The following is a 144,179-nucleotide window of genomic DNA, read 5'->3' as shown; positions in this document are numbered from 1 at the left end:
TGCACCACCATGTTCACCACAGGCTTTGGCAAATTGTTGGTTCACTGGTACACTGTGGGGAGCCCAGGGAAGACCCTTTGATTTCATGCTTTATGCAAATCAAATGGGCACATGCAGGTTGCACCATATAGACTGGAATAGCAGCTGCAACAGAGCTGTCTATAAATTGAGAGTGGTGGATTCTGTTCTCACCAATCCCACTTGGTTCAATGCCTATACGCATTTTCACTGGGTTTATGCAGGGAGACATGAATTCCACCCAAATAGATTTTGTCTGAGACGGGAGTGTAGCCTCTGAGCCATGGCATGTAAGGAAGTCACTTGCCAACCTGTCTCATTGTATCACATATTGAGTCATCTGGTCTGAAAATCCCACCTCTGAAAATAGGCAGTGTAGGCAATCAGCAGTGACAGCACTGAGCTCTCCATTGTGTAGGGCTCATCTACCTGGGGACAATGCAGAGTCAGAAGGTAAATCAGTGGGCAATTTATGGGCACCCATAGTCAGACCTGGGTATTTAAACATATGAGCATCTGAAGTGGGTGGAGAAGGGAAGATTATTGTAGAGGAGTGTTGTTCTACTAATGGCAAGTGTGTACTCTTGTATATTTCCCAAAGGAGTTGTACCAACTTCAACTTAAGAACATACGAATGGCCATACTGTATCAAACCAAAGGTCCATCTAGGCCACTATCCTGTCTTCCAACAGTGGCCAATGCCAGGTGCCCCAGAGGGAATGAACAGAACAGGTAATCATCAAGTGATCCATCCACTGTTGCCAGTTCCCAGCTTCTGGCAAACAGAGGCTAGGGACACCATTCCTGCCCATCCTGACTAATAGCCATTGATGGACCTGTCCTCCATGAATTTATCGAGTTCTTTTTTTGAACCCTGTTATAGTCGTGGCCTTCACAATATCCTCTGGCAAGGAGTTCCACAGGTTGACTGTGCACTGTGTGAAAAAATATTTCCTTTTGTTTGTTTTAACCCTGCTGCCTATTAATTTCATTTGGTGACCTCTAGTTCTTGTATTATGAGAAGGAGTAAATAACACTTCCTTATTTACTTTCTCCACACCAGTCATTATTTTACAGAACTCAATCAGATCCCCCCTTAGTAGTCTCTTTTCCAAGATGAAAAGTCCCAGTTTTATTAATCTCTCCTCATAGGGCATATACTCCATACCACTAATTATTTTTGTTGCCCTTTTCTGAATCTTTTCCAATTCCAATATATCTTTTTTGAGATGGGGTGACCACATCTGCATGCAGTATTCAAGATGTGGGTGTATCATGGATTTATATAGAGGCAATATGATATTTTATGTCTTATTATCTATCCCTTTCCTAATTATTCCTGACATTTTGTTCATTTTTTGACTGCTGCCTCACATTGAGTGGATGGTAACAACTAATTTAGACCCTATCATTTTGTATATAGAGTCGGGATTATGTTTTCCAATGTGCTTTACTTTACATTTATCAACATTGAATTTCATCTGCCATTTTGTTGCCCAGTCACTCAGTTTTGAGAGATCCTTTTGTAGCTCTTTGCAGTCTGCCTGAGACTTAGCTATCTTGAATAGTTTTGTATCATGTACAAATGTTGCCACCTCACTGTTTACCTCTTTTTCCAGATCATTTATGAATATGTTGAATAGGACTGGTCCCAGTACAGACCCCTGGGGGACACCACTATTTACCTCTCTCCATTCTGAAAACTGACCATTTATTCCTACACTTTGTTTCCTATCTTTTAACCAGTCACCAATCCATGAGAGGACCTTCCCTCTTATCCCATGACTGCTTGCTTTGCTTAAGAGCCTTTGGTGAGGGACCTTGTCAAAGGCTTTCTGAAAATCTAAGTACATTACATCCACTGGATCCCCCTTGTCCACATTCTTGTTGACCCCCTCGAAGAATTCTAGTAGATTGGAATGATTTCCCTTTATTAAAACCATGTTGACTCTTCCTCAACAAATTATGTTCATCTATGTGTCTGACAATTTTGTTCTTTACTATAGTTTCAGCCAGTTTGCCTGGTACTGAAGTCAGGCTTATCAGCCTGTAATTGCCGGGATCACCTCTGGAGCCCTTCTGAAAAATTGATGTCACATTAGCTATCCTCTAGTCATTTGGTACAGAAGCTGATTTAAATGATAGGTTACAGACTATAGTTAGTAATCCTGCAATTTCACATTTGAGTTCCTTCAGAACTCTTGGGTGAATACCATCTTGTCCTGATGACTTATTATTGTTTAGTTTATCAATTGGTTCCAAAATCTCCTCTAATGACACCTCAATCTGGGACAGTTTCTCAGATCTGTCACCTAAAAAAATGGCTCAGGTCTGGGACTCTCCCTCATATCCTCAACTGTGAAGACTGATGCAAAAAATTAATTTAGTTTCTCCACAATGGCCTTATCGTCCTTGAGTGCTCCTTTAGCATCTTGATCGTCCAGTGGCCCCACTGGTTATCTAGAAGGCTTCCTGCTTCTGATGTACTTAAATTTTTTTTTACTATTACTGCAACAGGTCAGTCTGGATCAGATAGAAAATTTGTGTGTTGTTTTATTAAGAGATTTCTATAAACTTCATGGGGCCAGATTCTTTATGATGTAAAATGACCCATTTTAAGGGTGGCGTGGAACCACACAGGAGTGCAAATAAGGCTGATTTTGATTCTTCTAGCGCAAACAGACATCTCCACTGACCAGTGTGGACTAAGATGGATGCAAGGCCTGCTTCCTTTAGAGCGATTTTGCATTCTCATAGATTCTAGGAAGGACCATTGCTTGGACTTCTTGGAGAATAGGGAATGAAATTGTCCATGGCACAAAAGGAAGGAAAGGCTCTCACCCATGCAAGCCAAGCCCTATAGTCTATGCGTAAGCAGCATAAGGAATTTAAATGCCATACTTTTAACCTTAACTGGGTTTTAATTCCAATTCTTTTTTTTTTTATTAGAAATCAAATATGTTTTCCCTTCCCCAGTTGCTTTATTTATTGTTTTACTTATAATGATCTTGTTTCTTGCACCCTAATGTTTTTGTAATTTGCTCTAGGTGGTTACACTCCAGCACTTTGCCCAGGCGATGATACCAGCTATCAGCTGATTGAATAAAGTCATCAATTGGCTTTACTACCCAGCCTTTCAGTAACAAAAATACTGCTGCTCTCATTGGAAAAAAAATATTTAAGACGCACTTGTCACCATGTATGTCTCCCTGTGCATGTCTGTTAATATTATAACTGCATCTCCACAATAACCATTATGTTCTATCAGGTGAGTTATCAGTAGCACCCTTTAAGCCAACCCTTCGTACTGTAAGTCTGCACTACTTAAATCCTATTTTGTTGGCTGGTGACCAAGATGCTCCAATTGATTTTTTTTTTTACTAATTCCCAGCAAGATCAATACACTACTGAAATCCACTGCTGCACGGCTCTTTTATCTTTGTATTCAGATAACTGGTTGCAGCACACAGGAAACAAAGAACTAGCAAACTCAAAGCAAAGGTATGTTATGCCGCTAAGTATTTCCGTCAGCCAAACGATTTGGAATTTATTGCCATTTTGCTGCCTCCTCCATTGAGACACCAACACATATACAAGAATCCTATCATTATTTAAGCACCTAGAGGCCCTGATTCTGTCCTGACTTATACCTGTGCAAGGGCCAGCATATCTTGGGCAGAATGTGGCTATATACAAACACACATATACACAGAAAGAGATACATACAAAATGATATAACATACTAATGTTCACATTGATATACCACTTTGAGTACAGAAGGTGGGGGCCCACAAGTATTTTAAAAATAAATTAAAAATTAATACTCCAGGCTTGTATTAAACTCCCAAGGTTACAGCTTTTCTCTGACCTTGGCTTGGTAAACACTGCCACTACCCAAATGCAAAACCCCCCCTTGGACCCTGGAAGAAACACTTGGGATACCCTCAAGCCCTACCAGCTAATCAAACAACATGCACAAACTTCTTAGGACATCAAAAATTCAATCCTGTTCTTAAAAAAGGTAAATTTTATTAAAAACAAAAAGAAATAAAATACACTTGGAACTTAGAGTTTTGCTAGATTTTAAAAGAGCAATTCCAAAAATTAAGCACCCAAAATAGCTTTTGGGGGGGGGTGTAACTGGGCCGACTCACCCCTGCGGCGCCTCCTGCTGGTGACTCAGCTCGGTTTCCAGCACGGAGCGCCCTCTGCAGGCCAGTGATCCACCTGTTCTCTGGCCCCAAGTCCCTCCCTGGACCCCGGTGCCCCTTTAATGGGGTGCTGCCCCCGGCAGTAACCCCTTTCTCTCAGGGTCTCCCCTCTCAGGGAACCCCCACCCTCTATCCCCACCTTGCCTCAGTGTACGGCCACTGCCAGTCATTGTCTAGCCCCACGCCCTGGGGCAGACTGTAGTATCAGCCTACTCATCACTGGCAAGGAGGGTTTGGACCTGCTGCCTTGGCCTACCCCTGGGCTGCCTCTGCAACCCCCAGTACCTGTTAGCCCAATGCTAGGCTGCAGCCTGGGGCTTTCCAGGCTGGAGCTCCCCAGCTCCTCTGCCTTTCCCCAGCTCTGCTCTGCTCTGGTACCTGGTCTAGCTCCCTGCAGCCAGGCCCATCTCCCTCTGAATGCAGAGAGAGACTGTCTGGCTTCTGGCTTCCCTGGCCTTCTTATAAGGCCCTGTTGCTCAGCTGGGGCGTGGCCCCAGCAGCAGCTACCTCCCCAATCAGCCCAGCCTAAAGGCTGCTTTCTCAAGCCACAGCCCCTTCCATGGGTTATTTTTAACCCCTTTAGGGCAGGAGCAGGGGTCCACCTTGCTACAGGGGGTTACCTTAAAGGTTACAAGCAAACAAAAGCATCTAGGATTAGCACAGAGGAGTCCACAAGCCAATAAGAAATAAAAGAAATAACCCTAATCGTGTCTTTTCAGACATTCCCTAATTTACTTACATATCTGAGGCTTCAGATAAATAGGTTTGAGGTATGAATTGATAATCTATAATCATACCTGACTTAAAGCTGCTTACAGCAAAGTTTCTTTCCCCATTTTAAAAAGTTCTAACCTTCCCATTGGCTCTTTTGGTCAGGTGCCCATTTTTTTTTCTTTACTGTATCCTTTCTTAAAGTATACAGTTTCATTTAGCCTTATTAAAACACATATTGTTTGCTTGCACCTAGCTTATCGAGTGATCCAGATCACTCTGTATCAAGCGATGTGGGGTGGGTTTTTTTCATTATTACCTCTCCCCCAATTTTTTTGTCATCTGAAAATCTCATCGGTGATGATTTTATGTTTTCTTCCAGGTCGTTAATAAAACTTTTACATAGTTTAGGAACAAGAACCAATCCCTGGGATCCCACTAGAAAGACATGCATTCAAGATGATTTTGAGACCTATCAGTTAGCCAGCTTTTAATCTGTTTAATGTGTGCCATGTTAATTTTATATAATTCTACTTCTTTAACAAAAATGTCATGTGGCACCAAGTCAAATGCCTTACAGATGACTAAGTATATTATACCAGTACAATTACCTTTATCAACCAAACTTGTAATTTCATAAAAAAAGAGATGAAATTAGTTTGATAGGATCAATTTTCCATAAAGCCATATTGATTGGCATTAATTATATTCACACCTGGATCACCTGGATCAATCGGTCTTCAGCTGTCGTTAAGACTGTGCCGATCACAACATGCCCGCCATTCTTCTCTCATTCTAGCCTTTCTTCTCCACATTCATCCGAAACTTTTAACAACGTCATCTTCCCATCTTCTTGGAGGCCAAGCAAGTGGTCTTTTCTGTTCTCGCGGGTACCATTCAGTAATGATTGCGGTCCACCTATTGTCCGTGAACCTTGCTATGTGGTCTGACCATCGTATCTTATTATATCGGCTTTCCATGACAATATCTTTCCCACCACTGCATTCGCTAATCATTTCATTTGGGATAATATCTAGAAGGGAAATTAACTTCTTGGCCCAAATATACATACTGTTCCACTTCTTCAATTTCTTCTCCTGTTACCTTTATTCGGGCTTTTCATAAGATGTCTGATGCATGTATTTCATTTTGTAACGGTTCATTTTCAGACCGACCTGAATGCTTTTCTTGTCAAGTCTTCATAGCATGCTCTGCAGTTGGTTAGTGCTTTTGGCAATTAGTACAATGTCATCCGCGAATCTGAGATGAGATAATCGTTCTCCATTTATATTAACACCACTCGTCCAATTGATCTTGTTCATAACCATTTCAAGGCAGGTGGTAAATAGTTTCGGTGAAATCGTATCTCTTTGCTTTATGCCTTTCTCAATTGGGATGCGGAGGGGAGTTTCAAGGAGAGTAATGTCTGGTGTACATCTAGTATTCGCTTCCTTCAACAAACTGATGTACTGCGCATTAATGCCCTACTCTGCGAGCACCTTTAATATTGCGTTGAACTCGATGCTATCGAAGGCCTTTTCATAGTCGACTAAAGCAATGCACAGTGGGAGTTTGTATTCCCTCGCTCTTTCTAGGAGCTGGCTATGGGTAAATATATGGTCAATCAAGCTGAAATTTCTTCTAAACCTCGCCTGCTCTCTCGGCTGTTGTTCATCCAGACTCTGCGAGAGTCAGTTCGTTATGAGCTTTGTAAAGAATTTATAGATATGAGGGAGGAGGAATATAGGGCTATAGTTCTTAAGATTTTCTCAGTCCCCGTTCTTGTACAGCAAGATGGTATTCGACTCTTTCCAGCTTCTTCGAGATATCGACTGAATCTTAAAGCGAGGGCCTTCCAAAGTTTTTCGCCTCCTGCGGAAATCACTTCTGACGTTATTCCATCTTTGCCTGGAGCTTTTCCCTTCTTCATCTGGTCTAGTGCACTTCAGACTTTGCTGATGATTATTGGGGGGATGCGTCCCCCCCCCCCGTTCCGCCCTATTAATTATATTACCCTCCTTTAATTCTTTATTAATCTAGTCCCACATTAGCTACCTTATTTTGCCCAGGATTGATATCAGACTGACAGGCCTATAATTAATTGGGTCATCCTGTTTGTCCTTTTTAAATATTGGCACAATATTAGCATTCTGCCAATCTTCTGGAACTTCCCCAGTATTCCATGACTTACTGAAAATCAGCCAGCTCTTTTAAAACTCTTGGATGCAAGTTATCTGGCTCTGCTGATTAAAAATGTCTAACTTTAATAGCTTCTGTTTAACCTCCTCCAGACATACAAGTGGAATGGAAAGTGTGTTATCACCATATGATGAGACTATATCATCTGTTTTCGCCTCAAATACAGAACAGAAATATGTATTGTACACTTCTGCCTTTTCTGCATTATTACTGATAATTCTACTATTTCCCTCAAGTAATGGACAAATATCATTGTTAAAATCTTTTTGTTCCTGCTGGACATAGATTTCTCCTTGTGACCCTTTGCTTCCCTAATCTATTTTTCACAATTTCTAGCTTTTGACTTATATTCATTACTATCAACCTCCCCTTTCTTCCATTTGTTATTTATTTTATTTATGTTTATAACTGCCTTCACTTGCTTTTTAAACCAGGTCTTTTTTTAACCAGTATGGCCTTCTTCCATTGTGAGATTCAAGCTTTTTAGGCATCTAGTAAAGTGTTCCGAAATTATTCCCAATTATCATTCACATTTTTCTGATTAAATTCTTCCTCCTAGGTGGTTTAGCTCATAATGATATATATTTCAGTGGTCTGGACTTTATTCTGTTTGCACATTATAAATGTGATGAAGTCATGATCACTAGTCCCTAAATTACCATTAATATTTAGTTCTGTGATTGGTTTCTCTTTTTCTATCAAGATGAAGTTGAATATAGAATTTCCCCATGTAGGTCATTTTAGGTGATTCTCATCTATAATATGTAGAAAATCCAATGAGCCCTCCAGCATACGTCACTCAAATTAGGGTCCCCCATGATAACACAGCTTTTTTTCTTGACATATTAGTCATAGATGAGTAAGGAGCCAGTAATCCTTTTCCCTAGTGTGATTTGGCGGTCTGTAGCAGACACCAACTAATGCTCCATCTTGTGTTTCATCTGATAGAGAGCTATGAAGTATATCTGCAACTATTTGCACAAAAAAAATCAGAGGCTATTTTTTCAAAATCAGGCCATTACTTTTCCAATTCCAATTCAAATTCTCCTACAGTTTACAATCCCACTATCCTAGCTGTTCTGGATGTGGGACTCTTGTTGACTGCTGCAACTGCATTGCAGTTGCACAATTAGATTCTTCATTATTATTTGTACTGCAATAATACCCACAGGTCTCAATCACGTAAGACTAATTTCCAGCATGCTAGGTATTGTACAAATATAGAGGAAGGCACATGCTTCTAGTCCTGAAGAGTTTACAATCCAGATTTAATTAAGTTAATAATTATTATATTATTATTTTTATAAAGCTATTTTACATATGTGCATCCCCCCATTTTATAGATAGGGAAACTGAGGTAGGGAGGTTAAATAACTTGCTCAAAGTAACAGAGGAAGCCAGTGTCAGAATAGCTACAACACACCTCTCTCAGTGCTAATGGTTATTAATTATAGAATATGTTAAATCTTTATCAAAATATGAGAAAAGTAATAAATGATGGCGTTTAGGATTTGACTAGAAAAATACTGAAATAGAAATAGCTTGCAATGACAGAAAATATTTCAAAGGGTAGGCTGATGTCATGGACTGCAATAGACAACCCACTGTCAGTTTAGTTGCTTTTTTGGACACCCATACTTTGTTGCAAGATTGTTCAAAATTCTGATAGAATTGCAAAAGCTAGTAGACAATATCCTTTCAAGAACAAAGAATGATAGCCTTCCCCAAAATTTGAAAGTGATTATTAATTGCTATTATTTATTTGCAATTAATATTATTTATTTGCAATGCCCAGAGGCTCTGATCAAGATTCAGGTCCCATTGTACTGGACAGTGCATCCTATTCAAACATGAAATAAAAGAGATTGCAATCAAGACACTAGATCTTTCAGCTGCATCTACATGGGTAGACCACTATGCCTGCATAGAGCTCATTTGACTTTAATAACTGGAGCTCCATGTTAGGGTGGGTTCAACCATGTGGAGCTCATTGCAGGACTGTTTTCAGACAACATACCATTCAAGTGGGCTCACAGAATTCAAATGTATCCTTAACATGGATGCCTTCCCCTCTGGCACAGCATGAACATGTTTGGCAGATGTTCGGTACTCTAGGTATCTGCCAAACTGTCTAAACGGCACCGTTTGTCACAGCATTGTCCACCCACTGCAACTGTGGTTCTCCAAATTATGTCAGTAAAATTTTGCTTGGGGATTTCCATGTTTGCTTTGTGGATATTTTCCATGAAGATCATAACACAGCAGTTCTGCTGATGATCCTAGGAACAGAAATCAGACTAAGTCTATCTCTGAACTAAATCAAATACAAGCGACACTCATAATATTCACTTCTCTCATAGAATGCCAACAGGTTTTTCATTACGTTTGCTTATTTCTACATGTTAATGGTCCCCAAAACCATTACCCCCTGTGTCCTTAGATGCACAATCTGTACCACAGGGTTTCTCAAACAGGGGTCGCTGCTTGGGTAGGGAAAGCCCCTGGCAGGCCGGGCCGGTGTGTTTACCTGTCCCGTGCGCAGGTCCGGCCGATCGCGGCTCCCCCAGGCTGCAGATCGCTGCTGTGGGCCAATGGGAGCTGCTGGAACAGCGATCTGTGGCCAGTGGGAGCTGCGATCGGCCGGACCTGCAAACAGGGCAGGTAAACACACCGGCCAGGTCCGCCAAGGGCTTTCCCTACACAAGCAGTGACCCCTGTTTGAGAAACCCTGCTGTACGATCATACATCTGGCCCTCAGCTAATATACTGTTGAGCCTGCTTCATGATTTATTAATTACTGTATAATGACTCACCTTTTTAAAAAAGTAATTAAGCCCACTATTGTAAGGACATGCTAGTTCAGAGATTATTATAGAAATGTTTAATACGTGGGTGTTTCTTTAAATTATCATCTGAGGAGAATTAAAGGGTAGTTTTTTCAGAGAATGTAAAGTCATTAATCTCCAGTTACATGTCTGTTTCCATTTATGAAGAAAGCAGGTAAAGAATGGTTTCCTGGTGCATATTAGATTGCATATTGTATCAATAGAACCAAGATTCTTCTCTTCAAATGAAATGATAAATATGCTTACGAGGCTCTGAGTTTAACACATTTTGATTCACAATGTACACACACATACCACAAAACCAATTTCCTGACAGATTATTTAGACTGAAAAATACTAGCTCCAAGGTGTATTAAAGTGTGGCATTAAATTTTCCAAAATCCTATGTTTGCACATTTAGGCCACCCACTTCCATAATTTATTATTTTAAAACTATGTTTATACACATGAAATTGTCCATTTATCACAAGAGAAATGTGACATATCAAACGATGAGTGCCAGAGTTAGGGTTTTTAAGATAGGCATGTCTCTCCCATACACTGAGAGTGGAATTAAGAGTACTAAATCATCCTGTCTCTAGAACCACATATGAACTGTAAATGAATGAGGTAAGCAATTTTGGTTAATTAGAATCAATAGCATCAATCTTTAATTAAACAATATTGATTGCATAATGCAGAGGGCGGCCTTTGAAAGAATATGGTTTAATGCAGTTTCTGTTTGACTTGCAAAAATATGTCAAAGGTCAAACTGAACTTGGACATGGACTGTCCTTTTCTGTGTTCTGGACTTTAGCACTGAATTCATCGCATTTCTTCTCATCATGTATACCCATGCAGAAAGCTGCACTGCAAGAAAAACATGCTGATTTTCACAGAGAGGTATATGATTTACTTATTTAAAGTTCCTCCTACAGAACAGCATTAGTAAGGCCAGCATCCCATTTTTTACACAGTCCCCAAAGTCAGGAAGGGCACTAATGCTATATGTTGCCTCAAGAACTGCACTGAACTCCATGGCTCCCACAGAATCTCCGATAAATCATACAATGTATGATTTCATGTGAATACAAAGCCTTGTAAGGTGAGAATACAAAGTGGTCTCATATGTTTCCAGTATCATTATTTACCTCAGATCTGTGGCAGCAAGTTCCAACTACTCCACTACATGTGTGAAAGGGCTCAGAGCAGGTCAGGAGCAAAAATGAGACTAGAAATCTAGGTCTCTGTATTCCCCGTCTAGTGCCTTAACCCCTGGACCACACTGGCATTTAGATCTTGAATGTGGCAGTAGGGATAGAAGAACTGAGATCCTTCTGCTCTAAAAATACAGACATTTGCCCCTTCAGTTAAAAGAGAATTTGCATTAGCTATAGGCATTGTAGAGCCTATGACACACTGTTGAACACTTCTGATCAAACAGTGGATCAATATCTCACACTCAGAGAGCAGTGATGTGCATATTATTCCATCCCCAGAAACAGAGTGGCACATGTACCATTTCATCCATGGACACAGAGGGGTGCCTACCATCGCATCAGTGGAAAGTGAGACCATGATGAGTCATCCCTGAACTAGAGCCTGATTAAGCCACATGCACTGATGAGTAAGGCTACGTTTTAGTCATCGGTATTTTTAGTAAAAGTCATGGACAGGTCCCGGCCCATGACCTGTCCATGACTTATACTATACCCATGACTAAATACTGGGAGTGTTGCAAGTGCTGGGATGGCCACACGTGCTTGGGGGGGCAGCCCAGAGGGTGCTGTGAGTGCAGGGGGGAAGGCTAGGCCCAGGTGGAGCTGCGAGAGCTTGGGGGGGGGCCCATGGGGGTGCCATGAGTGCAGGGGGGCCTCAAGTGCTGGGGGAAGGTCTGGGGGGTGCCACAAGTGTCGATGAGGGTGGTCTGGGGGGGCACTGCGGGTGCAAGCAGCTCGGGATCCCCGCTGGTGCTGGGGGAAGGTTGGTGGAGCTGGCAGGCTCCCTACCTGGCTTCTCGGAAGCGGTGACATGTCCCTCCCTAAGCTCCTAGCTCCACATGCTGCCTGGTCTACAGCTCCCGTTGGCCAGGAACAGTGGCCAAGAAGAACTGCGGGGGTGGTGCCTGCAGGCGGGGCAGCGCATGGAGCTAAGAGCTGAGGGAGGGAGGGACATGTTGCTGCTTTCAGAGAGCCAATCCCCCACCACCACCCCCCTCCCGCAGGCTAAGCACCGCCCAGAGCCTTCACCCCTTCCTGGGCTCCAGCCCCCAGTCCTGAGTCCCCCACGCAAACTCCTCCTGCTGCAGGGGAGGGAGTGGCTGGAGACTGCCCCAGCAGCAGCAAGTGTGACTGGCCCAGGGGCAGCCTGAGTTGCTCGGGCAGCCCCGGAGCCAGCTGCACTGGCCACTGCAGAAGTCAGGGAGGTTATGACAAACTCGCAGCCTTACCTATGAGTCATTCCTGTGCTGGGCTCCAGCCAATCCACAAGCCAGGAACTGGTCTGGTGACTCTGAGAGCAGGTATGTAAACCTCAGAGGAGGAACAACAGCTCAGTCTGCTCACTGTCAGTCCAGGGAGTGGAACTCTCCCCTGCCTAATAGTGGCAACAGACTCCCCTACCCCTAGCCTGCTCTAGTCCTGTTTCAGCCTTGCTCTTGTTCCAGCCTCACTCCAACCCTGCTCTAGACTCCTGCTTCTATCTCTGACCACTAGGCATGACCGTCCCCATCATGGTTCCTGACAACAGCAAAGGGGATATACCATTCCATCTGTGGAATGCAGAGGGCCGTGAGGTACAACACTTGCCAGCTCATTCCAACAGATTGTATTGACTGTGAGTAACATTCATGTCAGTTTTAACTCCAGTCATTGGAATGAAATTAGTTATTTAAAACATGCTATTTATTCCATTGATCACATTCTAAGTAGTCTCCATTTCTAGGCTTCGCTCTCTGAGTTCTTTCCCCCCAGCTGTCATTAATACAATGACAAGGTGTGGTGGGGTGGCTGCCCCAAACAGGGAGAAAGGGTTAAAGCAGGCCAGAGGGAGCCTATGCAGAACCCTACAATTAGAGTAGTGCTCACTAAGCAAGCCAAATGGGAGGTAGCTTGTTGCAGTGGCCAATCAGGGCCAGCCGGGGCCATATATAAAGGGCTGTCAACAGAGCAGAGGGCAGTCTCTCCTTGGCCTACTAGGGAGAAGGACTGGCTGCCTAGGAGCACCATAGCTCGAGCCGAGCCAAGCCGACCCGGACAGGACAGGACAGAAGGTGCTTCTGGATAACTGCTGCCAGACTGAGGCCCTGGAGGAAGGGCAGATAAGGTGCTAGAGGTGCCTCCACTTTCCCTGAGGGAAGTGACCAACACAGACTGCAGTTTGCCCCTGGAGCAAGGGACTAGACTGGTGACTGCAGCAGGCCACTGAGGTGAGTGACTGGACTATAGACTGTTGGGGAAAGGGGGGAGACAGTGGAGGTCCGGGGAGTGACACGGGTCACAGAGTGGTGGAGACTGGAAGCGGGAGTAATGGTGAGCAAGACACCATCGGAGGAGGGTCCATGTGGAAGGACTTGAGCTAATTTTAGAATGACCAGAAGGAGGCACCACAGTGGTGAGTCTTGCTCTAGTCACACAAAGCTAATGAAGCACTCAGTAGAATATGAATATTAATGAGGTGAGTTAGTGTCACTAGCTACAAGGCCTGTGGAGAAAGAAATTGAAGATGTGAGTACAACTCTGGAAGTGCATATGTGATATCATAGAGAAGGACTCTTACTGTTAAACATCAAACTTTGTCCTTTGGTTTGAATTGCCAGTCTAACTCTGTAAGTAGAGTGGAACCCAATATACACCCAGGTTCTCCAGTTTGGCTAAGCCTGAGTGATACATCAGCTCTAAGATGTTCATGCTCAGATCTGCTTTCCTTTTGATCACAAGATTGTACTGAGATTTCTCATCTCTTATTTTGGATGGGTGTGGTTTTGTTTAATGAGGAATGCAAGTCTCAAATCAGCAAGACCAGAGCAGGAATTAAGTGTGGCTTTTCCTTTTTTATGTATCAGTGGTCAGAGCAAAAATGAGCCAGGCTTCAGCAAAAAAACAAATACACAAATGAAAATATGGGGCTAGATCCTCAGCTGGCGTGAATGGGTATCGCTCTGTTGAAGTTAATGGAGGTAGGCCACTTTACACCAGCTGAGGATCTGGCCCATAAGGTTCAACTATAGTGGTGAGATGTAAAAATTAACTGCTCCTGATTTCTGCTCTCTAGCTTGATCCTGCCCTTGATGCCATCAAGAGCATCGGGGGGGGGATGTGGAAGGGCTACAAATCTGGAATCCCCTAGAAGGAATTGGGGAGCACATGCCAGCTGCACTGCTCTGAAGAAGGTTCAGCATACTCCCCACTCTATGCATGAGGATGGAGAGGTGGGGGGAAAAGCAGGTTTTCAGTGCCAACTATAGGATTTACCCACACAATTTAGCCATTGACATTGATGGGAGTTGTGTGGCTAGATCTTTGAGCTGGCTTTGAAAGATCTCAGACAAAGCTCTTTGTAGCCCCTGCACCTGCTCCAAGGGCCTGTTTCTTGGGCCTTATCTACTGCTTTAAGAACATAAGAACATAAGAAAGGCCGTACCGGGTCAGACCAAAGGTCCATCTAGCCCAGTATCTGTCTACCGACAGTGGCCAATGCCAGGTGCCCCAGAGGGAATGAACCTAACAGGCAATGATCAAGTGATCTCTCCCCTGCCATCCATCTCCATCCTCTGATGAACAGAGGCTAGGGACACCATTCTTACCCATCCTGGCTAATAGCCATTTATGGGCTTAGCCACCATGAATTTATCCAGTCCCCTTTTAAACATTGTTATAGTCCTAGCCTTCACAACCTCCTCAGGTAAGGAGTTCCTGCTTTAATGTCTATTGCTTTAACTACAACAGTGTTGTTAAAGTGGTATAACCCCCCCCCTCCCCAGTATGGACACAGTTACACCTGTCTATAGGTGCCTTTCTACTAGAATAACTGCATCCATGCGAGGGGTTGTATTTATTTAACTAGCACACCCCTGGCCCACACAGAGCTATACTAGCACAAAACCTGTGTGTGGACAAGGCCTGACTTGCACTAAGGCCTCTTTATACTGTTCTGGCAGTGGAGGGTAAAGGGGCCTTATTTATACTCACTCCGAAACCCTTTTATGCTGCCAGAATGGTGAAGAGGGCGCCTACTGTAAATGGGAATCAGGCCCACTCCATTTCCTGCCTTTTTCAATGAATTCTGATCTCTCTCTTTCTCCCCCTCATTTGTAAAGGTATGTAAGGTATTGAGAGGGGAAGAATGGTCTTGTGGTTAAGGCACTGCATGGGGATGTGAAAGAGATTATTTCTTGTCTCTGCCACAGCTTTAACACCAAGCAATTTTGGGCCAGTGATTTAACCTCTCTGCTGCAGCTCCCCATCAATAGATTGGGAATAATAATCCTTCCTTTCTCCCACCCTTTGACTGTCCTTTAAGATTTTGGGACTGGGATTGTCCCTTGCAAAGTGTTTGTACAGTACTTGGCACAACAGGGCCCTGATCTCCCTTGGGCACTCCAGGTGCTCCTGTAAAATATTGCTAGCCAGGTGCTGCCAATAACATCGAAACAAATTGGTGGCTTTGATCTGAACCAATGTTTGAAAATACTTTTTGCAATATTTGCCCAGCTCTTTGTGAGGTTCCCACAACCGATTCCCCTGCAAAGTATGTTCTTCTGCTTTCACAAACGAAGCGGGAAGCAGGCATCCTCCTCCTCTTCAGCCAGCACTTTTGTAAAGACCCTATCATATAAAATGCATAAGTAAAATGCTGTGCCTGTTAAAAGGATTTGCCATTTCTGAAGTTCCTTGGCAAGAAACATGAGCTAGACAAAAACATTGTCAGTTTCAGTTGTCTCCTGATCACCTTTTATTAAGAGTCTTGACATGGAGGAGTTTTCTGGCTGTGCATTGTTCACACTTAAACAGGCTCAAATAGAAAATTATTGCCAGCACACTGATTTAATTGGAAGACATAACACTACAGTGCTTGCCTAACTTGATTTTCTTCATGTCAGCTCCAGCATATCTATTGTTTGACACACACACAGGACAAGTGTGGATCTTATTTCTTTGGAGTTCAGGGCTCACACAGCTACCTCTGGGCAGTTGATACAGACTGAAATCATTCTAACCTCTCTAGTACTTCCCAGCCAATTTTATTAATGGAAGCCGTGAGACTTCTCCATTTAACGCTGGGAGAAGGAGGTGAGTAATTGCTGATTTCTGGAAGCTGCCTTTTTATATAAAACAGCCCAGGCCATATTTGTTTATCATACTGTCAATCTACCTGCCAAGATAGTCCCATAGATGCACTGGATCAGAAAAAACGAAGTCTACTAGGGTGTATTTTGGTATTGTGGATGGGTTTTTATTGTGCCCTGGCTAGGGATTATAAAATCAGATTATTCCTTGTTTCAGCTAGTCAGTCCACAGGGCAGCTTTCGCCCACAGTGTCAGAACTCTCCTTTTTAAAAATGTCTTGTGTTGCCATTCTGCTGCTTTGCCACCTCCTCATCTTTTGTTTGCCATCCTTATCAGTGCAGTCATCCCACCCTTTATCTGCATCAATCTACCCATCGCAGACGATCTCGTCAAGTACAGTCCTTAAGGGTTTTTTCTAAACTTTGTAATTGCCTTTCAGCCTCAAGCCATCATTTGTGTGTGGGAAGGTATTAAGCATGTGGTCTAGGGTTCAGAACCATGAACTGGGTTCCTTGGATCAAGCAAGTCCCCAGTTCTGCCAGGGCTTTGCTGTGTAACCTCAGACAAATCACTTAATACTGTCTTTTCAAAAGAGCATCTGCAGCCAGGTGCCAGAATCTGTGTTTTCACTGGTGTCCCAATAATAATAATTAATAGAAGTCTAGAGCTTTGCCTGACTCTAGACTGGTAATGCTGCCACTGGCACAACCCCAGCCACACTAAGCACAGTGGGTTATCCTGCATATGGCCCACATCCTTATGCCTTTTTGATTTTCAAAAAGCCAAACCACCATAGGAGTGCTAGGAAAACAAACCATACCAGGCTCCTTTCCAAAGCCAGTCCCCTGAGCATCAAGGAAATTCCAGGAGGAGAATCCAGTTGGCAAATACGCTGGAAGGAGAGGGCCAAGTGGAAGGCTCATTGCAGAAGCTCAGGGAAGACATGGGTTGGCTTTGGTAAGGGGACAGCAATGTGAATGGTGCAGAGAATGGTCACCATGGACTGGGGGTGGAAGGACTACAAGATGCGGGGTGGGGGGAGAGGAGGAGCTGAACCACACTGACTGGAGGGGTAGGCTGGCTTATACATCTGGGAAGCTGCAGTTACCCATGTACCACGAGGCACAGGGCAAGCGTTCCATGCCAGCAGAGTGTGGGGAAATGGTAGGGGACAAGGAGTGGTAAGACAGGGACTCTACATCTCTTAAAGTAATCAGGAGACAAGAGGTGGTGTCTTGGCCTGTCTCTAATTCCACTGTAGTTTGGGCTTTATGTCAGGTGATGCCTGAATCAGTGCTTATGCCTGACTGGCCAGATGTTTCTCCATCTTTTTCTAGCTCTACCTCTCCTTCTCTATTGCTCTGTTTTTCTCCCATCCCTGCTATCAATTTCCCCCTTATTTTTATGGAGATGGGAACCACTCTTCCTTCGCTGGAGGCTTCCGCCCCCGCTTTTATCCACTGGGGCCTTCCACACCATCATCCTGTCTTCTCCTCTCCTCACCATCAGAGGGTTAACTGTCTTTTGCCAGCCTTTCCGACCCACTGACTGCAGAACTGTGGAGACCCTAAATTTGGAGGACTCAGGGGGTGATCTGTAATTACTACACACGTGGGTTTTTCCCCCAGCTCTGGTAGGTAACTCCTATGACCTTTTAAATCACCCAAGCTCCTGGGCAATCGCTCCCTCCCCGCCACCCCCCAAGAGTTTCATTTAAGTTGTTCCAATGTTTCTTTTCGTAAAAGCAAACCCCCAAAACTGAACAGTTTTCATTCAGAAAACATAAGTGTTTCAGTTTTCAGTAACTAACAAATGTATGGTTTTTGGCTGAAAATTCTGTGTTGTTTTTTTTTAGTTGCCGAAACAACAATCGTTTTTGGCTTGATTTTTTTTTTTATGAAAAGCTTCAGAATCTGCCGTTTTCCATAAACTTCTCTAAAAATAATTTCAAATAAAGTTGATCAACTCTAAATCACAGGTCATAATTTGTGATGATTTAGCTGAGAAACTCAGGACTCCAGACTGGCGCCATAAAATGGTGGCTCTTTCAGGCCTTAAATACATGGTCTCCCCCACTTTGACATACCCTCCTATCTTAAAGAGGCAGTACCTTAATTTTGTGTACTTTTTTAAGGCTATAGCAGTGACCTTCCCAGAAAATGTCATTATCTGATGTCTTCCCAGCAACATATCAACAATAGGGATAGCCACTCATGCAAGGTCTAATTTCCATCATTATCACTGCCAGACTGGTGACAATGAAAACCACAGTGAAGTGCTACAGATCTGACACTTCAGAAACTAAATCATACCACCTTTGTGGGGTTAGCCAGTTGTCACTGCCGCTAAACGGCACTCCATCATTTCCCTCCTTCCAGTGCAGATGGCCACAATGCTGCCAGCTATCTGTCTTTGCACTGTGCTTAGCTTCCCCCACTCCACTCAGGAGCAATTAGCTCAGGCTGGCTTCCTTAGTAAGCATAAACCCCTCCCACAACTTACACTGAACACCATTCCAGAGACACAGACAAATTCTACCCGGTACAGGGTTCTGAATCCAGAGCACCTCTTGAGTTCAAGAGGGCTACTCTGGGTTTACATCCGTATAACATATCAATTTGCCACAAAAGCCCTAGTTTTCAGAACAGCTGAGCACCTAGAACTCCAAATGAAGTCAGTGAGAGAAGGCCATAAATGTATAGTTGCTCATGAATGGGATAGAGCAAAGGGTAGAATCATAACCACCTTAGAGAGAGGTTACTACTGCAGAACTGTTTGTTGTAGCCTAAATGAAGCTGACCTCATGTAGTAAGTTATCTTCACATGCCCAGCAAACTTGATTGATACTAAAATGTCTAGTTTTTGCTGTTTTTTTTCATATCTGAATATAGCAAAAGTGAATTTACTGCACATATTTCCAGTTCTACAATACATTGTCATCACTTCCATGGTGACATACATGCCAAGACATGAGCGATGAGAAGAGAACACTTCTGCATAGAAATTGTGGCAATGTATATACATGAACATCAGCTTCTTTTGCAAACTTACACAATCGTTGCACTGTGTGGGGCAAAAGCTGCCCTATGCAGACTCTAGGAATTTAGAGAAAAATTTTGATGTTATCCTGCTATAATCTCTTCACTTACTCAATGAGTGTTATAAATTGTACATGCACTCACAGGAGGTTAATCTGTCAGGACACGACACCATTCACTCAACTTTGATTCCTATGCCACAGATACTACACCTGCTTCTGGCAATGATGCTCTAATACACCGCTATTACTTATGAGCTCTGTTTAACCCCATGCTGAACAACAGTTAAGGCTCGCTACTTTCTAAGGCACCATAGCTGATTGCTGCAAGTCCTCCTCCCATGTATGCTAAGGTTCAGGTTACCTCTTCTGCCATTGTTATGCTGCCTTGGCCTGCTCTCAGCTACCCAGGTGTAACTTGGGAGCAACCTCACTGACATTACTGAAGTTGCACCAGTATAAGACTGTCCCAGAAATGTGTAATGGAGATCCCCCACCTTGGGGGGCCATGGATGCATGGGGTGCCTCCCTTCTCTATGTGGCCTTGGGAAAGAGGTTGCAGGGAGGAGCCCGCCAGAGACTAATGCCAGTCGGAGCTGCTGCAGAAACAGTTTAAGCAGGGATCAATGGACGCTGTCAGTATTTTCTATACTACTAAATAGACATTGTGTCTACTGTGCTGATTGGCTGTTTGCGCCAACCTCCTCCTTCAGTCTCTTCACATCAGCGTCACTCCTCAGCCATCCTTTGCACCCTCCTTGTCACTCCCATCCCTTTTCCCATCTCACATCTCTCCTTTCCCATGTCCTTTCACTGAGTGCATCACTGCCTAACTCAGCAACCCAAACCTCTTCCACAAAAAATATTGTGTAACTAACATGGCTACCACAATTGCACTGTTCACTCTGCTTGTGTGTTCAGTCCCTTTCCCCTGCCTTGTGTTCGGTTTTTTCTGTTTAGAATATAAGCTCTTCAAGACAAGGCCTGTCTGCTACTCTGTACAGGGCCTAGCGCCATGGGGCCCTGTTCTTGATTGGCCCCTAGGCACTATTGTAACAAACATGATTACGGTAATAAGAATAAAACTAAGGGAGGGTAAAAACAATTTAAAAGAATAAATGAGTAGAAGAATCATGTATTTGCTTTCAGGACACTAGATATAATCTGTGTGAAGGATGTTCTGCTGCAGACTGGTCACAAAGGTTGACATGCCTCTGGGTGGCTTGGTGAAGGGGAAGAGAAAAGATTCTTTATTTAAAACTAGCAACAAAAGTACCATTGCCTGAGCTGGGTATGGGCTAGGGTCAGCTCCAGAGGGAAAGCCTATTTAGTTCATAGCTAGGCCTTCCCTGACTTCAGGAAGACCTGAGAATCTCATCCACTCAGTCATGACAAAAGCTGCTGGCTACCAGTGACTAGTGTGACCATTGCAACTGCCTTGCCTCCTACCTTGTTCTCCCATCTCCTCCAAACCCATTTGTCTGTCCATTAACCTGTCTAAATCCTACGTCATGAGCTCTCTGGTTCAGGGACCATGTGTCTCACTCTTTTGTACAGTGGGGCCCTGCTTCCTGACTGGGGTCCTTAGGCACTACATCAATAAGACCTATAAGCACAGTCTGTACACGTAAGAGACAACATCCTATGTATTAGTTGTGTCCAGGTTGTCCCTCACTGCTGGGAATCCCAGACAATCTCACTCCAGAATGGTTAAATTAGGGCTCAAATATCTGCTAATTTGATAGCATTCAATAATGATGGCTTGCGCTGCCTTCAAACAGAGAGGTTAGTAGCATGTATTTGTAAAGCAATGCTGAGGAGCAGGTAAATCCCAGTATTTATTTTGGCTGTGATTTTTCAAAGGGTTCTGTGGGAACCATCTCCCTTTGGCTTTCAGCAGGCCCATACATGTGCCATATGTTATAGGAAGTCCTGAGCTGTACCGCATTACTGAGGTCACTGGCACAGGCCTCTGTTGGAGACAGGATACTGGAATGGATAGACTTGATTCTCATGCAGCCTGGCAAGTCCAGTGTTCTCAGGTAAGATTACCAGGTATGTAAAATACCCTGAAATTATAAATTGTTTGTCCTATGTCAGTTTATTTTCCTTCTAGTCAGCAGTTATCCATCTGGGGCTATAAACCTGGAACTAAGCACAGAGCTTTGGCTCAAAGGTGAGAAAGCATCACGCTTACATTCAAAATAGTAGCGAATGGAAGAGACAGGAATTGTGGGGAGGCTTTATGAAGTATTTGGACTGATTATCCAGTGAGAAAACAAAAGTTGTCAGACTGAGGCAGAGCAAGTTCTGTTCAAAACAGATAAGGAAACATCCCCTCTTCTTATTGACGGGATGACAGAAAGGTAGAAGATCTAAAGCAGTTACATGCACAACTATTGCAAGAGCTAGTTTCACTCCCTGCTGTGTGACACTCAGTCCCTCTCTAGGAGAGGAACAGATTCACGTACGACTTTGTTTTGGAAATGTATGGCTCTTGCTTTTGAAACTAAGGGCCAGATCCCCAGCTGATGTAAATTAAGACAGTTCCATTGACTTAGATGGCCAGCTTGCCCTGACAAGAAAATACATATTAAAAACAATATGAAGTGAAATCCTTGTTTCATTGAAATCAATAGTGGTTTTGTTGTTTATTTCAGTGGGACCAGGATTTCACCCATGGCTTTAACCCCTGCATTCCTTGTTTTCCCCACATTTGTACTGAGGTCAAGTTTTGGGTGTGCAAGGAAAGCAGGATCAGGCACCATGTATATGTCTTTGGAAAGTATTTGTGTCTCTGCAAGTTGTTGTACATTTACAATGAGAGATCAGAACTGCAAGACTCCAAGGGAGGAATCCAACAGTGTGAAATATATCAACCTCAGAACTGAGTGGCCTCATAAGAGCCTCTGCACAACTTAAATCCCCTTTAAGTCCTGTGGTGAGAGATAAAGTGGGGCACAAATGGCCCTAGAAGGGTTTTGAATGAATTTCAACATTAATGACACTAAATAACTTGGACCAAGTCCTAACACGTGCTGCATGGCCTTTGAAGTTAATGGGAGTTTGAGATGCTCAGCATTTCAGAGGGCCGGACTGACCACGTGCACATGAAGGGTCCTCGCCATTCACAAACCCCTGTTTCTACACATGATATGTGGAGTGCCACTTCCAGCACATCATTCCAACTCTTCCTTTCCCATGACTTCACTTGCCCTGTGCTGCTGCCACTGCCCTACCGCTCCATAGAGACTTCAGGGGTGGTGCCGGGGGCCAGGAAGGAGATGCGGCACTATCCACCTACCCTGTTCTGTCATTTCCAAGAGGAAATCCAGGCAGAAGGCAATCTCTAAGTCCTGTCATGAGCACTGCACACAACTCCTGTCTTGGGGTAGAGGAGGCAGCAGAACCAGTTGTGACAGGATCCCTGGAGTGCAGCCTAGGACTGTGGGACCACTGGGCCCCCTTAACTCTCCAGCCTGGGCTGTATCTCACAACGCCTTGCTAGTGACGAGCAGCAAACCCCTCCAGGCGCTGTTATCACTCAGCACAACTGCGTGTGAAGCCCCACACCCAGCTAGATTGCATGAATGTTCTCAGAGCTACTCATGAATATCACAGAGAAAGGCACCAGCCAAATCTCCCCAGCTCCTAGTTGTACCTCAGGAATATACCGTCTTGCACTGCTCAAGACCCTTTCTTCAGCAACACAGATTTATTAATTGGCTCACCACTTCTTCAATGGAAAGTGGATATACACCAGCCTTTGAAAACCTGAGTAGATTTACCAAGCACTTCAGGCAAACTCACTGGTAAAGATAAACAGTAAAACAAGTTTATTGATTACAAAAGAGAGATTTTTTAAGTGATAGGGAAAGAGTCAGAGTGGTTACCAAAAGAAAAGAAAATATAAGCACACAGTCTAAACTCTCAACCCCAATAGACTTGGCAACATCTAGATTAAGCAGTTTTTCTCATCCCATTGGATATTGCAGTTCAGAGTACACAGATTTCACTCTTGAAACCTGGGCCAGTCTCCTTTGTTGGAGTCCTCAGTCTTCTGAGTGTCCTTGTAGCTAGTTGCAGCATAGGTGGGAGAAGGAGAAAAGGCAAAACATGGGCCACTGTGTTCTGTTTTATACCTTTAGTCCATGCGCTTGGAGAGCACAAGTCCAGGCATATCTGGTGGGCATTGCTGAGTCCCCAGGCAAAGTTGAGCAATTCCCCTGGTGTAGCCTTGTGCAAGTGGGTCATTGCATTGTAACTCCCTTGCTGGAAAACAGCTGTTGATGGCTGTTCAACACCCACCTGGGTGTTGGTTACTTTCCTTGCTGTTGTCTCTGGGGCTCTAATATCTAGCCAGTTGCCAACTCACGGCATCTTTTAGTGACAACCATACAACACAATCTCATAACTTCATATCCACTAATGATATACGTATTTAGATAGAACAATGATTTTCAGCAGATCATAACCTTTCCCCTAATATCTCACATGGCATACAATTATATATACATGAGAAATATGGGGCTTAACCGGGTTCTCCCCCAAGGTATGAATGTCACACCAGTCTCCCTTTACAGGTGGTGGAAAGGGCCTGATACTTCACTGTGGATCTTCCAATTCTGCAGGGGTCAAGTGGGGGTACAGCCTCCAAAATTCAGTGATGGTTGGCCCATTATTCCTGTCTTCTGCAGAATAAAGACCCGATCCTGAAATTTTTACCTTTGCAGGGCTTTCACGATTGCTCTTCTACCAGAAATTCTGAAAAATACTCTGAACTGTTCTTTCTTTTGAAAATTGCTGCAAGCAACAGATCAGCTTCTTTAAATGACAATGAAATAATATGGATCTGTTTAATTACTTTGCTTTAAAATTGAGAAGCTGGAAGATGTGTATTATAGCAGAAAGCATTATTCTTATTTGCCAACAACTGCACTCACGAGGCATAAGGCACTGTGCCATCATAAAGGAAAGGCGTTTCCCCAGTCACCCTGGGAACTAGAGAGACTAAGGGTATGTCTACACTACGGGATTATTCCGAATTTACATAAACCGGTTTAACAAAACAGATTGTATAAAATCGAGTGTGCGCGGCCACACTAAACACATTAAATCGGTGGTGTGCGTCCACGGTCCGAGGCTAGCGTCGATTTCTGGAGCATTGCACTGTGGGTAGCTATTCCGTAGCTATCCCATAGTTCCCGCAGCCTCCCCCGCCCCTTGGAATTTCTGGGTTGAGATCCCAGTGCCTGATGCGGCAAAAATCATTGTCACGGGTGGTTCTGGGTAAATGTCGTCAGTCACTCCTTCCGCTGGGAAAGCAATGGCAGACAAGCATTTCATGCCTTTTTTCCCTGGATTGCCCTGGAAGATGCCATAGCATGGCAATCATGGAGCCTGTTTCGCCTTTTGTGACTGTCACCGTATGTGTACTAGATGCCGCTCACAGAGGTGATTCAGCAGCGCTACACAGCAGCATGCTTTTGCTTTTGCATGATAGCAGAGATGGTTATCAGCCATATTGTACCATCTACCATACCATAAATTGGTAATAAGATGATCGTGGCTACCAGTCCTTTTGCACTGTTCCATTTGCTGCTGTCATAAGTGCCCCTGGTTGCTCTTAGCCAGGGGCGCAAAAGCCAAAATTGGGAATGACTCCCTGAGTCAATCCCTCCTTTTTGGTATCTAAAAATAGAATCAGTCCTGCCTAGAATATGGGCAAGTGTACTAGAGAACCACTGTATCAGAGAACCAGAGAGCACAGCTGCTCTGTGTCAGATCCTGCAGAAATTATGAGCTGTATTCTATTCACAGGGGGTGCTCCTGCAACAACCCCACCTGTTGATTCCGTTCTTCCCTCAGCCTTCCTGGGCTACCGTAGCATTGTCCCCCCACTTGTGTGATGAAGTAATAAAGAATGCAGGAATAAGACACAGTGACTTGTTAGTGAGATATGAGTGGAAGGCAGCCTCCAGCTGCTATGATAGTCCAGACAGGACAGTAAGGAGTGTGTAGGAGAGGAGCCCAGCATCCCTCTGCTAGTTCAGGGGCAATTGAATCTTTTCTTTACACATGAAGGGTGGGGGCTGATGGAGCTCAGCCCCCTGTTGCTATGATGACGATGGTTATCAGCCATACTGTACCATCTACCAGGAAAAATTAGGACCAGGTGCCCTTCATCAACCTAACAGATGCTAGTCAGCATGGTTACCAGTCCTTTTGCACTGCCCCATGTGCCAATAGGCTGATGATGAGGACGGGTACCAGTCGTATTGTACCATCAGCCATCCATAGCGTGGGGGGAGCAAGGATGTTGGTGTTGAGTGCTGCACCATCGCGTCTATCTGCAGCATTCAGTAAAGATAGGGTGACATGTAAAAGAGTCAAGAGAGGATTGTTTTCCCTTTCACTTCTGGGGGTGGGTGGGGGGGTGCGTAAATTGCCTAGCTATGCCCTGACCCACCGTGGACACTGTTTTTGACCCTAGAAGCATTTGGAGCTCAGCCAAGAATGCAAATGCTTTTCAGAGACTGCAGGAACTGTGGGATAGCTTAAGTCCTCCAGTCCATTAGCGTCCATTTGATTCTTTGGCTTTCCGTTACGCTTGTCACGCAGCAGTGCGCTGAGTCCCTGCTATGGCATCTGTCTGGAGATATTTAAAAAATGATTTTGAATTTCGTCTTCTGTAACGGAGCGCTGATAGAACAGATTTCCCTGCCCTTACAGCGATCACGTCCGCATCGTCCATGCGGGAGCTCTTTTTTTATTTTGATTTTTAACTGCATCACCACCCGTGCTGATCGGAGCTCCACACTGGGCAAACAGGAAATATTCAAAAGTTCGCGGGGCTTTTCCTGTCTACCTGGCCACTGCATCCGAGTTCAGATTGCTGTCCAGAGCACTCAGTGGTGCACTGTGGGATACCGCCCGGAGGCCAATACCGTCGATCTGCGGCCACACTAACCCCAATCCGATATGGTAATACCGATATTAGCGCTACTCCTCTCGTTAGGGAGGAGTACAGAAACCGGTTTAAAGAGCCCTTTATACCGATATAAAGGGCCTCTTAGTGTGGACGGGTGTGGCGTTAAATCGGTTTTACGCTCCTAAAACCGGTTTAAACGCGTAGTGTAGACCAGGCTTAAGGGAAGTGAACGAAGTGAGGACTGACCATGTGTGACAGGGTTTAGGAACCCCACACTAAGGCTCAGACAAGGGACAGGCTGGAGCAGTACCCTCAGGCACTGCAGAGTATGCTTTGGACAAAGACTAATATAAAGGGAGTTTCCTTAGCCCTAGGTGAAGGGGGAAATAAGAGGCCATTTCCTGGAGGGGCACTGCAGCAGTAGAGGAAAATTCTGGAGGGGGAACCTGGTTGTGAGTCTTCCCTCCACATGGGCAAGGACTCCAAGCAGGGGCAATGGAAGTTCCCTAAAAGTGGGGGCACCACCCCTTCCCACCGAACCTCTGCCCTTGCCTTACCCCTTCCCCCCACCCTCAGGATGTCCCTCCCCACCGCCCCCGCTTGCTCCTTCCCGCTCCCTTACCCCCCCATCACTCACCCTTATGGCCGGTAAAAAGTGAGGGGGCACTGCACCCCTGGCTCAAGGGCCACAAGCATCGACCCTATAATGTGGAGATTTGGAAGTAAAAACGAATTCTGCTATGGCCGTACCCCAAACTGAGAGACGTCGGTGGTAAGAAACGGCCCAGGGGAAGGTGAACAAGTGGGCGGCCAAACTTAGGCCAGTGCACACTGCTTTACTTTCAGGGTGCTGGATCAAGACCCAGTGGAGAGAGAGAGTCTGGGGTCCCTCTCCCCACCCTGGAGCTATGACCCCGGACCCCAAGGAGGGCAGATTTTGGGGTTACTAAAGAGGCCAGTCCAGCTAAGACCTCAGCCGAGGGCTAGGCCACCTTGAGCTAACAGAAAGACTGGAGTCGGAGGCCCAGACCAATAGGCCTTCTGGCCAAACAAACCACCCTGCTACACAAGGTCTTAATCCTTATTATTTGAATTAGAGACCCCGGCTAAGCTCAGAGCCCATTGCACTGGTGCTGTATACACACATAACAAGAGGCAGGCCCTGCCTTGAAGAGCTTGCAATCTAATTAGACAAGACAGCGAAAGGCTGGGAGAAAGGAAGTGTTCTTATCCCCATTTTTTTTAGAAATTAAGTGACTTTCCAAGGTCACACAAGAAGTCTGTGGCAGAGGTAGGAATTGAACCCTAATCTCTTACATTCCAGGCCAGTATCTTAAAAGCAAGGCCATCCTTCCCCAGAATTAATGGTATAGACAGCTAGCCCCTACTGTCGTCTCCACCATGCTTTTATTAGTCAGACTTTTGCTTGTAGGTATCAGAGCAGAAATAGATCATCAAGAGGGGTATAAATGAGGAGAGGGGGCACTGGTCTTATGAACCAGCTCAGATAAGGGTACTGGAGCCTAATGAACAGCGCGGAAGAAAGAACAGAGAAGGGAACAACAATGTATGGAGGCTGCCATTGCTGGTGGGTGGAGTGAAGAGGAGACAAAAAGAGCTGACTTCACCTTTCAAAGCCCACACCCCTCCCACATTTAATAGTTAGGGAGCCTGATCCCAGTGCACTGTAGTAAATGGGAGTTTTGTCTTTAGTGGGAGCAAATTTGGGCCTTAATGTGCAATACACTTACAATAATTTTCTTCAGGGAAATACGGCACATGTTTTTGTGAATGAATTTAGACCCAAAAGTCACCTTTTCCTTCTGCTTCACCAATGTATCCAGCCCAACTAATCTCCTTCTCCCACTCTGGTCTCAGTGCCAGTTCTCCTTGCTGGCCCCTATGTATGGAATGCCCTCCCTAATGCAATATATATATATGCTGGTTAGTGTTCTCTTGGGGTTCCCAGTCTTCTGAGTCTAGCTGATTGCAGCCTCTTCAGAGCAGAAACCCTATTCCTTTTGTGTTTTGTACAGTATCAGATGTTATCAGCATTTAAATAATAATACTTCTAGCCCCATCATGGTATAGCTGGTATTCCTCTAGCTTTCTGGTGTAAGCTGAGGCTCTATCTGAAATAGATATATCTAGTTGCCAATTGATAGTACTCTACAGATTAAAATATTTACGGTGTGATCATGATTATTGTATGAGTATGGAGAAATGAAAGATAGTAATACCACTATTTAGAGAAAGAGGTACATAGGTTCATGGAGAGAGAGCTCTCAACCTGAGTTTACATGTGTTAAATATTACATAACTTTCTCAGTAGGAAAACAGTGGTCTATTATTGCTGGTCCACTAGAACTATGTAAATATTAATAATTGACTATTAAAGATGTATATTGAGTTTTGCAAAACAAATCAAGGTGGAGTCCCTGCCCTGAAGAATTTACAATCAAATGATCAAACTCTGCACTCTGTAATCAAACAAGACTCCCAGTGAAACGACCTGAACCCTGAAAAATGCCTGTATCCTGTCTACATTAGTGCCCACCATTACACTGACAGTGGGCAGCGGCTATCTAATTATTGCAGGTGTAGATGCAATTACTTACTGGTATGCACTCTAAGACTTATCAGAGAGTGCGTCATATCCCAAAGCACAATGCTACCGTGCTCTAAAACAATCTGATGTCTTATTAATAAGTTAATTGAATTGCACTGTAATTTCCCCCTATTAGGCATCTAAGCCTGTCATTGACTGATAGACAGATGAATTTGGAGATATTTAAGAGCTTCATAAGAAGATGAACATCCATACCTAAATTATCATTAAAGAGGAAAAGTTAATAAGGGACTGTGACAGTATTTCATGGGAAATTTGATATGGTAACCATTGCAAGCCCAGTCTTGTTCCCATTGATGTCAGTGGGAGTTTTGCCTGAGTAAAGTCTGCAGAATCAATGAGAATTTGCCTGAGCAAGGACTACATTTTGCCTACAAGTCAAACCAATAGCAGCAGAAGAAGGTAAATATTGGGAAAGATGACAAAGCTGGAGATATCATGCAGTTTCTTGGGTGACAAATGTATCTTGGCTGTTGAATAAATATTATCTATAGGGTCACAATAGTCAGCAGTGCTCACGTATCCAGCAAAAATTGAGGCATGCAGTATCTCTGCAACTTTTGATACAGTAGACCATCAGGTATTGCTAATCTGCTTATGTAACACAGTAGGAATAGATGGTAATAATTGGAAATATATACCAATCTCCTAGAACTGGAAGGGACCTTGAAAGGTCATTGAGTCCAGCCCCCTGCCTTCACTAGCAGGACCAATTTTTGCCCCAGATCCCTAAGTGGCCCCCTCAAGGATTGAACTCACAACCCTGGGTTTAGCAGGCCAATGCTCAAACCACTGAGCTATCCCTCCCCCCATACAAGGTATAAAGCCAGGAAGTTTGCAGCCGAAAGGGGCTGCACTGTGAAAGCTGGCAGTCACTCTCTGGGCTTAATGTGGGAAAAGGAGGAAACCCAGGGAGGGAGACAAGCCCAGGGACCCTGGTCCTGAGGGAAGAGCTTACCCAGCAGGATGAAGAAGAGAGCCTGTGGGAGACAGAGTAGGAAGCAACCCAGGGAAAGAGCAGCAAGGTTAGAGATTGTGCAGACCTTGGCTCCTGATTGTAGGGTCTCTGGGTTGGAACCTGGCATAGTGAGCAGGCCCAGATTCCCCTACCAGCCCTAGGAGGTGGCATGGGATTGTGGGAGACACCAACTGAACAGCTGGTCAAGAGGGATGTTGATACCCTGAAAGTGGGGACTATATAGTAGGCAGAGGGCAGAATCACCCAGAGAGCTCCCAGAGTCAGAGACCGAGGCTTCAGGGCAAGTGACAGACAAGAGCACCAGACTGCCCAAGAGCTGATTCTCTAGACACAGCCACAAGAAGGCACCCCAATGGCGAGTGAACCCCATGACAGGTATATATGCCACATGGAGGAAAACTATTTAAGGACTGACTTCAAGCAGTAGAAGGTGATAGAAAGGGTTAGGAACAATGGCACAAAGGGTGTTGTCATACAAGCCACATGGGCTGAGTGAACAGCACAGGGGCAGTGAGGAGACAAGAGCAAAGTGGAGGGAAGGAACTAAGTTGTGGAAGGTCTCCATGGTGAGACTTTTATTCAGTGGTATGTGTCTAGGAGATATGACTTATTTACATCCATTTATATTATGCTAACACAATCCAGGGTCGGATGTATGTGGCTACAAGCTGCGCTGAGTGGAAGACCCAGAATCAGGGCTGCTAGATAAAGAGAGATTGTTCAAAGAAGACTCAGGTTTAAAACACTCTCACACATCCCTCTTTGGGGTTTCTGGGTTATTTCAGCACATCTGGTTTAACCAAAAGAATACAAATTGGCTAAGACTCTGACAGCTGAATTCCTTCCATGCTTGCTTTACAGTAAGCCAATAAACCAGGCAGCTCTCTCAGTCCCCTCTCTTCTGCTCAGAAAAGAACCCTGCCTTTCCTCCTATTAGATCTGTTAGGTCTGAACCCAGGAACTTCCCAAGTAAGACATGGACAGACAGCAAAGAAACACGATTTTTTATTCAGCTGCGGAGCTGCTCCTTGCTCTTTCACATTCTGCTGCTCCGCTACTAAGGATCTTGATACATACAGATGACCCCTAGTGGTTAGGTATGAGACATGCACAATCCCATCACATACTACATCTCTAGGCCCCCCTGTTGGTCATTAGCCCCTTTTTCAGGCAATGGGACTAATTATGCTCAGCTGCATGAACTTAGCCTCCACCTGGCTTGATGGAGAATCACCATAGGGACCCCACTGAGGCCAAGGGGATAACAGGGTTGCTGGATACCCTCTAGGGGGCACCAAATAACCCATATACTCCATTGCATGCTTTCTTACCTAGTTGAGTATTTTCAGTTTATAAGGTTGCCAGTACCACTCATTGAATAGCTAATGGAGTCAAAAAATGATTACATGGTGCTGGATAGATAAGTTCTAAGTAACTAACCAACTGCTGAGACATGAATTGTTCATCTTTTTGGGGCAGGTCCTATATAATTATGCCACAAGCCTAAACTATTAGAAATGTTTCCAGGTCCCAGGATGGTTGGTATTCTCTAACTCAGTAGTTTCCTTTGTATTTTCTTAGGCGATTATAAATAATGCCCAAGGACATTTAGGTCTATAATTTTAGAACCGTATGTGGAAAACTCTGGCCACACAGATCCCCAGTTAATAAGTAAGAGAGTTTTTGTGCTTCTTTTTGCACATGCTGCTTGGAAACGTTGGTCTGCCCTTTCTTTGTCCATTTCCAGGAAGAGTTAAACTTCAGACCACAGGAAACCTTTTGGAAAACAAGTAAACAGTATTTTGTCCACCAAAGCAGATTTCCCATTATATTCACTCCATTTCTCCCCTGGGTCAATTTGCTTCTTGAATCACCCTTGTGAGTTTGCCTCTTGAACCTAGAAGGCCAGTGATCAAAATCAATTTTTGTTTGTCCATAGTGTAAATGATTAATGTCCCCATATGAGATGTAGTCTGGGCCAGCTCTTCAGTCAGTGAAAATGCTGATTTACACCAGCTGAAGACCTGGCCCCTTTGTAAGTTTATCTGATAAGGAAACTTATTTTAGGCAATTTCTTAAGACCACCAATTTTTTTTTAAAGGAAAATGGTTTCTTTTGGACATTAAAGCATATGCTTCGTAAGCAATTCAAATTAAATTGGGATTCTTATAGCATCTTTCTTGTGACATTATATTTAAAAATAGGGGCACCATATTTTAAGATTAAATTGGTTATACCTCAAAGGAGTTTAGTTTTTTTTAATTTAATTAAAATTGGATGAACCTAGTTTTTCCCTTTGGTTTAAGAAAGGGAAATAAGAATTTTTACTGGTTTATAAAGAAAGGATTTATTACTGTTTTTAATCACAATCCAAATTCTCCAGGCTCTGAACTTTAATAACGTGTGTTTTTTTAAATATTCAGTACAGTTAATTTTTTGTAAACAATGGGGAAATATCAATGGCAGCATATTGTGTTAAGGGAAGGTTGTAGGGGCTGGGATATAGATTGGTTTTAAGTCTAGTCTGATAGGGTAACAAAAATAATGGGATATGCATAATTCTTACCCAGTCTCCCTCCATCCTATCTCAGGTGTGTCCCTTGCCCATCTGTTATGTCTTGTCTTTTAGACAGCAAGCTTTCTGGGACAAGAACTATCATGTTTGGACAATATCTAGGACAATGGTTAGCTTCTAGGTGCTACTGTCATGTACAAGTTAGACAACAATAATAATAATAATAGTTAAAAGTGTATTGTCACAGGGTGCTCTGTGCATCACCGGAGCGACTCTTTCTGGCTGAGTTTGGGGATTAGCTCTGCCAGTTCAACATCACTCCTGCCGTTGCTCACTCTATTACTCTCCCTGTCCTGTTTGCTTGGGACTTGACTGCTCCCACTTTGTGGCTTGGGCCTTGTAGCAGAGTGGTTACCCACTTTTGCCCTGTGGGGCTTAAAACAGCCCAGGAGAGGGCTGTGGCTAGGGCAAGAAGCCTGGGCTGATTGGAGGAAAGTAGGCTCAGCTGGGGCCATGCCCCAATCAGGCCTAGCTGGCCCCTATAAAAGGCTGTGAGCCAGAGGCCCAGGCAATCTCCCTCTGCCTGTAGAGGGAAAAGGGCCTGGCTGAAAGGTGCCAAAAAGGGAACCTAGATTGGATTAAGGATGGGGAAAGGCCAAGGGAGCGGGGAGCTCTGACCTAGGAAAGCCCCAGGCTGCAGGCCTGATAAGGTACTGGCTTGCATGGGGCAGCCCATGGGTAGGCAGAGGCAGCAGGTCCAAACCCCCTTTGCCTATGATGAGTGGCTTACACTGCAGTCCGCCCCAGTGAGCAGGGGCTAGATGGAGACTAACCCTGAGGCAAAGTGGGGATAGTGGGTGGGGGTTCCCCTGGAGGGGGAGACCCTGAGGCTGTGAGGGGTTACTGCTAGAGGGGCAGCACCTCAGGTAAAAGGGGCACCGGGGTCCTGGGAGGGACATGAGGCCCGTGTCAAGGCAGATCACCGGCCTGCAGAGGGCGCTCTAAGGCTGGGAGAGCTAATTCCCAAGGACAACCAGCAGGAGGTGCTGTGGGGTGAGTCTGCACGCTTACAGGCCTCCAGCCAGGTCACTGTAGCCCTCCACTCCCAGGGTATGAGTCTCTCAGTACCCACTGTCCCTGGTGGCCTTCCTCTCACTGCCCCTTAACAGCACCACTGCCTGGTAGGGGAACCCAGGACCACCCTCTACACTGGGTGCCAGCCCAGAAACCCTACAACAAGCAGTCAAGGTCTGCACAGTCCCAAACCTTACTGCTGTGTCCCTGGGCTTTACCCTCTTTCACCCTGAGATTGACTGAAGTGTCTCACTTTAAAACCCCATTCTGCTCCCAACTGCTGGGCTTTATATAGTCTTCTCCTGTTCCTGTCCAACTGAGCCTCATCTCTAATTAATTCTTGCTCCATGGTTCTTCCTCCAGGTGCTTTGTAGGTGATTAACTGGCCCACCTGGCCATTTTAACCTCTTGAGGCCTTTTGTGGGGTAGACACCCCATCACATGTCTGCTGTAAAAAGCTGTAAGTGTGCATCTGCAATAGTAACAGTATTCAACTAATGAACTACCCAGTACAACAACTTTCCAGAGCATCACTCCTTCAAATTCAGTGAGGAATTGGAATGCATTCACGATTCCCTTAAGCCTGGGCTACACTGGTGGAAATAGGAGTGTCATTCACACAGGTGCAGCCCTACCAATGAAAGCAACAACAGTGGAAGCTGTAGCATAAACAGATCTCAGGAATTTTTATTGCTGTCTCATCCCCTTTTTTCAGGTTAAATGACAAGGTAGTAAAGCTTTGAAGATTCCACCCTTGCTACCAACAAGAGAGTTGCATGAGTAAGCACCAGTAGTGGATTGGGGTCCTTTCTTGAAAGTAGACGTCACTTACACAAAGTCACTTACAAGGAGATCAAGTCCACTTACTACCTACACGCTCTAGATGATTTATCACAGAGTGGATCATATCCCAAAGCATAGTGCTAACAGCTCTGAAACATTCTGATGTCTCATTAATAAGTTAATTGAATTCCACTATACCTCTCCCAGTATTAATGCATCTCAGTTTGTCATTGACTGATAGACAGAGATGAATATGGAGATATTTTAATAGCTTCTTACATGAACAGATGAACATCTATATCTAAATTATCATAAAAGAGGAAAAGTTAATAAGGGAGTGTGGTAAGGTTGCATGAGAAAGTTGTAGTAGCCACTGCAAGCCCAATCCTGCTCTCACAGAAGTCAGTGCTAAATCTCCTGCTGCTGGCAAGAGGATGACTTACAATTTAAAGTAGTAATCACCATTAACAAATCTTATTAGTTGAAGATTGTGCCATTGGGTCTGACCACAGCACAGTTCCTCAAAGCAAAGAATGGAAAGGCTCAAAGGTCACAAGGTGCACCACTCCTGTCTGTGTCCCTTGGATGGTTTCATAAATGCTGTGGTCATTATGACCATCTAGTCTGACTCTTCATAACGCAAGCCATAGGATTTAATCCAGTGATTCTTGCATTAGGCCCAATAACTGGTGGTTGAGCCAGTCCATATCTTTGACCCCCTGGAATGCAAGACAAGGAGGAGGCAATGACTAGCAGTAGGAAGCTCTCTGTCATGCTGAGGGGGACTACACTCCTCAGATACAACGGTGACCAGTGCTCCCACTGGAACAGTTTAATTCTGAACCATTCTCTACTGGAGGCTGTACCTGGCATGCAAACCCCAGCCTAATGTGTTCACACCAATTCCTTTCAATGGTAACTGTGTGGGCATTAGGTTTAGAAAATAATTAATATGAACAATGTGTTAAGCTGCCAAGGTGATGCATGATATTTGAGCTATCCTGAGGCTTCTGACCTGCCCCAGGGCTTAGGACAGTAAAGGATGTACCTTCAAATTTTAGCTAACCTCCCAAAAGTTCTGGCTTTCAGCTACCTTTTGAGTTATATCCTACCCCTCCATTCTCTGGGTCCCATCCCGCACTCAAAACATCAAGAACTTTTGTCTTTCTCTCATACCTTATTCCATAATTGACTGCTGCGAGGGTTCTTCTACTTTCCTCTGAAACGTCTGGTTCAGTCAGAGATGGGATATGGGATCAGAAAACTACAGTTCTGATCCTGTAAGGCAGTTCCTATGATTCTGTAAGTAAAACTGATAAATCACAAACACAAAGTGTTATATAGCTTTTAATTAGACTTTTTAAACTGTTGAATCAAAGCTAAAAGCTCTCCGGCGACAAGGCGGGAGAAGCAAGGAACCTCTTCCCACATAACTTCCCTGAATGCTTAGCTGTGGTTGGCTGCTGTCATTCAACTCAGAGCTGTCGATATTGCAGCTAGAGCTGGTCCAAAAAAATGTTACAGAACAATTTCCTGTGAGAAAATGCAGTTTAATCGGAACAGAAATATTTTGGAGGATTGTGGTGGTTATTGTAATGCCATTTTAGACTGGAAAAAAGTCTAAACACATTATTTTGATTTTCTTGTTTCGATAATGTCAAAATGTTTTGTTTCAGTAAGGCAGGGGTTCTCAAACTGGGGGGCGGGACCCCTCAGGGGGTTGCGAGGATATTACATGCGGGGTCATGAGCCGTCAGCCTCCACCCCAAACCCTGCTTCGCCTCCAGTATTTATAATGGTGTTAAATAGATTTTAAAGTGTTTTTCATTAAGGGGGATTGCACTCAGAGGCTTGCTATGTGAAAGGGGTTACCAGTACAAAAGTTTGAGAACCACTGCAGTACGGCAAATTTTCATTCCAACTTTAACTTTTCAATTAATTGTGTTTCAATTTACAGCTATTAAAGTATCTATTAGATAGATTAGATTAGATAGTAGTTAACATTTTGACACTACCAGAACAAAACTTTTTGATGGTCCCAAATCAAATTTTGGAGGAATTTTTCTTTTGTGGGAAATGTTGGCTTTTTTGTTCCAGTTCAGAACAATTATTTTTTCAATGACGGAATTTGCCACTGAATGACAATTCCATTTTCCAGTCAGTTCTACTTACAGTGATGCTGTCTGTACATGGCTTGAAGAGCCTCAGGAAGCAAGATAGTATTATATTATGTCTTCCAGAGGGAGAAGGAAAGCACCCTAGCAGCGCATATGATAGCAGGCTAGATTGAGCCTTTGAGCTCAGCCCCTACTGTGCTGCTTCAGGAGGAGATTTAGGAAGGAATTGTGATTCAGTGTCAGATCCTCCCCTGCTCCTAGGAGGGAAATAAATTGCAATGCCCCTTGACAAGGCTCAGCTTACTTCCCCAGGAGCTAGGGGATACACTGTGCACATGAACACTATTTCCTTTATACTCACCTCTTCGCTCTCTTTTTCTCTACTCTCCATATATTTCTATTATGTTAATGAATAAAAATGGGAGCCCTCCGGTGGCCAAAACAAGGCCTTTTGAATAGTCTGCTTTATTTTGGTCACCCCTCTGAAAGCTCCAGCAGCTGAAAGGCCTTTTGTCCATGAGGCTCAGTAATGCCTGCACCCTGTGAACTGAGTTGGTAGCTCGACATCCTGGGACACTGAGTGGAAGGATCATGGTCACTGGAAGCGTTGTGGAAGGCTTGCACTGAATCCAGTGAGCACTGGAATCAAGCCCTGTTAGATTGCAATATATTATTGTTACTTTTAAAAGCCTTGAGTAACATAGGACCAGTCTCCCTCGCTCTCAGGAGTGAGATCCGGGAGGATGAAGCACCCCCTCTCCTAATCCCAGAAGGACAGGAGCCAGGGACTTTTCTGTTGAAAGGCTGTGAGTCTGGAAAGCTCTCCTCTCCTCACCTACCAAAGCACACCTGCGGCATTATTTATCCAGTGCCCAAATGTGGGCTGGGTGCTAGGGGGGTGATTCCCAGCTTGCGTAGACGTACTCACACTATCTGTCATTGAGCTAGTGTGCTAAAAATAGCAGCGTGGTTGGGGTAGCACGGGCAGCAGTAAGTACAAACCCACCTGAATCTGGTCGGTGCGTTCTCTGCACAGCTATCCCATGCCGCTGCTAACCACTCCCAGGCTACCCCGGCTACACTGCTATTTTTAGCATGCTAGCTTAATGAGAGCTAGCATGAGTATATCTACAGGAGTGGGGAATCACACACCCCAGGAGGATGCTTTCCACTGTTCTGAAGCATGCTGGGAACTAATGCTGAACGCATTATATTCAGCAAAATGTTTATTAACCACAGCACTATACAATGGTTTGAGCCTCTATAGTGTATTTTATTCAAGGGCCTCAAGTCACTTTGAGAATATTAATTCTCACTGCATCTGTGAGATTATGCTGGCAATATCAGACATAAATGTCAAGGAAGCATGGGTGGACTTTGGGGGTGGTATGGGGGGGGGCAAATTGCAGCCCAATAACCAGAGCAGGACAGCTCCGGAGGCAGCTCTGAATGCCTCCCACCTCCCTCTCGAGGCCCCCTGGCCAAGTCGGAGGCCGGAAGACAGTGCTGAGTGGCTGCTGCTCTGGTTGGTTCCATGGAGCATGTGGCCGCGGTGTTCCCCCATCTGCTGATGGTGCCTGGGGATGTGGCTGCTCCTCAGCACGCAACCCCCTTTGAATGCTCATGCAGTTGGTAAGAGCCATCAGGGTGGGAAGACCCAGCTCCAGGGCCAGCAGAACCCTCGGGGAGCAGTGACGGGGTGTGGGAGCCTCCCAGCACACCTGGACCTTCCCCTCCCCCCAAATATAGAAGTCAGACTATGCCTATGCAAAGAAGAGAGATAGAAGAAGAAGATGGGACTTAATGGTTCCTGAGGGATGTTAGGACAAACACTTATCCAATCCAGTAACTAGTCAAGAAAGGGAAGCAGCTGAGTCACCTAGGGGACTCTGTTGTGATGGGTCAGTTTGAGAGCAAGAGAGAGATGTATTTGAGCTGGAAGTGGGATTGAACCCAGGATAAAGGATCCTTCTAAACGCCATCTTTAACACAAAAGACACTTTTTGCCTGTCTCTCTAGACCTGTGGGCACGTTAGCATGCAACATCAAGCATTGCACTCTGTTTTCATTTCCACGGATTCTCTGTTTTTTCCTATGTGGAGTACACTCTGTTATTTAAATTATATTGGAGTTTTTCACTGTTCTGAGGAGAAGCAAATGATACTTTGGCCTCTGAGGAGAGGCTGAAGGGCAGAGGTGTGTTCTTTTTAGAGCCAGAGAGCTTGTCTTTAACTACTACATTATTTTAATTTAAAAATTTACATAAATCTCTAATACAAGAACCACCAAAGTCTGCAATTCATAGAATTTAAGACAAGATGGAACCACCAGATCATCTAATCTGACCTCCTGTATATCACAGACCACTAAACACCACCTCAACACCCCTACACTAAGCCCAACAACCTGAATTAGATGAAAGTATTACTGCCCCAGGAGATTAAACTATTGTGTACCACAGGTAGAGAACAGGAGGTGACTAATGTGCACCAATGTCTGAGTCCCCTGTAATAGCAGAGAATTAAGTGAGATATACCCAGATGATCCCAACAAGTGACCCAGGCCCCATGCTGCAGAGGAAGGCAAAAAACCCCAAAGTCCCTGCCAATCTGACATAGGGGCAAATTCCTTCCCATCTCCACATATAGACTCATAAAGGGTGTATGACTGGAAGGAACCTCAGTAGGTCATCTGGTCCAGTTCCCTACACTCAAGGCAGGACAACATAATAACTAGACAATTCCTGACCAGCATTTTTCGAACCTGTTCTTAAAAACCCCAAAGATGGAGATTCCCCAGCCTTCCTAGGCAATTTGTTCCAGTGCTTAATTACCCTGGTGGTTAGGAAGTTTTGCCTAATGTCCAACATAAACTGCTCTTTTTGCAATTTAAGCCATTGTTTCTTGTCCTATCATCAGAGCAGGGGTGCTGGAACAATTTCTATGGTGGGGGTGCTGAGAGCCATTGAATCAAACTCTAAACCCTGTATGTGATGGAAACCACTTCAAGACAGGTGGTGCGGCAGCACCCCCAGCATCCCTAATTCCTCAGAGGTTAACAAGAACAATTTTTCACCATCCTCCTATGTTCCCCCTCAGTTTTCTCTTCTCTAGACTAAACAAACTCAATATTTTCAGTCTTTCCTCATAGGTCATGTTTTCTAGACGTTTAATTATTTTTGTTGTTCTCCTCTGGAATTTCTCCAATTTGTCCACTGAACTGTGGTGCCTAGAACTGGACATAATATTTCAGTTGAGGACTTATCAGCATGGAGTAGAATGGAAGAATTACTCCTTGTGTCTTGCTACAACACTCCTGCTAATACATCCCAGAATGATGTTTGCTTTTTTTTGCAACAGTTATAATGTTGACTCATATTTAGCTTGTGGTCCACTATAACCCCCACATTCCTTTCCTCAGTACTCATTCCTAGGCAGTTGTTTCCCATTTTGTATGTGTGCAATTGATTGTTCCTCCTTAAGGGGAGTACTTTGCATTTATCCTTACTGAATTTCATCCTGTTTACTTCAGACCATTTCTTCAGTTTGTCCAGATTATTTTGAATTTTAATCCTATCCTCCAAAGTACTTGCAACCACTCCCAGCTTGATCTCATCTGCAAACTTTATAAGTGTACTCTGTATGGCATTATCTAAATCATTTATGAAAATATTGAACAGATCCAGGACCTCACTTGATATGCTCTTCCAGCTTTATTGTGAACTACTGATAATTATTCTGGGAATGGTTTTCCCAGTTATGCACTCACCTTATAGTAGCTCCATCTAGGCTGTATTTCCCTAGTTTTCTTATCAGACGGACATGAGAGAGGATCAAAAGCCTTACTAAAGTCAAGATATATCACTTCTACTGCTCTTCCCCCATCCTCCATAAGGCTTGTCACCCTGTCAAAGAAGGATATTAGGTTGGTTTGACACAATTTGTTCTTGACAAATCCATGCTGATTGTTATTTGTCACCTTATTATCTTCTAGGTGTTTGTAAATTGATTGCTTGATCATTTGCTCCATTATCTTTTCCATTAACTTCACTAACTTTCCGGGTTAGTGAAGTTAAACTGACTGCTCTGTAATTCCCTGGGTTGTCCTTATTCCCATTTTTATAGATTGGCACTATGTTTGCCCTCTTCCAGTCCTCTGGAATCTCTCCCATCTTCCATGATTTTTTGAAGATAATTGCTAATAACTCAGCTATCTTCTCAGTCACCTCCTTGAATATTCTAGGATGTATTTCATCAGGCCCTGCCAACATGAAGAGATCTAAATTGTCTAAGTAATTTTTAAGTTGTTGTTTCCCTAATTTAGCCTCAGGGCTTAGCTACACTTGAGAGTTACAGCACTGGTGGTGGCTTTACAGCGCTGTAATTTACTCCCCGTCCACAATGGTAAGGCACATACAGAGCTGTATCTCCCCGGCTACAGCGCTGCATGTACTCCACCTCGACCAGAGGAATAAAGAGAACAGCGCTGCTCTTGCAGCGCTGGGGAGCCAGTATAAACAGGGATTAATCTTACTACGCTGTAACTGACCTCCGGAACCTTCCCATAATGCTTTTTAAGTAAAGATAACACTCTTTGTTTTGTTGTGATGCCTCTCTTTGTTTTGTTGTGAACTCGGGGCTCCCGGAGCTGCTTTTCTAAAAAAACAAACATAGCTACTGTTTGCTCGAGCAGAGGCAGGCAGGGGGATGAATGTCCACAGCTAGTGTTTGCTTGAGAAGAGAAGCAGCCCAGAGGGGGTGGGAGAGAGGGAGAGTCCATTTTGGAGCAGCTGCTTATCTGGTCTGAAGGCTATTTGCATTTAGTGAATGGGAGAGGGGTGGAGGAAGGGGTCGAAACTTTTAAAATGATTGAAGTTTGTGCTGTGTATTTTCAAGTCCTTAGAACTTGCAAGGCAGGGAGATGACACAGTGTCAGCTCCAAAAATCCACTCTCTCTGTCTCCCCCACACTCCCTGTCACACTCCACCCCACCCCCCTCTTTTGAAAAGCACTTTGCAGCCACTTGAACACTGGGATAGATGCCCATAATGCACCACTTCCAACACCGCTGCAAATGCTGCAAATATGGCCACACTGCAGCGCTGGTAGCTGTCAGTGTGGCCACACTGCAGCACTTTCCCTACACAGCTGTACGAAGACAGCTTTAACTCCCAGCGCTGTACAGCTGCAAGTGTAGCCATACCCTCAGATCCTACCTCATTTTCACTGGTGTTCGCTATGTTAAATGTTAAATAGCTACTCACTTTTTTGGTAAAAATTGAAACACAAAGGTAATTTAGCACTTCTACCATTTCCATATTTTCTGTTATTGTCTTTCCTCCCTCACTGAGTGTCTTTGGTCGTCTTCTTGCTTCTAATGTATTTGTAGAATGTGTTCTTGTTATCCTTTATGTCTTTAGCTAGTTTAATCTGGTTTTGTGCTTTAGCCTTTCTAATTTTGTCCCTGCATACTTGTGTTGTTTGTTTATATTCATCCTTTTGTAATTTGACCTAGTTTCCACTTTTTGTAGGACTCTTTTTTTGAGTTTCAGATCATTGCAGATCTCCTGGTTATGCCAGGGTGGTCTCTTGCCATATTTCCTATCTTTCCTGTGTAGTGGGATAGTTGCTCTTGTGCTCTTTGAGAAACTGTCAACTCCCTTAGACTTGATTCCCATGGGATCTTACCTACCAACCCCATGAGTTTGCTAAAGTCTGCCTTCTTGAAATCCATTATCTTTATTCTGATGTTTTCCCTACTACCATTGCTTAGAATCATGAACTGTATTATTTCATGATCACTTTCAGCCACCAGTCCACTTCCAAATTCTGATGATCAGTTAAATCATGCGCAAGACCCAGCTGCCAGGCACTCAAAAGACAACTCTCAGTACCGTTTCAGAGCACTGGCCCATGCCATCAATAAACTGTTGTCCAAAATTGAGGATGACCTTTGTTCTCTGCAGCCAAACCCACATCACGATCACAGCTACTGCACACAATGGAAGCTGATCCTAAGTCCAATACAAGCTCTTGGCTAACAGCACAGTGCAGTGGGCACCATTCCATAAGGTACTTTTGTCAGTTTGGCTGCCATTGTATTAAAGCATGGGAAAAGCCTAAAGAGCAAGAATGAAAGATGAGTTCTGAGATGCAAAAGGTAACACTGGGTATTCTCCTCTTAGCTGCAGAGTGGTCAGCCTTCATACCCAGATTCACTTCTGACCATGCAGACTGACCTGCTATAGAAAGAATGTGGCTGAAACAAGTCTACCAGCTACACAAAGAACCACCAGAGAAATTGGAAACAGAGATATTTGTAGGGTCTGGCTCACTACAGCTTCCCCAATGAACCTTCATTTTCTGAGCAAAATCCTGAATGATAAATATCTTAGTCTCATCATTGTTGTGAACCACAGATACAGCCCTGAGCCATGGCTCCTTGTTCTGTATTCTTCTCAGCAATCACATTGTAAGTAGTGGCTGGGCCAGGTTAGTGCATGAATGGGTGACCTCCAAGCAAAGGTAAAGCAAAAAACTCAGGTGCTGAAGGAACTGGCATTGATGATTCAGTAGGTGTCACTCTACTCTGAGTCAATGCCCATTACGTCTCTGTGTCAGTGTCCCTGTCTGCTGGAAGAGCTCGTCTTTGGATGAGCTGTAAAATAGAGATTCTGACCTATCATAATGATCAAAAAAAAATCATGACTCTTTCTGAGATGAGAGTGATTAATCCCTGGCCAAATTACAACACAGCCAATTATATTTTACCAAGGTCAATTTCCCTGGCAGTTTCCATTGGGATATTCACTGTCTGGCCTAGACTATGGTGTATTGTTTCTTGGCATTGATGCACACCAAAAATGGCAGCATTTCAGAGGCAAATGAAATTATCTCTGTGTATCTGTTTAAATTTCTTTGCAGTACTTTAGGGTGAAAGGTCCTGTAGAAATGTCAGATGTTATTGCTGAGAGTTATCCTCCACGTGTAGATACATATCAGAAGCTAACAGCCAGTTCCTCAAAGGTAGCACCCATTGAAGTCAATGGAAGTTGAGTTGAGGATCTGGGCCTAATTCTACAAGCTGCTCTGTGTAGGTGGGCCCTGGCCCCCACACACAACCCAAGTGCCATGTTCAATAGCACAACCCATCTTCACAGTAGCCAATACACAAGAATACATCTCAGGTATTGAAAGAGAAGAATGCTGGGCACAGCCTACCCCTAATGAATGATGTAGCTGAACTGCAGCAAGAAAAATCAAAGAAGGGAATAGCTCACTGGAATACCCTTGATGTGTTTACTATGGGATTATATTAAATCTGGACAGCATTATCTCATTACCAGTTATTATTACAATATTCTGTTGAGGACGTGTTCATTTTAAATGCAGCTTCACATTAGGTTTAATCAGTACAGAAAGAAAATGTGGCTTCTCTTGAATGCATATTCCAGTTGCTACCTAGTGAGGAGAAGAAAAAAGGGCGGTTAGTTTAACTCTGTATCATTTTAAAAAAACAAAAAACCCCGCAGTGTAACAAGTTTAGTGACTTCAGTAACTTTGGAACGAGTCTGAGGCATTTAATATGCCGGTAAGGACTGACTGAAGAGTGGCTTTTTGTTGCACTCTCTGGAAGCCTGAGATTTAGGCTGAGCACAAGCTGTCAATCATTTCTGTGCAGTGTTCTGCGAGGTCAGCTGCAAATTTTGTGTTCTCCTTCTGACCTGTCTAGAGTCTCAAGGTGGGGGCCAGCATCGTGTTTATAAAACCCGCTGCTGACATAGCTGCTTAAAGCAGCATTTTAGAGGCAGGAGAGCAAGAGAGAGAGAGATTGGCAGAATTATCTGACTGAGGCACCGAGGGACTAAAAGGAGACACATACTGGGCTCCAGCATCGCACTGGGAATGCAAGTTTGTCACTGACAGAAAAAGAAGCAGAATGTTTTAAAGCCTAAGACTGAAAGGGTTTTGGTAGCTCATTTTCTTCTCTCATTCTCACTCTCCCTCCTTACCTTTCCCAACCTCTAACTGGAATTCCTATCGTTACACTACTGCTATAGGAAAATTTCTACATAAACTCACAATGAAATGGCCTATCCCCATGGACTCAGATTAACGTCATACAATATGTTGGGTTCATACTTGCCTGAGTTTTGCGCTTTCCACATTCACTCCAATTGCTGCAATTTGCAACACAGGCACCAATAGGGGTGCAGCTGCAATGGACAGGAGTTTCACCCTTGAAGGAGGGGGGCAACATTAAATTCTGGCTGGGTTTTCATAGGAGCCTTACTAAGGGAGACTGTCTATTAAATGTGCTGAAGCCATGCATCTCGTGCCTGGCCAGTCCCACCCCACTGGACAAATGTTGCTCATTCTTCTGACAAGCAAAGACACCAGGGGTTGTCGGCAGACTCGCCTCTTACAGAGGTCTGCAACCCAAGGGGTAATCAAGTCTTCTCATTCTAATTTGAACAGGGGCGGCTCCAGGCCCCAGCACGCCAAGCGCGTGCTTGGGGTGGCACGCCGCGGGGGGCGCTCTGCCGGTCGCCGGTAGGGCGGCAGGCGGCTCCGGTGGGCCTCCCGCCGGCGTGCCTGCGGAGGGTCCGCTGGTCCCGCAGCTTTGGTGGATCATCCGCAGGCACGCCTGTGGGAGGTCCACCGGAGCCGCCTGCCGCCCTCCCAGCAACCAGCAGAGCGCCCCCCGCGGCGTGCCGCCATGCTTGGGGCGGCGAAATGGCTAGAGCCGCCCCTGAATTTGAACCAATTATTTTTCCATGGCAGAATCAATGTAAAAATATCTACAAAGCCAGGTTGTCTAACTAGCAGGGAGTCTGTGGTATTTATTAGGGACAAAAATCTAGGCTGGCCTAAGTGTGTATACTCTTATCATTGCTACTTCACTTATTTTTTCATTAGTCTATTTCTCTCTCTCCACCTCCCCTGATCTTTACTTCGCAGTCCTGCTGTCTTTACGTTTCACTCTGTTCACCCACCATTTCATGTTTCATTCAGGTTTTTTCCTTGTCCTTTTTTTACATGGTCTTTCCTAATGCATGTGGAGGGGGCCAAAACCTAGCAGAAACTGTCCAGCAGAGGAGACAGTAATGAATCAATGACAGGCTCTTCTGCCTCTGCATAAGTCCCTCTACCCCAACTCTGCAGGGGTGGGATTTTGCAGCTGTGTACAGTATTTTCCTGCAACACAAGGGATGGGACCAGAGTATGACAGTTCTCCATGGCATTCTCCCACAACCAAAATTGCTAGTATAATCATCCATAGCTTTCCACTCCCTTATGTAAAACTACTCCCTTGCCCAAGAGGTTATTGGATCACCTGCCAGATGGGATAACATAGCAGCAGAGCTCTGGAGGAAGTCTGGGAAGTAATACAGATATATACTAGGCAAGAGTTCTGAGATCCTCCAGATTTGGGGACATCCACATCTTTGCTGTGTCTTCCTGCCTTCCAGCACCATAATGGAATGGTCTGATGGAGAATCTGTGTGATTCAACCTGTGAAGATTATTAGCCTACACGGGGCTAACTTTGACTGCTTGTTTGTGTTTTCAATGGAAGTGGTCAGAAAGTGGGCTGGTGTCCACTGAAAATGTCAACTTTTCATCAAAAATTGGAAAACTGAAAACGTTTGACCTGAAATTGCTGAAGGAAAAAAAAGTTTTTTGTTTTGTGTTTTGCTGAACATTTTTGATTTTGCGGGGGGGGGTTTCCAATGAAAAAAATAAAAAAGTTTCAATTAAAGCACAGATACTTCCTGTGAATTTTTTGTCATCAAAAATCCCATTTTTCATCAAAATAAAGTTTCAGTAGAAAAATTTCAACCAGCCCTAGTTTCCAGAGCCTCATATCTGATGTTCAGGCTCAGATCTGTCTTTATATTCTACACACAGAAAGCAAAAATGGAAGAGAAATATTAAAATGAAAAGAAATCAGACTTTGCCATCAAACACAGGGAGAAAGGAGACAGGTGTCTATCTACCCCATTAGCACACAGTGTAACATGACTAAATACAGGAGTGCGGCAGGCAAGATGGCATTCAGGCAAATTGCCCAACAGATGGTGCAACCTATTAGTGGAGAAACTTTCAAAAGGATAACAAAACACAGCAGAAAATGCAGCCCTTTCCGTATGCAGAGACTGATGGTCTTTGGAGGGAGGAGAGGGAACCCACAAACATGTGATTTCAGTTTTTCTCTTAGTACTTTAGATAAAGAAAACCTACTTACTTGCCACAGCAATAGACAGCTCCCTAAGCAATAATGTAAAAAGATATAAGATAACACACTGGCAACACAGTGAATGGGGAAAACACTATTGGGATTTGTTGGTTGCTTTGGGGAGCTTAAACCCCACATTGACAGGGAAAGGGCAAAGGAGGTTTCAGTAACTCTGCCTCTGTCAATCATGCATGATAGCAAGGAGGGCTTTCAAAGGTGGAAAGTGCAGTCAATGGAAGCCTTAGGGGGTACTCCGGAGCAGGGAGTGGCTAGAGCAGCTCCTGAAGCAGTGAGAGAAATTTCCCCCATGATAAATATTCTTCCTCCTTAGGAAAACTCCAGCACCCGCTGAAGCTAGCCAGCATCTTGTGACATAACCCAAACCAGGAGGGGCTGCTACTCCGTCAAGGAGGCCCGTGCAAAGCTGCCTTGAAAGCAGCCCTGAAGGAAGGTGGTGCTAGTGACATTTGCGCTGGTCAGTAGGCCTCGCAGAAGAGGCTTATTCTCAAGCGTTTAAGAACATGTATGGGTTTTTTTTCTTTTTCCACTGGCAAACAGGTGACAGGGCCTGCCACAATGACTAAGAGGTGGGCCCCTGACTGGTTTGACCCAACATTAGTAGCTGGGCGAAACAAAGGACACCGACCCCACTGAGCGGGAGGTAGAGAGGGGTGCCCTAGAGAAAATCATGTACAGCCTCAAAGCTGCTTTCCACTTACAATGAAATTGTCACATGAAAAATTAATATTTAGGACTAGATCCTCAGCTGTAAGACAGTGTAACTCGGTTGAAGCCGATAGAGTTATGATGATTTATGCCAGCCTAAAAACCTCTGTGTCCAAAGGCTAAAATGAAAGCAAAATCTTACTGAGTGGAAGCACAGAATCTTTTTTACAGAGCGGTCTGGGTTATCAATACAAAAGCCATCAAACTGAGGGCCGTCTAATTACCCCGTTCCTTTTGTACTGGAGCTGCAGGTTATGAGGAAATATTATTACTGTTGTCAGTCTTTCCATTAAGCAGAGTGTATACGACGTCTCTGGGAGTTTGAATTCACCAGGACAGAAACCCATCATTTGTTTGTGGAAATGAGTATTTACATTGTAAATGGAAGAATCTGCCAGTCCTCAATACATCAGCACTGCAGCCCAACAATTCACAAACAAAAGAAGCAGGGGACACAAGACATACAGCTCAACTGACAATATAATACTATAATGTAAGCAATAGTAGGTCTGCATCCAGTGTTTTACTGCCGTTGGCAGGGGCCTGTGTGAGTGCTTGTTTCCCCAAACCTGAAAAAATGCAAAGCATGAAAAATTACCATTACACGGTTTACACTCTGCATATAAACTCAGAGGGTCAAATTCTGCTCTCAGTCATTGACCCATGCAGCTCAATCTTCAACTCTTTTCTTATGAGTCCTTACTCACATGAGTACTCTCACTGAGCCAAATTCTGCTTTAACACCAATATAAGTCAGGAGTCATTTTGCTAACGTCCAGTTCAAACAGATGTAACTCAGATCAGAATTTGGCCCATTGATTGCAGTGGTTCTAATTGCTCAAATAATGCTGGTGGATTATACCCATTGTTTGTTAGTATTTAATTTATTTAAAGGTGTGTATATGGATAGTATGTGTATATGAATAGTGTAAATTTAGATTTTAAAAATCTGTTTAGATAGCACATGTATACTATATAACCTGCCAATGAACTTGTATTAACTAGTACTAACAGGTCTGATTCTCCCTTCACTCACACAAGATTACATCAGTTGAACTCCATTAGCATAGCTCCATGAGAGCCAGTGAAGCTATGCCAATTCACACCAGCTGAGGATTGACCCTTTGACTTCAGTTGTATTACACCTGATTTATGCTGGTTTAAGTGAGAAGAGGTTCAGGCCCAAAGTCTTAAATTAATGACTCAACTCAGGATCCTGCCTGTGCCCAGGACCCCATACAGAGTGTTGGATCCCTCAGTTCCACTGGACATCTTTGTGAGTTGGGGGTGCTCAGTCTCTCGTTTGAGGTGGCACTGGGCACCTGGCAGGATCAGGTCCTGAGCACATAGTAATCAACACTGCAATATAAATTAGAGCATTCCCAGACATTAGCACTAGTTTGGAAGCTTTGTGTTTCATACAGTCAGTGGGTATCAATGAAAGGTTGGCTAGAGTCCTGTGCCGTGTGGGAGGCTTTCTTCCTCACATTTCAATGTACATTTTCATTGTTGTAGAGGGTTTTTTCCCTTCTCTTTCATGTAAAATTAGAATATTCAATTTAAAAATTCACAGCTGTATCTAGAGCACAGCCAGTGTAGTAACTATAAGGGTCTGATCCAAAGTCCATGGAAGGCAATAGAGAAATTTCAAATGAAATTTGGATCCAGCGCTATATCCAGAGCTTTAAAAAAGTCCCTCGGCCTTTATCCTCAGAGCTGATCTGCTATAAAAAGCTCAACTTTTGCCCTCAGAGTTTATACATCCAAGGATACAATTATTACCTCATAAATTATGAGGCACCCTCATGTTATTAATATCAAAACCAAGTCTTCTTTTCCCTAGAAGCTGAACTGGTCATTTTCTTGACCTACACTAGGAAATGAGAGACAGTTCTTAGCCTCTTGCCACACACAGGGTCCACTGGCTCATTACATCATTACTTCTGTTAGTCTATAAGGTGCCACAGGACTCTTTGCTGCTTTTACATCTTTTTAGAGAGTCATCTCCACTTGAGGTTAAGTGTGGGTTTGAATAAAAGATTGTCTGCTGGACTTTATGATGTTGGATTGTTTTTGCCATTATGCAACAGCTGTAAAAGTAATTTATGAGAACATCAGTTAGAAGTTCACCGTAAAGTCATACAGTGAGGAATAGTGGCTTTAATGCTTGTTTGAGCAGAGCACAGATTCTGATCCTGTTTGTCAGTTCTGCTCAGAAAGACTGAGAGCAGTGACTCGGCAATCTGGGATTTACTAGACAAATGTCATGTCATCTCTCCTCTCATTCTCCAACGTCCAGGATGAGATTTATATGTATTGAGCAGCCTACTCTCAATTTTGAGGAGAAAGGCAACTAATTAGGACCATAAATCAGGATGAGCCTCAACAAGCAAAAAGAGACATAAAAATTAAGCATGTGGAAATAAGATAGAGACAGAATTGCTGCTAGTGGGGGATATTACTGCTGTAGTGAGTGAGAGACACAAAGGAAAGTTAATCCAGTACTGTGGCTGATGTCTCATGTCAGTTCTGACAGTAACAACAACAATTGTTACTGTACATGTTGACAGCTGAAGATGAGTGGCTGAAAAAGAGACATTTTCTAGACTCAGATCCTAAGACACCATTATTTAAGCCAATTGAGACAAGTGACTGGGACATAATTTAGTAAACTCTAACGTGCGTTATGCATTCGGCAAATTGACACAGATATTCTTCTGACACCTAATAGCCAATGATAATCTTTGCATGCCATCTGGTCATGTAATAACCCACTTCATTTTGATTTGTCAGTACGAATGAACATTCCAAGGCGAGAGACATAAAAAATAACAAACGTGAGTAAAGGGAAGGGATTTTGATCTATTTCGAATAAAATGAAAAACTACAGGAAAGGCTCCAGTTATTTTCTAACAAACAACTTGCTTGGGACCAGTCCATCCACAAGCAGATATATACCTCTATTATTATTCCTTATTTGCATTACAGTTACACTTAGTGCAATAGATATGTCCGTACACACAGAGAAAGATACAATCCTTGTCCCAAAGAACTCACTCAATCTACAAATTTCAGCTTTCATCCCTGCTCTACTGGTCCGTTTCACCAGTTTATTTCCCTACTTCCAGATGGCCTCTGTTTCCATAGCTCTGTAGAGGAAGGACGTTAACAACCAAAGAAACACAGACAGAGCACCATCTTTGAAATGTGAGATAAAGCCACAGTCCTGCCACTTGTGGTCAGTAAAGGGACTCAGCATGCTTGGTAACAAAGGGAGTATTATCCTTGGTGCCTACTAATCCAAGCTGGGTAACTGAATTCTGCTTACTTACAATACATTCTCCCTGCAGCTACATTCTTCTCTGTGACTCATAGACTCAGACTTTAAGGTCAGAAGGGACCATTATGATCAGCTAGTCTGACCTCCTGCACAACGCAGGCCACAGAATCTCACCCACCCACTCCTGTAACAAACCCCTAACCTATGACTGAGTTATTGAAGTCCTCAAATTGTGGTTTAAAGACCTCAAGGTGCAGAGAATCCTCCAGCAAGTGACCCGTGCCCCATGCTGCAGAGGAAAGCGAAAAACCTCCAGGGCCTCTGCCAATCTTCCCTGGAGGAAAATTCCTTCCTGACCCCAAATATGGCGATTAGTTAAACCCTGAGCATGTGGGCAAGACTCACCAGCCAGCACCCAGTAATAATGTCCCTGGTTCTCATGCCTGTGGTTGAATCCTTCTGGCTGCTGGATAATCTGGTGAACCCAGAATTCCATTGCTTAAAACCTGTTTTTATTTAGTATTTTGTTGTTAGAAAGCTTTTGTACAATGACTGTGCCCTACTATACCTGGCACTATACAAACATGGTTTAAGACAAGTTCACTTCCCCAAAGCATTTACCAGGGCAAAAAAACACAAGGCAAGACAACAGATCAGTTGACTGAGGGTGTGGATTTATGAATGGTGAGGAGATGAGAGAAGGAATTTTCTGCAGTGGTGAATTTTAAGGAGTGATTTGGAGTAGGAAAGAGGGTCCTTATCAGGCAAATACAGGAAGATTGCCCCACACATAGGGGGCAGCATGGTAATCTTGAAACAAAGCTCTGGAAAAATAAATGAAGAGAACAGTGAGGGGAGGGGATTGGGAAGAATGTAAGGATTGGAGTGGGAGTATGGGAAATTAAAGCAGACATGCAGGGCAAGAGTACATAGGGCATTGCAGTGAGGAAGGGGAGCTTTCATGATGATAAGTATTAATACCTAGCTCTTACATAGAGCTTTCCATCAGTAGATCTCAAAGTGCTTTATAAAGGAGGTCAGTATCATTAGCCTCATTTTACAGATGGGGAAACTGAAGCACAGACAGGTAAAGTTGCCCAACATCACACAGGAGATGCACAAATAGAACCCCATGCTTTTGAGTTTTAGGCCAGCGATCTACACAGTAGGCCACACTGCTTCCCCCAGTACTGTTAGAGAATCTACATGTGCTATGGGAGTATTTAGCAGCTATCTGTGAACTGGATACCTGCCTAAATAATCAGTAAAATCAAGCAGATGAGTACTGTCTGTTGTTAGGGCTCATTGAAATCTTCCGAAAAATGCCAAAATTCTTCAAATGGTCACTATGCCCTTGCTCAAAAAGATTTCTGTTGACACTGACAAACTATTGTAGTGGTTATTCATTTGCACTATGAAAACACTTAGTAAAAGGCTGACTCCTCCCCGAAGGGAGGTGAAGTAACCGCCCCAAGGTCACTCCTCAGGGTAGAGGTGGGAATAGAACCCATGTCTCTACTCTGACCTTTTGGACTAGATTAAGAGAAGAGGATAGTGAGAGGAAGCCAGCACTATCTAGAGCACCCTGTGTTCTTGGAGCCTTAACAGTCTCATTTCAGTCTTTGATACAGTATAAGGACTGCACTGTCCTCATCTATGCTGATTCTTTTAGATCTGTGCTCAGTCTCATATGCATGATGGTTTTGTTGTCTTGGAACAGACCTTAGTAGTAATGAGAAGGATTGCACCTGAGTGATTATCTTCCTTCCTTAGAGAGATCCTGGAGAGTGGTGTGATATCAATGCCCTTCCACCCCCCTACACAACCCGAGATCTTTCACAGGTGGTTCCCAGGTTTCTGTCCATCACCCCTATTCTTCAACATATATGTAAGACTGCTAGAAGATTTGTGAGGTAGTCTGGACTGCCATGCCACTTGTATGCAGATGACCCACAGCTCGCTCTCTCTCTTAATTTATACCCAGACAATGTGGTTCTCTTTTTTCCTAAAGCGTGGCTGTGACAGGGTCTTGGATAACAGCAAGTCAGCTGAGGCTGTGGTGATGCTGCGTGCAGGAAGTAACTAGGGAGTCCGGCAGGAATGGTGCTTTATATCCATTATTGAAGAGGGTTTATTCAACCTTCATTAAGCAGGTTCATGGGTTATTAGTATGTCTCAATCCCTGATAGTTCCTGGAGTCCCCAGGTGGCTTTGATAACTAGGGCAATGGCTACGCTACAGAACTTACAGCAGCATAGCTGTGCTGATGCAGCTTCACCACTGTAGCACTGCTAGTACAGCTGCTCTAAGCTGATGGGATAGAGCTTAATTACTCCAGCCCCCGCGAGCGGCAGCAGCTATGTCGATGGAAAAGTTTTCCTGCCACCATAGTGCTGTCCACATCAGTGCTTAGATCGGTGTAACTTACATCCCTCAATGGCCCGTTAACACCTGTGCAGTCACAAGACAAAAAGAGGGAGTTAGTGGGTTACAAATTGTTGTAATAATCTATAAATCCAACATCTCTGTTCAGTCCAGGATTTTTAGTGTGTAGCGGAGCAATCAACTTAAGCTCCCAGGTTTGTCTTTTGAAAGCGTTGTGCAGGTTGCCTTTGAGGATGAAGACTAATAGGTAAAATACAGACTGATCACTTTGTGAAGTGTTCACCCACAGGTGAGCTGGTGGTTTTGTCTTTTATCATTTTCCTGTGTGAGTTTTCTGTAACCCACTAAGCCTCCCTTTTTGTCCTGTGATTGCAGATGTGTTAACAGGCAACTCTACCTTGAATGGTCCCTTACAATATGTGCTAACTACTTGTGCTAAACAATTTGTTCCACCTTGCATTTTACTGTAAGGCTAGGATTACCTTTCCCAGATCTGTAGAGGAGCTCTGTGTGGCTCGATAGCTCGTCTCTCTCACCAACAGAAGTTGGTCCAATAAAAGATATTACCTCACCCACCTTGTCTATCTAATATCCTGAGACCGACACAGCTGCAACTACACTGCTTACAACCTTGCTACAGTAATTCATGTATTTGTGACTTCCATGCTGGATTGCTCAGCAAGAACTAACATGCCACTGAGAAGTGAAGTCTGGAAAGTAACTGAAACACTTCTCTTATGGATTGTATTTACTGAGGGACAACCTATTCTAAATTCTCAATTATTGAAGGACAATCTATACCCACTGCTGTATTTGCTTTCCTCAAGCTACTCTTAGTATAACTTTTTATGAATTATGTATCTGAATATTTGGATGCTAATATTTAAACAGTATCATAAAATTTATTAACCTTAATTTGGGATATTGCAGATTATGTACTATATGTATTTTATGATTTTTTAACCCAAACTGTAATTTTGGATAATTTAAGCAATATGCCCAGATGTATAGAAACCCCTTCTTTAACCTGTGTATTAGATAATTTTAAAATTAGCTATCATAAAAACATTTAAATCTGAAGACCACTCAGAAGCCTTAGTTAGTAGGCACAGAATGTGGTAGCCCCGTTGCTTACTGGTGTTATCTCTACATTAGTAGCTGGTGTTGCATGTTACAACATTGGTCTATACATTCCATTGGGTTCCTGTTGACTTCCAGGAGCAAATCTACTTATTAAATATTGATCTTTAAATCTTATTCTCTGTATTGGGGTGGGCAAACTTTTTGGCCCGAGGGCCACATCTGGGTATGGAAATTGAACGGTGAGCCATGAATGCTCACAAAATTGGAGATTGGGAGGGATGAGAGGTCCAGCTGGCAGTGCGGACTCTGGGGTGGGGGTGTTCAGAATGAGGAGTTCAGGGTGAGGGAGGGGGCTGGGACACCAGAAAGGGTCAGAGGTGCAGGCTCCGGATGGCACTTACCTTAAGCAGCTCCCAGAAGCAGAAGCATGTCCCCCCCTCCCCCGTCTCCTATGTAGAGGCATGGCCAGGCAGTTCTGTGTGCTGCCCTGTCCTCAGGCGCCACTCCTGCAGCTCCCATTGACCTCAGTTCCCAGCCAAATGGGAGCTGCGGAGGCGGTGCTTGGGGCAGGGTCAGCATGCGGAGCTCCCTGGTTGCATTAAAAAGTCTGAAAGGCCGGATATGGCCCCTGGGCCGTAGTTTGCCCACCTCTGATCTATATGATGTGGCCCCTCGTTTCCCTAGAAAGAAGTCCCATGCAGACCCGGGTTGAGGGACAAGTTGGGTATTTTTGCTTACTGTCCCCAGATTTGAATATTTGATAGATGCTTTTTTCTGTGCAGTGCCCTCAACTCTGATATTCACTTATGCTGTTTCAGAAGAGACCAAATTTCGCTTGGATTTTGCCAGGGAGTTTCAGAGCAGTTTATTTATAATCTCATATATTATGTCAGGAGTCTACTTTTTAGCTAAAAAAAATTCGCTCAGAGGAAACAGAGATGGATGAATTTTTAAAATTGTATAAATAAATCAATTTGAATACAGAATTATTTTTCAGTTCCTGTGCTAATCTTTCTGTAGTCAGACTCTGTGCTATTAAAGAATCATTGCATTCCACCCATAAAATGGCCAGATTACAGTGAAATTTGATAAAGTTTATACACTATATATATTTCAAAGAGCTTTGGGATTCTCCAGGCTGGAAAGTGCTGAGATACTACAGTAAGGGGCACACGAGAAAAACGAGAATCCAATAGCAAGGAATTATTTAAGAATACAAGGATCCTTAATGTTGCATATGGACTTGTTGCCAAACTATTTTTCATGTAAATGTGAAGAATAGAGTATTATTGTCTGTAAAATGCATATGAAAATTCAAAGGCAGTAGCAAATTCACAATCTGTTTAATGCATATAATGGTGATTCACAGCCTCTGAGAGCATGTCATTAACTGATATTATCATCTGGTTTTAATTATTATTCTAAAGATAATACATGTATTCTGCCTACTGTACAATCTCATACAAAAGATATGTCATCTAGGATTGATATTGTACTGTAAGGGAATCCATGTTGGGCATTACTAAAGAATAGATAATTACTTGGGCTGTTCAGTGTGGGCACATATGTTTCTCTGAAATCTCGAAAGGCTCATATTTGTACCCATCACTCAGCTTTTGCTTAAGACTGACCTTAGTTTGACCTGGGAATAGAAAGGCCTAACTGAAGAGTTAAATAAGAGTTACAATGAGCCGAGGAGACCTATGAAGCCTTGCAAGAAATAAAAGCAAACTTATAAAATTACACTTAATCACTATTGGCAATTCTTCAGTGTATGAGCAAATGTTCCTGGGTTTTATCTAGACAGGAAATCACATCACCATATTATTTGTAGGATTCTGAATACATGAATAACTCTCATCACTGATCTTAATTAGTCCCATAAGTACTGAAGGTCAGTTACTAAGTAGAACGTGTTGATAAAAGGAGTATTAGGTTCTGGCAGAATCCACCTTACTAGGATTCAGAAGATAATGGAAAACTACTTACCAGTATTATTCTCATGGTATAAACAGGATCAGATGCTTAAGGTGAATAATAATGATTGCTCATTTATATAGCAGCTTTTCATCCTGAAGGATTCCAGAGTATTTTACACACTTTACCAATGGATTTACAAACTATCGACTGGATCCAGTACCCACTGAATATAACCATTGACTTCAGTGGGTGTTGGATGCAGGAATTAGTCCATGAACCACTTAAGTGTATGCCTCATTGTCTTCTTTCTCATGGGAAGTGTAGCCTAGCTAATTTAGTGCCTGGGCTGGTATAATTCCGTGACAGTCTTGCAAGGCTGGCGTGACGAAGCAGAGAAATTGCCCACCAGCACAGCAGGAGTTGAAGAGAGCCTGTGAGCCTAGCTAGCCCTGTCCAATTATACCCGTGGCCAACACCAGGCCTGGAGGTTGGGAGAAAGGGAGACAGCCTGGGTCAGTTCAGGGCCTGCGAAGAGGCAGGAGCTAGCTGCCTTCCTGCTTGAGAGGAAGGGTCACTAGCCTGCCAGGAGAAGCAGCCACCACAGAGTAAGCACTGTCTTCTTGGCCAACGGAGACTGCAGAGAAGACATAGGAGCCCCTAGCAACTCAGGTAACTGGGTGCCTGATGCACAGAACCTCACCAAACTTACACCTGCCCTGCCCGAAGGAGCCTGGGACTGCGGCAGGGCGCAGTCAAAGATCCACAACGGGGCACTATTGGAGACCCAGCCACTAGCAAATTGGACTATAGGGGTCATGCCCCAAATTGAAGGGACAGTGGTGGGAAGTAACCCAGGACAGTGGATTTAGACTTCCTGTTTGGAGGGCCCCATGATCAGAGATTAACTCATTCAGGGCCCTGGGCTGAGACCCAGTGGAGAGGGAAGACACCCCTACACCACCACTTAAAAGACTAAACCAGGGAAATAAGGGACCAGAGGTCAGGCACACCAACCACTAGGCCGACCAGCATCCTGTTAATGCTGCTTTATGAAATCTGATGCTATCACAGCCTGCAGTGATTTAGTTATGGTGAGTTTTGCTCAATGCACAGAGTTAAAATAATTTTCAAATATGGGATCAGGAAGGGTATTTTCCCCAGCATACAGTGTCAGGAACCTTGGGCAGAAGGATTGGTGTTGGTTTTCCTTCCTCTAGAAAAAGAAGAATGGCCCTTAGGTACTAGCCCAGGATTCAGGCGACCCAGGTTCAAGTCCATGTTCAGTCACAAAATTCTTGAACAAATCACTTTGTCTCTCTTTGCCTCAATTCCCCACCTGTAAAAGGAGGATAACTGTACTGCCCTACCTCTCAGGGATATTGTGCTAAATACGTTGAAGAGTATTAGATGTCAAGACACTATGGACATGGTGACCATTTAAGTGCATATGGACTGACAGACCGTGATAAAAAGAGTAGTCAAGACTATCAATAGCCAAACGATTCCTCCTAATTATGAATTCATCCTTTCTAAACAATTATTTCCATATTATTTTTTTAGGATAAATCTTGTCCCTTGTCCATACACACACTCTTAATTCACTATTTCTCCCAAGAGTTGCCAGTTATGCCTCACAAAACAATTCCGGTAGACACAATCAAATGTAGTTTTTACCTATAGATATCACCTCAGGTGTCTAGGCAAGCCCTGCATGGCCTTCACCACTCTGTTTAGTAGCATTCAATTCAAATCAGAATACTAATCCTACCAAACTTGCCCTAAACAGTATGTTAATTGAACAGACATATGATCAGAACTCAGTGCAGGATTGAGGACTGTAGTGAGGTGGAGGGGCCTTCCTCTGAGGCTAACCGGGAAGAACCACTCTCTGCCCCCTGGTGGGTGGAACCAGGTCAGTCCCGCCACCTGCAGCGAAAGCAGAGAGGTGGACAGGAAGTAGAAGAGGCAGGGCCTCCTGCTCGGTTGTGCGGATGCTCTGGAAGGAGGCAGACGCCCCTGCCTTACTGCTGAACCAGGAACCCAGCTGTGCAGTGACCAAACCATGGTGGAGACCAATGCTGGGGAGGGGCTGCTGGGACTGCCATCCACCAAATACCCACAGGAACCGCTGGGACTGCTGTCCCATAAGGAGACAGAGGACCTGCAAGTGATGGAGCCCTACGATCAGACTGGGGTAGGAAGTGGCCCAGGAAAATCAGACATTAGTCTGGTTGCTTAACTGGGAGTTGAGTCAGCATGTTGCAGTGGGATCTCTGCTGACCCAGTGGTGGGATCACTCACCACTGTTAGGGCCCTGGGCTGGTACCCAGTGGAGGAGGTGGGGTAGGGGCAGCCTATCCACCTGAATCTGAGAGGCCTGTGTTTGCTTGCTGTCTGCCCCAGCCAGGGGGCTGGGCTAAAGACTGCTAACTGCTCTGCCCTCCCAGAGGGCTAGACCCTGATTGTGGTTCCTCTCTGCCCCAGTGAGGGAGCTTGGCTTACAGACAGCTAGTTACCCGCTTCCCTCCCAGGGTCCTAGACCATTCAAGCATCCTATACCTAGCTAATCCCCTGCCAATTGACTCTTGATAGCTAGGTTGCAGAGTGAGGCAGAGTGGCCTCCCTCCGAGACTGAGCAGGAGGAACCAGCCACTACAGGGACTTAGTTTTGGGGGCTTTTCCCTTGTGCATAAAGAGGAAGCTATGTAGTCTTGCTGAAATACTGTTAAGCTCTGTGCCTGTTTGTTTTAAATGGTAGTTAGGAATAATTCTCAGAAAAATTCCCTGTATGTAACCTACACTTGAACCTCTTTTCTTCCTACAATAAACGTGTTTGAATTTTAATATATATTTTCTGAACATACACAGTAACAGCAAAAGAAAACCAAGTGTAAATAAATAATCATAGGATGGAATATGACATGAAAGAGTAAAGTACTTCCAAGCTCATTAATAATGAAACGTACAAAAATAAACAAGAGCAAAACTAATATGAAAGAACCCAGAAAGGAACCCAGAAAGGTCATACGATGCAACATTCATTTATTTACGTGATTAAACAAATATGTGGAATAAGTAATAGTAAACATATGCATTCAGCTACCATGGTATTCAGGACCTGCCTCAGAGGTCCTGAAACCAACAACTGTAGGTCTTCCAATTTCTAGGAGGCTACCATACCAAATCACTGGAAGAATATTTTGTTATGCGGATTATTTCTTTATGTGGCACTGAAAAACCTAGTTATTATTATTCTATAGTACATATGTGTTTGTGGCCCACTTTCCAATTGATTTATGGCTACCTGAAAATCAGGCCTTCGGTGCATGAAAAATATAATAATCTGATATAAATATAATAACCGTATTCTCAGAGGTATCTGGGAGATTAAAAATATAACCTATTCCTTCAAGACTAAATTCAGCCACCTTTACATTAAGTTATTAATCAACATAAGCAAGCTTGTCAGAATCTGACCCTTAATATATGATCTTTTGAAAGTATCTAGTATCAAGTATACACTGGAGGACATCAGTTGTAAATGTATTGCAAGACATCGGAGCATTGCCTATGGTCCATGTACTCCAGCATCCTGTTTCTGACAACAGCCAGCACCAGTTGCAGCAGAGAACCATGCAAGAAAGCTCACATTAGGCATATGTGGGATAATCTGTTCCCCACATTAGGTTTCCTCCTAATTTCTAATATTTAGTGATCAGATTAGTATGAGGTTTAACATCTCTTCCAAACTTTGTTAGCATTAATTATGATAACTGTGGCAGTGCCCAATTAAAGAATGTTGTGGCCCTATGTAGTATGGCATCTTCACTGGCCCCAGGGGTGGGAGGTCCCAGGGGGAGGGTTATTGAAAAGTGAGCCCACCCCACACTCATCCTGCAGCAGCTCTTGTCCTGCAGGCTTTGCACGCCTGCCCACTCCGGCCAGTGAGCTCTTGCCATAGCGTGCAGGCAGGGCCCTCTCCAGATGATGACCTGCCCTCTCCCTGTCCCAGAGTTGTTTTGAGGGGCGGGGGAGAGCATTCCCCCTGGTATTGCGGGGCCTGTGCAAGCACACCGAGTGCACATTCATTAATCTGGATATTCTTGTTACCCAAATAAATGTCCACATCCTTTTGGAATCCCACCAAGACCAGCACTGCTCATAGATGAGCCTCTCTTACCTTGCCCTGAGTCCAGGATGGGATTTTTTAAAGGAAACTAAGAGATTTAGATGCCCAAATCCCATGGAAATTTCTGTCCCTAGTTCTATAATATTAAAGTCATCAAGACACGTAGATTACATATCTGGGTGATCTCAGTGTGGAATTGGGCAAATTATGACATCGTTGCTCACAAATATATAGCCTAGTGACTTCACCCAATGTCACTGAATTACACCAGGAATGAATTTGGTCCGGTATCTAATATTGTGTCAGCGGTGCATTTCCCCTTATAAATCTCATTGTTCAGGAGTTTACAGCCTGCCAATAAATATCCTGTCTGGGCTAAAAGTTCTAAAACATGGGATGTCAGCAGAGGGCAGGATGATTTTTGTGCACAAATGTAGCACATATCTTAAGGCATGATCTTCTTCCTTTTGAAGTCAGTGCAGAACTCCTATTGATTTCAATGTGGCCAGAACAAACCTAGGTATAGTGAAATTAAGAAACTCATATATTTTGGAATATTTTTTTAAGCTTAGGTACAGTAACTCAAAACTAGGTGTGATATAACAATGACATTTAGACAGTTATTATGTAGTGACACTGTCTAGCAATGTTGTTTTTTGTTTGGTTTTTGGTTTTTCCATAGAAAGAACAGCTGAGATATTCATTTTAAAAATCAGCCCTTGGCCATGAACACTAGACTTGCCTTGCAATCATTTCTCTGGAGTTTGTAACATGCAACCTAATAAGTATTCCTTTCCTCAGTGTGAGCACGTAGCTCCCATTAATGTGAATAAGAGCTCTGCACAAGCATGAGGGAGGACTAAACCACTCAGTATGCAAGTTTAGTAGCTAGATTAACCCAATAGACTGCAGTGGTGCCAGGAAACTCGTTATGGTATAACAGATCAATAATCAATTATAAACTAAGTTCACACCAGTTACTAGATAGCTCAAAGGACTAATAATAGGATATTCTTCCACTAATTAGCATGCAGGACAGGTTTCTAGTGACCAAAAGGTGTATCATCCACTTATGTGAAACGAGTTGGTGGTCCAAGTTCCATTTCCAACAACAGCCACAACTGTAAACAGACACCTATAAAAGACTGTAGAATATATATTAGTACCTTGAATGCCAGTAAAGTAAAAGATCCATTACCAAAATAAGCTTCCAGTGCTTTATAAACAAAAAAGGAATAAGTCTCTCCCTCCAAGGTTTTCTATAAAAATTATTAACTTTTTTATCTAATAAACTGGAATATGTTTGATGAAACAGCAGCTGCCTCTAACAGGACTAGTTCAGGAAAATGTATATGTTTAGTTTCTGCACAACAGACATGTGCACAATGTCCTAGAAGCCAAGACTGGCAGTGAGTGTTGGATCTCAGAGGATCCAACATTTCTAAAGTATAATATGCACAGTACCCTTCCAGTTATTCAAATGGCCTGTGAGACAGCCAAAACTTTCAGATAATCGTGTGTTCGTATAAACAGAAGTGACAAGCTACCTATATGGGGGTTATGCTGTGAATTCAGATAACTAGGGTTTTTGGATAAAGGGAATTTGGATAACTGGAATTACACGGTAGTACTCAAATTCATAGCTAGATGCTAGAACCAGTGAAGTCAATGGCAAATTTGCCTACGGAAGGACTGAACAAGGACACGATTTGGCTTACAGACTCCAGTGAGACTTCTGGGTGCTCTTTTATCTCACATAATCAGGTCCTAAAAGGTATTTAATCTTACCATGGTAACATCTGATAAATTCAGCAAAATGTACCCCCATCTAAGCTCTCCAGTATATATTTCTAAAACTGGAATGATTTACAACACAGATACATACAAATGGAAGTGGTATGTAGCTTTTAAATGTATATGTCCGTGGTAGACTTGAATATGACTGAGCACTTACTCACACAAATACTCCCATTGAACCCAATGTGTCTACTCACATGAATAAGTGCTCACCAGGTGAGTAAAGTATCAGAGGGGTAGCCATGTTAGTCTGGATCTGTAAAAGCAGCAAAGAGTCCTGTGGCACCCTATAAACTAACTGACATTTTGGAGCATGAGCTTTCATGGGTGAATACCCACTTCGTTTGGATGCTCATGCTCCAAAACGTCTGTTAGTCTATAAGGTGCCACAGGATTCTTTGCTGCTTTTACAGGTGAGTAAAGACTCCACAAACTGGACCTGTGTGCATATATGCCTTGTTGAGGAGATATTACCCTGATTAGATACATGCAAACTATTTTGTAGAGATGGTCAGGAATTTTCCATCAGAATGATTTTCTGATGGAAAATTTCTTTTTACCAAAATCTTGTTATTGCATTGTTGTTGTTTGGGGTTTTTTTTGCAGGAAAATTTTAATAGTGTCAAAAAAATTGATTTGTCCATCTGGGGAAAATCAAAATGACAAGAAAGTGAAATTGACAAGAACCTTCCAGGCAGGTTCCTGACAAGCCAGATAAATCATTTCCCCTGAAATCCATTCTCACAGAAAAAAAAATATTTTTGTCCCAATTTGGGATGAAACTTTTTTTTCAAAAATGTGAAATTTTTGGCAGCAAAGGATTTCCATTTTCCAGGCAACTCCAGCTGTTAGTGCCTAAGTCTATGGGCCAAACCTACAGTACTCACTCAGGCAAAGCTCCTCTAGAATTAAGTTAATATTGCTCATACACAAACATGTTAGCATGACAGTACTGTGTATTATATGTATAACCAACACTTCCAAAATCCAGCACCACATTGTCACAATAGCATCTGACACGTGTGTTTGTAAATATAGGCAATACTCAAAGAAGGGGCCATTTTAATTTTTTTGTTTCCATTAAACGGCTTCCCTCTCCTCCTTTTCTCTTCTTGCAAGATCAGTCCTTCTACAAGGGACTCTAGACAGATTCTTGGCATTTTTTAATACAGAAAAGGTGCCATAATTTCATGCCTTTACAAACGCACATTGTGAGCAATCAAGAGAAAAAGAAATTAAAATCTAATTCTGCTATTTATTTTCCTCATTTATTTTATCAGACATCCCACTGTCACACTGAATAATAATCAACAAGACTTGATGCACACATACATAGCACACGGCAGATATCTTTGTGGGAATCCAGAGAAGGCTGCAAAACTAAGTCAAATACTGGTATCTTAGGAATGGTGGGTTTAATTTGAGCCAAAAAGGCTCTGGTATTAACATTTCTGTTTGATGAACTACCCGATTAGCAGTATATGCTGCAAGGATGAAGAGTCAAGCAAAACTTTATATAAGTGATCATGTCATCATAGGGGAAAAAAATCTTCAAAATACTACTGCCATAGACGGCTGCTGCTATATGCCAGGTAGAATAAACAACATGTCTAGGGTGAGGTATGAAATTACAACAGAACTGCTATGACAGACTATTGATAATTATTACTCATAAAGTCGAACTGCCATTATATGATTCTGTACCATTCCACATTTAGTAGCTCAGAGTTGGCATTAGGGCCTATGATGACTGCTTTGATGAAATTCCATTTAAGTTTCAAAAATGTTGTGAAACTGATTCATAATGTTTAACATCAAAGCAAAACACATCATTTGGTTTTCTTCTGAGGAAAACAATCAAAGAAGCATTAGCCCTAATGACTCTTAAAAGCCTTCAGAAATTTTGTAACAATTACCAAGTGGGTGAAACCCATATGAAACTTTACAAAAACTCACTGATGAGTAATGTCTGGAAAATGTACAGGATGTAAATGTAAGCCACAATTGTAATTTGTGTGATGCATGTCTGGAGGAAAGACAATTCAACTCTTGAATTTTGTGAAGCAGAAATATGCACTCAGCAAGGAGCATTGTTTCAGTGAACACCAAAAATTATGGAAGTGGCAAAAATAGGTCGTCTCTTACAGTACCTCACCTGAGGGTAAAATGTTCCTAATTACCAAAGAGCGAGATTTTCTGAGGTATTCAGGCTCCTAAAGATGCAGATTGGCACCTACTGGGATTTTCTAAGTGCCCACACACCTAACTCCCATTAAAATCAATGTGAGTGAGACACGTAAACGCTTTTGCAAATCTAGCCCCAAGTGTCTATTTGATGGAGCAAAAGTGTCCAGTGTCTAGAAAGCCACCAAGGCAGGTTTTGTGGCAAGGAAATATTATCTATGTCATTAAGGTTCCTAAATATATTTTAGACTCTTTGAGCCGATACACAAAACAGACTGGTTCGTAGGGGAAAATTTTCCTTCTTTACTTCTGCATATGCTTTTCTTCTGGCAGAGGGAAAGAATTACAATGTCTAAAAGGGGAGTTATAAATTCTAGTACAGGGCTAAATACAGTGTGCACATAAATCTGGCAACTGTGAAGTGTTGTTAGATAGATAAATGTACAGATTTTTTTAGCTGGCCATGTATCAATGCAAGCTTCCCCATACCCTCTTCCTCCTGTCAGTTTGCCAGTGTTTTTGCCAGTAGAGGAAAACTGAGATTATTACTTGAAATATAACTACATAAAAGGAATTCTACCAGCCAAAAGACTCTGCCTTAACCTTTTTGTGGGCTTATGACAATATACTCCGATATATATCCCATTTGTCCCTAGCCTCTGTTTGCCAGAAGCTGGGAATGGGCAACGAGGGTTGGATCACTTGATGATGACCTGTTCTGTTCATTCCCTCTGGGGCACCTGGCATTGGCCACTGTCGGCAGACAGGATACTGGGCTAGATGGACCTTTGGTCTGACCCAGTATGGCCGTTCTTATGTTCTTATGAACCTCTGAATTATCCAAATCCCTTCCTTATCCCTGCCCCCAAAACAATTCCCTGTCCGCAATCTCCCAGTTAGCCACTCCGCCCAGATGCCAGCCTACAATCCCCTAGTGCAACTCCCTGCAGCCACCTGCATGCACATTCCCTCCCCTGACCCCCTTGCCTCCTCAGAGGTAAATAGGCATCAGAGAAGACAACTAGCCACTCCCCACCTAAATGAAACTTGCAGCTTGCATACAGAGGGAAAGGTGCATACAGAGATTTCAGAATCTCACACAGGATTAATCAACCGTACAGACAGATTCCTGCAAATCGTCACATCCCCATTGCCCCTCATCTATTGCTTGAGGCCTCTAGCCTCCCCAGAAATGCTCTCTCAACCACTGCCCACTCACAATATTGGCAGTACAAAAATGGGGTCTAGAAAAATTACCTTTGACTATGAATTAACGGCCATAGGAGTTGGTGTCAGAGTAAGAATGCACCACAGAATCTCCAGCTCATTGGAAAGAATGGCCTTTCAATGGTGAAAAACAATATCACAGTGAACATAGGAGAGTGGATCTGGAAAGAGAGATGGGATCAAGAAGTGATTAACAGGGACAGAGATGCATCCAGGAACATTTTTGTTCTATTGGTCATTGAGATATTTGTCTCTGCAATTCATGAAGCTACAAACATTCAATAGCTATAAAACTAGCCCTTGTAATTTAAAAAACAATCTTTGTTGGAAAATACTTCTTACAAATGTTTCAACTAGATCCTTCCTCCTATATTCTGTGCTTCTTACCTGGACGTAGGGTTGTCCACTCCCAGAGAGAGTTTTATTCGGGAGGCCACATTTTCCTTCAGTTAGAGCCTGGCACCAAGCAGAGACATGCATCCATGATTTATACATTACTGTGAACGGGACAGTACTGTGTTGACTGCTTTCCAAGGGTTGAATGATAAAAACATGGTCATGGGACAGTGCTGTTCCAGCCATGTCATTTAAAGCAGGGGGATACTGTGGGAAAATAGAAAATCACTTTCTGGGGTTGAGACAGGAGGAAAAATCTCCTTGGGAACCAGCTATGTCTGTCTTCTCATAATAATGCTTTCTTCAGTTGGGTCGGTCGGAGTGCTGTGTATTAAGGGACAAATCCTGGACTCCAGTGCACAGCCTGAGAGTTTGGGCTGTGAACTGGGAATCCACATGGAAGCTGACAAAGTAGCATACCTCAACCAAGGTTTCTGGGCTGTGTTAACCCTTTTGGCCAGTGCAATCCCTGTGGCCACCATCACTCCTGCCCAGCCTGCATTTCCTGCCCCATGGTCACAGTTTGATGGACTCTCTGTTCAAGATCTTTAAAGACTCTATGATGGTGCAAATACATTTGTTTCGCTGGGTCAGGCCTCTTTGCACTTGCAGAGGAATAGTCAGGATTTGACCTTTTTGTGTCCCTCATTCAATCCAGAGTGATTTCCCATGAAATCTCACATCAGACACCATTACTAAGGGCTGGCGTAGAACAATCCCTTGCAGCAGAGTTAGTGGCACTGAGATGCAGTCATGACTGCATTATTGAATGGTGACGATGCCATTAACAAGTCGACCCAGTTGCAAAATTTTCACTCTCGGGAACCGGCATATCCCAGACTGCCATGTGAGACACTTTTCCTTGGCAAAGCGATGGGCAAATCTCAGAAGAATTCAGGTTCATTTCTGATATACACCCAAGCATTTAGCGGTGCCTCTTATTCTCCTAACTACTCAAAACTGAGCTGGAAATCTGACAAGAACATGATTTCTTAGGAGAGTTTTGATACATCCTCCAAGAAATGCGGACAACACAGGGAAAATAAGAAAGGGAAAGGTAAAAACAAGCAGACCAGAGAACAGGGCACAGGCATGAAAGTCATGGAACTTTCAATTTTAGCTTCAGCTAAAGCTCTGTAGCTATAGGTATAATGTATTCATTCTTGTGGATTAGGCACAGAGGGGTACCTGTAACACACACTTACCAGCAGGTTACATAAGCCTTGATTAGGAGCACAAAAATAGGACAAATAAGACTGCAATGGCTGTGCCTATAAAAGGCAGCAAATCTTCCCAGTGACAAGATATAAAAGCCCCAGCCAGGGAGTGGCAGGGAGAGGGTTAAGAGGCTTTCTGTGACAGAGGAACAACCACAGCTGCATGTCTTAAATGTAGGGGTTGTCAGGGCAGAAGGGTTGTGCCAGCTGTGGGAAATTAAGTAATTCCTCCAGCACATTAGATTAGGGAGGTGCTCTGAGAAGCTGAGACTGACTGATGTTAGAATCAGGAGTCTGATCTTAAAATATGAGCAGGAAACCACAAACCATGGCTTCATAAAGTTATCTTAATTTACAAACCAGGTGAAGGAAGCCGTTCTAACACTCAGCTTCAAGCAGTGGCTTTTCAACCTTTTTTCATTTGTGGACCCCTAAACATTTTTGAATGGAGGTGCAGACCCCTTTGGAAATCCTCGACATGATCTGTGGACCCTCAGAGGTTGAAAACCATTAGCTTAAAGCCTTGGTTGCAAAGAGGTCAGCTGCTTCTTTGCTTTGAGGTGTTTGGAAAAGTCTTTATATACAAGTCAGCCAGATGGACTTCCAGGCTCTGGAATATCAGTCCACCCTCTGTCACACTGCAGATTTTCTGGCCTGCCCTGCGCCCACAAAATGGTCATTCTCACCTGTACATTGAGTACTTGTGCCCCCAAAAGGTACTGAGAGCAGATAATCTGTAGGCACAAACTATCTGCCCCCTTCCACCACCACCCCCCCCACACATCCCTTTAAAAATTTGATCCCATGTATTTTAACAGTGAGGATAACTAACCATTGGAACAATTTGCCAAGGGTTGTGGTGGATTGTCTGTCACTGGCAATTTTTAAATCAAGATTGAATGGCGTTTTTTTTCTAACAGAAATGCTCCAATTCAAACTGGAATTAATTCAGGGCAGCCCTATGATCTGTGTCACATGATCACAGCAGTCCCTTCTGTCCTCAGACTCTATGAATGTATAAGAAAAATAACATTGTTGAAAGTTTGTGTAGTTTGCTTTAAAGAGACAAGCACTGAATTTTATAAAAACATGAACTACAACTACAAAGTTGACATAGGTGAATAACTCAGTCACAGTGAAACCCCATACATATCTATCTCTACTGTAGATTATCCTAGGTGATAAGCAGAGAACCAAGTTTTCCGTGATAAAAAAAAACAAAATTCTCCAATAAAAATACATAAAATTCCATGTTTTTCCATGATTAAAATGAAATGCTGAACTTTAGTTTCCCTGGCCACCATATACATACAGACGCTCCCCGACTTACACAAGTGTTCCGTTCTGGAATGCCTTGCGTAAGTCGGGGACGTATACCTGACAATTACGCCCAAAAAAAAATGCTTACGGAACTTTTTCCATAAGTTCAGGTTTGCGTAAGTCGGGTTTGCATAACCCGGGAAGCGTCTATCTCAGTTGAACACAATGGTTTACAGATACACAGGACAACCCGTTTATCTGAGCCTCCATTATCCAGCTCTCCATATAAACTGAACCGCCAACCGCCCGGGGCTAACAGTGGCTGGCGCTCTGGTGGCCAGCCCTAGGCAGTTGGGGCTCCAGCTGACTGGGCCAAGCCACTGCCGCTTGGCGGTGACTGCCCGGAGCCACCCTGTCCCCAATCGTAACTTTAAAAAAAAAAATTATTTTTTTTTTGCCAATTCTCCTGATTATCGGAATTTTTTATTATCCGATCGGGCCCCAGTCCCAATTAGATCAGGTAAATGGGGTTACACTGTAAATGTGCAGCGCATTGAAAAATCAGCCACAAGAGTGCATTGAATAAGTGACACTGGGACTTTTAATAAAGTTCAGTTAATCGTTAACGTATGGTTTTATTTTTTCACAAAATGAAAAACTCAAGAGTCTCTGTAAAGCAAATTCTGAATTTTCTGCGTTTTTCCATGGCAAATAGATTTCTAGGATCCCTGGTGATAACTCTGTTGCAAACACATGGTATTAGAGGTGGGGCTATAGAGGATGAGTGTGTCTAGTGGCCAGGGTCCCAGCCTGGGGCTCAGAAAAATGGGGTTCATTTATTTGCCCTGCCAGGGACTTCCTGTACAATGTTGGGCAAATCACTTGGACTTTCTGTGCTTCAGTCACCCCTCTGTAAAATGGGGAGACTAACACTTCTCTACCTCATAGGGGTGTTGACAATAAAGATTATGAAGTGCTTAGATGCTCTGTTAATGGAACACAAATACCCAAGAGATTTGCTTATCTATATGTTGAAACCTTTTGAATATCAAAAGATTCAGAGTTGAGCGTTATTGGATTTACAGTCACCTTAGGAGTGGTGTGGAAGAGGAGAGACAATCAGGTGAAGAATTAGAAATGAGAGCAGTCATAGACAAATGCCAGTGGAAAAACAGATGATGCATATAGCATATAAAATACCCATTTGTGCCATTCTGATCATCAGGGTGATCATCTATCTCTAATATACCATGCAAGGCTCTAGAACAAATTGTGAAGGAAAGAATAATTAAATAATTAAATTCACAGAGGTAGATCATAATCGAGATGCCAGACTAACCTGATTTCCTTCTTTGAGAAAATAACTGACTTTTTAGATAAGGGAAATTCAGTAGAGCTAAAATACTTGGACTTCAGGAAAGCATTTACCACGGTACCACATGGTAAATTATTGCTTGAATGAGGGAAGATGTGGATCAATACAAGAATAATATAAGTATGGAATTAGCTGAAGAGGAAAAGGCAAGGGGTTGTGCTGAAAGGTGAATGAATGGATTGGAAGGAAGTTTCTAACAGAGTTTCTCAAGGTTAGGTCGCGGGAGTGATCTAATTCAATATTTATATTAATGACCTTGGCACAAGAAATAGGACGTGAGCTAATGAAATTTGCTGATGATACAAAGCTGGGAGGCATCATCAAGGCAGAGGAGGATCGGAATATTATACAGGAAGATGTGGATGACCTCATCTGGAATGACAGAAATAGGGTGGAACTCAATAGTACAAAGTGCAGGGTCATGCACTTAGGGTCTAATAATAAGAACTTCTACTGTCAGCTGGGGGCTCATCAGTTGGAAGCAACATGGAGGAGGGAGACCTGGGTGTGTCAATGAGGATGACTATGTGCCATAAATGTGATGCGGCTGTGAAAAAGGTAAATGCAATGGGTGTATCAGGCAAGGCATTTTCAGCTGATAGAGAAGTATTAATGCCATTGTACACAGCGCTGGTAAGACCTCAGCTGGAATATTGTGTACAGTACTGGCCAGGTATGTTCAGGAAAGATTAATTTAAATTGAAACAGGGTGCAGAGAAGAGCTACGAGGATGATCAGGGGAATGGAGGGCCTACCTTATAAGAGGAGACTGATTGAGCCTAGCAAAAAGCAGGCTGAGAGGGGATATGATTGCTGTCTATAAGTACATCGGGGGATAAACACCAGGGAGAGTAAAGAGGTGTTTAACCTAAAGGGCAAAGTTGGCACAAGAGCCAATGGGTGTAAACTGGCTATGAACAAATTCAGGCTGGAAATTAGGAGGTTTCTAAACTTCAGAGGGGTTGAGGTTCTGGAACAGCCTTCCAGTAGGAGTTGGGTGGCAAACAGCTTAATTAGTTTTAAAAGAAAGCTGGACAAATTTATGAGTGCGATTTTTTGATGGGGTAGTTTGTGATGGTGGAGAGCAGGACTCAGCACCTGAGGTTCCGTTCCAGTTTATGTCTTCTGTTTCATGTTTCAGGGCTTCAGCCAGCCCCCTGCAAGGGACCAGAAAGGGAGTCCCCACCCCAGCCCCATGTATTCTGGGAGAGAAGGAGGCGGGTTTTAATCTTCTCTGAAGCATCAGAAATGTTCACGGCTGGAGATGGGACACTGGACAGGGTGGGCCAGGGCTCTGACATGGCACTGAGCACTCTCTCTTTTTCTCAGGTGCTTGGCTGGCCGGCTCTTGCTTGCATGCTCAGGGTCTAACTGATCACCATATATGGAGTTGGGAAGGAATTCTCTCTCAGGTCAAATTGGCGGTGACCTTGTCTTCCTCTGAAGTGTGTGGGTCACTTGCCAGGATTATCTGGATATAGCTCACTTACTCATTTCCCTGCCACTGCGGGGGCCTCAGGCAGTGGTACATCTCAGTCCCTCCTATTCCCTGCCTGTGGCACGTAAGTCTAGTGTCCAGAGAGCTGTAATGCTTTGGTCTAATTTTGGTGATTGGGTTTAGTGTGCTGGTGCTGGGTGATGCTGGTGACCTACGATATACAGGAAGTCTGACTAGATGATCTGGTGGTCCCTTCTGGCCTTAAACTCTATGACTCTGATTCCAAGTTCCCGATTAGCCAGAAAAAAAAGTCTTATTTTGTGTTTGGATTGGGGGGGAGAAGCTTCATGGACTCAAACTAATCTGGTGAACCCCAAAAATAGTCTGAGAGGTTCACAAATCCTCCTGCTCCATGAGAGTTCCCCAGTGTTAATGTTATGCAGAGTACCTCATTATCCCCTGATAGTACAGTCAATAATTTCTCACCACTGGGATTTTGCAAATGAACTAGAAACTCTGCATGTACAAGGAGCTGGAATGTTCCTCAAAACTGTGTTTTTAAATATTTATATGACCCGGGCTATTATATTGGTGATGTGTTTAGCTGCCAGTATTTTAACAGGGGGTGCTTTAGTAATATCCAGAAGACCTACAATAGGTGCAGAGGAAACGGACTTTCTTTTCAGTTTGGTGATAGAATATTGTTATGAGGTGAGTGAAACCTGTTATGGGTTGACTTAAATCCCCATTGAGGTGTGAACTCACCCTTCAATTACCATAACTGTTAGTGTGAGCCCCACCTAAGACAAAAGTTGTGGGTGAAGCTGCCCAGGAGCTTTTGGCTGAGTATTGTTTTGCATAGATGAGGGAGCGAGAGCACACAAAATGAGGTCAGACCAGAACAGACTGAAGAGAGAGATAGACAGCCTGAAGGAGCATCTGAAAGCATAGTGACCGGGAACAGGTCGGGGGCAAGATAAAGACTGCCCTTGGTGTTGTGAGCAAACAAAGCTGTTTGGTGCCATTTGATTCCTTCTGTGTTCAGCGACACAGGACTTTGTACACGATTGGTAAATAAACAAAACTGCATTTAAAAAAAACAGACTCCATCCATTTCTACATACAATTGGAACACACACACAAGGCTGCAAACTTTGATTAGCTGCTTTGGTTGAAAAGGGGCAACAATATTTGAACCAGGGGTTTCCAACAGCCTTAGGAAGTGCAGACAACTCCACTCCATGTTATGGTTAAATTCCCACCAATGTCTCAACACAGAAGACAAATGATGTTTTATTTTTCACCTGAAACTTATCAGATCATTAGTACATGCTCTTTCCATCCAAGGGACTTAGCTTCCTGCCTCTAATATAATGGAATTGGTCTATCCAGAAATGAAATCTCTCACTGAGGTTGGTTGGGTATATATAAATATGTTAAACAGAAATATCATTTGTCAGCCAGAGGTATTTTGGGTTTATTTTCTTATTACCATTATATTCTTGGTGCTTTGTGTGCAATGAAAGAGACCTCGGACCGGATTAACAGCACACCCATGATTTGTGACATAAATCTTAACAGAATGCAGTTTTTCTGCAGATTGCATTTGCAGATTTATTTTAAAATTGGTTTTCAGTGGAGCAGGGTGAAAAACTTGCTTGGAACCAGGAGCCCACCTGAAATCAAGATAGGTTGAGGTTCTAGCCCTACCTCAAAACAAACGTCAGGGCAGATCTAATACCCCTATGCTCCTGAAGGAATGCCCTTCCCCTTCAGAACCTAGTCTTGTTTCTTCTGTTGGGGACAGAAATGGCCTCATCACTCTCCTATTTCTTCATAGTGCTAGATGTCCCCTTCACCCAGGTTTTGAGTGCCCTGGAGGTGCCTGAATCTAACCTGAGAAGGTAACCCATGAAACCCCAGAAACATTCCTTCTCGCACTGCTAGAAGAACAACAAGGTTATCATTCCATAAGACTTAGAGCAAGTCTGCACTAACAACCTAAGCTACAGCGACATACAGCCACCACAGTAATTAAATCGCTTTTGCATGTCTACACTAGGCTTCTTGTGTCAGCGGTGATTTAACTGTAGTGTGGGCAGGGCCGGCTCCAGACCCCAGCGCGCCAAGCAGGCGCGTGGGGTGGCATTGTCCTGGCAGGGCGGCATTTCGCTCCGGCGGACCTTCCGCAGTCATGCCTGCGGGAGGTCCACCGGAGCCCCGGGACAAGCGGACCTGCCGCAGGCATGACTGCGGAGGGTCCCCTCTTCCCGCGGCTCCGCTTGAGCTCCCACAGGCATGACTGCGGAGGGTGCGCTGGTCCCGCGGCTCGGACGGAGCTCCCGCAGGCATACCTGCGGATGCTCCACCGGAGCTGCGGGACCGCGGGACCGTCCGCAGCCACTTCTGCCCTGGCCGCGGGACCGGGAAAGGGCGGCGCGAGCGGCGCGAGCGGCGCAGCGCGCTGCCCTGCTTGGGGCGGCGGAATTTCTAGAGCCGCCCCTGAGTGTGGGGCATTGTGGGACGGCTTCTGAAAGGCAGCAACAATTCACGTAAGCAACACAGTGTTTACACTGACACTGCATTGACTTGACTACATTAACTAAGCGCTACACCTCTTGTGGAAGTGGAGTTATTAAGTTGGTGTTGTGGGTGAATTACATCAGTGGGAGCTACATTTTAGTGTCGATGCTTACAGAGTTGGGTCGACATAAACTGCCTTACGTCAACCTGACTCTATAATGTAGACCAGGGCTTAGCTTCTTTCATAGGAAACCCAGGCATCCCATACAGTGTGCTGATCTCCTCTCAAGTCTATGAGCAGCTACTTGCCCAGGGGCTAATTTAGCATCCAATACAGCCAAAGAGGGAATATTCACCCTCTGAATCAAGGGGTGGTGGGACAGGCTTTATTCTGTCCTGCAAGCACCCTTTTAACTTTGAAGCAATTCTTATTAGTCAAGCCCCTAGGGAACAGCCCGTGTATTGACTAAATGCCAGTACACACTGAGAGAAGAACTGAGAGAGGTCAACAACCCTTTAGCCCCACTGAAAGAATTGTGGGGCTCTCGAAGCAGGTGGGTAGCTGGAGGGGTACAGGTTGCACTGGGAGGGATGGAGTAGGGGATAGAGTAGGCTGGTCTCCCTGAAGTTTGAGGCTCTGTAGAAATCTAACTTGGTATGATCCTGCAGATGGAGGCCTACTGTTACCCCCCTATGAATGGATCCTGCACAGGGTCTGCTTCATTTAACCCCCTCAGGTTCATCCAACACAAGTCTTAAGTCAATCAAAGCGACTTTTAAAGAGCTGCTACAGTCAGGAGAAATGATGAATAGTGGTGCCTTTTGACTCAACATATCTGCTTCCCATGAGCCAAGTTTTCAAAAATAGTCCCTCCATCTGCAGTGCAAACAAGTTCAGCTTCTGGAGATCGTTAGTTAGATGGCCATCTACTTGATTCATGCTCTCGTGTCCCATCTTCCCATGCAAATCTGTGCACACAACCATAGGAGTTATATTGAGATCAGACTGGGGATAGAGATTCATTGTTGTGAATCATATCTGTTTGGACGACTGGCAAAAAGTCACTGGATACAGTGCTGCTGAGTGGCAAGTTGTAATTTTTTCTTCCTCATGTAACAATGCTGCCAGGCAAGTTTAGACTCCAGAATATTGATTGTTGGTGACACACAAAGCAGAAAGAAGGCAGCTTGATATTTCAGTTCCAGGGTGAGCTTGCAATGCTGGCAGTTGACTAGCCAATCGTATTGTTGACTTGCAAATCTGACATGGATACCACTGATGGTGAGGCAATATGGATACTCCAATAATTTAGTTTCACATATCCATTTTTTAATTCTAACCATACTTCCAGGAAGATATTCTATTTCATTTTCTACATATCACATGTAATGAGTGTTATGTAAAGCCTCCACTCAAATGCGATTGTAAGATCTGTAACTTGTATCATTAAGTTCTGCAACCTTTTTGCAGACTTTGTAACTTCAGTGATTGTTAGCATAGCCTTAAGTTTTGTAACCTTTGCAAGCTCCATAACCTTTTCAAGTTACCACTTGTATGAACTTCCAAGCTTTGTAATATCCCATCACTCAATCAGAGAGAGTGTGAATGAGGAAGTGTTTGGGGAAGATAAGGGAGTGTGAACAAGGGAGTGTATATGAGACTGGGCGGAGAGGAACTGGAAGGAGAAGAGAGCCCCGAGCCAGGAGCCAGATGTGCCTGATGTAATCTGCCCTGAGAAGGCAATCACGGGCTGTAAAGAAAAGATGCATGAAAGGAACAGGGACTGTGATTGCTTCTTGGTGACGGACACAGAAGAAACACTCAGGGCTTGGCTACACTTACAAGTTGCAGCGCTGGTGGAGGCTTTCCAGCGCTGCAACAACACCCCGTCCACACTTGCAGGGCACAACCAGCGCTGCAACTCCCTGGTTGCAGCGCTGGCTGAAAACCCATCCCGGCAGGGGTATAAGGAGTGCAGCGCTGGTGATCCAGCGCTGCCCAGCAGGTGTGGACACTCACCAGCGCTTTACCTGTCCTCCAGGGAATAAGGAGGTATCCCAGAATTCCTGTTCAGCCACTCTGCACATCAGTTTGCACTCTACTGCTCTTGGCTCAGGTGACCCGCCCTGTAAATGCCCCGGGAAATTTAAAAATCTCCTTCCTGTTTGCTGCAGCCAGGTGTGGAGTGCAATCAGTTTTAATCAGTTACAGGTGACCATGCCTCCACGCGGCAAACGAGCCCCAGCATGGAGCACTGGTGAATTGCAGGACCTCATCAGTGTTTGGGGTGAGGCATCTGTTCAGGCACAGCTGCGCTCCGGCCGTAGGAATTACGATATCTTTGAGCAGATATCAAGGGCCATGCTGGATCGGGGCCATGATCGGGACGCAGTACAATGCAGGGTGAAAATTAAAGAGCTGCGGAGTGCCTATTACAAAGCCCGAGAGGGGAATCGACGATCCGGAGCTGCTCCCACGACCTGCCGTTTTTACAGGGAGATGGATGAGATACTTGGGGGTGACCCCACTGCCAATCCCAGGATAACGATGGACACTTCTGAGCAGGCTGGGGGACAGGAGGAGGAGGCGGAGGAGGCGGCGGAGGCGGAGGCGTGGGGGGGGGAGGAAACCGCGAGTGAAGCTCCTGGCATGGGGGAAGAAACCGCAGATTCCCTGGAGGCATGCAGCCAGGAGCTCTTCTCAAGCCAGGAGGAAAGCACCCAATCGCAGCAGCCAGCAGTTGCAGAAGGACAAGCAGAGGAGCGTGTTACCGGTAAGCGGCTTTTATTTTCTGGGTGAAATGTTTCTGGAGAGGAGGGGGGGTTATGGATGCATGCATGCCAGCCTCTAGATGTGGAATAGCCCGTTGATGTGGTCTATCACGTCGCGGTAATCTGCCTCAGTTATCTCAGCAAAAGCTTCATCCAGAGCGTGGGCAATATGCCTGCGCAGGTTTATAGGCAGAGCCACTGTGTCCCTTGTCCCAGTGACGGTGACGCGTCCGCGCCACTCTTCTGCCAGTGGTGGGGGGACCATTTCTGAACACAGGCAAGCCGCATAGGGTCCCGGGCGGAATCCACATTGCTCTAAAAGAGCCCCCCGCTGTTCCCTAGTGACTCGCAGTAGGGAAACATCTTCCAGGATTAAGTCCTGTGAAAAATGTTGGGAGACTCTTTAGTGAAGAGATAGGGAGATAAGATCACCCCTGCATCTGCATTTCACTCAACCCCTCTAGCACTCCAGATTACCCGAAGCAACCAGCTCCCCTCTTACACCCAAGCCCCACTTCTCCCCATATAAGCACTGCTCACTCACCATGTCGTGGCTTCTGTAGTGTTATGCGTGTGGGTAAAAGAATGCTTAAATAAGAACTCACTCCCTCAGTGTAACAATTCATGTCTGGAGATAGTGGATACAATGCTGCCCGTGTTAAATGTTGTCATTTCTGTTTCTACAGTGACCTTGACTACTGGACTGCCCAGATGTTCAACATCACAGAGGCTTCAAAATTTGAGAAAAAATCCCCGAAAGAGCAAAGAAGACATGCTGAAAACTGTTCTTAATCAGTCTGCTCGAGAGAGTAAGGACTTGAAGGATTGGCGAGAGAAAGAAAGCAGGACACGCAAGAGAAATGCAGTGGCCAAGAGGAAAACCACGGAGCGGCTGCTAAGCATCCTGGAGCGCCAAGCGGAGTCTATAGAGTCACTCGTTGCCATGCAAGCAGAGCACTACCGTGCTACTCCCCCACCCGCCCCGTCCTTTGTGCCTTGTGCCCCAATGTCAGCTCAAACCACCTTTCCCCAGCATCCAGGTTCTTACCACCACCAGCTGCCTCCAACACCTGTATGTTCCCCAACCAGCCCTGATACCTACCACCACCCTTACCCTCTGCATTCAACCCCCATCACCATGCAGTATATGAACCCTGAAGTGCAGGATTCATTAAACAGCAATCCAGACAGGGCATATGCAAACTTGTGACTGTACAGTTCACCAACCCACACCCCTGCCCTCTTGTGTTCATGAAATGTTGTGTGTCTGTCTGTCTGTCAAGGAAGTTTTTTTCTTTTCAATAAAACAATTCTTGGCTTTGAAAACAGTCTTTATTATAGCAGATAGTGAAAGATACCTTAGCCCAGTAAAGAAAGAGGCACTACAAATCATATTATTATTATGGATAATAGAATAACAGTGTAAGCAGTGCAATTCACTCCCATGCAAGGCAGCAAACATTATTGTTGGCTTTCAGCCTCAAATTCTTCCCTCAAGGCATCCCTAATCCTTGTAGCCCTGTGCTGGGCCTCTCTATTAGCCCTGCTCTCTGGCTGTGCATATTCAGCCTCCAGGACTTGAACCTCGGTGGTCCATGCCTCACTGAATGTTTCACCCTTCCCTTCACAAATATTATGGAGGGTACAGCAAGCGCATATAACCGCGGGGATGCTGCTTTCCCCCAAGTCTAGCTTCCCATACAAGCAACGCCAGCGGGCTTTTAAACGCCCAAAAGCACACTCCACAGTCATTCTGCACCGGCTCAGCCTGTAGTTGAACCGGTCCTTGCTCCTGTCAAGCTTCCCTGTATAGGGTTTCATGAGCCAAGGCAGTAACGGGTACGCGGGGTCTCCAAGGATCACAGTGGGCATTTCGACATCCCCTACTGTGATCTTCCTGTCTGGGAAAAAAGTCCCTGCCTGCATCTTCCTGAACAGGCCACTGTTCCGAAAGATGCGTGCATCATGCACCTTTCCAGGCCAGCCTGTGTAAATGTCAATGAAACGCCCGCGGTGATCCACAAGCGCCTGGAGAACCATAGAGAAATACCCCTTCCGATTAACGTACTCTGATGCCAGGTGGGGGGGGGCCAGAATAGGAATATGCGTCCCATCTATCGCCCCTCCACAGTTAGGGAAACCCATGTGTGCAAAGCCATCCACAATGTCCTGCACGCTCCCCAGAGTCACGGTCTTTCTTAGCAGGATGCGATTAATTGCCTTGCAAACTTGCATCAAAACGATTCCCACGGTCGACTTTCCCACACCAAACTGGTTCCCGACCGACCGGTAGCTGTCTGGAGTTGCCAGCTTCCAGATTGCAATAGCCACTCGCTTTTCCACCGTCAGGGCAGCTCTCAATCTTGTGTCCTTGCGCCGCAGAGTGGGGGCGAGCTCAGCACACAGTCCCATGAAAGTGGCTTTTCTCATACGAAAGTTCTGCAGCCACTGCTCGTCATCCCAGACTTCCATGACGATGTGATCCCACCACTCAGTGCTTGTTTCCCGAGCCCAAAAGCGGCGTTCAACGGTGCTGAGCATTTCCGTAAATGCCGCAAGCACTTTAGTGTCACACGCGGCAGGCAAATCCATATTGATATCATCGTCGGAATCCTCACTGTCACTTTGGAGCTGAAGGAATAGCTGGACTGCCAAACGTGTTGTGCTGGTGACACTCATCAGCAGAGTCCTCAGCAGATCGGGCTCCATTTGCCACAGAAATCGCGATTCACACAGAGAGTAACAGAAAGACACTCACAATGGCGCCAAACGCTGCTGGAAAGAGTGAATGCTGGGATGTGAAGCGATGCACCACGGGGCGCTGGCAAACAGGAAGCGGAATGACCCGCACACTTCCTTCCCCTTCCCACAATACTCAGCGCCAAAACGGCGCCAAAACGGGACGAGGTGCTCTGTGGGATAGCTGCCCACAATGCACCTCTCAATACAGCGCTGGAAAGTGCTGCAAGTGTGGCCACACTGCAGCGCTGGTAGCTGTCAGTGTGGCCACACTCCAGCGCTGGCCCTTCCACAGCTGCATGACCAGCGCTGTAACTCCCAGCGCTGCAACTTGTAAGTGTAGCCAAGCCCTCAGTGTACATGACCAGAGCGCCCAGTTCCAAAATAAAAGGAAGCAGCCACGCACACAAGCTTGACCTGCTCAGCAGCCTGGATTCGTGACCACAGGCGGACACACTAGATCTACCATGCTTCGGCTTCTCGGCCTCCATGCTGTCTCTGGTAACTCTCCACCTGTGTAAATGTGTGGGTGCATGAAGATATGAATGCAGTGAATGTGTGCATGTATGAATAAGCTCCATCTCTTTTCTATCTGACCTAACAGCGGCATTGTAATAAAACTAATAGAAGTGTGACCCTGGGTTGGTTTTTAGGAGAACAGAGGTAACAATGAGAATCAGACATTTGATCGTGAATTTTGTAGCTAGTTTAGGGTAAAGAGAGTTTCTGCAGCCTCAGTGTTCAAATCATAGCTGCCAGGATTGCTTTTAAGACAGACAGCAATGTGTGTGCTTGCACATGTGTAAAAACTTTTACAGAAAAGTTCTAGGATCAGATTCCTCCATTTTATAGGTTGCTGTGGAAACAGATTAGCCCTGTGGAAGTAAAAAACCATGTTTGACTATAATGCAAAGAACAATCCAGAGCATGAAAGGAAAGAACAGCTGGGAGTTGGAGTAGTATATGCCGACATGTCAGACAGTAGCCAGACAAAGTGAGCCAGGCTCTGTCTGAAGAAAAAAAAGAAGTAACAACTGAATACTGTCAACAAAGTCTACAAAATGGTCCAGCTGTTGGCTCTCATCATAACTAAGAAAATAAGGAGAGAATTCCAGGGCAGAGGATTAAATTTACGAACAGAAGAGAACCTGTATGGTAAGAGGGAATAGGATTTCAGACAAAACAGACCCCGCACAGAGGTCTTTATCGGAAATGGCCTGGAAAGTACAATTCTGGGTTCTGGACAAAACATACATCCCTCTGCAGCCTTGCTTCTAAAAGGCCAAGAGGAGTCAGAGTACACTATGTTAACCAGATTCTACAGCAAAGCTGCTTGTGTAATTCCGTTGTGTTAGGGTGAATATCACTGTTCTGGGCAGCTCAACAGACTTTGAGAATTAGGAAAAAGGAAGGTCTGGCATGAGTGTGTGGGCAGGACAGTGGACAATCAGGTTTACTGCCCAGTCCCACTGAAAACAGATATTAAAGCAAAAGGCTTTCTGAGATACTGTAACTAGCTGGCCAGCTCTTCTTGCCTTAAGCAATATCTGGAATTCTGTTCTGAAGATCCCCAGGATCTCATGGAGGGAAATAGAGATGTGAGAGAAGACGCCGTCCCTTGTTAGTTCAGAGACATACTTACCTTATAAATGAAGTAATTTAGCAATGTAGCACCTGACTGAGGACTCTTGCAAGAAATCCAATATCACTCACCTAGAATGAGCAGCTGGGACTATGTATGGGGGCATAAACGGGAAACAATAATGAATGCATTTTCTTTTCCCTGTTTTCTTTTTTTTTCATTTCCTCTTTGAGCAATGGCACCACTTCCCAGTGATCCTCTTAGGAATGAAGCCAGATAAATATCTAGCAAGATGATTGATTAAGAAGACGCTTTGTTTCCATAGTCTGTGAGATAAGTCTTAGCATTCAGCAATCTAATCTGTTAACTGCTGCATCAATAAGTATGTTATAAATCCCGCATAAGCATCATAAAATTCCCAGTGAGGAAACTTCATATTCTTTAGGTGAACCCAATTAAGAGAGTGGTTTGCATTAGTGATAAGACAGTTCTGAAATATCACCCTAATAATTACGCCTCCCTGCTCTGGTGTCCAAAGATAACACTAGAAAACTCTGTGGGAATAATGGGATAACCGGGTTGAACTAATATCCCCAAAAGTATGTAATTTGGGCATTCAGTATTCACAGCTGATACCTACTGAAATGAGCAGGGAGTGAGGCGGAAGGCGTGAGATTTACTGAGCTTTCATAAATCTCCCACTCCTATCATGATCAATGATCATGCAGTGCATTTGTGTACATCCTACAATAATTACTTCTTTTGTTTGTGCCCAGCAAGCTTCACCGCCCTTGCTAATCAGGCTTTAAGCATTTTCACCTACTTGTTTTACTTCCCACTTTTATTTATGTTGGGTGATGGGGAAATGTTTGGCAAATTAAAGATACACCTGAATACATAAGAGTGCAGGGACTAAGTTACTGAGACAAAATGGGGCTCAGTTGTTGATCGGTTATACAGGGAAGTCGCTTATCACCCTATATCTAACAAGGGGAATTGTGCCCCTCTTTCCTTTCCCCTCCCACAGTTGTATTGTGACCTCTGCAAATTCCTCCTGGATGCCCGGGTTTTCATTACCCTGAAGAGGTTTCAGGAGGGACCTAGTTTGGTGCAACATCAAGGTCTCAAGAATACCAGCTGAGGTCAGGCTGTCACCACACAAGCACTATGTAATGCTGGACCCTTCCTCCAGCTCTGCCTGCCTGCTGCAGTACTGATGGCTAAAGGAACACCTGCTACTCAAGTCTTGGCCCCTGCATAAAAACATCATGGTGCCCATCACAATTGGGACCACTTAGTTTTCTGCTATTTTTACAGCGCTCAGATCAGCCAAGGCATTCAAGCTAACAGTCCTCAGATAAACATCAGAGGGGCTGCTGGCAGGACGTTCTTGATGAAAGGTCCTTGATTCACACTGCTGCCCTGAATCTGATGCCACTGGGTTCCTCAATGTGCTCAGAGTTTTGCATGAGGATGTAGGTTGCAGAGGATGGGGCGGGGGGGAAGCAGGTATACTGCAGTTTAAACTGGGCTGAGTCCTTTAAAAATGTTGGATTGATTTGTTGAATTTTATTTTTTATTTTTAGTATGGGCCTGATTTTGCCACCCTTACACTGAGTATCACTTATTCCCATGAGTCGTCCCATTGAGCCAAACTGTAGCACTTAGCCACTGGCTCACATACGGATTGGGCCAGGAGAACCCTGGAGGAATTGGGCCACAGCCTGGACAATGCCTCCCCAGGTGGCCGGGTGTGTGGGAACATTGCACAAACAACGTCAGCGCAGATTACTTCACCCAGTGATGTTGATCTGCTCGGTCTGCCGTTGTGGAGGGATAACATGGAATCACTGCCTCCTGTCCCCTTCCTGGCGCTGTGCAGAGCCAGGGATGCAAGGAAGGAATAGTCACTGAGGGATTACTTGGGCTTTAAGTAGTGCATATGCATTTTCTGGTCCTCTGCATAGGGACAAATTCCACCCAGAGACTAGCACTAGCATGATCAAAGGCTAATCGTGCCAAACTTCAAGTGAACACACGTTTTAAAAAAAAAAGTTTGCAAATGGCCCAGTTTGTGTGTGTGATTAGTGTATTTTGTAAATCTAAAAAATAAATTAATTAAACCTAGACCTCTGTCCAGGGCCGGCATTTTGCCGGGAGGGCGGCAGGCGGCTCCGGCGGACCTTCCGCAGTCATGCCTGCAGGAGGTCCCCCGGAGCCACGGGACCAGCGTGCTTGGGGCGGCCAAATTCCTAGAGCCACCCCTGCCTCTGTCTTACCAGTAAGACGGTTGGGTACAGTGTGAAAAACTCCCATGATCAAGACTTGCCTCATTTCCTGTCCCTTTTACAAATGTGCTTCTTTTTGCCTAAGGCAGAAACAAAGGAACACACCCAAATAAACACAGATCTTGTGAGGCAAACCCCTTAGTGGGTCTGGAATCAGCCCGCATTCCTGCATGTTTTAAATTATAGCCACGCATATAAAAGTGCTCGGTCAGCACACAGCAGAGAGACGTATGAGATCGAAGGGACGCTGAATTTCCCCAGTGTATTGTAATTACAACAACACCTGTGCAAAATTTCATGCTGAAAAGCCACGTGGTTCAATATATCCCAGTGCTACCTGTGACTGGATAGGCTGTTCATTGAGCTACTACAATATGAACCCTATACTGGCTTGTATGGCGACTCACTCAAAATAGATGCAAGCCCAGAGCCAGATTTCAAACATCTAAAGTTCAGGGGCGTTTAGCTACAAGGTGTTGGTTGTTGTAATGGTCATTTGCAAATTGTGACTCCATCCGTCCAAGGGCCCTGGTGACGGAGCTGCTGCCTGGGGCAGTGTGCACCACTTGCAACAGGTATAGAATCCCTTGACTCACGCTCCCTCTGAGGCTGCTCCAGGGTCCATGCTGCAATGCACAATCCCTTAATGCAAAGCTTATGGCAAAACCATGATTGAACCTTAGGTTCCCCCCTCTTTGGGGGCCTCATTTCGGTGTTATGTCCAGCACCCAGCACACTCATGGCACCTTAGTAAATAAATAATAGTAAGGGGAGGGGTGAATATTGTTTGTGTTGCACACATCATGTTAGTTCCCTATTTATTTGCCCCCACACACACACGTATTTTTATCTAGTTGCACCAGAGTTGCTCCCAAGTAGCATTAGGGGGATAGTCAGAAGCTGATGTCTGATGACCTATCACCTCCAATCTGCTGCCACCTAGTACAGTTTTCCGATCTCTAATAATAAGTTTTCACAGCCACCAAATCACTCGTTTTTTTAATTTCCCAGGGCTAGCCACTGAGGTGCCAATGCATGGTGATGGGAAAGACCAGTGCTTTCAGCTAAGGGACAGGGTCCATCTCTCCCTGCCTGGCAAGGATAGGATGTGAAAGGCCCCCTCTTCCATCCCTCCTTCAGCTCTTGCAGCAGCCACCATTTGCCCAGTCTGTGTCGTTACTTTCTTTCTGTCCCCCCAGCTTGCAGTTCTCACCTCTCCAAGGTAATCTGAAGATTTTCCACCCACTCCTGATGTGCCAGTGTTTTTGATTTAGAGGAAGAGGCAGGAAGGGCAGATGCCTTTTCGTGTACACAGAGTCTTAGTCCACAGCATCTGGAAGAGGATGCTGCCCTGATCTCCTGCCCCAGACATCTCCGGAGCTGGGAGCTCTGAGGGAGAAGGCTGACAAGACCAAACTCAAGTTTAAATGTTTTAAGATTTCTTTACAGCGTGTCATGCCTAAAATATGGTGACACCTACTGCTCAGTGCTGTTTTCTCAAGGGTGTGAGTGAATCAAATAAAAGGAGGCCTCTTTATAGAACAGACTGGCTGCCTGGCATGTCATCCCTCCATGTATTTAGACACCATGGTGATAAGCACTGTCTAAAAATCCAAGACAGAGAGCTAGAAATCAGGTAGCTATAAAATAGATGACCAAAAAAGTGTAGAATAAAAGCTATGTTGAGCAGTATTTTTATTTTTGGTTCTGTACCTAATACAAGGGGTGAAATGCTACACACTGAATTAAACTAATGTCAGTTTGGAGTTTCATGAGAAGAAGGGAAGTCTAGTGGTTAATGCATTAAGTTAGATTTCATCAGATTTGGGTTCAATTTATGCCTCTGCCACAGACTTCTGCTGTGACATTGGGCAGTTCACTTAATCTCTCTATGCCTCAATTCTCCATCTGTAAAATGGGGCTAGTAGTTCTTTTGCCGCCTTGTCCATTTAGATCATGAGCTCAAGGATTGTCTAGAAGCCACCTGTTTGAAAAGCTTTCCTAACAGTAGTTCCCTGTTGTTCTTTCCCCAAAATCTCCCAATACATTCACTCATTAGATGTACCATAATCCAGAAGTCAGGAGTTGTGGATTCTAGTCTGGGCTCCGGCACTGTCCTACTCTGTGCCCTTAAGCAAATCACTTCACTTTTCTGTTCTTTCCCCTCATACCTTTTGTCTGTCTTGTCTATTTAACTTGTATGATCTTGAGGGCAGGGGCTTTCCCTTAGTTTATGTCTGTACAAAATGGGGCCCTGATTTCAACTGAGCCTTATAAGGACTACTGGAAAATAAACAAATACATAAATAAATCGTGGCTTCTAATTTAAAGAAGAAAACTAAAAAATTCTGTTGCCACCAGAAAATCCCCCACACTTAAACGATAAAGGAGGTGACATGAAACTACAGTAGATCAGGCAATTGTTTCTACAGCCTCATATATAACAATCTAGGTTCCCCCCCACCACTATTTTTTCTAAGCTAGGTACCTTGATCATTTTTACCTTGTCCATGGACTATGGATTTTCTTTTCAGTCAGTGGCAGTTCGGGTGATGTCAGTTAACTACAATAACTCCTCGCTGAATGTTGTAGTTTGGTTCCTGAAAAATGCGACTTTAAGCGAAATGATGTTAAACGAATCCAATTTCCCCATAAGAATTAATGTAAATCGGGGAGGGCTAGGTTCCAGGGAAATTTTTTTTGCCAGACAAAAGACAATTTATACACATACGGTACAAGTTTTAAATAATTTTAAACAAATAATTTAATACTGGACTCCCAATGATGATTGTGAAGCTTGGTTGAGGCAGGGGTGTAGTGAGGTCGGGGAGCGGGGGCTTGCCCTGCTCTGCCCGTCTGGCGTTCCAGCTGGGGAGCGGGGTCGGGGCATGGGAGCTTGCCCCGTTCCACCCGCTCAGCACTCCTGCCGGGGAGCAGAGTCGGGAATGCCGGGCAGGTGGCGTCGGGTAAGCCCCCACACGCCGACCCCGTTCCCCGGCAGGAGCGACGAATGGGCAGAATGGGGCAAGTCAAACAACCTTATAACGGAACATTGCGCAACTTTAAGCGAGTATGTTCTCTAATAGATCAGCAACCTAATAACGAAACAATGTTAACCAGGATGACTTTAAGTGAGGAGTTATACTGTATTAAGGTAATTTAGCTGCAGACTTCACAGGCTTATATATGCCCATGTCTACGGGGGGAATTGGTGTCAGAGCCAGGTCTAAAATTCAGGATGTCTGAGAGACAGTCTTGTATCTAAGAAGCTGGCCCCGTTATGCCTTTCACAGCCTTCTCAACCTGGCCAACTTCTCCTGGCATCATTATGTGCTCAGTAGAGCACTGTGAAAATGAGAATAAACCGTAATAAATAAATAAATAAATCAAGCAAGGTGCTGAGGAGGGGAGTGGAGAGTTATTTTCAGACTGCTGGAAGAAATAATCAGCGCTGTACAATTAACAAAGAGGCGAGAATCCCAGTTTGAAAGCTCACCATGCAATATGTCACATAGTTTTAATTATGACATTTATCACAATGCAGCCTTTGAAGAAGGAAAGTCCAGAAACCAAACAATATATTTTGAAGGCAACTAATCCTGTGGTTATATTAAACAATGCTTCTGGACTATCTAAAACCAGCATGGTTTCTGGAGATGTCAGGTTCGTTAAAAAGCTCTTCCTATTGCTAAACAGCAGGAGCAGTGCACTGTGACATTAGCTAGCAACAGTAGTGAGCAATCATCTCCTTTTCACAGCTGTGTGTATGCATGATTAAAAAATAAATAGAGGATCCTTTTTCTAACCGTGACTGAAGCAAAAAAAACGAAAAGAAAAATGGTTCCAAATGTAGGATTATAATCCCTTTCTCTTTTAGCTGAGTTAATTTTTCTATTACTTCTCAAGAATTTTGTTTTGTGCAAGCCCACTAAAGTGTGTTGTCCGAAAGAGGAAATGATCTATTTAAATATTGCGCAAAGGAAACAAACCATTTTTTAAAATGACTAATGATGATCCAGATTGTATCCTGCCCTTGTGAAGGTGTGAGGGAGCAGAGGGAGAAGAGGGGGAGTGAGGAAAGCAGACAGAGCCAGATTTGCAAAGGGATTTCAAAGAGATGGCTGCAACATTTTCAACCCTGCAGTTTTCCATCGGAAAATAAAGTTTCATTATCATCTAAATGTTTTGCACCAACATATTGATTTTGACAAAATTTCAAAGGGAAAAAAGTCAAAATGTTTCACTTCATTTAGTTTAGACTTTTCTATTATATTTAAATATTAATTTATTATATTATCTCTTGTAGTCAATATGATATATATTCTTTAATATTATATTTTTATGTTTCAAAATGAAATGGTTTTATCTTATCGAATCAAAACTTTCTGATGTTTTCCAACTTCAACATTTTTCACATTTTCTGTTCCATGACAATTTTTTTTTCTTCTGATTAGGAACAAAAACAAATTTTGAATTGTTGGAAATTCCCCAGAAAATCTGTTTTGCAACCAGCTGTATGCACCCAAAGATGGAGCTAGGTAAGGATTTACAGACATCCCCAAGCAGGTGAGGTGCCTAACTTCCATCGTCTTGCATAAATATCTTTGTAAGTCTGACCCATGGAACCTCATACACTTTATGAAAGTGCAGGCCACAGCTGGGGTCCTTGCGCTCCCCAGAGCACAAAGCCTGTTCTTTGCTAGTTCTACTGGTGGCACTAGCTACACCGATGGGGCAAAGAGGAAACAAAACTATGGCTCTATCCGCTTCCCATTATTCAGCAGAGCTGACCAGCCCCACAGACAAGCACATGCTGCCCTCCCTTGCAGGATGTAGCGGAAGGTTGCTTCTTCCACTCTAGGAAGTATAATGCCTCTGAAGTTATCACCAGGATGGCATGGGTCCCCCCATGCAGGACAGTGCCACAGAAGTACAATCTGACTCTAAACAAATTTGCTCAACCTTTTCACTCGTGTTCACTAAGGTTGCGTGCCTCCATTTTTGGGTGCTCACCTTGTTCCCAACCTTAATGTGTCTCAAGCTGATCACACAGAAAAAGAGACATTTGAAGTGACATTTGAAACTCTGTGAATTTATTCAATACCAAATTAAAATACATGAAGTACATTCAGCAACGTGAGATTGAGTAAATTATGTAACTCTTCACTAGCAATATTTTTTTCAGACTTCCAGGCTTTTTTTAGTATCATTTTCAAGTATTCATGTTTTAGGTAGACAAAATATAATTAATCATCTTGAAATTTTCCCACAACACTAGCTAACAACCTTGCTTTTGCAAAACTATAACATGGAATCTTTGATAGCTCCCCCCTCCCACACCCCGAACTCTGTTTTATACCTTATCTTAGAGCCTAGATACTATGGTGATGGGTACCCTAAATGCCTAAAATAGATACATTTTCCAGACAGTGCCACCATCAGCAAAAAATACCTGCTCTTCAATCACCACCACGATATCCTGCAGCATCCTGGGTTTTCTTTGTTAGCCCTCTATATCCAAGTATTGTACAGGCTACTTAGCTGGTGAGATCCAACAAGATCACAGGGTGATCTGGCCTGTCTGTACTTTCAGCTATGTCTAGACTCTGAGCTATTTTCAAAGTGGTAGCCAGGTTAGTCTGCATCAGCAAAAACAATGAAGAGTCCTTGTGGCCTTTAGAGACTAACAAATTTATTTGGGCATAAGCTTTCGTGGGCTAAAACCTACTTCGTCAGATACATGAAGTGGAAAATACAGTAGAAAGGTATAAATAACAGCATATGAAAAGATGGGAGTTGCCTTACCAAGTGAGGGGGGGGTCAGTGCTAACGAGCCAATTCAATTAAGGTGAAAGTGGGCTATTCTCAACAGTTGACAAGAAGGGAGGAAAAATCACTTTTGTAGTGCTAATGAGTTCAATGTAATCAAGGTGGCCCATTTCAAACTGTTGATAAGAAGGTATGAGTATCAGCAGGGGAAATTAGTTTTAGTAGTGACCCATCCACTCCCAGTCTTTATTCAGGCGTAATTTGATGGTGTCCAGTTTCAAATTAATTTCAGTTCTGCAGTTTCTCGTTGGAGTCTGTTTTTGAAGTTTTTTGTTGTTGAAGAATTGCCACTTTTAAGTCTGTTATTGAGTGTCCAGGGAGATTGAAGTGTTCTCCTACTGGTTTTTGAATGTTATAATTCCTGATGTCAGATTTGTGTCCATTTATTCTTTTGCGTAGAGACTGTCCGGTTTGGACAATGTACATGGCAGAGGGGCATTGCTGGCACATGATGGCATATATCACATTGATAGATGTGCAGGTGAATGAGCCCCTGATGGTGTGGCTGATGTGGTTAGGTCTTACGATGGTGTCATAATTGTATAGATATGTGGACAGAGTTGACACCGGGGGTTGTTGCAGGGTTTGGTTCCTGGGTTAGTGTTTTTGTTGTGTGATGTTTAGTTGCTGGTGAGTGTTTGCATCAGATTGGGGGGCTGTCTGTAAGTGAGGACTGGCCTGTCTCCCAAGGTCTGTGAGAGTGAGGGATCGTCGTTCAGGATAAGTTGTAGATCCTTGATGATGTGCTGGAGAGGTTTTAGTTGGGGGCTGTAGGTGATGGCTAGTGGCGTTATGTTACTTTCTTTGTTGGGCCTGTCCTGTAGTAGGTACCCATCTGGCTCTGTCAGTCTGTTTCTTCACTTCACCAGGTGGGTATTGTAGTTTTAAAATGCTTGATAGAGGTCTTGTAGGTGTTTGTCTCTGTCTGAGGGATTGGAGCAAATGTGGTTGTATTTTAGGGCTTGGCTGTAGACAATGGATCGTGTGGTGTGGTCTGGATGAAAGCTGGAGGCATGTAGGTAAGTATAGCAGTCAGTGGGTTTCCAGTATAGGATGGTGTTTATGTGACCATTGCTTATTTGCACTGTAGTTTCTAGGAAGTGGATCTCTTGTGTGGACTGGTCCAGGCTGAGGTTGATGGTGGGGTGAAAATTGTTGAAATCCTAGTGGAATTCCTTAAGGGCTTCTTTTCCATAGGTCCAGATGATGACGATGTCACCAGTGTAGCACAACTAGAGAAGGGGCATTAGGGGACGCGAGCTAAGGAAGCGTTGTTCTAAGTCAGCCATAAAAATGTTGGCATACTGTGGGGCCATGCGGGTACCGATAGCAGTGCCACTGACTTGAAGGTATATATTGTCCCCAAATGTGAAATAGCTGTGGGCGAGGACAAAGTCACAAAGTTCAGCCACCAGGTTTGCCATGACGTTATGTGTAAGTACCCAACACTTTCAGATGGGTATGTACTCAGCACCACTTAACCATGCCTCTGCAGCTGCTACCCACATTACCACAGCTACCATATCTGCTATTTATACTCATGCTAGCTCATTGGCAACTAGTGTGAGCATGGCTATACAAGCAGGAGAATCACACCCCTAGCTTGTAGTGTAGATGTAGCATATAGGTCTAACTCAGCTTCCTTTGTAATCAATGGTATAAATCATGCATTTTTAAAAATTCCCTCCTTGCTATTGCTAGCATCTTCCCTTTTTCTTTTTCTCTCTTCAATACTTCTTTTGGTAGTTCCACTACCTCCCAAAAGGTGCAGATCAAGTGTCCTTTTGCTCATAAATGAACACAGGTTAATATGTATTGATTCTGTGCATTTCAGGGAAGAGTTTTCCTGTGTCAAACCTTTGCATAATTTTAATGAAAAATCGTCATGTAGAGAGTAAATGTCATTTGAGTTAAGGTTTGGGGGTTTTAAATAATATTTTCTTTCTTTTATACTGTGTAGTCTTCATCAGTGTGGCCTGGCCTTTACTTTGCTTGGGATCTTTTTTTAATTTGCCTTTGTCTACTCCAATATAAAACTACCTCCTTGCAATGTTCTCTTATATTAAACCATCTATTTTTAATTTGACCCACTAAAGGCATTTGTCTGTTATTACTTTTAAAAAAAGCTGCAACTTGCTTACACCAAAAAGAGAGAGAGAAAAATTAAATCTAAAATATTGAAGACAGTCAGCTTTTTTCCTAAAGAACTGTAAAATCACTCTCAGCAAGAATGCCGAAGAGAAGAAATTAGATGGATGGCCAGAGTTCAATAAAAACAGCTTGGAAACGTAGTGGGATTGTGCTATTGCATGGCTCTCCTGCTTACAGCCATCATATTTTCTTTTTATTATGAAGCATAGTTCAGACTGCAAATATTTCCTATTGACCTGAACTTTGTTGCTTTTCAAGCTCACTCTTGGTTATGATTCCCAGCCCTGTATCTGCCTCTGGGTTTGTCTTTAAGATATTTTCCTAGTGAGTTAAAAGCAAAAACAAATGTTTATTTTAATTCCTAGTAACTATCCTCAGACTGCCAGACATTAGCTATGGGCCAAATTCTGCTCTTATTGAAGTCAACATTAAAGCTCCCAATGACTTCAGTGGGACCAGGATTTCTGCGTATGTAGTTTATGCATTTCTGTACCACCCACCAACATTGTATCCTGTACTACTGATTTGTATTGTAGTAGCACCTAGGGGCCCCAGTGATGGACTGGGACCCCCTCGTGCTAAGCACTCAACACATACAGAAGAAAAGGACAGTCCCTGCCCCAAAGAAGTTACAATTCAAGGGTTTTATCCTAAGTGGCTAATCTAATTCTATGCTGGCTAAGGCCCCAATCCAGCAAAGCACCTAAGCAGGTTCTTAACCCAATTGGCTTCAGCGTTATCCATGTCCTTACGTGCTTTGCTAGACTGAAACCCAAATAAATATCAAGATCCGGTCCAGTACAGACTTTCACTTCGTCGCTATTAAAAAGAAACTATCTTTGTCCTGATTTCTTCAAACAAACCATTTTTTGATTCTTCTTCCCAAACATGAAAAGCATTTTTGATACTTCTTCCCCACTGTCTCTGACATTTTCTCACATTCTCACCAAAGCAGGCCTTCCCTTTGCTCAGACCAGCTTTTCAGAAACATTCCATTCTTCTTTTTTTTCTGTTTAGATCAAAGTTAGCACAATATCAAAGCTCAAAGGGACTCTGCCAAGACTTATTGACCCCAAGTGTAACCTAGCCTAAATATATAGTTCCACATTATAGCTGAAAACAGGCTACCAGCTGTAGCGCTTTTAAATCCAATTGTCCCCAGTCTGAAAAAGTAAAAAGTAAAACCAAAGTCCATGTAGTGTGTGGCCAACACTCACAAACCTGAGAATCTGCCCCATTTATATTATCGATGGCCAAGGATTTCAAAAGGGATTTGGATGGCCTATTTTTAGAGTGCCCAACTCGTGTTATGTTAAAGGGGCCTGACTTTCAGAGGTTGGTGCTTCGCAATTTCACAGGCTCCTTTAGGGCTCCCCAAAACTGATACTACTAATAGTCTGCACTAAAAGTTAATACTAATAGTGCACATGGGCAGTTTTAATTGTGTAACTAACTCAGCTTACTAGTCATGGCTGAATCCAATTAAATAGTCCTTTGGTTCACTTCATCCTACCTCTGTGGCCTTATATCCAATCGCTCACCACTCATTCTATTAACCTTTTCTCCACTATCCCCTCCCTGAGATTCTCCATGACAAAGATTCTCTTTGCTTTTCCATTTGTGCTCCTCCATCTATTGGGAGATCTTTTCCTTCCTCCCCCGATGCCACTGAATCACATCCTCTGTTCAAATCTCACCTTGAAACCTTCCTGTTTGCTTTAGCTTATGATTGACAGTATGCCCCACTCCTACCTGTTTCTATTTCCCCATCATTTGTAGCTAGTCTGCAAGAATACCTTCCTGGCACCTTATCAGATTTAAATTTCAGCTTTCCCTTCCTTCATCTTGTTCTCCGTCTCTGTACATTATTGTCCTTGTCTGGCAGTACAAGTGCCTTTGTTACCCACTTGTTTCTCATCTCAATCCTACCTGTTCCTGTAAAGCATTTTCACATACTGTGTAGTAGGGCTGTGGAATAAAAATAAATTGCATTCTACACAGAGAACATTTCCTGAGTACCACACTATTTGCTTCATGCATTTTTTTTTCATCCTGGGAAAAATCAATGTAAAAAGGAATAAATGTTTCAAATGGAATAAGGCTTATTGGCCCAGGACATCACTGAACAAATCACTGGGGAGAGAGAGCACACAGAGTGGGGTTTAAGCAACCTTTATGACAGTCATTTCAGGGCTGGATGTACACCCAACCAGTCCCCTGCTATAAATGAAATCAGTACATGGACTGATATGCCAACCAGCGTTCACTGGGACCATGTCCCTTTCCCCTGGGTACAACCCCCTGTTCTGGTGGCTGGGAAGAGTGCTGGTGTAACTTGTAGTGATCCTCCCTTAGCCAGCTAGGCCAGTTGTAGGGTTGCTTTGTGCCAGAGAACTGACACAAGGCAGCAGCAGTGCAGCTGAGAACTGGGGAGCCCAGAATAGTCCAAGTTTCCCTCATTAGAACATAAGAACATAAGAGAGGCCGTACCGGGTCAGACCAAAGGTCCATCTAGCCCAGTATCTGTCTACCGACAGTGGCCAATGCCAGGTGCCCCAGAGGGAGTGAATCTAACAGGCAATGATCAAGTGATCTCTCTCCTGCCATCCATCTCCATCCTCTGACAAACAGAGGCTAGGGAGACCATTCTTACCCATCCTAGCTAATAGCCATTTATGGACTTAGCCACTATGAATTTATCCAGTCCCCTTTTAAACATTGTTATAGTCGTAGCCTTCACAACCTCCTCAGGTAAGGAGTTCCACAAGTTGACTGTGCGCTGCATGAAGAAGAACTTCCTTTTATTTGTTTTAAACCTGCTGCCTATTAATTTCATTTGGTGACCCCTAGTTCTTGTATTATGGGAATAAGTAAATAACTTTTCCTTATCCACTTTCTCAACATCACTCATGATTTTATATACCTCTATCATGTCCCCCCTTAGTCTTCTCTTTTCCAAGCTGAAGAGTCCTAGCCTCTTTAATCTTTCCTCGTATGGGACCCTCTCTAAACCCCTAATCATTTTAGTTGCCCTTTTCTGAACCTTTTCTAGTGCTAGAATATCTTTATTGAGGTGAGGAGACCACATCTGTACACAGTATTCGAGATGTGGGCGTACCATGGATTTATATAAGGGCAATAATATATTCTCAGTCTTATTCTCTATCCCCTTTTTAATGATTCCTAACATCCTATTTGCTTTTTTGACCGCCTCTGCACACTGCGTGGACATCTTCAGAGAACTATCCACGATGACTCCAAGATCTTTTTCCTGACTCGTTGTAGCTAAGTTAGCCCCCATCATGTTGGGGTTATTTTTTCCAATGTGCATTACTTTACATTTATCCACATTAAATTTCATTTGCCATTTTGTTGCCCAATCACTTAGTTTTGTGAGATCTTTTTGAAGTTCTTCACAATCTGCTTTGGTCTTAACTATCTTGAGAAGTTTAGTATCATCTGCAAACTTGGCCACCTCACTGTTTACCCCTTTCTCCAGATCATTTATGAATAAATTGAATAGGATTGGTCCGAGGACTGACCCTTGGGGAACACCACTAGTTACACCTCTCCATTCTGAGAATTTACCATTAATTCCTACCCTTTGTTCCCTGTCCTTTAACCAGTTCTCAATCCATGAAAGGACCTTCCCTTTTATCCCATGACAGCTTAATTTACGTAAGAGCCTTTGGTGAGGGACCTTGTCAAAGGCTTTCTGGAAATCCAAGTACACTATGTCCACCGGATCTCCCTTGTCCACATGTTTGTTGACCCCTTCAAAGAATTCTAATAGATTAGTAAGACACGATTTCCCTTTACAGAAACCATGTTGACTATTGCTCAAGAGTTTATGTTTATCTATGTGTCTGACAATTTTATTCTTTACTATTGTTTCAACTAATTTGCCCGGTACCGACGTTAGACTTACCGGTCTGTAATTGCCGGGATCATGCCTAGAGCCCTTTTTAAATATTGGCGTTACATTAGCTAACTTCCAGTCATTGGGTACTGAAGCCGATTTAAAGGACAGGTTACAAACCTTAGTTAATAGTTCCACAACTTCACATTTGAGTTCTTTCAGAACTCTTGGGTGAATGCCATCTGGTCCCGGTGACTTGTTAATGTTGAGTTTATCAATTAATTCCAAAACCTCCTCTAGTGACACTTCAATCTGTGACAGTTCCTCAGATTTGTCACCTACAAAAGCCAGCTCAGGTTTGGGAATCTCCCTAACATCCTCAGCCGTGAAGACTGAAGCAAAGAATCCATTTAGTTTCTCCGCAATGACTTTATCGTCTTTAAGCGCTCCTTTTGTATTTTGATCATCAAGGGGCCCCACTGGTTGTTTAGCAGGCTTCCTGCTTCTGATGTACTTAAAAAACATTTTGTTTTTACCTTTGGAGTTTTTGGCTAGCCGTTCTTCAAACTCCTCTTTGGCTTTTCTTATTACACTCTTGTATTTAAGTTGGCAGTGTTTGTGCTCCTTTCTATTTGCCTCACTAGGATTTGACTTCCACTTTTTAAAGGAAGTCTTTTTATCTCTCACTGCTTCTTTTACATGGTTGTTAAGCCATGGTGGCTCTTTTTTAGTTCTTTTACTGTTTTTCTTAATTTGGGGTATACATTGAAGTTGGGCCTCTATTATGGTGTCTTTAAAAAGGGCCCATGCAACTTGCAGGGATTTCACTTTAGTCACTGTACCTTTTAACTTTTGTCTAACTAACCCCCTCATTTTTGTATAGTTCCCCCTTTTGAAATTAAATGCCACAGTGTTGGGCAGTTGAGGTGTTCTTCCCACCACAGGGATGTTGAATGCTATTGTATTATGGTCACTATTTCCAAGCAGTCCTGCTATAGTTACCTCTTGGACCAGCTCCTGCGCTCCACTCAGGATTAAATCTAGAGTTGCCGCTCCCCTTGTGGGTTCCCATACCAGCTACTCCATGAAGCAGTCATTTAAAGTATCAAGAAATTTTATCTCTGCATTTCGTCCTGAAGTGAAATGTTCCCAGTCAATATGGGGATAATTGAAATCCCCCACTATTATTGGGTTCTTAATTTTGATAGCCTCTCTAATTTCCCTTAGCATTTCATCATCACTATTACTGTCCTGGTCAGGTGGTGGATAATAGATCCCTAATGTTATAATTTTACTAGAGCATGAAATTTCTATCCATAGAGACTCTGTGGAACATGTGGATTCGCTTACGATTTTTACTTCATTTGAATCTACACTTTCTTTCACATATAGTGCCACTCCTCCCCCTGCACGACCTGTTCTGTCCTTCCGATATATTTTGTACCCCGGAATGATTGTGTCCCATTCATTGCTCTCAGTCCACCAGGTTTCTGTGATGCCTATTATATCTATATCCTCCTTTATCACAAGGCACTCTAGTTCACCCATCTTATTATTTAGACTTCTGGCATTTGTGTACAAGCACTTTAAAAACTTGTCCCTGTTTATTAGCCTGCCTTTTTCTGATGTGCCAGATTCTTTTTTATGTGACTGTTTATCATCTGATCCGGCCCTTACATTATACTTTTCAGTCCTCTGCTCCTGACTATAACCTGGAGATTCTCTATCATCATTCTGTCTGTATGTCCTGACCTGTGATATATTGCACATTTCAATTAAGAGTTTGACATAGAACGCAAAACGCGACCTTTGAAGGTCACATTGGGGGCCCCAAACCTGCTTTTCAAAGGGGCAGTGCACAACTGCGTCCCTAATTTGTATGCACGTTTATGGCAATTGGACCTGATTTGTATGTAGAAATGACCAGTTAGATATGTTATTTGTAATTACAGTAGCCATGCATGCATATTAGGAATGCAACTGTGCATGCATTTTTGTGGCATCTGCGGCTTCTGCTCTTGACAATCAGGTCCAAAACGCCTTGATAGCATGATGTCATTTTAATTGCACATAAATGTCTGGAATCCTACCCATTGTTTATTAAACATTAATTCATTGCACATAAAAGCCAATTTTCAGTGTGAATGTGAATGTGTTAGTGAAGGTATTCCTCATATCTGCCTTTTGTGGGGAAAATTAATGAGTTTGAGAAGCAGGGAGTTTGATAGTTTAGAGTTGCCATCCTTCACATAAGACCTGAGTTCTGTACCCACTAATCATGGAAATCATGCTTTTGCCTAAAACATTCCATGCCTGAGGGATAGATGTTTATTTAAGCTTTCATTAAACAAATGAGCAGCTTTTAGAAACACTGTTGCTATCTCTCGTATTTAGCTAGTCATCACGTTATGGAAACAGGAAACTCAGACCTTCAAAACCCAAAGTGAGGAATTACGCATGGAATTTACATTATTCATAATATGTACACTGCATATCAGGCTATCAGCACAAGAAGTAGCTTGTGCTATTTGCCTGGTACTATAGTGCAAGTTAAAGAATGAAGCTAGGTTTGACGAGGCTCTTGGGTAGAGACCCATATTAAATTGCTGCAGCCACTGAGACGTGCTACAAACTCAGAAAAAATTTTCATTGAAATGCACTGCAAGAGTGTTTGTAGTAAAGACTGTAGGTTCATGGACCATGATGCCATTTGTGCCACCTGGTAATCGCATTCCACATATACAAATATAAAAGAGATGCAAATAGTGTCATATTCTTAGTCGTTTTGCAGTTTAAATAATTCCTTGTATACTGAAAGCTTCCACTCTGGTCTAATGGCCAGATTCTATACCTAGGGCTACTACTCACCTGCTCTCTGATATTACCAAGCCACTTCACGTCTCTGTTTCTCCCTCCCATACTTTGTCTATCTGGACTCCAAGCTCTTCAGATGTTTGTCTTGTTCACCACTTTGTGCAAGGGGGCCCAGGTCTTGGTCGCAGCTTCTAGGTGCTGTAATAACAGTAATGTGTGTTTTATCTGGGTTTTCAGGCTTGGACACAAAATATATTAAGCTTCCTTAGCTATTTAATGTGTAACCTGCTCTGTTTACAATAAGTGATGAACCATATAAACATTTGCTCAGCCAATGCTTTTCTGGAATACTATACAGCTTCTTAGGGCAAAATGCAGTATATAGATATACCACTCCTAAAGAAAGTCAACCGTAGCTGTGGATGCATCACTCAAGACAGAAACTGGCCTTAAAAACTTAAAAATTAAGCTGCAGGTCAAGCATATATTTTAAAAAAGAAAAAATGACAATACTCTTGCACAGCTCAAACTTGTGTTATCGATAATACTTTTCTCATGAAGTCTGCTCATAAGCAACATGAGTTAATGGAATTCCTGTGCGTCTTTTAGAGGAATTATGTGAATAATGCAATATGATACTCATTTGCTTTTTTCATCTTACCATTCTTCCACTAAGCCAGCTGCCTGCTTTAGCTGTCATTTCCAAGGACCTAAAGATCAGGTGGGATTATATACTCAGGCTTTTCTGCTTAATAACTGTGTGAATCAATAAGGGATACGACATTTAGCATAATATACCTGGGAAATAATAGGAAGTTACAGAGCTTATAACAGCTCATTTTTTTAGTTCCTATTTCTTATACAGCTTGGTATAGATGTGACTCAGGAGCTGTCAGTTAAACTTGCCTAAAATGTCAGGGATGAGAAATATATGGGTTAATTGTATTACACTGAAGTTCTTTCTTGTTACTTTGGTACATATGGGATCCAAAGAATGGATGCTTGCAGCTTGCAACAGTGTTGCTTACAGGTTTTATTTTGCACTTATGCCTGCAGTTTGTTATTAAAACAACAAAGAGGCACTTGGTTACCACAGAATAATGAACTAAAATGTTTCAGTATCATTGCTTCAGATCTTTTCAATAGAACTTTTTACCTCCACTGCCCCTTTCTTTGAGAACAAGAGGGTCGCTTACCAAAATCAGTGAATGGCAAACTTAAGACAAGTCATTGGAAATACTTCACCATACAGCATGTAGTCAGTGGGATTCCATCTATCTTAGGTACTTGTATGGCCAACATAAATGTAGTATCAGAGCACCTCACAATCTTTAATTTATTTATCCTCGCAACACCCCTGTGTGCTAGGGCAGTACTATTGTCACCATTGTACACATGGGGAACTGAGGCATGGGGGTGGAGTGCTCAAAAAGCCTAACTTCCATTTAGGCTCCTAATTTCCGTTAGGAGAGACTAAGGGCCAGGTCCTCAATGGTGTTTAGGTTCTTAGCCTAAATACCTTTGAGGAGCTTTGTCTAAGGAATTGCCCAAGGTCACAGAGGACATCTGTGGTAGAGCAGTCCCAGACTAGCATCCTAAACACTAGATCAGGGATCGGCAACCTGCGGGCTGATTTTTAGTGGCATGCTACTGCCAGCCGGGTTCCCGGCCGCCAGCCTTGCTCAGCCTGCTGCCGGCCTGGATGGACACCCTGTGGTGTGGAAAAGCCTGGCACCATTTTGTAGTCAAGGATACAGCCGCTCTACGACATCCCTAATGTGCCCCACTCCTGTCCTATCGCTGCCAGTACTGGCGGCAAAGAGCCCTGGCAGAGCTGTGCTCTGCAGCACACCAGGGGTAAGCATCTCCTGTGCAGGATTCCCTCCTCCTTCTCTGCCTCCATCACCTACACTCACTGTGGAACCATTTAGCCAGAGACCTTGACATTCATGGAAGTGTCTCGAGGTCACTGCCAGAAGCAAAACACTAACATTGCTGAGCCCAGCATTCTGATCTGGTGGGGCAAACCTTGTGCCCCTGTGCTGCGTTCACGATGTGCATATGCCTGATGCAATTATTCTCAGAAAAGTGAATGTTCTTCTTCCACAATGAAAGTTATTGGCAGGTACTGCATACCCTTACTCACAAGACTAGCCCTGATTGATGTGAGTGCTCCCACTGAAGCTATAGGATCGGACCCGGGGAAGCTGCAGTTCCATGCTCCGAAGGTATTCTAGACTTAGCAGTGCTTAAAAATTAAAGGTGCTGGTTAGTCTGACTTGCTATTTTATGCCTCCTCGGTGCAGTGGATTTTCACTGGAAAGGGCAATAACATACCTTGACTTGGAAGTAGAGAAACTCGTGGAAAATCAATAAAAATAAATGTAATTCAAACAAAGTGCAGCTTTTTGGTAGATACCTAGAAATGATACAGATGATAGATGCAGTTGAGCTGCGTGACAGATCAAGATACAGATGAATTACTGTACATTGCAACCTTTAAGCTGGAAATATTTGCCATTCTGAACATTCAGGGTCTGATCCTGCTGAAGCCAAGAGGAAAAGCCCCATTCCTTTTGTTGGCTTTGTTCTGTTTGTTTGTTTGTTTGTTTTGTTTGACTCAACCCTATTCAGGCAAAACTCTCATTCACTTCCATGGGAGCTTTGCCTAAGTAAAGATTTAAGGGGTTGGCCCTCTGTCAGTGCTTGACCACAAGCAGCCTTGTGGCCGGTCTTCCCCTGGGAGAACAGCTCTCATGTTGTTGATACAGAAATGTGACAGGGAGACTCTGTTCTTTTGCTGATCCATGCTGTTGGCAGGTGTTGGAAGCCTGTTGGGAAATAATGGGTGACCCGCTGACTTGCTGCAGTGTGTTAATTCCACCTTAGATATGAGGGAGGCGGGAGTGATCCTTTGTTCTTTTAAATCTAGCACCCAGGGCTGAGCAGTCTTAAGGGAGGGCCTGCCAAGCCGAGTCAGAAGGGCTGGCACCCGCTTTGTGCCACAGAGCAGAGCTCTGCCCAGGCCACCTGTACCCCAGCTCTGAGGGATGGAGAGGGTAGGGTGGGAGTGGGGCATGTTAGATGTTTGAGTAGAGCTGCTGGACCCTTCACTACACAGCGGCACCAGTGTTTTCCCCACTACAGGTGTGGGGAGGGGGGCTTATGTTGTTTATTTGTGATTAAAGCAGTATCCCAGGCAGCAGAATTGGTCCTAGGCATAAGCAGACTAAGCCTCAAGGGGGCCACCTCTTCACTTTTTTGGGATGGAAGGGGGAAATATTCCTGCTTAGGGCCCCCAATGGGCTAGCACTGCCTCTGCCACAAAGTGGGGTCACATTATGTGTGACTCTGTTTTGGGGGCAGCTATGCAAATGAGATGAATACACATCATTTGGAAGCATCTGGTGCACTACTGGGCACCGTCTGAGATTGTCAGAATTTAGCACCTTCCACTGAGTTTGAGGACTAGCCAGCCCAGCCTCCCAGCTGGGTTGCGATAGGATGAACGATCCCAGCTGGGTTTGCGATAGGATTGGCTGAAGGGAGCCAGCAGGCCTGCTTTTAAACTCAGCAGCAGGTTGCTGGCTGCTCAACACTTATGCTTGCAGCTGCAATCATGCCTCTGCCTGCCTTGTCCCTAACCTCGCTCCTGCCTTGTTCTTGCCCTGCACTAGGCTGCTGCAGCCCTGCTTGGTATGGACTCGAGCTCTGCCTCTTGACTATATTTCCTAGTACCTGACTCCTGCTCCAACTACTAGGCCTGACCACTCACGCCCCACTCGTGACAGAGGTAGGACACTGGAACAGATTAGGGTTGTCAATTTTGCTTGGACGTATTCATGGAGGTTTAATCACATGACATAATATTTAATTGAAGATTAATCTTTAATTCCTGGAGACTCCAGGACACTCCTAGAGGGTTGGCAACCATAGAGTAAATGGACTGCAGATCTGATCCAGTCTGGTAATCCCTCTGGTCCTATGTAATGTTACTATGAGAGTGGCTATGCTAATACCTGTATTAAGCCTCAGAGCATGACCAGTATAACCAGAAGCCTTAGCTGATTAAAACTGATCCAAGTGCTCATGAAGTTAATAAAAGCAGCCTGCCTTCTCTTGAACCTATCGGTTTCCTGAGTACTTTCTAACCATTCTACTCCTGATCACCTGGAGCAGGAATGGCCAACCAGGGACCCTGAAGACTTACCATGTGAATTACACGTCGTGACCTTTCCCGGTGAATGGAAAATATAATCTGAAATTTATACTTAGCCTCTGAATAGTTTTTTTTTATTTAATTTTTTCTCTTCCAGTTCAATCAAAAGGTGCACAGACCCAAAAAAGCCTAGGATATGTCTCTACTGCAATACCAGGGTATGATCGCAGCTCAAGCAGATGGACTGGAGCTCGCTCGTATCTAGCGAGCTTGGGTAACCCAGCAGTGAAGCCACAGCAGCTTGCTCTTCAGTACAGCCCATACAAGCCTGCCTGGAGCCAGTGGTAGTTACTTGTGGGGCTACCCCAGGCCGAAGCACTGCTGCAGTACCCAAAGCTAGCTACATTACAGCTGGCTCAGGTCTGTCTACTTCAACTCCAGTCACACCCCAGGATTGCAGTAGAGACATCCCCTCAGAATGAAGCCCGGCCATCTAGCAAATAGAATGCCAATGAGAAACCAGGCCAAGCTAAAGTGGGTAACTCCTGTGGATAACTCCGAAACTACTGACTCACCTTTCATGTGCACACAGCTGAAGGGAATCCAATGCTCACACTCTTTCTGTTCTGTATTTTTAATACGTACAAATTGTGAACTGTTATGCCATAGCGTTAAGAGTAGCAGTGCAGCATAACGTTATGAGGAGTCTATGTGATCTGGTCAGTGAGGGGAAGCTGTTGTATATTGGGAGTAGTGGAATGGTTATTATATGCCTTTAATGTCTGAATTCAGGGGGGTCAGGGCAGGAAGGAGGCACAGTGGCTTCCCAGATAAGAACGCCAAAGCACAGAGTTGAAAGACACCGGCCTGCCAGGCCCTAGACAGAAGTGACACAGCTGTTTTGTCAGGCCAAGGGGCAAGAGCTGAAAAGGGCTCTACAAGTTAAAAAATGTCTTGGTCCTGCGAAGGGGGTGAGTCACCAAGAGCTGTCTAGAGCCGGTCAGTGAGCTCTGGCAGAGAGAGGCTCTGCAGAACAGCCTATGGGGAGTTAGTCCTACCAGGGTCCCGCTGTGGAAGATGGTCACCCGCCTGGTAAGCTAGACGTGCGGTGTCGTGTGTTTTACTGTTTTTAAGATATTTTTTCTCTGAAATGCTTTTCTTCTAAATAAATGACATTTTGTTCAAGAAGGCCATTTGGTCACTGATGACCACTGCCATTGCCCCACAGGGAACAGAACGGCAGGGTCTGAGCCTAAATCAGACCTGCTGAAGCAAGCAGGGTTAGTACCGGGGACTGCAACCTAGTACCCAGTCTGAGTGAGAGAACAATAGAGGTGAGGTGATGTCTAGAGAACACCTAGAGCTCAGGTAATGTCTAGAGACCTGAGACCTGAGGGGGGACACACTTGACCAGACGAGGAGGTAGTCAGAGGTACAGTTCATGTGGTAAATGTGGCACAGATATTTTCTAACTGGCTAATAATTAACAAATCCCCCAGACAGAAATAAAACTCTAGCATGATTATCCCTCCCTCCCTCTCTCTCTGTCTCTGAACTTGCTACTTCACTGGTTAGCATCTTTGTTCTCTGGAGCTCAGTGAGTTAATATGCCGTAACAAACGTAGCTTCATTCCTCAGATTTCCAAAGTTATGTTACAATTTTACAACTGTACTTACAAAATGGGCAGATGAAAGTTCAGAAGGGGCCATTAACTAGCAATCTCTTTAGAAGTATTGTTCCTAATTGGAGAGCTGTGCTAATAAACTAAACAGGACCAAAAAAACCAAACAAACAAAAACAAACAAACAAAAAAACTTCCAGTGAGCTAGTTCAGCAATGAACCTACCCTGTTCTCACATAATTGAAATGTTGATGACTCTGCTGCTTTTTTATTCAGTTGCCTTTGGCTTTCCAAAACACTTCCCACTGACAGGTTGACATGTGGATTCTATATTAACTGTTAGAATTGCTGCACTTTAGTTTCATAGTATTTTTTTTAAAAAAGATTTAAGAAAAATTGAGCATGTTTCCACCTTATTAGTGACAGTGAAAACTCACCAAATTCCAAGCTGTTTTCAGGGTTAAGTTCTAAACTTGGCATGTGTGCACACAGACAGACACACACTCTCTCTATTTCATAGGGGTATAAATAGTTAAGTCACGAGAGAATTGTGGTTATTTGCATATTCTGTCTCACTTCTAAATTTCAGTGTCCAGACTGTTTGTGAGTTTTTCTTGTACAATTTTAGGTCCTTGGAGCCTGTTTAAAAAGAGCTGTACTGAGTCGATAGAAAATTAAACATCGGTCTGCCCCAAAAGAAGGAAATGAAATGAGGGATTCAAGCCCACTTCCACTGGCTAAATGCTACTTGCCACCATCGATGGTTTGGCTAAGCAAACACATGTTTGGGTCAGTTGTCAGAAGTAGATGAGAAATCAGCATGACTTAGCCACTAAGGCTCTGCCATGGACATGCCCCTTCCCCAAAATCATATTGTAGTAGTGTGGGCAGGGTTTGTCCCGCAGCAGCACGAGTTTCCCCAGAGCCAGTCAGATTCCTGGAGATCTGCACGTCAACTTGCAGGAGAAAGGAGCAGTCTCTCGCTCTGCACTGATTCTTATGCCCTGCTGCCTTGTGAGCCCACTTCAAAGGAGATGTCTGCGTGCTAGGCCTTTCCTACAGGATGGCTTGGGCTATAATAGCTTTTGCGAATTATCTGGGCAGGAATAGTGTGAGAACCTAAGAACCACGGGTGAAATCATGGCCTCAGCACAGTCAATGGGAGTTTTGCAATTGGCTTCATTGTAGCCAGGATTTCAACCCATATGTTGGGATGATACTGGTACAAGCAGGGGAGATCTGTGTTTGGATATCAGGGACATTAACTAGACCCAGATGAACGTTTAAAAACCAAACAGTTTTCACATGTACAGATCACAACTTTTCAGCTGATATATGACATAACATCAGGAGGGGAAAATAATTTGCAGGAATGAACTAAACAGAAAATAATTTTATTAGAAAAATGGTCTGTTTTGCAGAAAATAAATCATAAAAATAGAAAAAAATCAGATTCATCCTGAGGGTAACTCAAATGAGGCCAGTGAACTGGCCTAAAATATTTATAAATTTCCTTTATATCACATCCTCTTTCTTAATCTTTAGTGTTCATTATAAAATTTTATATATGTTTTATATTTACTTTTTGCCTTTTAACTGCAAGTCTGAGAATTACTAACATGCAGGTTTATTATGGTTTAGTGCCATTTCTCCTTGTATTGTAATTATCTTTTATGCTTCACGAAGGTTTTGTGTGGTTTAGCTATTACATATAGTATGTTAATTTAAGTTTTATTTCTATTCCTTTGTTGTCCTCATATGAGTTTCTGTCAATTGTAAAAGAGTCATATATATGTATTCTGCAATAAATAATAGAAAATGTATACATAAATATATTATATGTAATTAAATATATATGTGCATATATATGAAATGAACACTTCGTTTTCTATAGTGCCCTCCATCTGCACATCCTAAAATGCTCTAAACATCATAATGCAAGTAATTATTATCCATTTCAGTTTACAGACACATAAAAAGGCTCAAAGTAAAGTGAGTTGCTCAAAGATGCTCAGGAAGGAAGGAAGGAAGGGTACTTGCTCAGTAAGTTGGCCCCAGACTTTGTACGTGACCTGGTATAGAGAAAATAGATAGGGAAGTATTGTTTACTACTTCTCATAACACAAGAACTAGGGGTCACCAAATCAAATTAATAGGCAGCAGGTTTAAAACAAACAAAAGGAAGTATTTCTTCACAAAATGCACAGTTAACCTGTGGAACTCCTTGCCAGAGGATGTTGTGAAGGCCAAGACCATAACAGGGTTCAAAAAAGAACTAGATAAATTCATGGAGGATAGGTGGCTATTAGCCATCAATGGCTATTAGCCAGAATGGGCAGGAATGGTGTCCCTAGCCTCTGTTTGCCAGCAGCTGGGAATGAGCGTCAAGGAAAGGATCACTTGATGATTACCTGTTCTGTTCATTCCCTCTGGGGCACCTGGCACTGGCCATTGTTGGAAGACAGGATACTGGGCTAGATGGACCCTTGGTCTAACCCAGGAGGGCCATTCTTATGTTTTTATGACCTTGGCCAGGTCACTTAGACTCAGTGTGCCAAAGTTCCCCACCTGTAAAATGGTAATACTTCCTTACCTGACAGGGGTATTATAAGGAAAAGTACATTAAAGATTGTGAAGTGCTTTGAGATCTACCGATAAATAGTGCTATGTAAGAGTTAGATATTATTATTCAAAGCTAAATAAAGACTTTCCATTGCCTCCAATAGGGTTTTGATCAGGCCCGCGGTCTGTGACCCATCATGAAGTAGAACCCAGTCTCCTGAATCTGACATCTAGGCGTGGGCCGGCTCGTCTATTAACAGACTGGAAAATTATATCCTATAAATATATGATGAATTTCATTTTTTTTTCTGCAGCAGGAAGTAGGATACAGTTGTTACTGTGGTGACCCAAGGGATAATTAGCTCCCCGGCCCATGAAAAGAGAAATTGCTCTTGCACATTTCTCACTGGTCCATCTGTTGCTGAATGAGATTCTGTGTCATTTACTGTATGGTCGGCTTATAACTCCTGCCAGCCACCAGTTACTGTAGATGAGCACTATGCTCTAATATCATTGACACTGAGAACAATCTGATGTGCTGTACCACCTGCTGTGCTGAGCGCATTTTCTGTGCAGTTTCATAACTGGGATAGAATTGCAACGTGAGCAGAGCATGACACCAAGCTATGAAAACAGGCTGGGATGTATTTATATCATAAAAAAGCACATTATCATTATTAACTAACACTTATTAATATTCCAATAGGGTTCAGAGATCCCAAGCCAGGCTTGTTGTCCACATGTGCTATTTGTTGTACAAATACGAAGAGTCAGTCCCTGTCCCGGAGAAGCTTAGAATCTAACCACTGAGTTTTTCAGGGCTCGGCTTATCAACTTCAAAGCCCTTTAGCAAATGAATCAGCTTTTCTGTTCTTGTTGTCAAGGGTTCATACCCAACCACCTTGGTGTCCCCTTTAGATTCCTGCGACCGAACCACATCAAACTGGATGCATGTAAAACTGAATATTGGGTGGCAAGGGGTGATAATCTTTTCCTGCTGGGGGAAAAAGAAAACAGGAGCCAATAACAAGCAGGAAATGATGGAGCGATTCCTTTTGTAAAAGCAGCTATGTTGCCTCTCAAAACTGCAGCATGTAAAAGGAGGCATTTTAACATACTCATAAAAGCTAACAGCCAATACCTATGGCAGAGTCCATTACAAAGGCAGGAATGTCATAGTAAAACTGAAACATCTGTTTGCCTTATTCCGGGGGCCACACTAACCCTTTGCTAATGCTGTTCTTTTCTGCAAAGTTCTATACAGAAAATCAGGCTGGTTTCGTCAGCATGGCAATTCTGTCATTTACTGTGTACTGGACATGTATTCCTAGCCTTGCTCAGTCCTTGGCTGGCTCAGCAGCAGAATTCAAAACATTTCCCAAAAAAAGTAAAAAACACCACATCCCTCACTCACATCTAGAGATGATGGTATAAAGCCTTTCAGGGAGGTTTTGTACAAACCGTCATCTCCCATTTATTTTTCATAAAGGAAATATGCAGCTTCACTTTAATCCAATCACAGCAAAGATGTCATTGCAAACAATGTTCTCCCATGCTCCCTAAAATGCATATCCAAGTGATCTTAAATCCATCAGTAACTGCTCTGGTTGCATTGCCTGAACTGAACACCAGCGTAATTCTTGGAATGTAATAAACCCACAAACGCAAAGCTACTTTATTTCCTTTCCACTGCACATGTTGCTCAGAGCTACTTAACTCTCTAGGGTGCTCTCTGCTGCAGGAACAGGAAGGATGAAATGAGAACTTTTGAGAGGCAGCATGGACTAATGGAGACCTTGGGTCTATGCCCACCTTTGCCACTGATCTCCTCTGTGACCTTGGAAACTCACTTCACCTTTGTACTGCTGTTTCTCCTCCATCCTTTGCCTATTTTGTCCATTTAAGTTGTAAGCTCTTCAGGACAAGGCCTGGCTATTCTGATATGAATATACAGTGCCTCACACAATGGTGCCCTGATCTCACTTGGAACCTTTAGGATATATTGTAATACGAATAAATAAGAAATAGAAGAAATGAATATGAATTAAAACAATCAAGTTGGCTCCTAAATACATTTCTTTCTCCCTTCAGATAAATTGGCTCTGCCAAAGAATTAAAATTCATTGCCAGCCTGTATTTAATATTATCGTCTTTGACTAGCATTGAAGAAACAAATGCCTTGGTAGCGGACCCCATTGCAAAATTGTGATATACATATTTTGGGTCATTGCACAATGTGTAGACATACAGTACCACATTTTGCACAGCAAAGTCTAAGAGCTGGACTTCAAAATAGTGTTAGCTCATCGCAGAATGGCTGATAATGAATTGTGCAGCCTAAACTGGCATTCTTTGGTTTGGCCTACTTTACTTTCCTCTAATAAAAGCATAACACAGAAGCAGTGACTCCCTGCTCTGTACTAACTCTTGCCCTCTTCAAGGAACATTTTTCCCAGCATGCATTTTTGTGGCTGGCCCTGGAAATTTGGCAGAGCCAAACAGTTGCAGCCCTCAATGGACCACTGTACAATTGGCTACAGCTACCTGCATATGTTTTTCAGCTGGATAACTCTTACATTCCGACACACAGATATTTCCTTTTCTTATTATTGAGGAGATGGCATATTTTTACACAGCAAACATACATTTTTAATTCATATCACATATTTATAAAGCATCATTTGCCCATGGACTGCAGTTTCCATTGCAGTCCCATCACATCTCACATGGTAGGGAGGGGTCAGTTTTTGGATAGGAGCTCTCCAAGGCACAAGAGTTGGTGCTGGTAAGGCCGCACGAGGAATTCTTCTTTCGTAGTCAGTGCTGAGTAAACAGTGGCACAGGATGATGTTACAGGGCATTGTGATGGTGCAGATGTCATTGTTTAGATAGGGCCTGACTGCTTGTGGGTATTAAGCATCCAGTGGATTCTTCCTGTAATAGCAAAGGAGCTAAAATTAGTACTCTGGCATGTGGAGGAGCCTGTACAGGTACTCTGTGGTCATGGAAGGTCTGTGCATGGAGAAGTAGGATTAGCTAGTAGAGCTGGTTGGAAAATGGGCTATCTTCCTCCCGCTGGAAAAATTTGCTGGAAAAAAAATCATTTTCGTTGAAATTTTCCATTGACTTTGTGGTAAAAAAACCCAAAAACTTAAATATTTCAGCTAAAAACAGATATTTTAATTTGGAAGTACTGCTTTGTTGCCTCATGGAAGCTGTGTTCAGGTTCCTACTGCATCCATTCTCCTTTATGTGTCAGACTCTGTGGTCAGACTGAATTTCCCATGATGCACCATGAGTTCCCCTGATAGTGCGGGGATGTGCTACAAAGGGATCTCACAAAACTGGGTTACTGGGCAGCAAAATGGCAGATGAAACTCAGTGCTGATAAATGCAAAGTAATGCACATTGGAAAACACAACCTCAACTATACATATACAATGATGGGGTCTAAATTAGCTGTTATTACAAAGAAAGAGATTTTGGCATTGTTGTGGATAGTTCCCTGAAAACATCCACTCAATGTGCAGTGGCAGTAAAAAAGCAAACAGAATGTTGGGAATCATTAGGAAAGGAATAGATAAGAAGACAGAAAATATCATATTTCCTCCATATAAATCCATGGTATGCCCACACCTTGAATACTGCGTGCAGATATGGTCACCTCATCTCAAAAAAGATATTTTGGAATTGAAAGAGGTTCAGAAAAGGGCAACAAAAATGATTAGGGGTATCGAACAGCTTCCATATGAGGAGAGATTAAAATATTGGGACTTTTCAGCTTGAAAAAGAAACAACTAAAGGGGAATATATAGAGATCTATAAAATCATGACTGGTGTGGAGAAAGTAAATAAGGACGTGTTATTTACTCTCTCATAACACAAGAACTAGGGGTCATCAAATGAAATGAATAGGCAGCAGGTTTAAAACAAACAAAAGGAAGTATTTCTTCACACAACTCACAGTTAATTTGTGGAACTCTTTGCCAAAGGATGTTGTGAAGGCCAAGATTATAACAGGGTTCAAAAAAGAACTAGATAAATTCATGGAGGATAGGTCCATCAATGGTGATTAGCCAGGATGGGCAGGGATGGTGTCCCTAGCCTCTGTTTGCCAGAAGCTGGGAATGAGCAATAGGGGATGGCTCATTTGATGATTACCTGTTCTGTTCATTCCCTCTGGGGCACCTGGTACTGGCCACTGTCAGAAGACAGGATATGGGGATAGATGGACCTTTGGTCTGACCCAGTATGGCCATTCTTATGGGATTGCAGCATAGGAGTCCCTGTCCCTCTGCAAAGGTCCTCACTCAGGGTCTGGTTAGGGAGCATGGCCTAGTAGTCACAACCACAACCCCTGACTGCCAAGGGGGTTGTGGGGAGGGGAATCCAGGCCCTCCCACTGCACCAGGCTCTGACCCAGGGCTCTTTGGGCTATCCATAATCTGGCAACCAAGGCTGCTTAAGCCTGTCCTTCCTGGGCCTCTTCCTCTTATTCCCCCACCTCCCCACCTTCCCAGGTCAGCTCAAACCAAGGCCTGCTCCTGGTGGGGCAATCCAGATGAAAAGAAGTAAGGGAGAGTTACCCATGTCCAAGGTCACAGGATACTTCCCTCTCAGGTTGTCTCTGGGGTGGATCCTCCCTTCCCTCAAAGAGGGCCCCTTTAGGCAGCAGTGTCAGAGCCTCTAGGCTTCCCTCTGCTCTGCTCTGCTGGAACTGTGGGCTGCAGGTCTGCTCACCTCTGCCCTCACAAATAACCTAATTCCCTGCCTTAGCAGATGGAGCATTTGCTGCAGGTGTGGCGGGGTGGGGCTGGCTGAGCCCAAAATGATCCCTTAACCCCTTGTGGCTCAGTGTGGGCTTTGTACACCCCATCACACCATCCATTGTGCATCATGGGAGACATAGTCTGGCTGTGTAGCCCAGCCCATGGAGGAGAATGCGGCTATGAGAAAAACTGAACTATAACTCCCATTAGGCACTATAGCAGCATTTCTAAATTGAAATATTTCAGTTTCAGCCAAAATGTTGGGGGTTTCGGTGTTTGGGTTTTTTTGATGAAAAATCAAAATTTTCCACAGAAACCAGAACCTTTTAATAAAAAAAAATGTTTAGTCCAAACCCCCCAATTTTATGGTGAAAATTTGTTTTGACAGAAAAGATTTGACTAACCCTATTAACTAGTAAATGTCTGTAGAGTGCTTTGAAGATTAAAAGTATTACATCAGTGCTAGCTATTATTAGTGGCATCCTCTCCTAGTCTGTAACAATTAATTTGCGTCCGAATTTCTAAAGTACATTTCATCCCCTTTCTTTCTCTCTCAAAGACCTCAACAGAGATATTATAGACAGTGATGTGCATAAATAGCTATGATATGATACACTGCTGTCTTTACATGAGGGGCACATTGAGAAGAAGAAAGGAATACATACAACCAGGTTTTATAGAGCTTTGCAGAGAAGGCGACAACAAGGCACAGAAATAATTAACATGATATTTGGAAAGCTGTTTCAGTCACACACGCTCTCTCTGGGTTACCTTCTACAGCTATTTATTTTATTGATTGAATGATTCTGAGATGTGCAAAAGAGACTGTAAATCTTCTGTTCAGCACAGCGCTGCTACTGTGCGAACTGCATGTCCCTCAGCCGTTTAGTGTGTCTTTAGTACCTTATTTGCAGCATTTTTATTTTTGAGACTAACATAGAGAGCAGCCTGTGCAGTAATTTCCTTTCCATCCACCTTTTTTATTCCTTAATTAAATGCTTCATTGAGATGAGTGCGAATGTAATCACTGACCTGTACAAAGAAAAAACGATTCAAGGAGCCAATCCTGCAGTTAGTCCAGAATAGATACAGTCACTGATAATATGCTCATATTTCCTGCAATGTAATGCCATGTGTGCCTGTAGCCAGAGTGGTGGGAGCTCATCAGGTCTCATAAGGTCAGCAGGGTCAGGCTGAGCCTGGGCAATTATTTAGTTGGGAATGCTTACAATAGCTGCTGCAGGAATTGGTGTTAATGATTTCAGTTCATGGTAAACTCAGCCTGTCCCTAGCCGTGTCTTTTTCAATGTTTACTGCTAGACTTCCCCTACACAATTTTTAACTCAAAAAGAATGCAGTCTCAAAACATACCAAACGGTTCAGTTTTCAAAATTCATGTCCCAGCATGCAACATGTTCCTCCTGCTAAAGGTGGCAGGCTTTCTCCTAGGGTCCAGGATAGTGAGGTACAGCCATTGAGCCCACAAGATCTCCTCTTACCATTCTAATTGCTCCTTCAGTATGTCCTTCAAAGAATCTTCCTCCTCCCTCCAGCTTTCCGTGGGGGTTCCAAAGGGCTCTGTCCTTGTCCCCCGTTCTTCTCTCTTGACACCATATCTCAGGTAATGTCACCCAAAAACCCAAATTCATCTCCCATCTCTATGCTGATGAAACACATATCTACCTCTGCTCCAGAACTGTCTCCTTCTGTCCAAATTCAGCCTGTCTCTCTGATATCTCCTCGAAGATGTATGCCCAACAACTCAAGCTCAACATGGCTCTAATAGAGCTTTTAATCTTTCCGCCAAAACCTCCCCCAACCCCGTTCTTTCCTCTGTCCCTGTGGACAACACCCCTGTCCTGCCTGTCACTCAGGCCTATAACCTGGGTGTCATCTTCTACTCGGGCCTCCCTCTAGCTCAGGGGTCGGCAACATTTCAGAAGTCGTATGCCGCGTCTTCATTTATTCACTCTAATTTAAGGTTTCGCGTGCCAGTCGTACATTGTAACATTTTTAGAAGGTCTCTTTCTATAAGTCTATAATATATAACTGAACTATTGTTGTATGTAAAGTAAATAAGGTGTTTGAAATGTTTAAAAAGCTTCATTTAAAATTAAATTAAAATGCAGAGCCCCGGACCGGTGGCCAGGACCCGGGCAGTGTGAGTGCCACTGAAAATCAGCTCACGTGCCGCCTTCGGCACGCATGCCATAGGTTGCCTACCCCTGCTCTAGCTCCTCACATCCAGGCTATGTCTAAATCTGTCAGATTTTCATTGCATAACATCTCTACAATACGGCCTTTCCTATGCAGCTAAAACTCTTGGCCAGGCTTCTGTCATATTGTGTCTCAGTTACTGCAACATTCTTCTCTCCAGCAGTGACAAATGCCGTCTTGCCTTGCTCATATCCATTCAGAACGCCACTGCAAAGCTCATTTCCCCCAGCCCATTGCTTTGACCATGTCACCCCCCTCTTTCAATCCCTCCACTAGCTCCTCCTTCTCCAGCACATCAAACATAAGCAAGAGCAAGACACTATGTTCTCATCCTCTCTCGGTTGTGGAGACTTACATTTGCTCTTGCTTGCTTTTATCTAACAGAACAACGGAGAAAGAAAGGTAGAAATTGCACCATACTCTCATGTGTTTAGGAAACACAGCTCCCACTTCCTTCAAACCCAGCTGTCTCCTCTGCCTGCAGTGGGTGGGTCACTGCCAAGCTGCATACTGAGCCGCAGGGTTCAGTAGTGTAAATTCATTTATTTTTCTAAGATACTAAAAAATTAAATAACAATGCAAAGCTCACAAGGAGAGTGATGGCAGTTGGTATCTCCCTGAGGGATTTAGATGACCCTGTGACAGGACAGGACACTCGTGAGGTGAGGGTTAAGGAGCTGTGCTACATGCAGGAAGCCAAACCCCCTCACCTCTGCTGGGCTGGATATGCTCCTAGTGGAGGGAACATTCAAAAGGGAGCAGCTCATCTCAGTCTGGGCAGATGGAGCAGGAGAGCAGTTGGGTGTAGCAGCTTCCTGCAGAGACGCCTCTGGGACAAAACCTCACAGCCAAGCTACTGGAGGGCCTTCAACTGCATGGCCCAAGGGTGACAAGTCACTGCTGGCAGGGGAAGGTGTTCTGGAGACTGACCTGAGAGGGCACCAAGAGAGATGCCACAGCAGATCCGTGGTGCTGACGAAGGAACAGAAGCAGGGGTAGGAAGTGACCCAAGTAATGGGAGTAAGCCCTAAGTCTCGTGTATGGACTACTGTTGTGAAGGTCCCTGGGTCAGAACCCAGTGCAGCAGGATGGGCCTGGGTTCCCCTATCCTCCCCGACTGTAGCCACTAGACAATGTGACCCTTGAATCTGGTCACTAGGTGACATAGTCCAGGGTATCGCCACTAGGTGCTACCACCAACCTCAGACAGCAAACACCCCCAATAGGTTCCCATTCCCAAAGTATCTGAACTTCTCAGATTCTGCAATGTATTTAACCTCACACCACCTGGAGGAGATAGGCATGGCCATGCTGGTATGCTAATTTCACTTTGCATGCACTATGAAGCCGCAGGAGCCATGAGTGGATATCCCAGCAGAGATCTTCCCCTCCCTATTGCACACTGGGCAGGAGGAAACCTGAATTTGGCACGGAGCGTAAGAGGTGGAGACTTTTTATCGCTATCTACAGTGCTCCCTCCTACCACCTGCACACCAACAGGCCTGTGCTAAGGGGTGCACACTTTACTAGAGAAAGACAGTGTAAGTCACCGGTGAGGATCTTCCTCCAGTCCTCTTGCAGCATTATGCTCATCGTGCTGGCCTGTATGGGGGTAGGACCCAATCCTGCAAAGTGCTGCGCTCACTCAGATTTTCAGAAGTACTCAGCAATTATTTATGCACCGCAACTCATGGGCAGATTTTCAAGAGAGCTCAGCAGACACCCCCCCATACACACACACCGAGAATCTGGACCTTATCTAAGAGCCTAAATGGGATCTGAGCTCTTGAAAATTGGGCTTCAGTCGTAGGGGGTGAGCAACTGACAAATCTGGCTCTTTGAAACCTGGACCAGTGACTATAACTACCTAGGGCAGCGGTTCTCAAACTGTGGGTCGGGACCCCAAAGTGGGCCATGACTCCGTTTTAATGGGATTGCCAGGGCTGGCATTAGATTTGCTGGGGCCTGGAGCCGAAGCCCTCGGGCTTCAGCCCTGCGTGGCGGGGCTCAGGTTACAGGTCCCCTGCCTGGGGCTGACTCCCTTGGACTTTGGCTTTGCCCCGCCCACACACACGCACACACACCCAGGGTGGCGGGACTCAGGCAGGCTAAGGAGATGGGCCCCCCCTGCTGGGGTCGTGTAGTAATTTTTGTTGCCCGAAGGGGGTCACAGTGCAATGAAGCTTGAGAACCGCTGACCTAGAGCCATGGTGGATTCTTTGTCACTTCAGGTCTTTAAATCAAGGCTGTTTAGGGTGACCAGATGTCCCAATTTTATAGGGACAGTCCTGATTTTGGGGTCTTTTTCTTATATAGGCTCCTATTACCTCAACCCCCGTCCTGATTTTTCACACTTGCTGTCCGGTCACCCTAAGGCTGTTGGTAGGACTGCTTGAACATTTCCAACGGAATATTTTTCCATCAGAAAATACCATTTTGTCAAAATCAAAACCTTTTGTGAAAAGTGTTGATTTTGACATTTCATTAAAAAAAACAACCTGAAATGAAGTGTTTCAGCACTGTTGAAAGGCTAATGTTATCAGAATAAAATGTGTCCATTTTTCATTTTGAAAAAAAATTGTTTCAAAATGTGTGCCATTTTAAAATGTAGAAAGTCAAAATCAGAATGAAACATTTTGATTTTATCAAAATGGAACCTTCTGATCCACCCAACACTTTTTTTCACAATTCATGGGAAGCTTCAAATTTTGTGTTTTGATTTGGAATGAAAAAAAATATTTGAAATCTCAACATTTGTCATGGAATAGAAATTCCATTTTTTTACCAGCTCTAGCTGGATGTCTTCTTAAAGGAAACCCTGTACAGGATACCCTCTCAACCAGAAATTATGGGCTTGATGCAGGAAACATTGGATGAATTTGTATGGGCCTGTATTATGCAGGAGGTCAGACAAAATGCTCATGATGGACCCTTCTGTCCTTTAAATACAAATCTATTACCTATGATGCCTCCAGCTGCCACCAATTGGGCAGGGCATAGCCCTTATGTGGTTCTGGTTCATGACAGAACAAATAAAATTGCAAATAAACCATGCCAGTAAATTCAGTTACTGTTTGCAATAAAAGTGATAAAACATCAAGCTACTGGAATAATCTACGCGTAGAGCTAGATATCTCCATAAAGAGAACCCTGAGCAGAACTCTGGTGCAATTCATAAATGTGCAGCTGCTCTCAGCACGGTCACACCAGGACAAACAAACTAGTTCTCTTGGACAAGCTGTTCACTGATCAACAGTGTCACTTCAGACAGCATGGGGTGAGACAAGCAGAATCTCAGTCCCTGGGCCAGTGGCAAGGAAGGAGGAGAAGCAGAAAAGAGTTAGCTTGATGCAGAGACTTGGATAATGAAAGCGCAGTAAGAGAATTGTGTCACAGTAAATGATCCTGTGCTTAGGATCCCTGGTGTTAAACCAGGACCCAATGACACATATAATCTAACCACAGACAGGGCCGCCCAAAGGATTCAGGGGGTCTGGGGCAAAGCAGGGGAGCTGCAATGCTTGTACTCACCTGGCGGCGGTCCGGGTCTTTGGCGGCATTTCGGCGGCGAGGGGCCCTTTAGTTGCTCCGCGTCTTTGGCAGCACTGAAGCGCCCACCGCCGCCGAAGACCCAGACTGCTGCCAGGCCAGGGCTCGTGGGGCACCTGTGGGACCCGGGGCCTGGGGCAAATTGCCCCACTTGCCTCCCCTGGGCGGCCCTGACCACAGATGAATGCTCATTTTGCCACCTTTTCCATAGATCCGTCATAAAGGGCAATGTCCATTCACCAAGAATAAGCTGGTAAAGTCCAAACTAAATTCAGGATCCTGAAAACAAGGCCTATTATTCTCACTCTGAGTCTGCAGCCATCACCAACTGCAGTTTCCTTCTTGTTTTTTCCATTTCTTATATCCATGCCCACTACCTTACTGGTTACTTGATTGCATCTTGATGGTTTTGTAAGTACTTTTTACCATACTACTAACCTTCCATGCCACCTTCCTTTTCTGTGTCTCCTAGAAAGAGTATTTATATCAATCCATGTCAACAGCCCAGTCATGAGACTTGTCCTGCCAAATTTCAGCTGGGCCCATTAGATCATACTCTGTCATTCAGCTTCGCTTCTTGTTCATTCTGCTAATCCTTGCATAACAATGGAACAAATGTTGCGGGGGGTGGGGGCAGTGTAAAATTGTGTAGCTTACACCTTCTGTACAACTTAGACATGACAGCAACTCAGACCAATTTACATCTGTTTCCCAGTTTATAACTCACAACAGTCCCGAGGTGAAATTCTATGGCCTGTGTCATACAGAGGTCAGACTAGATCATCATGATGGCCTTAAAGTCTAGAAGTCTATGAATAAACTGGCCAGTAAAATCAGTCATGTTCCTTTTTATTTCTATCTGCACGTTGTTTCAGAACATCTCCCTTTCCTCTCTATTAGTAAATGAGATATACTTTGAGCAGAATGTAAGCTTCTTTCCATCCATTTCCTTCGTAGTTTAAAGCCTTGCTAACAAGCCCTGCTAGTTTGGGACCCTGGTGACTGGATCCTATTTGCTTAAGTGGAGACTGTCTAATCCAAACATCTTCCTTTCTTCACAGGAAGCATCTGTCACAGGGTGACTGGCCCCTTTAAGGGAGATGGGGCCAACCACACATGTGCCATAATTAATTAGGAGCGTCAGATGGTAGTTTAATGGTCACCTAGACAGAAGAATCTTTTTGTTTGTTGGGACTTTTTAGTTTGGCCTGTTGCTACCCCAGAGGTGGAGTTAAGTTTCGTTTGTGACTGAGGTGGAGGGCTAAGCACAGACTAGCCGAAGAGACCCACCTAAGGGAACTGAGTCAGGGAGTGCCGGCAGAGCCATGTTTGCCCACCAGGGGGTGCTACAGGCCAGGCTCTCACAACAACATCCCGATTGTCTATAAATCTCATTCTGATATTGGGCCTGACTTCTCTCTCTTATACTGGTCTAAATTGAGACTCATTCTAAGAAAGTCCATGGAACCGACCATAGTGTAAAACTGGGGTAAGAGGGAGCAGAAACAGGCCTAACTTCAGAGCATCCCTTGAACGGTTTCTAGTAGCTTCTCCCATCTTTACTAGCATCTGCCACAGAATGGCTCTTGGAGGAAGTCTCTTTTGTTAACCTGATGGTGCAGGTCATGGCTGCGTTACATTGGTGAAAGAAGCTACAGGGGTATAAAAACTTGCACTGTTGCTGCTTTTGCAGTGGTTGTCCTATGGCTAAATAGGGGACTTTGACTTCGGAGACTGCTACTCTCATATCTTCCACAGTCATTCACTTAAAGAAAAATGAGTAACTCCTTACAAATGTGCTTGCTGACTGCGTTGTGATAGTTCTGGAAACTAAGCTCACTGTAAAACTACTCTGACATCGTCTACTAAAATTCTATGAGGTTGTTAACTGGGGTTTTTACAATCCTCTTAATTATACAAATATGTTTATGGTAAAAAAAATGAACCAGATAGTAGTGTAATTCATCAGTCCAAGTGCAGTAAGTTGCAAATTAGAGGTGAATTATTTCCTCCACCCCAACCAGAACAGTAAACATAAATCTGCATCAGTACTTGACCACTTTAATATGGTTTGAAAATGCAATCTTGTTTCATTAAGAAGAATACGAGCCTCCTGCTTAAATGACAGCTGCTGGTGGTACCGACCACTGCACAGCATCAAACGGCATCAAGTGCACTAAGCATGTCATCATCTACAGTACATTAACAGCTTTGTTGTCAACCCTCCACTCCAGCTGCTGGGTAGCTTGCAGCCAGGATTTCTTTCATGTCCTCTTGCAAGTTCCAGTGGAACATTGCCACACGCTTAGTACATCAGGCAATTGATCTGAGGAGGCATCAGCCTAGACTCATCAAAGTCGATGAAAAAATTGCCATTCACTTCAATGGGGTTAGGATGGTTGGTAGAATGCTACTCATTTAACAGAGTAAGAAGCTGATACACAAAGAAGTTAAATGACTTGACCAAGTTATAGAGGAAATCAGTGGCAGAACCTGGACTCCTGAGTATGGGTCCTGTGCGCTAACCATTGCACAACACAATTTAATTCAAATGTCCAAATGTTTAAGTGACTTCTTTTTCTCTAGGTACATCTTGCACCAATATATTAGTTGCCGAACTACCTGTTAACATCCACAAGTCATGAAATTAGCTGCCTAACTGTTGCCATTTGTTTCCACAATTTATGTGGACAAAAATCTGCACATTCAAGTTTTTGCAGGTGCAAACTTGTGCCTAAGTGGGCCAAAGTGTACATACATTATAGCCTATAATGCAGTTTCCTGAAAGAAAATCCAAAATTCTTAGGCCTCAGTGGTAGATTTTAGCCACTGGCCCATCTTGTGAAGAGGTGCGTCCCAGAGGAATTTTCATGAGAAACAATTCTTCCCAATGTTTCCAGGCTATGGCTCCTCCGCTGTCCTGTTCCAGCCCCCTGTGAGGTGGTTTGTATTTAGGCTAGCAGCAGGAGGGAGCAGGCCCTGCACTCAGGAGGAGAGCACAAAGACTGACAATTGCAACCCTGTGTTTTGTATAGATCTGAAATGAAACAGTGGAGAGGAGGTGGTAAAACAGTTTCAATTAATATTGTACCATATTATATCCAAGGGACGTAGAGGCTAAGCTAGGAGTCATTGGAAGAAATTAAAAATGAGAAAATTTAGGTTTATTATCAGGAAAACTTTCTAATAGAGAATAATAAGGAAAATATGATGTGTTTAAATAAATCAGTGATGCAACCTCATCTGGAATACAGTGTGCAATACTGGTCACCCCACAGAAGCACAGAAATCACACACAAAATGTAGGTCTAGAGGCGATATCAAGAAGTCACCAAGTTCAAACCCCTGTGCTGAGGCAGGACCAAGTAAACCTAGACCAGTGGCTCTAAACTTTTGTACTGGTGACCCCTTTCACATAGCAATCCTCACGTGTGACCCCCCACCTTTATAAATTAAAAACACTTTTGAATATATTTAACACTATTATAAATGCTGGAGGCAAAGCAGGGTTTGGGGTAGAGGCTGCATCCCTGGCAGGTGTTTGTCCAACTGGATCTTAAAAGCTTCCAATAATGGGGATTCCACCACCTCCCTTGGAAGCCTAATCCAGAGCTTAACTTTGTCGTCAGCAAGTTTCTCCTAATATCTAACCCTAAATCTCCGCTGTGGGCAAATCAAGCCCATTATTTCTTGTCCAACCTTCAGTGGATATGGAGAACATTTGATCACTTTTGTCCTCTTTATAACAGCAACTGATCACAATTGTCCTCTTCACAAAAGCCCTTAACATATTTGAAGATGTTACCAGGTTCCCCCCTCAAATCAGATTTGCAGAACTAGATGGGGTTCCAAGAAACTAATGATGAGAATGATCAGTAACGTGGAAAACCTCTCATATGCACAGAGATTGAAAGGAGAATAAGGAGGGGCATGTCCCTGTCTCGTAACATGAGAACAGGGGAGCATTCAATGAAATTAAATAGTGGGAGAGTCAGAAACTATAAAAGGAAATACTTTGTTCACACAGTGTGTTTAAAATGTGGAAGCATTGCCACAGGAAGTCATTGAGGCCTATGACTTAGCCAGATTTAAACAGGGATTGGACATGTATATGGATAACAAGAATATCCAGAGTCAAAATGATTAACAACAAAAATTCAGAAGGAACATTAAACCTTTGGCTTCAGGGCTTAAGACAATCTCTACTTTTTAGAGCTCAGTATCAGACCTAATGTGGGGGGCAGATACCTCAAATTTGCCTACTGCAGAGTTCTTACATTTTCCACTGAAGGTGCTGGTTGTGGCCACTGTCAGACACAGGCTACTGGATTAGATAGACCTTGGGTGTGATCAGGGGCGGCTCTAGTAATTTTGCCGCCCCAAGCATGGCGGCATGCCATGGGGGGCGCTCTGGCAGTCGCCGGTCCCGCGGCTCCAGTGGACCTCCTGCAGACGTGCCTGCGGAGGGTCTGCTGCTCCCGCGGCTCCGGTGGAGCATCCGCAGGCATGCCTGCGGGAGGTCCACCGGAGCCACGGACCAGCAGACCCTCCACCACAGGCACGCCTGCGGGAGGTCCACCGGAGCCAGCCCTGGGTGTGATCGATCCGTTATGGCAACTCCTCTTCCACGCACATGGGGTTTATCAACTAGTCATGGGCCTGATTGTGACTGGTCTCTTCACAGGAACAAAAGGGAGTAAAGGGTGCAAGATAGTGGACAATCTGTTTCTGTGGGTCCCATGTGGAGTCAGACATATTTTCAGTCTCTATCTCCAGAGTGAAGGGACTGCTTCCTTCTAGTGCTCCCAGGAATATACACTGCCTCCAATGGCGGGGACAGGCAGGCAAGGCGTCCATAACCTGCAAACTCTGGGAAGAATTGTTTCTCCTGAAAATCCCCCTGGGACTCACCCCTCCCAAGATGGACCAGTGTCTAAAATCACTGCTAAGCTCTATAAATTTTGGATTCCTCTTGCAAGTAACTGCATTATAGAATATACATTCTGGCCCAGATTTTCAAGTATGCACAATTATGTACCTGCAAAAACTTTATCCTGCAGTTCTGCACCCACAATAAATTGTGAGCACAAATGCCAACAGTTGGGCAGCTAAGTTCATGACGTGTGGATGTAAACAGGTAGTTTAGCACCTAATAGCTGTTGTCAAAAATAATGTGAATGTAAGATATCGTGGCTGCAAAATTGCATCTGCTGAAAAGGGGCCACTATGTTCCTAAGAGTGAGATCTTTGACTGCAGTAGTCTCTCCCACAGAAAGAGATAGAAGCCCCACTGGCTGAGACATTATGCCTCCAATTCAAGAAAGCACAGGAGCAAGTGCTTAATTTTACGCATATACTTCACTCCCATTGACTTCACTGAGACTTAAACACATGCTTAATATTAATGTCCTGATTAAGTGCTGTCCTAAATGGGAATGTTTTCCTGAATAGAGGACTTAATGCCCAGCTAGCCAAATGAGTATATAGCATTGCAAAATTGTGAAATTTCATGTTAGTTAATATTTGTGCTATTATTTATAGCCCCAAGCCATACTTATCTTTGTTTATTTTATGTGCCAGGAAGCCAGACACATCTATAAAATTTCAATGCAAATATATTTGTGTGGGTCAAAGAGCTAATGTGAAAATCCTTTTACAATGAATACTCCTGTTATGCCTTCCCAAATCCAATAAGCCAACTCTGCCTTTTCAATTATCTACAATGAGTGGGCCAGATCTCAGTTGGTGTAGATCAATGGTGCTCCATTGATTTCGGTTTACTTGACTGATTTATTCAAGCTCAGGATCTGGCTCAATGACTTTAACTGGATCAGAACAGCAAGCAAATAACATAAAATAAAAAACCAAAATGAAACAAGCTAGCACAGTGTTTGGATCCATATTTACAAGATATATGGAGCAGCCATTCTGTGTCCAGCACAGCTTCAGGCACAATCGACAAGTCTTTTGGCAACTGCATCCCAGGACGTTAAAGAACGTAAGGGTACAATATCCAGACAGAGTCACCACCGTTACTAAAGTTCCCTACATCACAATTTCCAGCACAAGAGGATCTCAGGCCTGAATCTGCAATCCTTCATCACTTTGAGTAGCACCTATGCACACAAGCAATCCCAGTTACTATTACCTGTATTACAGTAACATGGCCCCAGTGCGCTAGGTGCTGTACAAACAGATGGTAGAGAGATAGTCTCTGCCCTGAAGATTTATGATTTAAATAGGTAAGACACACAAAGGGTGGGAGAAACGAAGTATTATTATCATCATCCCTCTGGTACAGAACTGGTGTACAGAGAGATTATGAGCCTGTTCCAAAGTAACTTAATTGAAGTTAAAGGGAGTCTTCATCCAGGTCTGACTTGTGACTTGTCCAACAAAGAATCATAGCAGTAGAGTCACACTGTTGTCTTGTTGACTGACTGATTCAACTCCAGGCTTATCTCCACCACTGTCTGCATCTTCATTAGTATCAGTATCAGAATCAGCACCATTCTCACCTTCAAGAATCTTCAGCAGTTTTTTTTCTCAGATGGCAGTTCTAACTGATCCAAGCAAAGCTTTCTGATTTCCTTAAAACACCAGGCAGCGTTTTCTGCAGTTTCTTCTCCCCTGTGACACAGAAGCACTGATGAAGCATTTCTTCATAGAGTTCTAGTACCCTTTCCTCTGTGTTGCTGGGCTCTTCATCTAACTCCTCCTTTTCTGTAGCTGACACAGTACATTTTGTTTCCTCCAAGAGGCTGTGGCTGCTGCTTCCCCTCGCTGCCCCTGGTGCCCGAGGTCCCCTCCGGGCAGCTGGAATGAGAGCGGCACTGCTTCTTCTCCTTACGGGATTTGCGGCCCAACTTCAGCCTTGCCCCACAGCAGTGGAGCCGCGCTCCGTTCCCCACTAACAGTCACATTCCAACCCTGCTAATTCACCCAGGGAACATTTTTCGCACCTCACATGCTGCTGCCCACCTGCAGCCATCGCGGGTTGCTTACATGACACAAAGTCTGTGGCGGGGGTGGGAATTGAATCCAGGTCTCTTATGTACAATCTGACACCACAAGACCACCCTTCGTCTCCCATAGAAATGACAGAGGGAGGCGGAAGTTTGTATAAGTGCCACTCAATGTACATGAAGATTGCAGGCCTTTAATTTCTGTGTCCTTTTCATACCAAAGTCATGATAAAATGCAGATACTTGTGGATTTACTTTAACAGCAGCGCCCCTTTATCAGGTATTTACTTTAGGATCTTCCCTGTAAGTACACAGACGCAGAAGTCCTATGTACAACATTTATTTTTTCCAACAAGATGCTTCCCCTATGAGCCACTTAGTGCTATAATTAAGTCTGAAAGAGTGAAGTGGCCCTAATTAACAGGAGCCATCACAGCAGGCTCATCCTTTTGTTAATATGATCCAAAGAAAAATCGTGTGAGATGGATTCCCATTTAGAAAAAGCCACAAACACAGATAATAACTTGTTAATAATTGTAATAGCTTTAAACCCCAACAAACCACGATGACATTTACACGTGGGAATTCAGGTAACAGCTATCTTATATGAGGCAGGAAGAAAAATATCTGTGATTAAGACCCCAGCTTGCGACTCAAAAGAGAGAGGTTCAATTTGAGTGATCTTGTGCAAGTCACTTATGCCCAGATCCTCCAAGATATTTAGGCATTGAAACCAATGGGAGTTAGGTGCCCCAATTCCTCTGAGGATCTGGGCCTTAATCTCTCTGGGTAAGTGTATATGTCCCATTTTCAAAAGTGATTTAGGCATGTAAGGTGGAATTCACAAGGGAAACTTAGGCATATAAGTCCAGCAATTAGGTGCCATTTGCATTCACAAAACACCTACCCACACGATCAGTCCTATGGCCCCAGTTAGGAACAGTTTCTGGGAGGACCCCTTCAGTGCTCAAGACCCCCACATGGGTCCCGCTCTGCCTCCAGGGTAAGACACGGTGCGTCACTGGCTCCTGAGGCAGGGTCTGGGCCTTCAGCACTCCTCCTTCACACCGTGAGCTCTGTTCAGCACGTCCAACTGAGACAGTCCCCTGAGAGAGACTTGTACAATCTGAGGGAGCAACGCACCTCTGCAAGCATCTGCAATGACACTCAGCCAACGTCATCAAACAGTAGTAGGGTGACCAGATATCCCGATTTTATAGGGACAGTCCTGATTTTGGGGCCTTTTTCTTATATAGGCTCCTATTACCCCCCACCCCCATCCCGATTTTTCACATTTACTGTCTGGTCACCCTAAATAGTAGGGTTTATCAGCTGACTGGAACACAGCATGGGAAGACCTTGGTTAGCACAGAGAAATGAAGGTTACAGCATAAACCAGTGTTTCTCAAATTGGGATCTGCGGACCCTATGGGGTCCCCAAGGGGACTCCAGGGAGTCCGTGGACCCTGCTGAGAAACTCTTACCCCTCCATCCTTCTACTCCTCTCCCTCCATCCCAGGAGCACCTCCAGCACGCTGGGGAACAGGCTTACCAACTTAGTAAGATAAATAGAGATACTACAGAATGTACATTTGCACACCCATATACTTACACCATTTTTTGTAGAACGACCTGAAATGTTAGCCATTATTTTTTTATTGACATTACCTTTTTTATTATTACCAGTGGCCTTTATTTTGGCACCTTCCAAGGACTACTTTTTTTTTTCTATCACCCCCAGGCTGAGATGCTGCTTTTATGTATTACACTGACACTGCTATGTTTGATGCATATGTAGTAAGGGATTTTCCCCTCTTTTCTTATTTGTATTTTCTTACCTTATTAATGTTAGAGTGTATACACAGAAGCCTCTAAGTATAGATGTCTGTCCAGAACCTCTTTCCATCCTCTTTCAGGATTGCTCCTGGTTTTGCTCCCAGCATGCACTTTAGGGTCTTAGACACACCTCTGCATCTTTTGAGAGAGCATCTGCATCACCTTCCATGGATCACTATGTTTGGCCGGTGGAGTTTGAAGCTTGTTTTTGGAACTAAGGGATCCTGCTGCAGATGGCAGAGCAGAAACAGCAACAGGCAGGGAGATATCCTCCTGGAAGAAGAAATGATGTTGGAAGGTTACCAGGTAGCTTACTGAGCAGCATGGGCTGATAGAAGGTAAGAAGCAGGGAGATGAGGTGTGGGGGGGGCATGGAGCTACATAAATGTGAAGGAGACTTTAATATTCTGTTTTCCAAGGATGTAAGGTATATTCCTGCCTGTTTGCTGGGCCAGATCCTCAGCTGGTATAAGACTGTGAAGTCAATACAGCTACATTGATTTATGCTAGTTGAGGCGCTTTCTCCATATTTCCAATGAATTGCACATTGCCTGGTTCTGCAAAGCCAATCCCAAAACATGACTGACCCTGTGCTGACCCACCCCATTGTGCCCATCTCTACTCCACTAAGGAGGCTAGTATCACCATTCAGGGAACATTTAACGGGCTTGTGCCTATTCCAGTTTTATTGGAGCATAATCGTGTGACCTCTAGGCAGGTCACCATTTCCTTCAGTGTCATGAAACAATCCTCTATGTGCCTGATGCTGCACATTGATCTTATTTATGGGAATTTCATAAACACCATCTTACAGAATGTCAGATTGCAGGGCTGTTTCTAGGGTGTATTGCTTAGGAATGTAAATTATTTACTCGATTTCTTTCAATGTTTTGTTGTTATGTGGTACACCCGCCAATAGGGAGTTCTTGTACAGTATAATATTCAGAAGTATTTTCCCATAGAGATACATTTTAATAAGAAAGGGGGAAAGGTTCCAGCCCTCAATTATTTATGTTTATATGGGGAATATTTAAAATTCTCTTCTCTGAGAAGAAAGGAATACACAACATGCATATGTGATTTTATCAGCTGGAGTAGAACAACCCAGAGGGTTTCTGAATGTCACCAGCTCTCCTTACGGAAAAGACCAATAGGGTCAGATCCTCAGCTGATGTAAACTGGCAAACCTCCACTGCCTTCAGTGGAGATATGCCAGTTTACACCAGCTGAGTATCAGGTGCATCAGATGGACAGGGATGAATTTAATAGGATTCTGTAGAAAATATTCTAAAAAACGCCAGAATTTCATAGAAAATAGTAACCTTTCCGTGTTTTGGGGTCCATGTATATTAAGGTTCCATTTAAAATTAGTTTATAAATGTTTAGTAAATGACTACTAGATGTTTTAATTAATGGTTAATCAATTGCTATATATTTTATATAGTTCAACAGCTCAACATATCACTTCTTATAAACATCTATAATACCTTTGAGTTATGTAATTCTAATCACCTACAATGCACATACTTAGATTTGTAACATGTTTATAATCTTTATCAATCATTTATTAACTCTTTGTCAACCATTTGTAAATGGAACCTTAGCATAAAGCGTGACTAGTTTTTGGAAACATCCTATAGAATATTATAGTGGGGATATAATTCTAATAGGCCAAAAGTTATCTTCTGTTAAATTCTGTAGGACTTCTTCTAAAAAGTTGTTGACAATGCAGTATCACTTCTACCTTCTTAAAAATAAAAACCCTGTAATATTAGAAGGAGATAGGGGAGCTGCAAGAACTATATTTCTGAAACATTCTGTCATAAAAGTCCGTTATGAGTTTCATTATATTCCTTTTAGTAAAGAGGAAGTGCAATTCTGTGGAAATTACAAAATTACATTAATGGAACTCTCAGACATGGGTCCTGTGAGGGAATAAATTCAACCATCCATTGAGTTATGGTCTAAGGCTTTGAGGTAAAAGGAAACTCTCAGCATCTGACAGGATTGGGCCTTGGACTCTGGATCACAATTTAATGAGCTCTCTGAGGCCTTGGCTACACTTGAGAGTTACAGTGCTGTTGGTGGCTTTACAGCGCTGTAACTCACACCCCGTCCACACTGGCAAGGCACATACAGCGCTGTATCTCCGTGGCTACAGCGCTGCTTGTACTCCACCTCCCTGAGAGGAATAAAGAGTATAGCGCTGCTGCTGCAGCGCTGGGGTGCCAGTGTAAACAGAGAATAATCTTAGGATGCTGTGACTGACCTCCCGAAGCTTCCCATAATCCTTTTAAGTGAAGGTTCTGCTCTTTGTTTTGTTGTGAACTCCGGGCTCCCGGAGCTGCTTATCAAAAAAACAAACACAGCTAGTGTTTGCTGTGAATGAGCAGAGGCAGGGGGGCTCCCTTTGGAATGCCCACAGCTAGTGTTTGCTTGAGGAGAGGGGGAGGGAGGGGGCTTGAGGAGAGAAGCACCACGGCGGGCGGGAGGGAGGGGGAGTCTGTTTCGGAGCGGCTGCTTATCTGGTCTGTGAGGAAAAAAACAAACAGCTGTTTGCTTTCAGTGAGTGAGAGGGGGTGGGGGAGGGGAACTTGCAAGGCGGGGAACTGACACAGTGTCGGCTCCAAAAATCCACTCTCTGTCTCCCCCATGCTCCCTGTCACACTCCACCCCACCCCTTTTGAAAAGCACGTTGCAGCCACTTGAACGCTGGGATAGCTGCCCATAATGCACCGCTCCCAATGCCGCTGCAAATGCTGCCAATGTGGCCACAACAGTGCGCTGGTAGCTGTCAGTGTGGCCAGACTGCAGCGCTTTCCCTACTCAGCTTTACGAAGACAGGTTTAACTACAGCGCTGTACAGCTGCAAGTGTAGCCATACCCTGAGACCCTATTTCTGAGTGGTGTGAAATCAATTAGAGTTGTGGGTGGGTAGCATCTCACACGTAAAGGGCCTGAGTGAAAAGGAACTGTGTTAATGGTGGACAAAATAGAGCGGTCAAGCAACTGCTAACTTAAGAGATACCCTTGTCCCCCTTTCTGTAAGTGACCAGACCTGTTCTCACAGTTACACCTACCACCATTATGTCAAAGACCTGCAAATCTACCTCTCCACTCCTGCCTCCTTTTCCTCACTCCAGTCCCACATCCCAGCTTGTCTCCAATGTCTCATTGTTCCTTTGGCTAAAACAAAAGTGGTCTTCCCTATGCTCTCCCACAATTCTCTGTCACTGACATACCCACCATTATCACCTCTCCCCCACCATTCTCTGTCACTCTCGATAGCACCACAATTTTCTCTGTCACCCAGGCGCATAACCTGGGTTTCATCTTCACCTGCTCCATGGATCTTAGTCCTGCCACGAGTGCAAGGGGTCTGGACTAGATGACCTCTTGAGGTCCCTTCCAGTCCTATGATTCTATGGTTCTATGATTCTCCCGCGCATCCAAGCCATGTCCAAATATCATCACTTTGTCTTCCCCAGCATTTCTCAGGCCCAACTTTTCCTTTCTGTCCTAATAGTTAAAACTCTCATGATCATCATTTCCTATGACCCCCTAACACCAACACTGCCCAGGTTCAGTCCATACAAAAGGCAGCTACTCAGATCATTTTAGCCCATCTTACTCCAGTTGAAATCAATAGCAAAAGTCCTACTGGTTTCAATGAAGGAGGATTCAGCTCAATGTGGTTAGAAAAATATAACCCCTTTGAATATTTATCTAAATTTTCCCCCTCTTCTCCCCCCACTCTCCCCAGTGCATTATTTCAAGCTTAGCTATCAAGCAGGAAGGCATTTAGGCAGGTATTAAAGTCTAAGCAGTTAAGATTATTCAAGTTTTGCATGACTGTCTTCAGTGCAACTGTCATGCAATTACTAAGAAGTTTTCAGAGATGCTTCCAAGTTACAGTTTAAGGCTGCTGATTCTAGAGTTATCACAGTGCTGGACATACAGGAAATATTGTTTTCTTTCCTTTAGAAAGACCCAACTTCGTAGCCAACAGTTGTTGTACAATATTGAGTACTTCTACTCCACTAGCATCTAAAGAACCCTTGCATAGGAGTCATAGCCCCAGTGTACTACATGCTGTATAAGACAATATACCACAAACGCAGACCCTGACCCCCAATAGCTCACAGTCTAGGAAGTGCACAGATGGTCGGTAAACTGGCAGAATGGGTCAGCTGGCACACCAACAACAGAAAAGTCAAATGAGAATTTCCTCAGCTGGCAATACTGGTGAGAATCTTTCACAATTTTCCTGCCAACTCTTTCCCCACCTGCAGGGAGGGGGAGTAGCAATCCGCTTGCAAGTACTGGCCGCCCAGAGCAAGATCGAGCAGTGCGAGTATCCCATGCAGGGGAGTAAGAAGACTCCTTCTGTTACCTTCCTGCCCTGCGTGAGGACAGAGAAAGGCTCACAACTGAGCCCATAATCATCAGATTAACTTCCAAACTTCTGGATGCTCATCCAAATTGAACCAAACCATTTGATCTCGGTCCATCATTAATCACAGGGGCCTGGCTGGCTGCCACTCCTTAAAGAGACACAGACTTCTCAAAAATCATAGCTACAGGCTTTGTTTTGATTTGCTGAGGCACTGCGTGTAAGCTGCGCAATCCCTTCACAGTAGAGGACGGGATTGTTGTAAATTTCGATAACCAACACGCATGGAGCCGGCCGGCAGAGCAGAGGGGACATCAAATGAACACATGTCCAGCTGCATCAGCCTTGAGTTTGTTGCTGGCAAGTCCCTCAGCACAGAACCTAGGATTTTATCTGGTGCAGAGCAAGTCTTGTAGGTTTTCATTTGTTTCTCTCTTTTTTTTTTTTTAAGCATCCGGATGCCTTCTCACGGCACCCCCAAAGTTATTTTTAATTAAACATCAGGAAAATTTAACATTTCCACTAGGTCCAACAAAAAAGAATGCAATGCCAAATTACAAGGGCTGCAGACTGAAAACATACAGAGCAGCCTAGACAATAAACTGGCTATGGACACAGAGTCTCTGTCTTTGTCTCTCTCTCACACACACACGTAAAAGCCTAATGAATCAAACAGTCATATGAGACTTGAGGCTTCTGGCTGTACAGCCTGCCAAATCTGCCCTATAGAGTGGGAGCTGTTAATTAGCGTGACTTTCTGAATAGATCCAAAATGAGTTGACTGGTAGCATCTCACTTGCCAAAAAAGATCTATTTGTTTTTAGAGCACCCAGAGATTATGAAAACAAGTTTTCTGGACAGAGTCCGATTTGCCCGGTGACTGAGATGAAATGGTTTCTCACGCAATGTGTGCTAGAAATCCCAAAGCTGAGTCTTCTAAGTGCACACAATTGCTTTTTTTATTAATATATTAATCACCGAGCAAAAATAAGCTCTTAATGCTGCCTGCATACTGTTCATATTACATGGTGACATTACCTGATAACTCTCTGTCTTTCTCTGAGCACATAATATTTCCAGTTGCTACCAGACTGGGAAAGCATTTTTTCCATATACATTAAATTAAAGTTGGCTTATAAGCAAGATCCCGCTGCCAGCACAAGTGCTCCTCTTTCCCCTTCTGATGCTTCTTAGCCAACAACAATGCCCAGCGAGAACGCTCATAACTCAGGTCAACCATCAGTGAGCCATTTACAGCATGCTGATAACTTTAATATGAGCTGGCCAGTCCACAGATTGCCGCAGCGAGAAAGGATGGATGGTTTTTCAGCTCTTGCTTAGCTGCATAAACTGTCAGCTGGCCCAATGTGACTGTATTTCAGAGGCATGAATTAAGGGCTAAACAGCTGAAATCAGTAGTAAAGTAGGTGTGCTGAAGAAGGTTGAGCATATAAATATGTGTGTGTTGGGGGTGGGTGAATATCAGTTGAAATGACACCAAGATGATATGTGCTTTTTTCACTATATGGATTTCCTCATATAACTGTTCCTTTTCTCTTTCATTTGTGCTTATGTTTCTGTTTTCTATCAAACAAATGAACGGACAGAAAGCTAAATACCAGAACAATACCCTGAACCTGAGTCACCTTCTATTATCTGTCTTATTCTCCCCACTCCCACCCCCCCGGCCCTTGCTGCAATTGATAAGGCTGTCTGGTGGGAGAATATCGCCCATTCAGCATGGAATTTATTACCAGCAAAAAGGCCATCGTGATAACCAGCCTTGCTGGAGTACCATTTTAATAATCAGAATGGAAGTGATTTGTCAGGCCAACACAGCCATGTTTGAGTTGGAACGCTTCACCTTGCTGTTTGTTTCTGTTCAGTTTCATTTTTAGCCCCTCTCCAAACTGCAGGCATAAACATCTCACAAAAGGAGCTATTTTAGTCCAGTTCTGTGGTCTCTAGCCATATAAATTAGAGCAACATCCCCAAGCTACCACATGGTATTTATTCGAGAGCCAGAGAGGAATTCTATTTTCAGAGAAAATTAGAATGTAAATGGAGGTGAAAGTGTCTCTGTCTCCCTTTCTCTTTTGCAGAACAAGTCACAGACATTGTTCGATGCTTCAAAGCTAACAATAAAGACCGTCATCTTATTCAAGTTGCAGTGCTCAGTGCTTTTGTTCTCCAAATCTATTTCACCATGTGTAAAGGCTTTCTGAAGAGTTAATATACACTGTATATGTATTGTCTCCTTATAAAAGAATTATTGCAGTCTAAAAATAGTGGCAGCCTCACTACATGCATTTAAAGTTTTCATCTCACAATGGGAGCAAAGTTTGCATCCACTGAGCAGATAAAAAGTTATTTACAGGTACCACGTACCATTCCACATAACAAAATTCACCAATGGAGTCAGAAGACACCTCTGTTATGTAACAGAGATATCAGCCTCACATAACCCGACCCACATCAGTCAAATGGCATGTTTGTCTTCACGGCACTCCTGTGCTCACGCATCTAATACGCTTCCATGTTTCCGAAAGTCCTGAGCTGTGAAGGGGCTGGAGCTGTCCACCCACATGCTGATAGAAAATCACTGTCGAATGGAAATAGAAGGCCTAAAGGCTACACTGAGTCACCCATGCTTTTAATGCCTTTCTTTATTGATCAGCGTAACTTATGTAACATTCCATAATAGCAGAAGAAACCTCATTTTCATGGAAACCAGCCTGTTTCTACTCTGCAAGGATTTCAGATTTATTTGTTTATTTAATGACCTGTTAGAGATGTCAACTTTAACTCAGGTTAAATCATCCCCTCCAGTGTCACCGTTACCAACAGAGCCACAAAAAAAGGTCTGCGATCATTAATAGAACTGAAACATTTGCTTTGTCCTTGTTTGTGGCCCTTTTGCATTCGCTTAGAGCGATTGAATTTTATTTACAAGAAGAAGGGTGATCCAGTGACTAAGATGCTAGCCTGGGCCTTGGGAAATCTGGCTTCAGTTCCCCGTGCCACCAGAGGCTTTCTATGTGACCTTGGGCAAGTCACCCAGGGTATGTCTACACTACAAGAGTAGTTCGATTTAACTTAGGTCGAATTTGTGGATTCGACCTGATGAATTCGAATTTGTGTATCCACACTAAGGACACTAATTCGACTTTGTGAGTCCACACTAACGGGGCAAGCGTCGACATTGGAAGCGGTGCATTCTGGGCAGCTATCCCACAGTTCCCGCAGTCCCCGCTTCCCATTGGAATGCTGGGTAGAGCCCCCAATGCCTTCTGGGGGAAAAATGTGTCGAGGGTGGTTTTGGGTAACTGTCATCATTCAACCGTCACTCCCGCCCTCTCTCCTTGAAAGCGCCGGCGGGAACTCTGTTCGCGCACTTTTCTGGTCAGTGACAGCGCGGACGCCACAGCACTGCGAGCATGGAGCCCGCTGCGATCATCGCTGCACTTATGGCCGTTGTCAACTCCTCGCACCTTATCGAACACCTCTTCCAAAGTCAGCTGCTGAGAAATCGGGCGAGCAGGCTCCGGCAGCGCGGTGAGGACGTGAAGTGTCAGAGTGGCAGAGACCTCTCACAAAGCACGGTACGCCGCGCCGTGGAGATCATGGTGGCAATGGGTCACGTTCATGCTATGGGACGGCGATTCTGGGCCCGGGAAACAAGCACGGACTGGTGGGACCGCATAGTGCTGCAGGTCTGGGATGAATCACAGTGGCTGCGAAACTTCAGGATGCGTAAGGGCACTTTCCTTGAACTGTGTGACTTGCTGGCCCCTGCCCTGAAGCGCCAGGACACCTGGATGCGAGCAGCCCTGAGTGTGCAGAAGCGAGTGGCCATAGCCCTCTGGAAACTTGCAACGCCAGACAGCTACCGGTCAGTAGCGAACCACTTTGGCGTGGGCAAATCTACCGTGGGGGTTGCTGTGATGCAAGTAGCCCACGCAATCGTTGACCTACTGCTCTCAAAGGTGGTGACCCTGGGAAACGTCCAGGTCGTCATAGATGGCTTCGCCGCGATGGGATTCCCAAACTGCGGTGGGGCTATAGATGGCACTCACATCCCTATCCTGGGACCGGCCCACCAGGCCAGCCAGTATATTAACTGAAAGGACTACTTTTCAATGGTGCTGCAAGCACTGGTGGACCATAGGGGACGTTTTACCAACATCTACGTCGGGTGGCCGGGCAAGGTTCATGACGCGCATGTGTTCAGGAACTCTGGTCTGTTTAGACACCTGCAGGAAGGTAGTTTCTTCCCGGACCACAAAGTAAGTGTTGGGGATGTGGAGATGCCTACAGTGATCCTTGGGGACCCAGCCTACCCGCTAATGCCCTGGCTCATGAAGTCCTATACAGGCGCCATGGACAGTGACAAGGAGCTCTTCAACTACCGGCTGAGCAAGTGCAGAATGGTGGTGGAGTGTGCTTTCGGACGTCTCAAGGGGAGATGGAGGAGCTTACTCACTCGCTCAGATCTCAGCGAAACCAATATCCCCATTGTTATTGCAGCTTGCTGTGTGCTCCACAATCTCTGTGAGATCAATGGGGAGACCTTTATGGCGGGATGGGAGGTTGAGGCAAATCGCATGGCTGCTGATTACGCTCAGCCAGACACCCGTGCGATTAGAAGAGCCCAGCGGGAAGCGCTGTGCATCCGGGAGGCTTTGAAAGCTAGGTTCCTCAGAGAGCAGGGTAACCTATGACTGTCCAGTCTCTTTACAGAGAAGCTGAACCTGCCCCTGTTTCAGTTACTATTGACTTTTTTCAGTGGTTACATACCCCATTCACCAGGTTTCCCCCCTTCCAACAGACGTTTAAAAATAAAGTTATTGGAACATTTTTAATTAACAAAGTTTTCTTTACTAACGAATTCTCATTCAAGGGTTCCAACAGGGACGCAGACTGTGGTGGGTACGGTGTGCAGTGATGTACAGACCGCTTCTACACTCGAGGACTGACAGGCTCCTGCTCCTACAGCGGTCTCTGGGGGGAGGACGGTTACCGGAGGGTGTGCAGGAAGGGGTGGGTTTGCAGGAAGGGGTGAGGGGTGTGTGGGAAGGGTGAGTAGGTGTGGGGGGATGATGGCTCTGGCTGGAGCTCAGGGCATCGGAGAGGTTCATGGCTAGGGTGGAAGGGCATGGTAAGGGCAGCCTGCCTTGCCATTTGTGGATGCCAGGCGCTCGGACCCTGGGGCAACATACACCTCCCAGACTGACCTGGGGCAGCAGACACCTCGCAGAGTGACCCGGGTGCCTAGTGACTGCACTCTGTGTGTGACCTGCTGTTGATCCTGCCCCCATGTCTGTACCCTGTTAATGGTGGCTGTCCTATGCAATTAACAAACCCCTCCCCCCCCTTCACACAAAGTCTTCTGCAAAGAAACATGACGGAAACAGTAATGAACAGCAAACTATTTTTAATACTCAACTACACAGTTGGGGGATGAAACTGGGATTTGGGATCGGGTGAGCCAGGAAGGCAAGCAATTCTCATACTTTAGGGAATGAGAGCTGTTTGGTACATGAGCGCTCTGCTGGGGTGGAGTGACAGTTTTCACGGCCCCTAGCGCCCCTCCTTCTTGTGATTTTGGGTGAGGGGGGGACAGGACTTTGTGGCGGGGGAGGGCGGTTGCAGATACAGTTCAGGGGGGCTCTCTGCTCCTGCCTGCGGTCCTGCAGAACATCCACAAGGCGCCGGAGCATGTCCGTTTGCTCCCTCATTAGTCCAAGCAGCGTTTGAGTCGCCTGCTGGTCTTCCTGCCGCCACCTGTCCTCCCGTTCGCTGTGTGAGCGCTGCTGCTGAGAGAGGGTCTCCCTCCACTGGCTCTGCTGGGCCGCCTCGGCTCTGGAGCAGGCCATCAGTTCAGCGAACATCTCGTCCCGAGTCTTTTTCTTTCGCCGCCTAATCTGCGCCAGCCTCTGTGAGGGGGATGCCGGGGCAGTTCGGGAAAGAGCCGCAGCTGTGTGATGGGAAAAAGGAAGTGATTTCCTTCCAAAGATACATATTTGCGAACATTGAACACAGTCTACTCAGTTTCTGTGAACAAGACCATACAGGGCACCTAATCTCATGTGCTCTCAGGACAAGTTCGAATTTTCGGCATTCGCTTTCATTGCCTGGGGTCTTGCACTGGAGATCGGACAAGCGGGGCAGGACAGCATAATCCGTGTAGCAGCCAGGCCTGGTAAGCCGTAAACTTTAGGCTGCTTAACAGTTAATGGATAGCAGTGCCCTCCTGCTGCAGGCAATCTGGAAAGCATAAAGTCTGACCCTGTTCCAGCCCCTCGCGGCTGTCCCCGGGAAAGATCCCTGTATGCTTTTCCTCTGCAGCCTACAACACGTGGCTGTTAAACGACGGTCATTGTTATGCAAAGGAAAAGTCAAGCATTCACAATAGTAACATTAAAGTAATTCCCCTAATTAGATGCAGCAGTCGCCGAGCGAGATCACCCTGAGGCGGGTCTCCAGGAGAAACAGAGAGCGCATGCTGCGTGAATCCCTGCACAGACCAGGGCCCTATGCTGCCATGCTGGTCGAGGCGATGCTCCCATTATACCTCCTGATGGCCTGGCGCGGAAGAGTGTGCTTCCACGGAGCACCCAACAAGGCACCTCTCCCCAGGAACCTCCTGCGGAGGCTTTTCGAGTACCTCTCAGAAAGCTTCGTTGAACTGTCCCAAGAGGATTTTTGTTCGATCCCTATATGCATTGACCTTCTTTTTATATAGTTTTTATTCCTGTTTTGTTAAGAAATAAATGTTTACATGTTTATAGCACTTACCGACTGATCCTTCCCCTGATTCGGAGTCCTGGTTAACGGCCGGGGAGGGTTGGTAGGGGATCTCTGTGAGGGTGATGAAGAGATCCTGGCTGTTGGGGAAAGCAGTATTGTAACCGCTGTCACCTGCCTCGTCCTCCACAAACCCTTCCTCATCTTCCCCATCGGCAAACATCGCCGAGAAACTGCCCCTCGACACTATCCCATCCTCAGAGTCCACGGTCACTGGTGGGGCAGTGGTGGCAGACCCACCGAGAATGGCATGCAGTGCCTCGTAGAAGCGGCATGTCTGGGGCTGGGCTCCGGAGCGTCCGTTTGCCGCTTTGATTTTTTGGTAGCCTTGTCTCAGGTCCTTGATTTTCACGCGGCACTGCGTTGCATCCCGGCTGTATCCTCTGAGTGCCATGGCTTTGGAGACCTTCTCGTAGGTCTTTGCATTCCGTTTTTTGGAGCGCAGCTCCGAAAGCACAGACTCATCGCCCCACACAGCGATCAGATCCAAGACTTCCCGGTCAGTCCATGCTGGGGCCCTCTTTCTACTCTGAGATTGCATGGACTCCTCTGCTGGAGAGCTCTGCATCGCTGCCAGTGCTGCTGAGCTCGCTACGACGTCCACACAGGAAATGAGATTCAAACTGGCCAGACAGGAAAAGGAATTCAAATTTTCCCGGTGCTTTTCCTGTATGGCTGATCAGAACATCTGAGCTCGGACTGCTGTCCAGAGCGTCAACAGAGTGGTGCAGTGTGGGATAGCTCCCGGAGCTAGTATGTTCGATTTGCATCCACACCTAGCCTAATTCGACATAGCCATGTCGAATTTAGCGCTACTCCCCTCGTCGGGGTGGAGTACCGAATTCGAACTAAAGAGCCCTCTAGGTCGAATTAAATGGCTTCCTGGTGTGGACGGGTGCACGGTTAATTCGAATTAACGCTGCTAAATTCGAATTAAAGTCCTAGTGTGGACCAGGCCTCAGATGCTTTCAAAAGTTTTACCCTAATTCCCTGCGGACTGGCATCCCAGTGCATCAGTGCCCTCCTTTGGTCAGGCAGGGCGTTGCACAGTCTGCGCGGATCAGCTGAGAGGTCAGTCTGCCCTTGTCGGAACCTCTATAGTCCTATTTTGGGGCTAAGGTCATTAATTTCTGTCCCACTAGGGTGTACGGGTTTCCCATTATATCTGCTCCTTGGCCTCTAGAGGCCCAGGACACCCTTTGGTTCTTAAGTCTTTGTTAGTGGGTAGATAAGGTAACCAGGCCCACCCACTCCACTAGGTTCCAGCTCAGGTCTCTTAACCCAGGTAGGCAGAATCAGTCCTCAACAATTCTCCTGCTGTACCCTGAACTCTTTCCTACCTCTCTTGGTGTAATGGGTCATCTGTGAGCCTGAAGAGGGCTCTGAGCCTGATGAGTCATCACTGAGCATGATTAACTGAGGGCTCCACATCAGTCCACCAGGGCTCAGCCAGTCCACAAGCGCACTCTAACTAGGTGATCCCCTAGACTTCCAATGAGAGTAGCCACTCCAGTCTGCTCAACATGGCTACCTTGCTGGGAGTATCCCCTCCCCGCTTGGTGGTTCTGACAGACTGCTCCCACTCCTGCTCCTGCTCTATCCCCAGCCTGTGCCTGCTCCTGCTTCAGCCTTGTTCCTGTTCTGACCCCTGGCTCCAGTTCCTGGCCCAGCCACTAGGCCTGACCATCATTGCTTTAACCACTAGGCATGACAATCCACTTCTCAGGTTCTGACACTTAGTTCTGTAGACTTCTGCAGCCTGTGGCTCTGGTTGTCCCTTCTTTGGGTTGTTGTCAATCTGGGGCAGCTTCTCACCAGCTGGCTGGCAAGACCTTCTTTCCCTAGCCTGCTTGCTCCTCTGGCAGCTGTCCCGCCCCTCTGCTTCTCAGCTTATTTGTTCTCCCAGCTGCTATGAGGCTGTCAATCAGCATTTGATGGCATTTCCTGTCTTTACTCCTTGGATGTCAGGCCCTTATAGGTTCTATTCACCCTATGAAAGTCCCATTTTCTATTCTGTGTAAGTTTTATGTCTGTTTCCTCACCATAGTATCTGAGCACCTTCCAGCAGTGCATTAGGCAATGTGACTATATATCTGTCTCATGTTGTTTGCTCTCTCATCCTCTCCTAGAGGGAGAAGGACGTGCAGAGGAGAGTCATGTTTTGAGCAGCACCTAAGTCCAATTGACTTTCCATGGGACTGGAGTGCCTAAGTGACATTGCTAGTTTTGAAAACAGAACTTAGCCACATACATCCTAAATTGTAGGGGCTTTTGGGATGTTTACCTTTCATCTCCCTTTGTCTCTGTTCCTCATCTCTAAAACAGGCATAGCACTTCCCTTCCACACAGCAGTGTTGTGAGGATAAATATATAAAAGCCACTGAGACACTGAGATATAGTATGGGCCACACCAGTAATGCATAGCGAGATGCCTCACAGGAAACTAATTTCAAACTTACATGTGTATTTTGCTCTGTGTACAGCACCTGGCATAATGGAGCCTTAATCCCGGATTGGGCCCTCTGGGCACTACTAAAATATAAATATTAAACAACGATACTGGTGTAAAGTGAATTTTAAACAGGCGGTGAGGCAAACCCGCAGCTAGACCAGGACAGCTCACTCAGCCATGACTCACCCCTCCAACAGAGCCTGCAGCAATTCATTGTCCCAGGGCCAGCCTTATGGGTGGGCAACTATCCAGGGTACCATGGCCAGGAGGGGCGCCTTGGCCAAGAGGCTTCAGAAGGGCTGTGCCTACCTGAGAGGTGGAGGGAGGAGATAAAGGGAGGTGCAGGGCAGGAGCCAGGTGCTCACATGCAACCCCATTCTCCCCTCCCAGCAGCTCGAACCTGCAGTGCCGCCATCACTCCACCTGCTGCTGCTGCAGGGCTGCCCAGAGGGGGGGCAAGTGGGGCAATTTGCCCCAGGCCCTGGGCCCCACAGGGGCCCCCATGAGAGTTTTTCAGAGCCCCTGGAGCGGGGTCCTTCACTCGCTCTGGGGGCCCTGGAAAACTCTCGCAGGGCCCAGGCCCCTGGAGCTTCTTCCGCTCCAGGTCTTCGGCAGTGGGGGGTCCTTCTGCTCCGAGGCGGAAGAACCCCCCACTGCCGAATTACTGCCGAAGACCCAGCTCTTGGGCGGCGGGTCCCGCTTCGGCGGTAATTTGGTGGCAGGGGGCCCCCGCCGAGGGTCTTCGGGGCACTTCGGCAGCGGGTCCCGGAGCAGAAGGACCCCCTCGCCGCCAAATTACCAGCGAAGCGGGGGGCCCCCGTCACCGAAGACCCCAGGCCCCCTGAATCCTCTGAGTGGCCCTGTGCTGCTGCTGCTCTGCCTGCTGAGCAGCCACCCACTGCTTAGGGAGCAGTATTTAAAGGGCATCAAAGAAAGTTTGCCCAAGCCGCCATTTTCCTTAAGGCTGGCCCTGCATCATTCAGTCATGCTGCAGCAGCCTATCCCTGGGCAGGGCCTGGGTCAGATGACCCCTAAGAACAGGTCTTTCACCGACCGCTGCAGACCTGCAAGTTAGTCTGTGCAGCAGAAGTACTTGGCCAGGAACCCTCTTGCGACCCCACCGTGTTACAGACTCCCTCGGCTTCCAGCCTGCCCTGGATCCTGTTCCTGCCCAGGCCTTGCCCAAGCTTCTTCCAGCCCACTTCAGCCTTGTCCATGTCCTACTCCAACCCTGCGCCAGCCCTGCTACCAACCTCTTCAGCCCTGCCCCCGCCTCCTGCCCCCTCCCCTCCCCCCGGCTTTCAGAGTGACTCCAACACAGCTTCGACCTTTCGGCCTGCATCTGGTCTCTGAATACAGCCCTGGTTTGGCTTGTCTACAGACTCTGACCTCAGTTCTGATCCACAGCCTCTCCCCGAACCTCGGTTTCAGTTCTGCCCTCAGCCTGGTCTTAACTATACATCCAGTTTCAACCTGTGTACCTGTTCCTGACTGCAGTTCTAACCAACAGGCCCGACTGCCTCGAACCCAGAGCCTGACACAGGCCAGTAAATGAGCCAGTAAATGATACTGGCACATAATCCATATTTAAATGCCTAGGTAAGTAGCCTGATTTTTTAAAAGAGCTGAGCATACAACAGCTCCTGTGTTAGTTGTAATGGAGTCAGTGATGCATGTTGTATTTGTTTAGGGCTTGACCTAATCTCTACTGAAGTCAGTCATATTTATGGGACATAACCTCACCTATTGCTCTGAAACACCTGCTAAATTATATTGGCTTAGGCTATGTCTACACCACGAGCAAGGGGTCTGATTCCCCTACTCGTGCACACAAACTCATGCTAACTCGACGAGGGGTGGAGCAAGTATGAGTAGTAGTGTAAACACCGTACCACAGGCGGTGGTGGCAGAAGCATGGCTGAGCTGTGCCTAGTACATACTCACCAATTTCAGGCAGGGTTGTACTCAGCATGGCTCTGCCACACCTCCGCTGCTGCAACAGCTGCTACAGTTAATGGGGTATTTTGCTTTGACTTCAGTGGCAACAGGCTCAGACTGACGGAGTGACATAACTGAGGTCAGAACGTGTGACTCTACAGGTATTTCAAACCTTTCAGAACTTGTTCTTTGAAAGAAATCTCTAATGGGCCTTTTGTTATATGGCCACATCACCTATGAAAGCATTTCAGCTCGCTTATAAAGAAAATGCTCCACTGCAGATTTATATGCCCAAAAGCTAGCAAAAAAAGGTGTCTCCTAATGCTTCCTGGAGACCTTTGTTAAAAAGTGACTGAATGATTCAGAGAACTACATAATTGACGAGGTGACCAGTTTAAATCTGCCTGATAGTGTATTAAAGTTGATACCATGAAAGACCATAGATGAACTCAAGAGACGGCTAGATTGTTTTCACAGAAGGAAAGGCTTGTCAAATGTAGGTGTGATGTGGTCTACCAGGCCTTTGCGGCTTTCTGCAGGAGGCCCCGTGGTCCTACTACACCCAGCCCCAGGAAGCAGCGAAGTGATGGGAAAGGAGAAGCAAAGATGGGTCCTCCAGGCCTATCTACAGAACTCTCATGGAAGCAGCCAATCAGAGCCCAGCAGGCTCAGATAAAAGGAGCTGCAGGACATTTGCAAATCAGTTCCTGGATAGTATCAGAAGGGCAAGGAAGGGTGAGCCTCTCTGGGCAAAGGTGCTCGAGGGATAACCAGAGTGTGTTTCTGGCTCAGTTTGCTCAAGCTGGGTGTGCAGGGAAAGAGAGGACCCAAGAACCTTAGCTAAGGGTGAAGCTGAAAGTGGCCAGGGAGGAAGAGGTCCATGGAAGAAGCATCAATGAACTGAAATCGAGCAGTGTGTAGTTACTGTGTATAGGACCCCTGAGTTGGAACTGTGTATAGGACCCCTGAGTTGGGGGGGAGGGATAGCTCAGTGGTTTGAGCATTGGCCTGCTAAACCTAGGGTTGTGAGTTCAATCCTTGAGGAGGCCACTTAGCGATCTGGGGCAAAAAATTGGTCCTGCTAGTGAAGGCAGGGGGCTGGACTCAATGACCTTTCAAGGTCCTTTCCAGTTCTAGGAGATTGGTATATCTCCAATTATTACCTTAGGAATGGATGGGCCCAGGTTCCCCACTGGCCATAGTAGCATAAACCACAAGAAGGGGAAAGGACTAATCTGAGAGCCCAAACAATGGGCTGAATTTAAAGGGCCAAGAGCTGGGGCTGAAGATCCTAGCCAGGGCATGGGACTGTTCATTTATTGGACTCCTTTCTACCTGAGAAGGGGTTTGTTTGAACTTTGTGACTTGGCCAGAGGGCCAAGCCACTGAAGATCCACCAAGGTCAGCCAGCGGCCTACAGGGGGCACCAGGAGTGAGGAAAGGACTGCTGTACCGTACCTAGCTGGTAGGAGGCTCTCAAGAAGTGAGTGCCACATTATAATGGGGAAGTAAAAAAGAGCCATGGGAACGAAGAGATGTAACCCTACTTCAGTGAAATGCTATTGCATGTTTTAAAGGCAAGAACATTACTAAGAAAAGTGTACATAAAGGCTAATTAAAACTTCAGTGAAGATAGTAAACACCAAACCAATGAGAAGAGATGCACAGTTGTCGACTCCAAATCCAACTCCAAAAAGTCAAACCATAACAAAGTATCAGCTATAAAGAGCAAAGACTGAGTCATCAACCAGATTGTTTCCTTCCATGTCCATCCACTGTTTGGGGTCCTGAAAGCCTGAAACTGCTATCCACCTATGCAACACCCTAGTGTATTGCATGCTAAAAAGTGTATAACACAGGATAAAAGATAATACATACATAAAAAGCAAGTACTCCTGACTTAGTCAAAATTCCTGTCTAAGCATTTAAATTAATAAGAGGGGGGGAAAGGAACACAAAGAATATAAAAGGAGGAACATCCCATGATGTTTGACTCTTTAGGCAAGAGGATATTATAGTTCACTTAATAAAACATCTGTAGTATCAAATTAAGGTAGCAAAAAAGAGTTGGCTATTGGGAAGCTGCATACTTTTTTGGAATTACAGACAGATTTTTGTCTTTCTAGTTTCTCCAGCAGCATACCTTGCAGGTCAATCCCAGAAAACAAAACTTCCCACTACATGTGTATCATTGACTTTGAGATCGGCAAAAAATTACATTCTCTACTGTCTTTTTCCACAAAAAGGCTTTTTCAAAGATATTAAGCTGCCTTCATGCTTAAAATCAGTAGGTTCAGAACCTAGTAAAGCAGAATTCTCTTATCCTGTGACTGCTCTCAAGATGCACTAGTCGGAATCTAAAAGGGGGTGACAATTCTGTGCAGATATGTTTAATGCCCTTCCTTGCTCCACTTCCTTTTGGCTTTTCCACCAAGAATGGATGCTCTGTTATATGTAAAGCTCAATTTTCATACTCTTTAAGCACCTTGCTTGCACATATGCCCTTGGGTGTATTCATGGCTTCCAATGAATTCACTAGAAGTCAGATGAATCCATCTAACAGCAGAATTCTGCCCTACAATTAATCTCTTTTTCTGAAGCTTATGTTCCATCAACTAAGATTTTGGAAAGGTGCATTTGTAACTTTGGTGTCCTATTTGTCTAGTATTCAGAGATCTCCATAAGTTTTAACTGGAAAGACCATCACCTTTGATATTTTTGTGCAGCATTGAAAGGGTGTTTTGAAATCAGAAACTCTGAGTCATATTTAGGTTTTCATTGTTTTCCTTAACTGAATTGTCAGTTCCCAGAGAGGAAGGTATCATAGCAGATTTCAGAACTGCACAGGGACTCTCTGGAAAGTGGTTAGGAACTGAAAAATGTCTGACTTATCGGAGCTTTTCTTCTTTCCTCCTTTGGGGAATCTTGGCCAATTTAAAGTGCTTATAGGCTGCTAATTTAAAGAATACAAGGCAGGCCTAATGTGATCATACTAGGTCAACTCGATGAACAGTTTTGCCACTGCATTCTGAACAAGCAGTAACAGAGAAATCTAAATGGTAGGCCTGCAAAGAAGTTATTTTAGCTATCCAGTCCCGTGGACACAAGGGCATTTATTGTTGTTGCAGATTTGTCACGGGCTATGTAAAGTCACAGTCAACGCAAACTGCACACTGAAGCAACACCCCTCCAAACCACAAATGCATGTAGAATGCAGACCTTAGTTAAGCAAAGTATGGATAGTGGAAATAGATGTAACCGCAAATCATGAACTGCATTCATATCAAACAGTTCATGACCTTTTTCCTCTCCACAAATAATCTAGGGAAGGATTTGGCTGGCAGGAATGTTCTTGGAAACAGCCAGTTTTAAGTGAACATTA

The sequence above is a fragment of the Mauremys mutica genome, chromosome 1 (genome assembly GCF_020497125.1).
Source record: "Mauremys mutica isolate MM-2020 ecotype Southern chromosome 1, ASM2049712v1, whole genome shotgun sequence".
In the NCBI taxonomy this organism is placed as follows: domain Eukaryota; kingdom Metazoa; phylum Chordata; order Testudines; family Geoemydidae; genus Mauremys; species Mauremys mutica.
The sequence above is the reverse complement of the archived record's forward strand: the minus strand, read 5'-3'. Positions refer to the sequence as shown.